Here is a 144,179-nt window from a genome sequence, read left to right on the forward strand (position 1 = left end):
CATAAGTCATAATAGGTTCTTGAGGAATCAGACCTGCCAACTATCCTGATTTATGGGGGATATCCCCCATGAGCGGTCTCAACCTGAATTTTGAAATTCTTTATTTTGTAACTTAAACACCTCAAAAAAGGTATTAGAATGAGTTAAAAGGGTATTTAAGCACATACATACTCATTCAAACAATATAGAAGTGAATTAAAAACACTTATGACAATAACAGAGGAGCATAAGTTCTTCTTTCGCTTAAAATCCCCAATGGAGATTTTGAAAAGTTGGCAGGTATGAGGAATGAGTATGCCTCATTCATATTCCTGGCAGAAAGTCATAAAAGGTTCTTGAGGAATGAACACAAAACTTAACCAAAGCCTTTCTTGTATATAATGATGGTCATGGTGACCTTATTTTACAGTGAACCATTGTAATGAACTACAAAAGATTAATCCTTTATGATTTATAGATGCTTAAATCTAGTCCTTAAAACAATACTTAATCATATGGCCAAATAAAGGGACAAAATGCTGTATCCCTCCTCAACTTAACAGGGAAAGGGGATTATGAAAACCTGAAGTCATAATAGGTTGTTGAGGAATGTGTATGCCTCATTCATATTCCTGGCAGAATGATGGTAGAAATGATTGGCAACAATTGAAGTAGGTCAGAATTTGAATATGAATCAAAAATGCCGCTGAAGTAGTTTTATTTGAAACTCCAGAAAAAGTTTATCGTTCTTAGTCGCTCTGTAATTTCCCATATCACGGCTTTGAGACGTGAGCAGAACTTATCAGCGACATATCAATGTCTGAGGAAAAGTAATAGTGATATCACAATATGCTACAAGTCGTTATCGAGCTATTACTTTCGTCAAGCCTAATACTCTCTAAAGGAGAGGACAAAGAACAGAAATTGCAAAGATATTGAGATTATATGATTTTCTGCTTTAGATATCGTAAAATATCAATGTATTGAAAACCTGACAATCTATACATGTCAGTCATGAAATTGTTATTACTTACCCAATAATGATGTCTAAAAAATCCTTCTTAAAATTTTACATGTGCTGCTTAAACTCCTGAAAGTCTTGAAAAAGTAAAAATTGTACCACACCCAAGGATATTACACCTGAAGAATAAAGATATACCTTATTATTTACCTTGCTCAGGTAATCAACTAATTATCAAGACAATTTACTGGCTGCTGTTCGTAAATTATATATGAAATCCACAGTCTAAATAAACTAATTTTCTTTGGTAATTAATTATTCATGATAAGATACCAAACAACAATCTGGTGGGGGTATTTCAATATTATGTGGAATTTTACAAATTTTGTTGTATGCAAATGTATTACCAGTGTGAATTAAAATTATTTAATAGTAAAAAAAAAATTAAAATTTTGTTGTGCAATAATCTATGATTTTTTCCTCCGACCTTTCACTTATTTGTTTTTTATTAAAACTATTAAAAAAAAATGCTAAACAATAAAGTTTTCTGAATTATTTCAATAAACATAAAACTGCATTCTCTCCTGTCTAAATTTGATCAACCTATTTCATTTTCATTTTCAATTTTTCCATTTTTTGGTTTTAAATTTTAAATCAATTCTTATATGTTAAAGTCTAAGGATTGGGAATCCCACAGTTCATTTAAGCTCTAAGACTTACTTTAATCTGTTAGGTCTGCTTAAAAACTTCCTTTTCTTTTTTACCTACAATTGAAAAAAAAAATATGTTTATTTTGATGATTCCTACATGAAGCAGCTTGGTTACAAAAATCCAGAAGTTTGATATAAAACTATATTTTTACCGATAATTAAAAAAACTATAAGTTTTGAAAGTAATGTACTATTTTTGAAAAGAACAGGTCAACTAAAATATAGGACATTGCAAATGATAAATACTTTCTTATAAAATTATCAAATAAATGTATTACTAAATTAAACAATTTGAATAAAAAACTTTCAATATATAATTAGTTCTAATAAAAACAAGGGGACATAACTCTGAATGCTTATGATAACTCTACAAACCTGCTTCTTGCTCAATAAGCTGTATATGATCAGTTTCTATTTACTACATCCACATGTTATCATCTTATGTGCTTAAAAACTTTCCATTAAATATCTGTGAATATCTTCTTGAATATTTTTCTAATTTTATTGAATTTCCACTTTTTGTACTTCTTTCAATACTTCCAATTTTAAATTAATAATCCAAATTACAATAAAATATTTGTAAATTTGTGATAAATGATTTTAATCCACTTAAAAACATGTAAACATTTGGTTGTGTAATAATAATGTGAAACGCCTTTATTGATTTCTGATGGGATATTTAGTGAAGCACATCCAGGAGATACTATGACATACAATACATTACTTTGTTAACAATAAGTAAATGGATGCAACAGCTGGTCAAACATATGTTTGTACTAATGTGTGGCCAGTAATTGTCAAAAGATGTCATATGAGGAAACTATAGATTAATTGGTCGAATTAATGAACTATCCAGTTCTTAATTACTTAAAATTACTTATGACTTTAAATTAAAAATAGGTTTTATTGAAAGAGAAAACTTCTGAGATGATTAAGACCCCCATTCTATGATAAATCCAGTGGATAGTGATGTGATCCATTACAGGAGGCCTGGCTCAAGTGAACCAGTGGATAGTGATGTGATCCATTACAGAAGGTTTGGCTCAGTAAATCAGTGGATAGTGATGTGATCCATTACAGGAGGCCTGGCTCAAGTTAACCAGTGGATAGTGATGTGATCCATTACAGAAGGTCTGGCTCAAGTTAACCAGTGGATAGTGATGTGATCCATTACAGGAGGCCTGGCTCAAGTGAACCAGTGGATAGTGATGTGATCTATTACAGAAGGCTTGGCTCAGTAAATCAGTGGATAGTGATGTGATCCATTACAGCAGGCTTGGCTCAAGTTAACCAATGGATAGTGATGTGATCCATTACAGAAGGCCTGGCTCAAGTAAACCAGTGGATAGTGATGTGATCCATTACAGAAGGCCTGGCTCAAGTAAACCAGTGGATAGTGATGTGATCCATTACAGAAGGCTCGGCTCAAGTTAACCAGTGGATAGTGATGTGATCCATTACAGAAGGCCTGGCTCAAGTAAACCAGTGGATAGTGATGTGATCCATTACAGGAGGCCCGGCTCAAGTAAACCAGTGGCTAGTGATCCGATTCATTACAGAAGGCTAGGCTCAAGTTAACCAGTGGATAGTGATGTTATCCATTACAGAAAGGCCTGGCTCAAGTAAACCAGTGGATAGTGATGTGATTCCTTACAGGAGGCCTGGCTCAAGTAAACCAGTGGATAGTGATGTGATCCATTACAGAAGGCCCAGCTCAAGTAAACCAGTGGATAGTGATGTGATCCATTACAGAAGCCCGGCTCAAGTAAAGAAATAGATTGTGATGAAAATTAGAGATAATCAGGGTTTTTTCCATTTAAAGATAGCTTATTCCCACAAAGGGAAATAATTTTACTTATGCACCATTAATTCATCCCCTTACTCTAAGCGTTAAAGTTAGAAAGCTGACACAATTTTCATACATGTGCACAGGGTTGGTTAAGTTGAACTAAGCTTTTGAACAAGAGTTCCAATGTTCAGTTTTTTAACTTGTACCAAACATCTTTTAGTTGTGTTGAATAATCATACCATGTTTCATTAACCAATTCTAAAGAGTTTTAAAGCGAAAACAATTTTTGCACATGTGCACATGCAATTAATAAGTTGAACTTAGTTTTGGACCATGACTTTCACTGTACAGTTTTCTTTCTTGTACACAACACACTTTCTAGAAGTGGTGAATTATCATGCCGACTTTCATAGAAAGTGATAGATCAGAAACTATTTGTGATTGACAGATGGATGCAATAGTAGGTGATTACTATAGGCCTTCAGTGGATTAATCAGCAGGAACCTATTTTGGTAATGATGATATAAAAGACAGTATTATAGTGTACATCAGTGTAGGTTGACAGAAAAGTTCACACAATGTATCACAAGAACTATTTTACCCCAAAATAGGACCATAAAGTCCTAACAGTTTTAAAAAAGAAATGTTTGGGTCCTGTGTTTTTAGTTTTGAAACACATGTACTGGTTTCTGTAACTGATCACTATGTGTATCTAAAAAAGAAAGAAGCTTTGTAACATTACCAGAAATATGTGAGGAAAAAAAAATAATTAAGAAATGCAAAAATTCGGAACCCAGTGTCTCGCCTACTTTCGCTGTTAATCGCAGGCTCAACAAAAATGAGGAAAAAAATTAATAAAAATATTCCTCTCTATACTATCTTTTGATTGTAAGTAGCTTCTGTCCAAGTTTGGTAAATATCCAGGATAGTTTATGAATCTAATAAATGTTTTAAAAACTTTAACCACAGAGTGAATGTAATGTTAACTGGCAGAAAAACTAAGTCCATTTATAAGTAAAATACGGAAAAAATGGAAATTTTTTTTTACAAAATTTACTTCTGGATACTTTCTTATGATCATAAACAAGCTTCTTTCTAAGTTTGGTAGAAATCCAGGATAGTTTAAGAAAGTTATTAAAATTTCAAAAACTTTAACCACAGAGTGAATGTAATGTTTCTTGGCAGAAAAACTAAGTCCATTTATAAGTAAAATACGGAAAAAATGGAATTTTTTTTTTACAAAATTTACTTATGAATATTATCTTATGATCATAAACAAGCTTCTGTCCAAGTTTGGTAGAAATCCAGGATAGTTTAAGAAAGTTATTAAAATTTCAAAAACTTTAACCACAGAGTGAATATTTGTGGACGCCGCTGCCGACGACGACGCCAACAACGACGCCGACGGAATGTAGGATCGCTATGTCTCGCTTTTTCGACAAAAGTCGAAGACTCGACAAAAATTCGTAAGGGTTCCACTGAACCCAGTGTCTCGCCTACTTTCGCTGTTAATCGCAGGCTCAACAAAAATGAGGAAAAAAATTAATAAAAATATTCCTCTCTATATTATCTTTTGATTTTAAGTAGCTTTTATCATAAACAAGTGATCCAGGATAGTTTCCATATCACAAACTAGTCAAAACATTCACTAAATTTTATCATCGGTATAAGGACATCATTCGTAAATATAGCTCAACATGCAGACTTCTTATACGTTCAGGTATTTCACATCCAATTTTTTATGGAAATATTCTTTATAAAGCACAAAAATGTCAGTATTCACCTCTGAAGCTAACAAAACCTTTAAATAGACTTATTAAGAAGGGATATAGTTACGATACTGTTGTCAGGTCATTAAAGATTGCATATTTTGGCGTTAATATTGATTCACTTATAGGGTCTTTGCATCGGCACTAAACACATTTATTTAAAAACCAGTTGTTGGCATGACACGGGTTATGTTCTTCTCATATATGTTATGATGGTATGATACTAAACCCCTAATGGGAAGGATTGTGCCTGATATTCATATGATGAAGACATAATCTTTCAATCAGTTTAATTGAAGTCTGGAGCTGGCATGTCAGTTAACTGCTAGTAGTCTGTTGTTATTTGTGTATTATTGTCATTTTGTTTATTTTCTTTGGTTACATCTTCTGACATCAGACTCGGACTTCTCTTGAACTGAATTTTAATGTGCGTATTGTTATGCGTTTACTTTTCTACATTGGCTAGAGGTATAGGGGGAGGGTTGAGATCTCATAAACATGTTTAACCCCGCCGCATTTTTGCGCCTGTCCCAAGTCAGGAGCCTCTAGCCTTTGTCAGTCTTGTATTATTTTTAATTTTAGTTTCTTGTGTACAATTTGGAGTTTAGTATGGCGTTCATTATCACTGAACTAGTATATATATTTGTTTAGGGGCCAGCTGAAGGACGCCTCCGGGTGCGGGAATTTCTCGCTGCATTAAAGACCTGTTGGTGACCTTCTGCTGTTGTCTGTTCTATGGTCGGGTTGTTGTCTCTTTGACACATTCCCCATTTCCATTCTCAATTTTATCTGTCCAAGTTTGGTAAAAATCCAGGATAGTTTATGAATCTAATAAATGTTTTAAAAACTTAAACTGGAGACTGTATGTAATGTTAACTGGAAGAAAAACTAAGTCCATTTATAAGTAAAATATGGAAAAAATGGAACAAAAATTTTAACAAAATTTCCTTCTAGATACTGGCTTTTATCATAAACAAGCTTCTGTCCAAGTTTGGTACAAATCCAGGATAGTTTAAGAAAGTTGTTAAAATTTTAAAAACTTTAACCACAGAGTGAATGTAATGTTTACTGGCAGAAAAACTAAGTCAATTTATAAGTAAAATACGGAAAAAATGGATTTTTTTTTTTACAAAATTTACTTCTGGATACTTTCTTATAATCATAAACAAGCTTCTTTCCAAGTTTGGTAGAAATCCAGGATAGTTTAAGAAAGTTATTAAAATTTCAAAAACTTTAACCACAGAGTGAATGTAATGTTTCTTGGCAGAAAAACTAAGTCCATTTATAAGTAAAATACGGAAAAAATGGAATTTTTTTTTTACAAAATTTACTTTTGAATATTATCTTATGATCATAAACAAGCTTCTGTCCAAGTTTGGTAGAAATCCAGGATAGTTTAAGAAAGTTATTAAAATTTCAAAAACATTAACCACAGAGTGAATATTTGTGGACGCCGACGACGACGATGACGACGCCGACGGAATGTAGGATCGCTATGTCTCACTTTTTCGACAAAAGTCGAAGGCTCGACAAAAATACAGCTATATTTCATAATATTAATACAATACATTGAATAATTTGAATGTTTTTCCATGTTATCCATCTTGTCCTTGGTGTAAGAATTGTGACAGGCAGTCTAATCTTAAATTTCAGATCAGGCAACAAAAAAAACTTGCTCCATAAACCGTATATAATACTGTAATTATAAACTGTCGACACAGATATGTCTTATATACATATAAGAAGATGTGGTATGAGTGCCAATGAGACAACTCTCCATCCAAGTCAAAATTTATAAAAGTAAACCATTATAGGGCAAAGTACGGTATTCAACACGGAGCCTTGGCTCACACCGAACAGCAAGCTATAAAGGGCCCAAAAAATACTAGTGTAAAACCATTCAAACGGGAAAAACCACGGTCTAATCTATATAAAAAATGAGAAACGAGAAACACTTATGAACCACATAAACAAACGACAACTACTGAACATCAGATTCCTGACTAAGGACAGGTGCAAATATTTGAAGCGGGTTTAAACATTTTAATGGTACCAAACCTTCACCCTTATCTGAAACAATAGTGTAACATCTTGCCTTTTTGTCATTTTGATGGTATAATGCATATGTTGAAATTAAAATTGTAATATTTCAACATGTTAACTTTGCAAAATATTCTTCAAAGACAATGACTGCAGGTGCAGGGCCTAATAACCTTCTTGATATTGAGAAATATCAATGCTTATAAAACTGCATACCAAATACCATTGACTTATCATAAGTGGTTCCCTATAAACTGACCTAAACACAAACTTTTACATGTAAACTATGCTAAAGTTTGAAATTCAGTTAATCATGATGAGGGGGCTGGGCCATATAATCTCCATGCAAATGCTAATACAATTGCATACCAAATATCATTGACCGATAAGTGGTGAGGGTGCTAGATGTACCAATGCTTATACAACTGTACTGATTATCATTAACCTACCGCTTGTGCTAATCCCCTTAACCTGACCTGTGCATATATTTGTCCCCCTTTTATAAATAAGACATTAAACTCTCTTTTTATGTTTGTCAACCTTATCAGATGGACATTAACATCTTACAATCATTCTATACACAGAATAGTAAATACCTATTACTTGCAGCATCTGAGACCTAATCAACAAAACTAACATTGCATGATGAATGAACCTTAAAAATGTGGAAATGGTCAGATGAACCCTAGCAGACATTTACACCTTATAATTAGTTGAAACACCAAATAAAGTTGACCATTACTAAACAGTACTGGTAGAGAACCAGATACCGTCAGTTCCCAGTCATTTGCCATTTTATTCAATAAAGGAAGCGTTGCGTAAAAACAACAGACTGCTGATATCTTCAGATAACATTTTAAGTTCATTTGTAAAAAGTCTGGTTTTGTTTGATCCAATTAAGATAGGGAAATGCTGATTTTTCTGTAAACTAAACATGTCGTTGGAAGATACATGTGTTGGGACATGATGTCATCGTTTTATGATCTCCTTGATTTTGGAAATTTTCCATTTGAAGACAAAGCATGATCTAACCTTGCGTTAGAATAAACAATTTGTTTCAAAAGAATTTAAAAAGATTTATAATTTTCAAAATGTCTCTCTACCAGTTCAATACAGTGTAAGTGGTTGATTATAATTGACATAAAATGCACATTCAGAGCAGGAAGGAGACACATTCTTTGAGAAAAACTGTGAATTTCAGACGGTAACTGGTACTAGAAAGTTAAATAGTTTATTCTCATAAAACCCATGCAAGTAGAAAGGTTACAGAGAATTTAAAAACATGCATACAAAATATTAGATCTAATCAATAAAAACTTATCATTGCATGATGAATGAACCTTAAAAATGTGGTCAAGGTCAGATGAACCCTAGCAGACATTTACACCTTACAATTAGTTGATACACCAAATAAAGTTGACCATTACTAAACAGTACTGGTAGAGGACCAGTTACCGTCAGTTACCAGTCACCATCATGCAAAGTTTACATGTTGAAATATTACAATTTTAATTTCAACATATGCAGTATACCATCAAAATGACAAAAAGGCAAGACTAGACCAGTACCTCAGAAAAGAACATTATCAAAAAAATGTAACTTTGAGCACTGAACCATGAATATATGAACCCAGTCAGACAGACATATATACCTTGCAATGATTATTTACGAACAAGAATATGTGTCCATAGGACACCATGTCCCCAACATATTTATGTTCAATGAACCTGTAAAATCTGGGTCAAAACCCTAATTTGGTAAATATTTTTAAAAGGTCATCATAGAGAACATCTGAATGAGATTTCAAGTTAATGTGGCCACAACCTCCTTTTATACAACCTGAACCAAAACTCACATGTTCAAAGAACTCCCAAATCTATTCAAAACCTCAATTTCTCCTGGTAGCATGCTTGCTCCAGTGCAGGAGGTCATTGGTTCAAACCCTGTCCAGATCGGTTTTAACTGCTTCTCAGCAAGCACACAAGTGTCAGAAGAGATCCCAACAGGTTAGCTATAGTTGGTGATATTAATGAACAAATAAACCTCAAATATGTCAGTTAATGAAAGATACATTGTTTATACCAATTTATATACTAATTTGATTAATACTGATTTTGGAGCCTTCTCATGGGGTTTTTGATTATGTGATTACTTGGCCGTTTTTATAGTGATTATTTGATTACCAGACCAAATATTTCATGATTTGATAATCTAGGACTGTATTTTTGATTATTTGATTATCTTGTTTAAAAAAATAATTAATGATCATGTGATTATATTGGCAAAAAATTTGTGATTCTGTGATTACTTGGACACCTCCATGAGGGGCCTCATTTTGCATATTTATCATTTCTCAAAAACATCAAGTGGATATTTAACAGCTTTTCAATGTTTGTGCAACACATTTAGCAAAAATTTAAATGAGATGCTTTATTAGTTACAATGCTTACTTAAGAAATGAGAATTCTTGCACTAATGAATGTTGATGAATAATATTTTGATTTTCAATTTTTGGCAACAGTTGACTAAAACGGTGTCCTATCCTAAAGGATTGTTACCACTACAGTTGGCTGTGAACATGGTGATAACTGCTCTTTGTGTTTCAAGACTTTGTCACAAAATTGCAGATGATTTCGGCAGTTTTCCTAAATAACCACAACACTACAAACAGATATCAGACAATACAGGTATGACTCAATCTGACATAACCTGCACTAAGTCATCATGATAAACACAACTTATGGTTTAGATAGGCAAAGGGGAGATTTGTACACACCTAAAACTGGTTTAACCCCTCACATTTTATACCAATACAAAGTTAAGCTATCTAGACCATGTGTTGTTCATTACTGTTTGTTTTTTGGAGTAGTCGGTTGTTAATGGTTGATGTGGTTTGTTGCATTGTGGGTAATTCCTGTTACCCCTTGTTATGTTTAAACTTGAAAAGAAACAGATCACAAACACAACTCAATGCAATAACTTTGTATACAGAAATACTTTATTTACCTCAACCCATGTTTAAATCAGTTATTCTTAAAATCAAACACAAAGGTCACGGGAAGCCTTTATAAATTATCAGAGTTTTCACACCCTCTGAAAATTATGATGCTATAAAATCTTCAAAGTTATGGATGAACAATTTATACACACTACTTCAGACGTTGCATGAAGAGATCCGACTTTCTGGTAAGACGGAATGGTGATGTTGCTAAACTATTTGCATTGGTACTCAAAAACCTTTTTTTTTTTCTCTTCTTATTGAATACATTAAACCACTATAGGCTAAATGAGTTTGTTGTATTGTATGCAATACATGAAATATTGTGCCATTCTTATATTTATAAAAAAAGATGTGGTATGATTGCCAATGAGACAACTCTCCACAAAAGACCAAATGACATAGAAATTAACAACTATAGGTCACCATAGGGCCTTCAACAATGAGCAAAGCCCATACAGCATAGTCAGCTATAAAAGGCCCGAAATGACAAATGTAAAACAATTCAAATGAGAAAATTAACGGTCTAATTTATGTACAAATTAATGAACGAAAAACAAATATGTAACACTTGTATTGTCTGCTAAGAACTTCTGTTTCCCATTTTGTTATGTTACATGTAAAGCTGTTTATCTTTAAATCATTTCATATTTCAATTTTCTATGTTCTCTATCATTAACAGTTGTTCTGTTTACTTCTTCAATTTTATGGAGCATTTTTGTGTATGTTTGTGTGTGTGGGTAATAATATCACTTTTTTTTTACACAAAAAATCAATTATACCTAAAATATACTTGATTGATAAATGTTCAACAGAATACCTATTGTTACCACAGTAATGTAATAAAGAACTCAACAACTAAGATCATATCCATTCATTATGAAGCTGGGTTTATTTCTTGGTTATCATGACTAAATTGAGAGGGGGTAGATCAATGAGACAGTAACTCACCTTTTTTTATTTATATTTTTAACTATATCACATGGATCATCACAGCTGTTATCATAAATTACTCAGCATACCATTGGAATTTGCATTCAAACATTCAAATCTCTTTGTACCACTAAAGGATCATCAGGTACTGAATATTAAATGTTGTAAAATTTGAAATTTAGAATTTTTCGATGTCATTCAAAACAGAAATTAGCCATATTACAGTGTATACTTAAATGACTTTTTTATAGTGGCAAACTGAATTTCTTGTCTTTTTCATCTGTTTTCTTCAAAGCACTCTGAAATTTCATCAGATATACTCACTATATTTAAATAGGGAAATCATTTTAGGGGGCAAGTTTTACTCCAAAGAAGACAGTTTCCAGAGAAGACAGTTGTTTGAAATCAGAGATTAAATAAGTAAAAGCCAATTGTTTTATGGCCAGATGAAAGTGTTTGCTTTTGAATAGGTGTTTGCTTGAGGCATTGTTTAGTTTTGTCAGTTAGACAGGATTCACTGTATTTTTCAGATGTCCACTACTTTTGATGATTTAGTTTTTAATGACTCAATTGGTTGATGTTTATCACAATGTTGTCAACATATCGATGTTTCATTTGAGGATGTAGCATAAAAATATGTTTATTTTGTTGTTTTTCCAATGTATATAACTAAGAGGAGGAGCAAAGTAACTTTCTTATTTCTGACAAATTACAATGCAGCACAGTGGAAGCAAAGTAAAAAATTTCTAGTTTATAATTAACCATGCAGAATCTCAAGTTCAGTGTTTGTACACCAGAATGAAATAAATTCTCACACCATACGTGTATATAACTAACAACAATGTGTATATTTTTGAAAATATTACCCAGAATGCACTAGATATTGAAATGATAAAATCAGTGTACAAGCTGATTCTTGTGCATGGTCTACTTTACACAGTCTTCAATTTTAAGCATGTAAACACAAATATGAATTCTGATTTTATTAAATAAACCAGACCATTATGTATACACATACAAGTAATAGGTTCTCATGATGATACAAATATTGCAAATAATTCAATGTATATACAACCTTGTTTTGTAAATCAAATATAAAATGTCTGTAAAGATTTGTCTCAGTGTCATGTTATCACCTAAAATAAAATAAAGTTGTTCTTTTTTTACACTATCTTTAAAAAAAATTACATAGTAAAATTGTACCTAGATTTGATCAATCCGAAATATTCTAAATTCAAATCCTGATCAATTCTTATATAGTTTTTCTCCTGTACACAAATTCTATTTAATATATTAGTTATAACAATAAAGAATAGATGATACAAATAAATTAACTAAAATTTCTTTCAAGTTATAAGAAAAACAAAATATCTGATAAACAACCACTTAATTGTAATGCTTTAAAATTTCAATGTTTTGACCCAAAACAATAATTAAATAATCACTTCCGACTCTTGGATTGTAGAATATTAACAAAGCTACACATTTGTTCATGTTAATTATCATATTACAATTAAATATTCAGTTTTCCACAAGATGCGTTGCATAACGAATGAAGTGAAACAGATAAGCTTAGCTCATTATCCAAACAGTTTTGTTGAACTACAATAAATAATGCCCTACTTTTGTGTCATCATATTTTCAGTGACCTAATTTATTATATAATCAACAAACATATTTCTGATAAACTACCCTGACTAGACAAGCTAATGAAATGCAGGCTCCTTATTCTAGCTGTAACTCTTACTTAATCTCATGTTTATTAGGAAAAAAAATAATTCTTGATTCTATTGAATTGACAAATGAGGAAAAGTATTACGGTATTCAAATATGAGTTTAAAAATGTTTGGTTCATCATTGCCAAAGGCTTTAATGAATAATTTTTTTATCTATTTTTGTAATTCAATTAATTAACAGAAATTTAGTAAGTGTACAGGAAAATATTTTACAAAAGCATGTATGTGAAAAATTTGTTTTTTCTTCAAAAAATGCTGCTGATTTTAGCATCCCTATAAGGCATCAATAAATACAATTAAACAAAGCACTTGCTGTAGGATGTAAACATTACATCAATTTTTACCTCACAAAAACCTACAATATTCACTTCTGAAGTGGTTTTTAAAAATATAAATTACAATAAGAAAATTAGAAAGACAAAGAAGGGAAAGTAAACACAAATTACATTATAACATACATGTATCTTAATTCTAATTACACAAGTTTTTTTCAAGACCAATTAAGAAATTTAATTTCCATCCTCTTAAATCATGTTGTGCAGTTTCAGTGCTCTTCCTCATATACGACATCTAGATCAATCATAATGTCCAATACAATGAATTTCCAACCATTTCTGAATTATGCCATTAAATATTATATACCTGTGTTGTAGCAAGTTAGTGGACTATAAATAAAATATGTGTCTTAAAAAAATATTCATAGAAAAATACTCTCCAATTTTAACTAAGTTGTGTTTAAAAATAAAAACTTCCATAACAGCAGTAAACTATGGCAACACTTGTAATGATATACAAAAAATGTAGAATGATTTGGTGTTGTATTGTAATTGAAACAAGACAGCTCTTGTTTGTATGAATCTCATTTACCCATCAACAGTGAAATTTTTAAATGGAAACAAAAGTTGAAAGTACAATGTACATGCTTTTAGTCATGGTGCTGATTTTGTGAAATTAATAATCATTTTAATTCTAAAATTTAGTTGTGAATTTGCATATGTGAAAATAATAGCTTTATACTAAATTTGGACTAGGCCAGGAAGCATGCAAGGTGATGCAAAAAACTAAAAGATATAAAAATGTTAAAATCTACAAAAGGATTCATTACAAAGCAGCAATTTGTAAAGTTCATCTTCACACCCAAACGCAGGTATATGACCACGAAAAGTTTAACATTCCTTGGCAAAGCTTTCTCACATGGTAATGAGTGATTTAAATCAATCAGTTTTTTTTTCATAACAATTTTTTTTCATTGATTTTTCTCACACAGGAACATTTTACTTTCAGAAGGCATTTTATATTACCAGTACATTAATCAATTTTATACGAAATTGTAACTTCCATTTCATATTTCTTACAGCAGTTTCTTTGTCGAACTAGAAATCCCCTGCATATGTTCTGCGTGTCAATAAAGAATTTTGGTAAAATGCCTGCCAAAGTTAGATCTACTGCTGTATTGAATATTGACATTCTACTATTATATTGTTTACATTTTATCCTCATTTCTCCTTAATGTTTATTCAGATCCTTTTGTTAGAAGCTATTTTTGGAATCAAACAAATAGAATTGTGGAATTATTTATTCCTAATTGTGAATCTCAAAATCAAAAACTGAATATGAACTCAATGTGTAAGAAAATGAGAAGCAATAAGAAAAATTTAAAACAGTTGAAGCAGGATAGATCCACACTGTAACAAAATGAAGATAAAATATATTGTACGAAAATAATATTCAAATTTTCTACCGCAAATCATCATTGTTTTTTTTTCAAGCAAAACAATAATGACTTGTTACAGAAACAGTAGACCTATCACACAAGGTGCTCAGAAAATGTAAGTTATCTATATAATGTACAGGCAGAAAATTAAGAAATAAATTACTGTGTAAGCAAAGGTCTTATGTCCAGAATAATTCTCTTCCAATGAGGTCTTTTCAACTTTTTGTTTACAAATAGTACAGAAACTCGAGTCAGAAACTTTCTTGTATAATAAAAGTAATGCAATGCTTGAAAATATTTACTTTTACCAAATGACTAAATAATGATATCACATACATGCAGAGAAGTCAATGAATTCCCCAAATCCTCAATTCTATCAAAAATTCTTAAATCCTAAACTCTTTCAAAACTGACAACCTTGTAAAATCCTTAACTCTATCAAAACTGATAACTCAGCAAGTAAACATCAACTGACTTAGGCCATCTTACCACAACCAACCACATAATAGGTTACTAGGATGTACATATAAAAGCTGACTGAGGTCAACCTCTATTAGACAACTTTGGATATAGTACCCAATATGTAGATTGCAGTATAATGCTAACATATGATCAATATTGTGTTGATACCCAATTTTTAGGATTCTGGTAAAGTCTTAGCAAAGACTGACTACAGATCCAAATTGTTGTGATATCCAATATTTTAGTCTTAAGCCTAACCAAATCTTAGCTATGGCTGTCAACAGCATCATGCTTTCATTACCTAAAAGGTCTTGCTATCTGACATACAGACCACACGTGGGACCCAGCAGGGAAAACTTATCTTTTAGGTACATGTGATGTGTATATCAAAATTTGAAATTATCTGGGGCTTCAATCACATAACTTTCAGATCTTCATATTTCTAGATTTGAATGAATCATCCATATAACCAACGAACAGATCAAAACTTTAATCACAAAGACTCTTTCATCAATACCAATCCTTTACTTTTCATTTCAAGCTAAATAAAAATTCAATAAATATCAAAATTCCAACCTTAGTTACTAGTTTTCTGCCACATACTTTATATAGATAAGTTATTAAACTAAAAGGTTTCTGCATATGACAAATTCTAATTTAAAAGGAAAATAAAAATGCATGCAACTAAATAAAAAAAAACATAAACAGATATTAAACTTTCTTATCTCTCATAACAAGAGCTCTACATGCAGCCATGTCTGTTCTTTATATTAATTTCAAAGACATCTACCAAATATATTTTTTTGGAATAACATCATCTTTACTTTTTTTTGGATAAATAATCAATATTGATTCCAATAAAGCATAGCGGTATAATTTTGAATTTACCAAAAATTACTTAAACTACATAATGTAGCCATAAAGCTTACAATAATAAAGTAAAATTTTACAAATTAACTGAGTTATCTTCCCTTATCCTTTATAATCATAGTTTATTCAGCACCATGAAATGTTTTGTTAATTTTACCCTTAGCCTATCTATCTTATTTAAAATATTGTTGTTTGAGAAAGTCCACAAACATAGAAAGTCTAAAGAAAATGTAAAAGATACACACATATAGAAAATTACATGAACAATTTTATCATTTCTCCTGCTACAAATATTTGGCCTCAGTAAAGAAGATATATGTATACATAAGATAACAACTCTATAGACATAATTCTATAAATACATTATTGCAACCATAACAAAAGTAAAGCAACAACAAATATAAAATAATTAATAATACACTATTTCATATAAAAAAATACCAAGCTCATTAGATGTACAGCAAGTAAAAGTTTATACTATAAAATGATATGTATATTCACATTGCACATGGTTAACATTCTATTTCATAGATGTGTGCTTTCAACTATTTGTCTTTAGAAAGATTAAAAAAATTTGAGACTTTTTTTTCTGGATTCAATTATCTAAACCTTTGTTTCCCAAGAGACATTAAAATACATTTGAATAAAGTAAAAATCCAAAGATTAAATGTATAACGAATCTTTAGACACAACTTGTATGTGCTTTATCTCAAGTGAGTAATAAAAATAGTGAATTAATAGACAAATTGTTACCATTTAAAATGCCATTATTAGTGTGGTTTTGGTTTATGAAATAATGTCATATGATTTGAAAGTCTACCTTGCCATTTGTTTGAGGTAATCAATGGTTAAATTTCTCTCCTTTACAAGCCATACATATGCATTTAGTACATTTATACAACAATAAATGCCTTTATTTCCTTTTGATATTAAAATCTCAGAAAAATACAACCCTTTTTTAGTACAAAAACACATCTGCTTCTTTTGTGTTTATTTTCTATATAGGTTAAAATTACCTAAAATATTCAAGTTGAAGCGTTTTAAAATAAAATCATCAAGCCATTTAAATTAGCATAGTACTCTAACAATATTTGAATTTTTTTTTTTTAATACATATATAATCTATAGTAACCTTCTAAAACATATGAATAAAGCAATATCATTTTTTTAACATGAAGATGTTTGAGTACATATTTATGCATGTGACAAAATGAATAAAAATACACAGATCTTTTCTCCTATTTTTCTTCAATGAAGCAAAATGACAATATTTGTTCTTGCATGTTTACTTATTTGTATAAAAAATCTTAAGCAATGATGTTTAGGCACCTTCTTCCTGGACAAAGTAATGTATAAAAAATCTCCCGCAACCATCAACCATGTGGTCGGCATGATTTAGGACTTTTTTAAAATGGCTCTAACTTTGTGAGTTATATAGTCTCTGACAGGATCAATAAATTTAAATTGTTGACGAAGTTCGCTCACCATTGGGTGTTTTATGTTTGAGTTCAAGATAACAATCAAAGTAACTGCCAGTGTCACAAAAATAAAGAATAATGTGAAAAATAAGATTTTACAACAACCAACGCCTCCGCTTTTTGGCTTTTCTTCTACAGCCTGATTGGCTGGTTGAGCTGTGACAGGAGAGATGTCATTCTCTTTCTGCGATGGTGGTGCTGACTGGTTACGCTCTGACTTGACTGGTGCTACTGTTTCTTCTATTACTGGTTCCTGCTGTGTGACATGGTTAGGCTGTTGTGGCTCGCTATCTTTCTTAATGATGTAATCCTCTAGATCCTTGATCTGGTCTTCTAAACTAGACTTTGTAACATCTTCTTCAGTATCATAAGACTCGTCATATCCTGTGACATTATTAATAGAATCTTCTAGAATTGTTTGTTCAGGTTCATAATTAGGCATTGAATCAAATGTTGTTTCTAATACATGAGTTGGAACAGAGCCATTCATTTTCTTAGGGGGTTCAGACTCAACCTGAACAACTTTGTTGTGTTCAATGACTTCATCCAACGAGCTATCTTCTGAGGCAGCCATTGGTGCAACAACAATAGGACTGGGAGCCAGGTTAGTGACAGGGCTACTCTTCTCCTTGGTTTCTTTTTGAGTTACATCAATTGGAGTTTCTGTAAAAGACAATAAACATCTTAATTATAATATGTACACTGTTTTTCTAATGCATGTCTATAATTATCAACTTACTTGGAATTTCTCCATTCTAATTGAAATTTGAATGACTAAATTTTTTCCTGTGCATATGTATAAATAGTATCTTATATGCCATGAATGAAATCTTGCATAACCACAAAAACTGGCATTGCACTTGAAATTAAAGCCTAAAGGATCATTCAAACAAATGAATAATGTTTTTGACATCCCAAATTTAAGATAATGGAGCTGAACAAGTACCCCTGGCATGTTGAAGGCCAAAATTTGTGTGGAAAAAAAATGTATACTAGCCTGCTTTTGCTGATGTCAGTGTAACAGTAAATCTATTTATCAGTTATATACGAGAAAATGAAGAAAACAATTTTAAAATCTTGTTATGGATACTGTATTATGAAGAAAAAGCTTCTGTCCAAGTTACATAATATTCCATGAAGGTTTGAAAAAGTGATTGATATCTAAAACTATGTCTAAATATTGGAGACAGAGATGTAGGATTGCTATGTCTTAGTTCCCAGACAAAATCCCCCAGGCTCAATAAAAAGAATCCAAACTATTTGTTTTCACAGCTTTTTTTCAAACTTTCCAAAAAAAAAAAAAAAAAAATTAAGCAGCTGCTGCAGACATGTTTTTGATATTCTAGTCACTAATGTTTAGTTATACACAGCTATACCCTGTAAATCAACTAAATGCATTAGTAATAAGTACTCTGGTTTAATCATAGAGCTACCAACACAATGTGCAAATGGTATTAGTGGAACATAGGATACTATTAAGGAAGACATTGAATTATATTTGCAGTATAAATTATAACATCAATATCTTTTTCTTTTTCTTTTTGAATTTGCATATATTTGTTTTCTAATTAAGAAACTTATACATTTGAATTTTTTTTTCAAAAAATTTGGAAAGTATCAATTACCCCTAAAGTTCCTATGTACCTAGATATAGATAACATACAGTTAATTTTGTTGTAGTTTTGTGAAAGTAGCAAATACTGTCTTAAAAAGAGAACCTTAATTCATGCAAAAAAAGATGGAACAGAAATGCATTCAAATAACACTAAAACAAGAAACATGTACACATTTAGCTGCAGGATAATGACGGAATTTTCTTGTTCCTCTCATTGCAAAGGTATTGTAAGAATGCCTACTATAATCAGACACAAACAAAAGGAGACGTGGAGTAAATATCAAATGGACAGCAATATTAATAACCCTTCAATCTTTTAATAGATGATACTATAATTGGGACAGTTACCAGGCTTTTTTAAATCAATATAATAATAAATCTGAGTGGCAACCTGATAGAGGACATCCCATCTAACCACGTGCACTATAAACCAATGACAAGACAATGATGTACTGGCAATTTTATCACATATAAGATATGTACGAAATTGTCATCTTTGCACATTAATAGAGCAAGATGCATTTGTGAAAGGCTGAAGTTAAATATTCTATACAGTTTAGTGCCTCCACAAAAGTATACTGCATGATAAAAATGAGAAAGGCTCTATTTTTCACATATTTGTGAAAGGATGCTGTAATCATTACAGCTAAGTAATTTGACCATAGAGGCCATAGAAGATCAAATTGATTAAGACTACTAATCATATTAACATTTTTGAGATTTCAGTGTATGTACAACGCTTTGAAACTTGACCATAAAGACAGTCCCTGATGATCTACTTGACAAAGACTCCAAATCATATGTATTTTTGAGATTTCAGGTATCTACACAGCTAAGTAACTTGACCAGAAATACCCACATTGATCAAATTAAGGTTCTCTAAACAATTGAATCAACCTCACAGTGGCATACCTGTCTATAAATATTCACAAAACATACAAAGCTAATTTGGTATCAAAACATTTAAGCAGGAATTTAAATTTCTTTTCTAAATCATTGACCTTTACATTATCTCTTTAGAAATTTCTTAATTGAATGGTGAAACTGAAATTTCTGCTCTAATACTACAACATAAGGTATTGTTCTTTTCATTTAAAGTTTTTTTCTTAAGTTGCATGAATTACAATTTTTATTCAATTATAGAGTTATCCTTCCTTTTAAAGCTAAATCTACTGTTCTGAGTTCTGGCTTCTTTATAATATTTTGTATGCAAGTTTTAAGCAGAAAGGAAGAGAACAACCATATGTAAATTATCAAAATTAACATACATCTGAACAGTTATATGAAAATATGTGTAGATTGTAGCCGTACCATCGGGGGGAAAAAAACAAAACAAAAATACATGTAGCACAAAATGCCAATTATATCAATTTTTCATATCATTACTATGAATTTATTCTGTGGTTGCACAAAAGCCAGCTTCTGCCCTCAATAACAAAAAATAAACCCAAATTTAAGGTAGCTAACAAGGCATGGTATAAAACATTATCAGCCAAATCACAGTCATACAATAGCTAAATCTGTAAAATGTCAAATTTACATCACGAGATCAAAGGTAAAAGCAGACAGGTATGCACTGTGCAGGTGAAAATAAAGACTACAGCATTTAATTGTACCTCTACACTTCTTGAATATGCTCAGTCAAATGTGTATTTATTTATTAAAATCTATTTTCTTACATGAAATTTTGTTGAAGATTGATACAAAACTGAATTGATATCAAACAGCTTGTCACTTAATCCTTCTTCTTATATTAGATTTGATTGGATCTTGGGTCTTGGGTCTCAACGCTTATAAAATGAATTCACTATCACCTAACATATAGTTCTTGGTTTTTATGAACTTACTTAATGATAAATCATTTGAAAAATATCCCATCTCGGTGATAGTTATTAGGTATGGACTTCAATGCATACCGGTAATTTGATGTCACTTTTTGCATGAGATTTAGATCAAGGTGACCTAATTTTGCATAGCTTTCATCACTATCTATGACCACAGATTGTATATCATTCGAATGTAGTATGTAGTTGTTTAAATATAGACCTTTTTACATCTGAATCTTGAAACAAAACTTGGATAAACAATTGAAATGTTATAAAGTATCCTTAAATCTATCAGGTCTGGGAACAAAAGGCATTTTTTTATTAATAAAAATTATTTCAATTATATGTTAAAATCAGACTTTCAATTACAATAAAGTGTTTGATGTACCGGTATTCATAAATTGTTTTCAACAAAAGTTCTAAAATTTTGTTATCTTTTTTAATTCGTTGGCATATCACAGTTTCTGCCAATAACCATTTGTTATGAGCATATTCTGTTTGTGAAAGATACATTCTCTTTCTCACTCTTTCTAAACTCACCTTGATATCTTTTCTTAGTTTTATCTACAATAGTGTATAAAATATCACATGCAAAAAGAGATACTAAGCTAGGATTAGAAACAAATGATAAAAACATGCAAAAAAGTCATGAATGAAATGTATTTCGACTATTCTAACTATTTTGTTAAGATTAACATGCAAACCCAGTAGGTATCAACCAACTTTCTTGTAATTAATCAATACTTTCAGATAGTTATTTAGAGTTTTTCACCAGAGAAATTTTGAATTCCTCTCTAAAACATTTATTAGACAGCTTCTCTAAAAATCTATAAACTTGTTTTAGTCAGATATGAGAATACTGGGTTTGCATAATGTCTGTTGATTAAATATTCGCCTAAACTAAACATGGCAATTATTTTAAACGAACGTCATAGCTGTTATGGACAATATTAATGCAAAGTTCTTGTTAATTGAAAACAAATAAACTGGGTTGTCACAAATTTAACATATCTACTACAGAAATAAACTTTGAATTAACTCAATTCACTTAAAGAAAAGTTCAGAAACTTTGCAAGACATAAATATTTCTAGGATTTACTCAATTGCTGCAGTTCAAAATATTTTAATAAAAAAAAAACACAATTATTTACTGTATATGAAAATTCTGCGATAGGCAATTAAAATAATACTTTCATTCATGATAAAATAACAAAAGATGACAATGAATATGTGTACATGAATGAAAATGAAAACGAACCTTCACATAAGGATATTGATATGGTTTGTATTATTTTATATATTTTAGGAAAGGTTTTAAACCAAACAATTGTAATATTTTTTTCTTTAAAGGTAATAAACTGATAAAACTGACATTGAATATTATAAAACAAAACATGTTAAGAATGATAAAGTAAGGCTTTTTCTCTTGCTTGACAATATTTTTGTGATAAAATAAATGGAAGTCTTGTAAGCAAATTACAGACCATTTACCATAGAAAAAAGCTACTGAATGAATTTAAACAGCAATGCTGCAATGAACACTGGCATTTAGGAGATACAGTATTGTATTTGACAATTTGTGAACATCAAATGACGACTTGATGGTTGCAAATTGAATTTACTGGAAACAAGTCAGCGTAGCTCCAAGTAAAGTAAGTTTGGGTCAGATAAAAAGTTGTGAGTAAGCATAGAAATATTTTTGGAAGCAATTCTACCAAATGTTCATTAATTCTTTTTTTCTAACTTTTTTTTAAAGCAAAAGTAAAGGCAAGAAAAAGCCTCAGTGGAAGGACAAATAAAGCACAAAAATGTATATATGGTGAGATATGGACAACAATATAAAGTATACAAACCTTCTTTGATAGCATTACCATATCCAATGGTATTAAACTTTCCAATAGCTGACCGAGAATCCAATTTTCTTGCATAATTAGGTAATGATGATGTCCTGCAAATAAACCACATTCTAATGCAATTAATTTGTAATCACAGCATCATATATTTCAAGAGAGTAGATTCCATGGTCTACCAGTCTGTTTCTAAGGAGAGTCGCTATTTTAAATTAACAAATTTATGGGTGAATTTTCTTCCAAAATAATGTCTTAAATTGAATATCTGTTAGTTTTGCATTAGAAGACCTCACTGTGACTTTGAGATGAAGAACAGCAATAAAAGCCCTATTCCTTTGCTTTTTGTGTTTTTTTTTTGCTGTGCATGTACTGATTTCGTGTCATGGATGGATACCTCATAACTTTTGTTTTTCTATTAATTGTATTGTATCTTAAGCTGGCCCAAGTACAACCTGGTTTGACAGTTGCAAATATCTATTTTCCTAGCTCCAATGTGTCGATAGGAACAGTCAATTTGCGACCCTACGTTTTATATAGGCCAAGCTTAAAACACAATACAGTTATCTCAAGTTAAAACTGATTATAATTTAGGCATATTTGATATCCAGGAAAGCAGTTTATATATGTTTAAGTAGTCATTGAGACACTTCTGATATGATATGATGGATGCTTCATCACATTAATCAATTTCAAGGACTTGAAACATAAATTCACTCATGATTTAGAAGGAGATTCTTGTTCTCAATCATTCTTCTGTGTAATGTTTTGCAAAAGTTTTCATTTCATCTCTTTTCTGTGTTGTTTGTCCTTCTTTCATTTATGATTTTTCTTTGCCCCTTAGCAATTTTCTAAAAAATTTTCATGCTGAACATTACAATAATGATGTTTATAAAACTGCTGACCAAATATGAAATCATCATATTCAGCGGTTTCTGAGAAAACCGGACAAAAATATATGTTAGATTATAGAACAGAAGAACAGGTGGAACGGACAAGGTGATTACAAAATAATACATATTATAATTGTACCTCACTAAATCTGGTTCACTTCTATCAATTTTTTCACTGGCTGTGTAAGCTTCTTGTTGACATCGACCACTAAAATACATTTTTGTATGTTATTACAAAGGTAAGTTAAGAATGCATCAAATAATTCAAATATTTGCAGATAGATTATAAGAAATAATTAATCCATCATTTTAACACATGGATAAAGGTGTAAACTACTGCAGGTCACTGTATAGCATTCAAGACGGAGTAAAACCTATACTGTCCATGTAACAGCATATTATCCATCAAACATTTCACAATTTCTAATGGATTATATAAACTTTTTTCCATTTTATTATTTGAATGACATAAGACTTTATAAAATGCAAACACATGTCATTTGAATGTGCATGAACCAAATACCCTTTCTGCTTACCTGAACCTAAACTTTGAACCTCTGGAGAAGATATTTCCACCTGATTTCACTTTTGGAGGATGTTCAGAATTAGCTAACCTGTAAAATATATTAAACAGAGAATGTAAAAAATCATTTTTTTGGTGTCACGTTCAGTTATATACAAGATTTTTGTATCACATTAATTTGTGATTTGCTTGCTTTTACTACCTGTTAAATATACATGTTCCATTTCAGCAACCTTGTAAATTATTATCTTTAGTTTAATCTTTATGTTAATTTTTCTTATGTCATCCTGAACATGCATAAAATATTTCCACTGGGTATTAAGCAACCAACAATCAATCAATCAATCAAATAATTATGCACACCTGTACAATGAATAAAAAATAATTTTTGTCTCTTAAATAAATTGCTTTGCAGAGCGCAGCTGGATACGACCGCAGAGGTACAACCCTGAACAGTTGGGGCAAAAATGGACACAATATTCAAGCTTGATACAGGTCTGAATTTGTATTGTAATTAAATATTTGACACATTATAGGTTTCTCACACAGAATAAATGTAGTCAAAGAACTTGAAATTGGTTGTATGATTTGAATTTATATTCAATTGAAGATTTTGTTGCTGTTGTGCAATACACTGTGCTGTTGTGCAATACTTAATAAATCTGTTATCAGACTATATACAAAGAATTAGCAAAATAAATTGTGACCCCCAATTTTTTTCTTTGGAAAATTGAGTTTCTTTCTTTATACATAATTTAAGAGCAGTGTAAGGGATAATCAAAACTTTGCGTTTGGATTACCTCCCTTACATTGCTTTTAAATTGTCTTAATTGTCCATTAACCAGGAAACCCTTGTTTTTCCCCCTTTTTTGCCCCTAATTCCTAAACAGTTTGAGCCATAACCCCCCCAAAGCAAATCCTAACCATCCGTTTCATGTATGGAAACTTGTGGTATAATTTCAGAGAGATCCATACACCGCTCCACAATTATTGTCTGGAAACTAGAAAAATGCTTATTTGGACCCCTTTTTGGCCCCTAATTCTTAAACTGTTAGGACCATATCCCCCAAAATCAATCCCAACCTTCCTTTTGTGGTTATAAACCTTGTGTTTAAATTTCATAGATTTCTATTTAATTATACTAAAGTTATTGTCCGGAATCCAACTGTCTTTGGACGACGACGTGATACCAATATACGACCGCAAAATTTTTTGTGGCTGTATAAAAATCTGATATTGATGGCAGATCTTTAGTAGTCTCTGATATTTTATTCACAATTTGTCAAAATTCTGGGGGGATTTTAAGCTTGACATAATTATGGTACAGACACTAAGTCTTGTTTATTTGTCTATATCATTTCATTCATATGCAAGTTAAACCTTTATAAATTTCTTCATGCAACTAATAAACCTTAACCCTTATAAATTTCTTCATACACCTAATAAACCTATCTAGCCCTCATATTTTTCTTTTCAGAGAATCTTTCAATTTTTGTGATATTTTTTTCAACTTGGTATAGTGTCTGTGGTGTCTGATATTTATTGGTAATACTCATTATTTTATCATATATATTATTCTACTATAATAACTCACGTAAAGAAGAGTTGTTGTTCTACGGCACATCTCCACAGGTATTTAGATGCAGCTGCTGTGGTACATTTGTATCCGACTGGAGCCTGTTTCTGAAAAGATTCACATATTCATTTAATATAACCAATGTTATTTTATAACATGTACAAAGTATTGGAAAATAAATATTTGAACTTGAATAACTGTGTATATAGTGTCTAAAACCTTAAATAGAACAATAATCATCAAAATTATAACAAAAGATTAAAAAATATGCTGTTGAAATAATTAAACATAGTCACATTCAATGACAGGATGTCAAAATAAAAAACAAAACAAAAACACCTGCAGTGTCGTTTGACTGTGCTTATATTTGTAAGTAAATTATTCCATTTGTCTACAATTTTTCTTCTTCCTCTATTCCAACGTGTTGTCCAAGTAAAATAATTTTAATAAAAAATAATAAAAGCTAACAAATCATCTACAATGCATAAATTAAAACCATTAGACTTCAACAAATCAGTAATTTTTTCCCAGTCAGTTATATGCTCTTACTAAAATAAATACATTAGACTTTTATTCAGTATGCAATGATACGGTGAATGAGCCATCATGTCACCCTGTTGCTTCATGCTTTGGCTAACTATAAGCTTCATGAACTTTGTATATAGATAGCACATATTACTTGTATTAGAAATATAAATAAGCTTATAGACCATGTGACTATACTATAGATGCATTTTTTTGATTGAACGGTTCAGCTAAAGCTTACTATAAACTGTTTGAATAGCAGTGATGCAGATTAAGAAGAGAGTATGTTCTGACTCTCTTTTAATTCTTTGTACATTTAGAATTTTGTATTCAGATCATGGAACTCAAGTTGTGTGGACTCAAGGCAGTTTAAATAGTTTATCATATCATGGGTAATTTTTCATTGTTAAAGTCTGTATGGTAATCAAGATTTTATTTTGTGTGTACTTGTCTTGTTTGGTTGAAGGCTGTATTGTAATCTAGATTTTATATTCAGTGTACTTGTGTTGTTTGATGGAATACTGTATGGTAATCAAGATTTTATATTTTGTGTACTTGTATTGTTTGGTTGAAGGTTGTATCGTAATCTAGATTTTATATTCAGTGTACTTGTGTTGTTTGATGGAATACTGTATGGTAATCAAGATTTTATTTTTTGTGTACTTGTCTTGTTTGGTTGAAGGCTGTATCGTAATCTAGATTTTATATTCAGTGTACTTGTGTTGTTTGATGGAATACTGTATGGTAATCAAGATTTTATTTTTTGTGTATTTATGTTGTTTATTTTAATACTGTATGGTAATCAAGATTTTATTTTTTGTGTACTTGTCTTGTTTGGTTGAAGGCTGTATCGTAATCAAGATGTTATATTTTGTGTACTTGTGTTGTTTGGTTGAAGGCTGTATCGTAATCAAGATGTTATATTTTGTGTACTTGTGTTGTTTGGTTGAAGACTGTATAGTAATCAAGATGTTATATTTTGTGTACTTGTGTTGTTTGGTTGAAGACTGTATAGTAATCAAGAAGTTATATTTTGTGTACTTGTGTTGTTTAGTTGAAGACTGTATAGTAAACTAGATTTTATATACAGTGTACTTGTGTTGTTTGGTTGAAGACTGTATAGTAAACTAGATTTTATATAGCAGTGTACTTGTGTTGTTCCGTTGAAGACTGTATAGTAAACTAGATTTTATATAGCAGTGTACTTGTGTTGTTTGGTTGAAGACTGTATAGTAAACTAGATTTTATGTTTTTTTTATTTGTGTCTTTTGATTGGTATCTCAATGATAACTATCTCATTTATTTCTCATCCTAGTTATTTGTAATTTGTCTAGTGTTAAAATGTAACTGATTGCCCACTTTTTTATTGTGCAGTATCTCAAGCATTTTGACCTGTTTTAAAATTGCAAATAGACCAGCTAAAAGTTTATTTCTAGTAAAGATGCCAAATGAAAGCTCAGCACAGAACTTCTAACTGTTTGCTATTTAACTAGATAAAAGTAAAATGTCATGCAAATGTGTGCCTGAATGAATGAATCAAAAAGATGGGGGGGAAAATATCCCTAAAAAATGTACATTAAAAAAGAAATTTTATAGAAAAGAAAGTCAAGAAAAGGATAACGACAGAATTTGTCCAGCTTTAGAAACCTAATATGTGCCCAAAATGATGTAATGATTAAATACAAACATTCTTTTTCAAAATTGTATATCATCACAACAGTTACTGTCAAGAAGCTCAAAATACACAATATTTAACTGAAACTTGTAAATAGTGCATGAATGTATACATGAAATTACAGACTATATCAAGCCATAAAGGTTATACAAAAGCTATCATGTACATTGTAGCAAAAATTTACCGTTTTTCTGCCCAAACTGTATCTCTATCAACACAAAGGTTATAATTAAGTATTTTTAGGAAAAAAATGTTAATACTTAAAAAGTATCAGCAACATAGATATTATCAACATAAGAAACTATGATATCTACAAGTTGCGATTCTACTTGCTTTTTATTGTGGGGTCGCTGACCATTGCATGATTATTTTTTTTTCAATTCTAGGCTTGAAATAATTCAATTGTCTCCTATTCTTATTGAAAAGAAGCTGAATAACATTTGTTTCAGAATTTTAAAAATTAGAACTTTAGAAAGTCTAAACAATTTTAAGGAGACATTATAGTACTTTTACAAACCTTTCCAATTTTTTTTTTAAGGAAAACAATTTTTCAATTTCAATAGCTTTCTGTTACTTGTCATAAAACATGGAGAAAAAGTTATTTTAAAATACTAAAAAGGTTTTATTTTTAAACTGGCATCTTTTCTTTTTCAATTATATATTCAGTGAGTGATATGACATAATAATAAATGGATCATATAAAAAAAAAATAGCTTTTTGAATTTCCATAAAGTATCAAAAAAGTAATGTATGAATTTACATAATGTATGCAAAAAATAAAATTTATGAACTCCATAATATATGGAAAAAAATGGAAAAAGGTAATTTACGAACTCTAGAATACATGTATATGGGGAAAAAAAAAGTAATTTATGAATTTCTATAATGTATGGATAACAGTAATTTGTATGCATGATGTGGCTTACAGGGCAACGGTCTGCAAACAAATGCTGATACTAAACTGATGAGATTGTGGATAACTTAGATTGATGCAGATTTTTAATTCTTCATTTAAAATCTTTATGTAAATGGCGAGATTTAACAAAATAAATCCGTAATATTAATTAGAAATTAAAAAACTAAGAGCAAATAAATACAGCATTAAATTTTGAATTTAGAATTGCCATAACCAACAAAATACAATGTCTAGCACCATACTATTTGTTGCTTAAAGTGTACACATTTTTTATTCTACCAGATTTTCTTAAAAAAAATTGTAAGAAATCTATCAAGTTTTTTTTTTTTTTTTACATTTTCATGTTTATATGTGTATAATTACATTACATCTATGTTTCACGAGAATTCGTTAATTTGATTGGCTAACAACAATCGTGTGTCATTCAAAAATTAACCTTCATATCAAAATGAAATGTTACATTCGTGATGACAGGTGCTTCTACAATAAACAGCTGCGCCATGAGCGCATGATACGCCCATTTTCAAAGAATAAAGTTCAATATCTTCTCAATGTCATATCAGAAATTTACAAAAACTAAAGGGAGGTTATCTTCATAGATATAAACCAGTCACCAAAGTTTCACGAAAACTGCTCAAAGAACTTTAAAGATATTGTCTTAAAACTGGAAAATCACCCCTTTTTATGAAAAAAATCCTATAACTCGGAAAAGTAAAATCTTAAATTTATAAAAATCAAAAGGGAGCTTACGTCAATAGATTTAAACAATTCACCAAATTTTCATGCAAAACTGCTGAAAGCATTTTTGAGTTATTGTCCGAAAACTGGAAAATCCCCCTTTTTTAATGAATAAAACCCCACAACTTGGAAACGTAAAATCAAAAATTTATAAAAATCGAAAGGGAGCTCATGTCAATAATTATAAACAATTCACCAAAGTTTCTTGCAAATTGGTGAAAGTGTTTTGAGTTATTGGCTGAAAACTGGAAAATCCCCCTTTTTCAATTAATAAAACCCCCATAACTCAGAAACCTAAAATCTAAAATTTATAAAAAAACAAAAGGGAGCTCACGTCAATAGATATAAACAATTCACCAAAGTTTCATGCAAATTGGTTAAAGCGTTTTTGAGTTATTGTCCGACATGTGGACGACGGACATAGATATTATCAACATAAAAAAGTGCACAGGTAAACAAAAGAAAAACTTGATAAAACTTTTTTTCATGATCTTATTAGCATAAAAATGTAATTATAAGAAATGAATGCTTCTTTATGTAATTTTATTGGGGTGTAAAAGTGTTGATCGTGCACACATTTTTAGAATGAAGCGCTTCTGCGCTACATACAAAATGTGCTTCGGTCAACACTTTTACACCCCAATAAAATTACAAAAAGAAGCATTCATTTCTTAAATGTAATATGTCCATCTCCTTTACCTGGCAAAATTTCAATATTGGTGATGATCACTCACAGTGAATATAAAACTACTTTGAATATTTAAGTATGTACAGTATTACAGTGCTATAATTTCTTTAACTGCAAACAAACCAAATATTCTTTAATTGCTTAACTGCCAGTTTGCCACTGGAATTTAAGAATACTTTGATCAATCAATATTATCTTTAAATTTAAAGTTGATTGATGTTTAATATACAATATGAACTATATAATCTTCAGCTGTACAATGGGTAGGCTCTGAATGTTCTAAATGTTTACACCTCATTTGCTACTTTTCACTCACTTTTAACAAAAATATGGTAAGGCCTCCAATAAACCATAGGCTACCATAAATAACACTCTAATTTTACACATCAGCTGCTATAAATTAAATCTTAGTTTTTACTTATAAGCTGACATAAATTTCATCTTAAAACGCAGCTATCAAGTCCAAATGGACATAAGGTACACATCTGTACTTATGTATTAATGTAAGCACATGATTATTGGTTATGAATTGACAGAAAATCTACACTTATAGATTTTTTCAGAAGTATAAATTGCAAAAAATATACTTGTATTTTGCTATATTTTTTGTAAGCAAGAGAAACGTAAAAAAAAAGTTAAACTAATAATGCAAAAAAACCTTCACAAGAATCAGCAGGATAAATAAACCCCGTTTACAAAGTAAACCACAGAATAAACCCTGTTTATAAAATAAACCACAAGAAAGGTCTAGAAGGAAAACATGCAAGAAAATCGACTGGTGACAAAATTATAATTTACTTCTGTTGGCCCTGTACAGAGATAGGCATTAGTTAGCTACAAATAAATACATTAAAGTGTTAGTATGAACATGACAACAGTTATACTGTAAATTTAGAAATTATTGCGAGCATTTATAATAGGGATTTTTGAAGAGAGGGCAAAAATGCGAGATTAATTATTGCGATTTCGGAAGAATCAGCATACATATATATGTAAAAGATATCATAATACAAGTTCTTTTTATTGTGATACTCAGCCAGTCTCATTATTCGCATTATTAAAAACATCGCAATAATTTCTGAATTTACAGTATTCTTAAAAAGAAGGTTCATATATTGCTGCTATAAAGAAATATCTTTTTACAGGACTGATTAATGCCACATAGTTAGATAATCATAGACTATTACATGGTATTTTCTGTATCAGCCCTGATATTAACCTTGGCTCCAATATCTGACTGAGGGCTTCAGCCAGAGGTCAAATATGGATTGAGGTATGATACAAAGGCCAACATGGAAAAAATGCCTTTAGGGTTCTTTTAATCACATATACAGCCTATGAAATAGGGTATAAAAAAAATAGAGATACAATTGAAGAGCAACAGAGGTCACAATATCAGGCTAAAATCTAAATAAACAGTTGACACAGATAAATGTCAATTTTGTTGGCATATAGTGAATGTTGAAAGTGAAATGTATGGCAAAACTGTATGACTGACAAACACTACACCTCCTTTTTTCATATAAATAATCTCCATGGAAATAGGTTTGCAAATGCAAATACAACTGCATACTAAATATCAATGACATACCATTTAGTGTTTCCCCTTTAACTGACCTCGTCACAAACTTTAATATGTACACTATGCAATAGTTTTGAATGTCAATGAACACTGACTAAGAGGCAGATTTCAATATCTCTGTGGAAATGAGATGTGCTAATGATAAAGCAACTGCATAAAAAATATTATCAACAACACTACTTGTTCCAAAAAAAAAGACCTATGACAAAGATTATCATGTAAACTATGCGAAAGTTCCAAAGTCAATAAACCATGATTGAGGGGTAGAGCCAAATATTCTCCTTGGAAATAAGCTATGTCCATGCTAATAAAATGACATACAAAAATCAAACTTCATCAATTACGGACACTAATGCTGGAAACAGTACACATAAGTATGGCGTACACACTTTGCCATATTAGTAATACAAAAACAAGGATATCACAGGGAAAAATGTGAAAATTATATATATATTGATAGTTTTTCAAACCAGAAGGTGTTTCACAGCTACAATCTCATGGAAGGGTGACAGCCCTGAGATGAGAAGTAGCCAAGAAATATCTTCAAATTTGAAATACTATTTATAATCTGTTTATTGTTGTTTTTTTTGGCAACATCAATGGAGTAGGTTTATGACGTCATACACTCTTTCTACATGACTGAGAAAAACACATATCACTCGAGTAGGGTGGTATAAAATATTATCACAAAAAAAAGATCAAAGCAAACTTTTAGAATTTAGGGATACACAAATTTTTTGGAGGTATAAATGCCAACTTTGGCAACTTATAATATGAAAAAAAATATATAAACCTTCATAGAAAATAATAGTTCTATTATAACATCAACAGTTAAAGCAAACAAAAATAATTAAAAAATCCTTTTTTTAAATATAAATTAAAAAAAACATACATTATGTTAATACTTTCAACAAGGATTTTTACCATGCCATTTTAAGTTCAAATGCTTATCTAAGCAGGGTTATATTATAAGCCTGTTACAACTGATCAATTATGTGTTCCCTTCACTCATTACAACAAATTTGGCAACTAGCATTATTTGGGCCTAATTTGTTGCCCATTTCATGCATCTGAGAAAATTGTTAAAAAATGAAACATTTCAAACTTGCCTCACTATGTTCCTGTGGATAGTATTTGGTAAATAGAATACAAAATATCTTTTTTTCATCAGCAATATGCTGGAGATTTACAGGACTATACATAAATCTAAATGATGTCCTCTATACACATTTTTTTAACCATTAACTTCTAATTAACATGATGATATTCTATATATTAAAAGCTTCAAACTTTTCTTTTGGCTATGAGGCACATATAAATTCAGAAATTTTTTGTGCATTATCTTAAGTAGAACATTTGTACTGCATTACTTTCCACAGATCTCTTGAAAACAGTCCCTTCTTAGCATGGTGTACACACTTTAAATTTAGTTATGATCTGGCAATTAGTAATTTCAGATTATAAACTGATAATAGATTACCATATTTTTTAACAACTGCCTATCAATTATTAAAAAAAATAATTTTTAACATGCACTGCACATTCACAATGAGAAAATATGAAATTAAATATCTATATTCATCAGAAATTTGGACTACACATAGTTATAAAATATTTTTAAATTCATAGTTATAAAATATTTTTAAATTCATAGTTATAAAATATTTTTAAATTCTTTTCTAACACAGTTTTGTTTATATATTTACTTCTAATATAGGTGTTCTATACATAATTTCCTTATAAATATTTTGTATAAATAATTCAGGACTATTCGAGAGAGTCTACAGCAGTAAAATATAGTCAAAGCCGTTAGTAAAGAAACGTTAAAACAAACATTCACCTTCTTTGATTTATCTTGATCTTCATCCTTTAAAAAGAAAATCAAAACAATACAACAATCAAGAAAAACAATTACAGGTCAGCTGTAAAATATATATCCATGCTTATGCTTTTGTTCTGTTGTCAGTGTGCACACTGTGGCTAATGGAAAAACACATTTAGAAAGTGTAAACAATCAAATTATATCTTGCAATACTAGTTATACTTGTATATATATATAACACGAAAATATAGTAAAACAATATGCAATATTTCTCTTAACGTTTAGCTCTTGATAAAAGGGAATTTATATGATAAGGGATCAAAGCTTATGTTTTAGCATGTAGTGTACAACTAGCTTTCTATTTGCAAGTCTGGTTTAAAATCACTTACCTCAGTAGTACTGACATGTAAAATAAACATCTTCCCTTCAAAAATAATTCTCTTTATCTGTGGCCTGTAATATTTGAAAAAGAGTAATGATAAACCATGTTGTTACATGTATGTGTGACAATCAAACCTTCATGATCATTTCAGATTATGCCCATACAAGGACAAATTGCAGAGAGATACACATTTAGTTGTTTCTTAATAATTCTTAGAGAGATGAACTAGTTTCATTCAATTGAAAATCATATTTGTACAAAACTTAATGCTTTTATTTGATGTCTTCAAATTTTGTGAGTTCATACATTCATACTGTCAAATATTGTAGTTTTTCACCATTTCAAATACAATAATTAAGTTACCATATCAACGGTTTCAAACAAATTCAGCAACAAAGACTTTGAAATTAAATAATTGAATTACAATAACAATTACTGTAAATAAACATGCAATTAAAGTACAATTTCAGCTTTTTCTTTTAATAATTAATCAATTTACAATTACTTTATCAAATTTATTATTTAAGTTACAAATTACATTTTATCATGAAATAATGACTCCAGTTAGCACATTAAAATTTGTGAATCAGATATCAGTGTTTTCAAGTAGATCAGCCTTCTTTTTCCTTAGCACTGCATTTATTAATCATCATTGATTTTTAAACGTTGAATCATTCAGACAACATCTGTAAATTTATCTTCAAGAAATGCTAAATACATTCTTTTAACTGAGGCTTATGTGGCCTGAATAGCAAAATACAGAGTAGCATGATTTTTTTAAACAAGAATGTGTCCATAGTACACGGATGCCCCACTCGCACTATCCTTTTCTATGTTCAGTGGACCCTGAAAATGGGTTCAAAATTCTAATTTGATTTAAAATTAGAAAGATCATATCATAGGGAACATGTGTACTAAGTTTCAAGTTGATTGGACTTCAACTTCATCAAAAACTACCTTGACCAAAATCTATAACCTGATAGACCAAAAACTTTAACCTGAAGCAGGACAGACGAACAGGCGGACGAACCAATGATCGGACGCACAGACCGAAAAACATAATGCCCATAAATGGGACATAAAAAATGTCACTAAAATGTTTCTCATACCATTTATATAACTGTGTACGTCTACTGCCATGGAATGTCATGATACCTTGGTGTGTGACACCAAGATAGAGTGATGTCCCCTTCTGATCCTGAAAAATGTACATAATCTGAATACAAGGGTATTTTTAAACATGTAACAAAATTTATAAACTTCATCTTTCTGGATTTTACACCATCAGTGGAAAATCAAATATTATTTAAGCAATTTAATCTGATATTGAATTTAAATTGTGATTTTTTTTTTTAATTCTTGTTCCCCTAATGTTTGAAAAACAAAATGTAACTGCAATAAAAATTCAGATATCAAAGATACAAATTTTAAATAGTAAACTTTCATTATGAGCCATGACTGTGAAAGTAAGAAAAGAAAAACTTATGGAATGTTTGTGTTTTCAGATGTCATTTCAGATTTGGCCCTAGGCAGTATAGTACCTTGACTTGATGTGGATCTACACCATATGTATCCAGAGTGGAAGCTTTCCTCAGGAAATTAGACTCAGCCTCTGCTGGAACTTGTCCACTGTAAAACAATATACATATTCTTTTGATAAGCTGAAAACTGGACATTTATAACATCTATAAACTTTTAAAAACATGCTCATTATCAGATTTTCAAATTGACAATTCTGAAGCGAATTTTATCAAGTCTTGGTATCCAACCACTTGCACAAAAGGTATTGCCTAAAAAGTGATTGTATAGTGTCTGAGACAATAAGAGAGACATTCCAACGTAAGCTAAGTGTCATATGATCTCCAAAAGATTTTGAATCATTAACAATAATACATGTAACAATAGCTTTTAAACTCATACTGTAAAGTGGTTTATTTTCAAGGACATTAAATTACGATTTCAAAGGTCAAACCTGTATGCACGGTTTTATTTTTACCTTTTTCTAGTCATTTAATTAAAATTGTCTTCCTGAAAGATCAAATTTAAGAGAGGAAAAAAATTCCCCACTTAGCAGTATCACATCATGGTCTATTATGCACAAATGTATTTTATACAAATGACTTTGAACCTGCTCAAACCAAAAGTACAAACAGCTTTCACAAATGCATTTGCATGGACTGCACACAACCTGTCTTTGATGTTTCAATTTGATCAAGTACTATCTTAATAATGAATTATACAAGAAGTCCTTATGTTATTCAACTACTTTCTAAGACTTGTGTTTTTCTTGTGCTATTATCTCAAAGTATCTAAGACTTGTGTTTTTCATATGCGATTATCTCAAAGTATGAAAAAGTCTCATCATACTTTACCCAAATGTTTTATGAAGTTAAAAAGTGACCTTGCTATAATCATGATAATATACCCAAGTGCTACACGAAACACCACACAATATTTTACCTAAGTGTTTTATGAAGTTCCATGATCTGTTCTTCTTGTCTAGAGTTCTGTTTAGGTAACATTTTAAACTCTGTAACATATCCTTGTGGATGGTCCTGGGGATCATAATCTCCAACTTCAGCTAATAAAAGAAAACAAAAAGATAGTAATTATATCATATTATTAGTCCTGTCACCATCTGCCATTATTTTAAAAATAAAGACTAAACTGACAGCCTTCAAAGTTTTAACAGTTTTTTTTAAATGCGCTTTGCATTTGGTGTTGATGCAGTATATGATGGTAATATATGATAGTATCTATTAAATTTATTAACATTTTTAGACTCAGTTCAATTTGGAAATTGTTTAAACATGTTTACTGACTGACAGACCAAAAAAACCTAACGCCCCTCTATTATCATAGGCAAGGCAATATATGTGTTTCAGGATCTTACGTTACAGTGTGTGTTTGAAGGGGAGGAGAAGTTTCTACAATTTGTCCCTACCAACACTTCTGACCATCATATGTAAACAAGTCAACGTAAAAACGTTTCCTTCTCATTGCAAAATAGTAGAAGTGGAGACTAATGTTTTTTTTTGTCCACCCCTCTACAAAATTAGGCCCCTAAGTGAACTTGTTTTCAAACTATTTATCTTTCTCAACCTAACAAGTGCAAACTTTATCCTTGAAATAAACTTTTACCCTATCAATACTTAATTTACTTATTAAAATCAATAAACATTGTACTAAATGATCTATACCACTTGATTAATAACACAGATGCTCTCATTATTACATTTACAAATTACTTTCCACAAAAGGTGGCAAAATTTACATCGGTAAGCAATTATTACAATTTTATGGCTATAATAAACATCTACTGTTTCAACATTGTATTGAGCAATATATATAGCCACTAGGAGCAACAAAGGATGCAAACCAATAAAGCAATCATTTGTATTTCTCCTGAGACAGAATATCAATACAAACTTTTTCAAATAAAATACACAATCACAATTGATCCATATATATTTATAGAACTGAAGTCAAGGATATAATTCATACATTAAACATATCACTTAATGCAAAAAACTTGCAATTGACTTAACTTGATAAGAAACCAGGCATTACTTAAAAAAAAACACAAAAAAACACAAATTTAAGTAAAAAGCATTTCAAGTTTCAATCAGTTTCAGACTATTACAGTTATTATTTTAAGGAACAGGTTGCTCCCTTGTCCTTACAAATAATTGAAAATCAACATTTGAGTCCTATTTGGTAGGTTGCTAGACAATGTCATCTTCAGTTGTCATTGGAACAGAACACAATAATTCTGGAAACTTTTCAGCAGACTGTTAATACTATGGACCATCAAAGTTCTGGACCATCAGGTATGATGTTACCAACAAGATATCCATATTCAATTTTTACTTTTACACAATATTTCAAACTTCAAGTGGGACCGCTTGAAGCATCCCTATATTGAGGCTAATCAATTTGAGGACAGTTTAAAAAAGAAAAAGGAAGTTGTCATAACTTTCAGCAGTCTGTTCAATACAGCTAAAATGACCTAATGAAGCAAGGCTAGCGCAGTGTTCACTGACAGAATCTGATAATTATAATACATCAGAAACTCTATTTTGACTTGAACAGCTGTGACAGACATTCTCAGATTACAAAGAACAATAAAATATTGACACTTGCCTAGTCAAGCATCATTCAATCAGTCAAGACAACATGAAACCTTCATTTTATCGGTGGAGACCAAACAGCGGCCTATCAAGGTATATTACAGCAGCATATGGTGGGAAAACTCATGGTCTAATGGGGGGGGGGGGGGGGGGGGGGCTGGAAACACCCCTAGTTATTGTCAACCTGAGAACCTGACAATGGATGCAACATGCAACATGCTACTGTACCATGTTATTCCATTTGTCCAAAACCAACAACATCAAATCATTCTGCAGTGAAACAATGCCAGACAACATGCTGCATGATTTTATAATGACTTTCACAGTAGAATATTGATGTAGCCATTACTGCAATTATGCCTGACCTGTCACGAACTGAAATGTGATTAAATGGCTATTGCTTAGATTGTCGTCAACCATGAGGACCTAATTGCATAAAACAATCAATTTTCTCCATTTATTTACCTGCTAATAGACTTAACTTAACTCGTCTTTTATTTACATATGTACTTTATCCCTGCTATGCAAGGAAAAACATCTTTATTTACACCTGTCTATACGTTACAAGCTTTAATCACGATTTAAACAGGTGAACAAGCATGATCATAACATTTTATACTACAATCAAATAAATTAATTTTAAAAGCATGAATTTGGAAAGGACTTTCATTTAGTAAATAAATGTTTATTTTAGTAATTACTAGCATATTGATTTTAAAATTCAACATAAATATTTATTCAAAATATATGAGAATAAATACCAATGATTTATTCAAGCATTAATTTAGTTTATTATCTTTCAATTACCACCCAATATCAAAACCTTTCCAAAACTTAATGTAAATGTATTATAAGATATTAAATCTTGTGAATACTCATTAAAACATTTGTACATGTTCTTATAAAATTTTCATTGAATGATTCTTCAATTACACTTAGATTGAAAGGATAAAAGAAGTCTAAATATGAAAAGTAAAAACTTTTACAGATTTCACAATGTCCAGATATGCAACATAAAGTCAAGCAAAAAATAGTTTTCCGCATCAGTTTCTATTAGTTCTTCGATTAGACTACCCCTACCCCCCCCCCCCTCCCAAATATATGTGAACAGACTGGAATATAGCTGATTCAGTGTTAAATATGGTGTAACTTCACCAACTGCTACCATCTACTAATATCATTATTGTATCCATAATGTCTATAAAATGTTATTTATTGATTGAATTGATCAAATATGTAAGAAAATAAAATAAAACTTCTGTTACATACTGATCTGTATACAAAATATGATTGGATTGTGTTTTATTTTATATCTTACGTAATAGTAAATACAACAAATATTTACTCTTAAGCTAGGCTTAAAATAAGATCATTAATTGCATATTACCTATATTTTTACATCATATGTACTATTATAGGTATGTAGAACTGTACACAGATCTCTTTAAGACTATAAGAGGTTCAAAGAAAATTACTTTGCATCTGTAAGAAACAAAAGTCCCATCTCTGTACAAAGGTAGGGTACCAGTGCAAAAAGTTGTGATGAAGTTCATCAAACTGAGTATAACTCTGAAGATATTCAATCTGTAGACCATGATACAGACCTTGAAATGACTGTCAGAAACCAATACATTTATGATGTCAAAGGAACAAATTTGGACAGGCACATACACACAACACTGTGACAACAGTCAGTCATGGTGATGACCTTGACCTAACTATGTGATAAGGAAATGAAGGACACAACTACACTGTACAATTAAAGCAGACGATAATAAACTGGTACTAGTCAGAGTTCAAGGCTGTGTATCCATATCTCTCTATTATATTTAGTATCAGTTTGGTTGAGTTTTTTTTTTTGGATTGAGGACCTGAATCCTTAGCTGTAGTTTTACCTAATTTCTGACCATTTTGTCTTAGAACTTATAGAAGTTGTTGACTGTTTACTTCTTTGATTTAATTATCAACATTGTTAGACATTTTCACTTGTCGTAGTGGCTGATAAGCTATCAATAAAACAAGATGTGATATATACGTCAATGAGACAGCAAACCAACACAAAATAACGCAAAAATGTTTACAAACTTCTACAATAGACAGGTGTCTATACAAAATGGCAAGTTAAAACTGTTTGTTTCTATTTTTTTCAAAGGTTTTTGAACTTTCAAATTCTGATACTGCATTATGATTTGATTATATAAATGCATTTATTATTTTCTATTTTTTACGATTGGAAAGAACAAATAGGACACTTACACTGAACAATATATGTTGCCAACAGATTTGCGTCTGCCGGTGAACACAACAGTCGACCATGGTGAAGATCTCTTCTGAGCTGTAGGAACAGATGGTATCTGTAAAATCCAAAGATATATATATATATTTAAACATTTAATCAACTCTGTAATTATATATGTTTATTTTTGGATAGCATTCATGGTTGGGTTCCCTGATTAAAAATTTAGTCAGTGGATATATCTTTTTTTAAATACATAATCAATATAAAACTTCCAGGTTTGTAATACACGTATCAGCTTTGATGAATCAGCAACCAGAGACAAATGAGAAATGTAAAAGCAAACTGTAACCCTTCATTTTTTCAATGTCTGCATCACTTACAACATGTACAAGTAGATAACTATCCTGTTTTTGTTAATTTGGAGAATGTGGTATTGAAGGCAGATATTTGCACCGCTTTTAATTTATATAATGTCGGTACACTTTTAGTTTTTTCATATTGTACATTCTGTTTTATTGACAAATACCTCACATTTACATATATTTATAAAAACATGTTTTACCTTTAGGACATTTTTCAAATTAGCTTAGTACACATAAAAATGAAATACAATTAGCATTTTTATTAAAAAAAGCTTTTCCCTCTTTACATAATCATTCATAATAAATTTAGCCTATAAGTTATCACTTCAGCCTACACATGTCTAGTCAAAGTAAATAAGACCTTAGGTCAAGTACCAACCTTCTATTGTCAAACCTGACAAATTTAAATTACAAAGTATGTTTTAATATAAGAATACAGCCTGTAACATTTTTTACCTATAATAATAAAGTGTATTTAAACTTTGATTAGATAGGTATGAATACTTATGTTTACTTTCAGGACTAACATTCCTGTTCTGAATACTTAAGATAGTATTTGTAAAATTATTCATAAATGTGTCCTTGGCTGTTGACTGGTAGTAGTAAATAGTCAACATTGATAAACATTTGATATTTCACCTTCTAGCATTTTACAACTTGTAATGCTCAAAATTTGACAGCAAAACTGCTACTGTAGATTTTATCTAAAGCATTATCTAGTAATCAAATGTAGGAGCAAGCTATTTTCATACATGCATTTCTACTGGTTTTATTGATAATGAAGTTTTTTTTTTTGCAACTTAAAACTACTACAGTATTGAAAATTACATTATAAAATTTTAGACCAAAATTGGAACAGTATTAGGTTTTTTTCAGTACAAGTAAACTAATTAGATTGCTATTTTCAGTATTTCAATCCACAAGGTCTATCAATGTATTAATTAAGCTGATAAGCTTAACAGATCCTCGATGGTTCTGCCTTTGGTCTAACATCGGGAATTCTCCATTTAAAGAGGCATTTGATATTTTTACTCTGTATTACCTCTATATCAATTTCAACTTCTTTAGAACTACTACTTGATATTTCAAACATGTTAAAAAAACTTAAACTCAAATGAGTTCTGGGCTCCATTATTTATTGTCCAACAGAGTCATTTTACCTTGTGAAACCTCATTATAGATCACATGACCTGTAATATCATGGGTTTGGGACTTTGACAGTCAAACCAAAGGCTTTAAAATCTGTTCTTAATACTTCTCCGCCTAAAATGTGGTTCAAGGAGTAAATTCCGAGTATTAATAATAAAGACAGATCGGCTCAGATTCACAATGTTTCTACTATAAGTAATGTGGCATGTCTTCACATTGGAATATTAGAATGTGAGTTAGCACATTAAAAATTGACTCAGTGGTACAATGTAAGGAATATTCATATGAAACTACCATGCTTTTATCCTGAATGTGACTGAAATATATGCTGCTGGAGGTTAAGCAATCATCCACCCATCATTCAATCAATCAATCGATCACTACTACTACCACCAGGGTGTTTGACAAAATTGACCAGCCATGACAGTTTTGCTTGGTCGGTTCCATCAATCAACACAACAGATCTATTTAAATCTATAATTTGATATTAATTTTTAAATAAATTTAACCTTGGAAACTACAGAAGCAGAAACGAAATATTACAGATGCACAAAAAAAAACATCACTGGGAAGAAGTAATCTAAGGTTTTATAGAATTTCACCATACAAGTTATATAACTTGACACCAACTAAACATCATCAAAGGGAAACCAAAAACAAAATACAAAGAGATGTTAGTTTGGAAGAAATCTGTCCGCTAATTCAAGTGTATATGCAGTCTGAAGATATCTATTTAGGAAAGTTCACATTCATCTCCTCAGCCATGCAAAATCCTATCTACCTCCATATATATCAAGCTGGGGTATACAAAGAGTAAAATCCTATCTACCTCCATATATATCAAGCTGGGGTATGCAAAGAGTAAAATCCTATCTACCTCCATATATATCAAGCTGGGGTATACAAAGAGTGAAATCCTATCTACCTCCATATATATCCAGCTGGGGTATACAAAGAGCAAAATCCTATCTACCTCCATATATATCAAGCTGGGGTATACAAAGAGTAAAATCCTATCTACCTCCATATATATCAAGCTGGGGTATACAAAGAGTAAAATCCTATCTACCTCCATATATATCAAGCTGGGGTATACAAAGAGTAAAATCCTATCTAACTCCATATATATCAAGCTGGGGTATACAAAGAGTAAAATCCTATCTAACTCCATATATATCAAGCTGGGGTATACAAAGAGTGAAATCCTATCTACCTCCATATATATCAAGCTGGGGTATACAAAGAGTGAAATCCTATCTACCTCCATATATATCAAGCTGGGGTATACAAAGAGTGAAATCCTATCTACCTCCATATATATCAAGCTGAGGTATACAAAGAGTGAAATCCTATATACCTCCATATATATCAAGCTGGGGTATACAAAGAGTGAAATCCTATCTACCTCCATATATATCAAGCTGGGGTATACAAAGAGTGAAATCCTATCTACCTCCATATATATCAAGCTGGGGTATACAAAGAGTGAAATCCTATCTACCTCCATATATATCAAGCTGGGGTATACAAAGAGTGAAATCCTATCTACCTCCATATATATAGAGCTGGGGTATGCAAAGAGTGAAATCCTATCTACCTCCATATATATCAAGCTGAGGTATACAAAGAGTAAGGTTGATTTCAGACAAATAACTGAGTTATAAAAGGAAGGGTGATTACAACTCATAGCATTATTGTTTGATAACAGTGTCAGATGTTATACATTAAAGGAATAAAATACTTGATGAGTTGGCTCACATCAATTAATAATTAAAGGTTCTTACTTTGAAGTTAACACTTTTGACATTTTCCATGAAAACAAAAACTACAATTGATCAAATAAATCAATTTCCTTCCATGTCATGCTATTTTGTTTTGTTGATAATGCTTTAATATAAAATGTAAAGAAATATTGCAGGTGCTTTGAAACTTTCTTACTCTTTCCCAATAATATTTTTGGAAAGTATTTGATGCACATGTAAGATAAGCTCTAAAAATCATATTGCCCAGTATTACCAAATTCTAGTCCTGGGAGTATTGCCCAGCATGGGAAAACTCGGGAATATGTAATACATTGCCAAAACAGGCACTTGTCTCAGAAAAAAAATTCCTATATACCTTAATATAAAATATAACATTATATTAAGGTATATAGGAATTTTTTACTGAGACAAGTGCCTGTGATTGCCAACCCTGCATGTAACTGTATCAAATGGAAGAGTGTCACATACTTCTTCCCTTTATATAAAGGTATTTTACAAGAAAGCCAACATATCAATTTCAGACTGGTGCAAAAATAGAATTCCATGTAGGACCAACTTGGTTTCATGTTAGACCAATTAGAGCACTGAAAACAGATGCCATGTTGCCAAAATATCACAAACTTTACCAATGCAGATAAAACTTGATATGAATACAAAATGTATTACTAAATACAAAAAAATTATCTGAGCAAAAATTTAGGTATTAATAGCTTTATATCATACAAATATGTGATTTGACTATTTCTATTTAGTGAATAATTTTTTTTTTTTTTTTTTAGGAGAGGGGGAGGAATTACTCAAAGTGAGTCTATGGCTCACTACTTTGTTTCCCCCCTGCGTTGTTTTATCTTCTGATACATCATATTTTTTTACATATCCTTACAGTTTCTTTGTTACACTCTCTCTATATACCTTGTGATTTCCTCATGAAGTTTCATGGGATCTGCAGGGTAGAACTTCACACGAAAACATAGCACTGTTGGATTTACACCTGAAAAATATATATCAAATCAAATCAAATCAAATAAAAGTAGTATTACATTTATACCTGTCATTTTTTCACTTAATAAAAGACACATATATACAAAATTTTTCATATATATATAGAAAATATTCTTATAATACTCGAGGGATTCAGTATATATTAATCAGAGTTACAAAGCCATTCTCCTAAACATGTAAAGTACAATTGTTATAAAATCTTCAAGTAAGAAAACCACTTTTTGATGGCTGTTTTTCATCTCAAAGTCATTCAAGTTCCTCATTAATAAGTACACTGCTTATGCTGAAGAACATTTTAAAGCGTTTCTTAGATGTTGGGTTATGTTGTAAGGATAGTGTAACACAGAAACAAATACCATGCTATAATTGTCTGAAGAGCATGCTAAGAATTTCATGCCTATAAAATAGAATTTTATCAACTGAATACAGTTTTGCTTTTCTTTTTAATGTTTTATTCAGAAAATTTTGAATAATCTTGACAGGATCTAATGAGACTCATCATGAGAGGTGTGTGCAGCTCATGAAAATTATTAACTGAGCTACAGTTAAACATGTACCTATGAAATCCAAATAGGTTCTTAACATGTACTTTAAAGCTTTTTAGGCTTAAGTCTAGACTTCACTTAACACTGAATAAACCTCAGTCCTATTCTTACCAATCAGTGCAGGTAAAATATCTATGTGTAAAGGGGGGTTTCTTATCACATATTTCTTATTGATGATACAATTATTATCTTTAATTCACACATATAAACTAACATTAGATAACATGGACATACCCCAGGGTTAACAATTATTTGTCTTAGATAACTAATGCAAACATTTCTTATTCTAACAAAACACATCCTCACAAATGTAACAACTTACAAAAGTCAAGTATGGAATCTTTCATTCTTCTGTTTTCCCCATAGACAGTAACTTACAAACTTAATCTGAACAAGAATTTGGGTGTAAAAGTATAGTCAACATTATCAAGTGACACATCATCTATAACAGAGCTCTAATGTAGCTTCTTGGTAGTTAGGAAGAACTTTTTTCTTCAATTCAAATGAATTCTAAGCAGGATTCAATTTCAAAGTAAATTGAAATCTTTTTGGAACTTTTGCTTTTCTTTTTTATATAATTAATGGTTTATCTTTGTTCAATTTTCATAAACAAATTTATTTAGTTTACACTATGTCCTATAAAATTTCCTCTAACTTCCTCTAATCAAACATTTTATACATTAGTAACACAGCAGGCTAGTTCCTAGTAATATTCAGAAGCTTTGATTTTCTGGTAGTTGAACTTTCAATGCAAATTAGTCATTAAAACTCTCACGAAATATACCTGTTGATTTCTAAATAAATTACTGGAAAATAATACCAATGAAATGATATAAAGACCATCTGACTCAATTACAAAGGCTAAGTATCCATTTACTGTTGTAAAAATTGATTTGTCAATATAGACAAGCTATCTGTTGTACTTTTCTGATCCCATTAATTTAAAAGACAAATTATAATATACCATTCAACATCACAAACATTTATTTCTTCAGTGCATACTGGGAAAATAAGCAGTTTTGATACATGCTGGTTTAAGTATAGAAAACTGTGTGTGTGTCTGATTTCGATTGACTTGAAGAAAATTAGAAGACTGAATGTCATCTGATGAATCCTTAAAGATCAATTAACAGATGCATCCAAGTCTTTACATGCTTAATATAATAGGAATCATAGAAAAAAAAACACTGGGCGTAGTCTGTTTGTAAAGATTTTTCACCTTGGTAGCCATAGCAACCATAATACAATCATGTAAAATAACCACAGAAAACATATAGTGGATATGCTATGTTTTAAGGAAATTTATCAATAAAATGTGCTGACTGATAATAAAATCTATATTAAAAAAATCTATCATCAAATCTGTAAGTTCAATACACATGTACAATTATGTGTTATGGCAAATTGTACATTCTTACTTACATACCACATCAAATGAATGAATAATTCATAATTTTCATGATGGAATTATGAATTTTTTACAATTATTTATGGGATAACACAAACATAAAACTGTTAAAAATCCTTGACATTTCCCTTACAGTATAAATATGGAAGATTTATTCTAATTTAAATCATTAGAGTTCAGTTGATGGCTGCTTAATGTCTTATATACAAAAGGTATTCAGATTCTGACCGATTTTTCAGTTACTAGTAATTTCATAAAAAAGTAAGACAACAGAGTTCAGATGTAAGCAAATTCAAAAGCTCATAAAAAAGTTGAGATGTAACCTCTACTTGTTGGGTTAGCTTCAATGATTTAAGTCTAAAGGAGTAGCATCAACACTGACAAATTTGTTGTAGAAAAAACAGATAATTTTGTACTAGACCTTGAAGTAGTAGCCATTTCTTCCTAAAATGGAAAGCAATTCTGTGTACCGGTATACTTTACTCCAATTAAATGTCACTCTCTTACTCTTCCCAAGTAAACAATCCTCTAGTCTGATGATGTATTTTTTAATCAAACTCTTTGGTTTTGATGGTAGACCTTCTTTGCAATCATTCATACTTTGTCTAGACAAAAGGTGATCTAGATCTTCACAAATTGAAATATTAAGGACACTTTTATATCATTAAACAATGGTACATGACCTTCAGAGGTCTTTTTGACTTTAATGTGTTGCTGGGTTGCTAATGTTTATTCCACAACTATTTTCATTCATACTTGATTAGATGTTGATGTCCAAAGATAAAATGAAATCCATTCAGTACTTATAGGAGGGGGCAATGGACTTAAAATATTAGTGCCAATTTTTAAGCAAATAAAACAGGCTACTGAAACTGTACACACATCAGTAATCAGTTGTAGTTTATTTAAAGATAATCCATGCACTGACAAACAAACAAATCTACTTACACACATTCCCTAAAATAACAAGTGGGCACATTGAAATGTCTTGCCTACATAACTGCATAATCAATGTCAAACTACATGAATTAAACTCACAAGGGGGCATCACAATATACTGACATATATTAGTTATATATATATATATATATACTGACATGTACACCAGGTGACCTTACAATGATGTGAACACCACAAACAGTTGACATATTTCTTACAGTAAATGAAAAATTCGTAATTAGGGTTCCACGGAACCCAGTGTCTCGCCTACTTTTTCTGTTAATCACAGGCTCAACAAAAATGAGGAAGTAAATCAATAAAAATATTCCTCTTGATACTATCTTTTGATTGTAAGAAGCTTCTGTCCAAGTTTGGTAAAAATCCAGGATAGTTTATGAATCTAATAAATGTTTAAAAACTTTAGCTGCAGACTGAATGTAATGTTAACTGGAAGAAAACAAAATTTCCTTCTAGATACTAGCATTTGATCATAAACAAGCTTCTGTCCAAGTTTGGTACAAATCCAAAATAGTATGAGAAAGTTATTAAAATTTTAAAAACTTTAACCACAGAGTGAATGTGTTGTTTCCTGGCAGAAAATCTAAGTCCATTTAAAAGTAAAATAAGGAAAAAATGGTTTTTTTTTTTACAAAATTTACTTCTGGATACTATCTTATGATCATAAACAAGCTTCTGTCCAAGTTTGGTAGAAACCCAGGATAGTTTAAGAAAGTTATTAAAATTTTAAAAACTTTAACCACAGAGTGAATGTAATATTTCCCGGCAGAAAAACTAAGTCGATTTATAAGTAAAATACGGAATAATGGAATTTTATTTTTACAAAATTTACTTCTGGATACTATCTTATGATCATAAACAAGCTTCTGTCCAAGTTTGGTAGAAATCCAGGATAGTTTAAGAAAGTTATTAAAATTTCAAAAACTTTAATCACAGAGTGAATATTTGTGGACGCCGCCGACGACAACGACGACGCCGACGGAATGTAGGATCGCTATGTCTCGCTTTTTCGACTAAAGTCGAAGGCTCGACAAAAACTGACACAAGCACAAAACCATGATCAAAGAACCATGCAAATAAGGTCAAGGTCATATGAACCCCTGTCAGACATCAATATCCACCTTCATAGTGATATGAGTATAGTTTACCTAATACTTATTGTAACTGGGAATCAGACCTTTTCACCGAAAAATCACAGTTGATTTTAATACGTTATTGAACTTCAAAAATGATTTGAAGGACAATTGGCTTGTATTGTATGGAAACTTCAAAGTTTGTACTACATTGTACCATGTGATTTATTAAGCATATCTCCAATAGCTTACATTTCCCACTGCAATACCGATTTGTATACATGTCTTGCCTTTGTCAATATTGATGACAGGTAAGACAAAAAGAGTTAATACCAAGCGCAGAATCAGAACCAAAAAATTATGTTGATTTATTATTTTCTTTACTAATGGTATCTGAATCATGCTGAATAGGACACAATTTATGCCTGAAATGCACAACAGTGCCCAAAATGAACATTCATGGTTATGTACTCTGACTGAGAGGCAGGACCATACCATCACAACGCATTCCTGGTTTGTGTAGCAACCAATACTTCAGAAAGGAACATGAATAAATGTCATGTGTTTAGAAAGTGCCATGATACTAGCAGGTAAAAAGACCCTTTAAGCATCATTCTGTTAAGATAAGGCTCATTGGTAGCCAATGCTGACACTAAGTTTCTTGTCTTACCCAACTCTTGCGTACATTTCTTGTTCCCGTCATAATTAAATAATTCACCCATTGTGCCCCACAACCTTTACATTTCATGTTTATCTTAGACTCCGTTTACACTTGTACCAAATTGAACCGATCTTTATTTGAATCGATCTTAAAAAGACCAGTTCGCGTTTACATTTGCACGAGCAAGATCAATCAAGATCGATCTTATAAATCTATTGCGTTTACACTGCAACATAAAAAAAAACGGTATGACCTAATCACCCTACATTTCGTAAATAAACAATCGTAAAAATAGAATAGTATGATAACGTGTGCATCTTGTGCAGAAAATCACACATTGCAAAATCATAGAGAAAATAGTTGGTTCATTGGAAATTGAATATGCAGTTATTAATTATCTTTTTGGTTCGCATGTCATTAAACAAAGAAATGTGAGAAGACTATCACTTAAAAATGAAAGGTCAATGCATTTGAAGATGAGGATTTGCAGCAAAGAAATAGAATTTATTGATTCAGAAGAATGATTAAAAAACGACGGAATCTACATTTACTGTCATTATCCCTTCCATCGTTTTTAAACACATGTGTTTTTGCCGCCGAACATGCACAGATTTATTTTCATATCTAAATATAACATGCACTTGAAGAAAGATAGATCGCGATCGATCTAAGCTTTTACACTTGAAAAAAGATTGATTCAAATAAGATTGATCTTTTTAAAACCACTTCTCGAGGTAGACTTTTTAAGTCCGATTGAAGATCGATCTTTCCCGTTTACATTAGACCAAAGATCGGTCTTTTTAAGATCGATTTCAGGAAAGATCGATCTTTTTTACAAGTGTGAACAGGGTCTTATATCATCCATTTCATGTTCATTGCTTCCATATAGACCTGTTTGTGCTGCTGGGGAGTAACATACTTACAATCAATCAACCTAAATCCTGAACCTTGAAGTAAGTCAACAACATTATTATGACTTTGCATACAATAAATGTTTAAATTTCTTGATTTAAATCACTATAGCATAAAAATTCTAATATTATCTATAGGTCATTATACCAAATTATTTGACCTTACAGACATATCAAGCATAGATAGTAGGGATGTCAATGAGTATCGCTCGGTAGTATCAAGTATTGAATACCAAAAGTTACTCGACTAATCGGTTTCCTGTTGGAATATTGCTGTCTTCTTTATATAAAATTGATCTTCTTGAGAACCTCTTTTGGAAAATTAAATAGGCATCACTGATTAATCATACTAGTAAATCAAAATATACTTTGTTTGAAATGCTTGTGCTAAATTGTAATTTAAAATGCCTCCGAAAATATGTGGGCTATACCTAGACGGAACAATTTAAACTAAACACGGCTTAGCCATTTCATCACATCGGTACCTTCAGAGCAAATATTTTCGTCTGCAAGACTTTACAAAGTTGCAAAACTGACTGTCCCCAATAATAGTTGACAAGAAAATGTATCCAAATAAAATAAATTCCTTGCATCCTCTGGTGACCCTCAGTGAATAGTTAAACTTCTAATCCTTACGCCTTTGTAAACATTAAATGTGTTTTTTTAACGTTTACCAAATACTATTGTTTGATATGGTTTTTCCTTGTTATAATTTTTAAATAGGTGTTCATTAAATTATATTGATTAGATTAATGTTCTTTACTTAATTAGTACTTGTAAGCAATGAGCTATTAATTTTGATGTGTATTCCTTGTCCCAGATACTTAATCTGTAGATGTTTTTTCGTTCGTTGAACAACAAACCACAGAATAAAGTACGTATTTTTGTATTTCCGTGTTGTAGATATATTCCTGAGTGAGTACTCAAGTATCGCTCCATAAAACCAACGAGTACTCGATTAGTAATTGTTCACCAAGTTGACATCCCTAATATATAGCAACAGAGAAACTAACCTCATATTGAAAATTTAACCTGACCTTTTGAGAATGAAGAAGAGGTCAAGGCAAAGTGACAATGAATGAATGGCAGAGTCTCCTATAATTTAAATGAGTTCCATACAAGTTTTTGTTATCCTAGATGAAACAAGGAACAAGATATTAAGGACTATTTCCAAATTGTGAATACCCTATCCAGCATCATTAATGTCTTTAGAAAGTAATAACTAGGACTTTCATTACAGGTGAGACAATGGCACAATTTTATTTAAACACTTAGTAATGAAAGATGAATATATAAAGGTTTTTAAAGATAAAGAGTTTGGATTAAAAGAATTAAGAATAAATGCTTCAAACATATTTGACATATTTGTTTTAATCTAAATGTGTGCCTAATTTAAAGTTGAGATAAGGTTAATTTGAATAAACATTAGTTAATGAGAAGAATCCATGCAATAGTAAAGTAAAGATAACTGTAAAATGTCAAAGTAGTCTAGCTTTTAAATATATTCAAATTCATATGCAGATACACTATATTGTGAAATTGCACAAAAATCACATAAACTTTGATGGAACAATGGTTTTTTTTATTTTATCATTCTGCATCACTATTGATAATATGCTCAATGATCATTGCAACAATATTGTGATTAAGGTTTGATTTTTTAATAAGGATTAATCTTTTAGAGTTTAGAAATCGTTAAGAGAAGAAACTGACATTTCTGTTGGGAAAGTTGATCATGAAATCCAATATTTACTGAAAAATCATAAATTATTATGATGTTTTAATTATGCTAAAAATGCAACAGTATCAGGTTTACATTTATAAAAACTTGCATTCATAATTTCAGTGGTGATTTACTTTCACAAATTTTTTTCACAAATTAGCATTAATTAAATCTTGCATTTTTACCAGTAACTAGTGATTCGCAATAATAAATATGAATTTACAGTATTTCTACAAAAGAGCATAATGTCTAGTGATTGGTCATGACTGTCTCTGCCTTAGGTTGATGGTACCCATATATGGGTGTTTATGATTTCGGAAATATGATATATTTAGATCTATCTCAACAAAAGTGAACAAAAACATTTATATGGCCATGAATAAATATACTAGCATGGTTGTAGAAAATTTTCATGTTGGTTTTAACAAATCAAACTGTAATAGCAGTGCCTTAGCCCTATGTGGGTACTTATGGAAATGTTCAACAATATCGATATATCTTTGTCCTTTTTTGAAAGGTGTACAAGTATAGTTTCATTTTTGACAATTCAGTCAACAAGTTAAGTTACTCAGTAAAAAAAGACATGATTTATTAAGACATATGAGTTAGCAAAGAGTGAGAGAAATTGCATCTTTTTCATGTTTTTTGTATTATTTACCAGTATAATAACATGGTCATGTTAATAAAAGAGAGGTATATACATTTATTAAAAAATAGAAAACTAAGAAGTGTCTTCAGAAATTCAAAGACAGATTTATTAATGCCTTACCCCAAGATTCAGTACTTTGTCTAAGAAGATCTGAAATGTATTACACATTGACACCAGCATTTTTGACTTGTACTTCCAGTGCAACCACTTGAATTCTAATTTCAAATTGATGTATCAATTAATTTGACACAACTATTTAAGATATTGGACTTAACATTTTAATTACAGGTACCAAAAATTTATAACAAATCCTCCATCAGAACTTCTTAACATATAAATACATGTCTAAATTTGATATAAATCTTGTATACATTGATTGTTAGAATATATTGTAGGTAACATATAAGCAAAGAAACCATCAAGAGCAAACCAGAGATGAAAATTACCTGTTTTACCAGTCAATTGGGTTCTGCGGAATTGCATATTCTTTTTAGTTAATTCACGTGATATAGAAACAAACATTTTTTTTTAAATCTATAAGCCAGCTGGGTCACTGGCTTAAAATAAAGATGGTCAGACTAAATTTAGAGCAATCGGCTTTTTTACTGACATCTTTGCAAATAGTGAAATCATTTTGTACTAAGACTGTCTAATAAAACTAAAGCAAATTTTGAAATATAATGAATATGTATATACAATGTACCTATTATATATACAATGTACCTATTATAAATAGGATTTTCCAATTGCTCAAAACTGATGAGTGAAAGCAAACCAATTTGTGATGAAATTCTAAAATTTGTGAAATTTTGAATATAAGATGTGCATTTTGAACCTCACTTTTTCCCAAAATATTATTTATTTTTTTACAATTTTATAGAATAATATGAATGTTAGAAATGGAATGCTACATTAAGAATCCAGCAGCCAAATTTTGAGAAATTAAAGTAGAATAAATGTACAAACCATTCCACTATTGGATTACATGTAAGTGCTTTAAGCTTGATGCTTTTTCTGATAAAACATGGTGTGAAAAATTTATGTTCCCAATACCAAAGAGAAATGCATAAAAATTAAAGCTAGCAAAAATCCCTACAAACCAGCAAAGTATCAGAGTAATGAGATACCCACCTTTCAGCTGTTTGTAAACTGCCTTCAAAGGATCTAACCAATGCTGAAAAGAAAGAAAATAAGACCAAATTAATTTCAAAACGTATAAAAAATGAGGTAACATGACTTTAAAACAACATCTCTCCCATTATTTCTTCATTTATCTCACAGAATCAATAAGTTTAGCCATCAAAATAGCAACACTGATACTACCATCATATTTTATGTATTTTATGTAAAAGTTTCGTGAGATGAGGCAGTGAATAAAATGCAACATCGCAATAGGTCTAATAAGTAAATGTCAAGGGGCCTTTATATATTGTACAGAGAACTATTTTTCATTGATCGTTAATGTTCTGCTAGCATGGCTGATACTTCTGTGGGTTTTTTTTATTTTTTGTCGTTCATAGTATGTTTATGGACATGAAACAAACCTGTACACTATCATTTCAAAATACATAAATAAAAGGAGGGGGAGGGGGTTGTTCATCAATGAGACAGCTACCCCCAAGAAAAACCTAATACACATCTACAGGTCAATGTATAGTAGTCATTAATTTTAGAATCCCTGACATTATTTTAAATATGTTTCAAACACACTATTACAGCAAATTAACTTATTAACATCAAGTATGCATTGGAGACATAACAAATTAATATGAGAATCAGGATGGAGGGTCTTCATTTTTGTATCCTTTAATTTTTAAGGCTATTTTCAATATTCTTTATTTATTTTGCCCATTTTACTCTTCTGACTTCTCTATATTTAAAAACCCCATTTTTTCTATTTTTTGTTTTTAACCCATTTTTCTCTATTCTTAAGTTAAATTTTTGGCTTATTATTCTCCGTTCCTGTCAATCCCATACAAACTTTCACATATGGCATTAAGATTATTGCTTAAGGTCTACAAAAATGCAATTTAATTATAATCCTCTAACTCACTAAATAGTTTTAAGCTTATAATTAAATTGCATTTTAAATCAATATATATAATATAGATAATGTCAATCAAAACATAAATTTCTATTAAGTTCAATGTATATCAGATTTTAATACTACATCATTGTAAGTAGGAGCAAATACTGAATTGCTATTAAAATAAATGGGGAATGTGTCCATGGGACACAGATGATGCCCCCGCTTGCATATCATATAAAGTTATAAAGGGACATAACTGAAGAACGGTAACAGTGATACTACCCAAATTAGTACTTGACCTGAGTTTTGTGGTAATAAGTATTGTGTATAAGTTTCATAACATTTGCTTGAGGCAAACTAAAGTTAGACAACAGAAACGAAAAATTCAGCAGTTTTTCCATTTGTAAAGGGGCATAACTCTAGAACTGTTAAAGTGACACCACCAAAATTCAAATTTGATCTGTGTTTTGTGGTAATAAGCATTGTGTATAAGTTTCATAACATTTGGTTGAGGCAAACTAAAGTAAGAGAACAGAAACCAACTTTGGGACGTACAGACTACGGACGTACAGACATACGGACAGATGGACAAGGGTAAAACTTAATGCCCCCTCCGCTAAGGCGGGGGCATTAAAAACAAAATCAAATTCTGGGGCATCATCTAGCACAGTGTGTAATAATGGTAAAAACTTTTGAAAAAGTAACAATTTTGCAAAATCTGAGAAAACAGTTACACTATATAAAGTAAGATTGTTTTTTTTAATATTCTCTTTAACAATTGCAATGAATGGACACTTGACTGTCACCTTGACTATAAAAACATTGTATCTTGTCAAGTTGTCTTGCCTTGATGTTGAGAAGATAACACTTGCTAACATTGTTATAGTATATTAATGGCCTAGCTACATACAAATAACCAAAAGCCTACCAACAGATGGTAAGATTCCAAAGTACTTTTTCTGTACTTGAACCAGACAGACAAGAATCCAATAAGTTGTAAATTATATTGATTTTGTCTGCATGATTATATGTTTGCTAATACTATTTACTGTCTAATTCCAGGAACAGGATGCATGTATACCTTATATAAGTTAATGTTCACTGGACTGGAATTTCCTTGATGTTAGGAAAATAAATGAAATTAAAATCACCATCAAACAAGAATGCACAGATTGTCATGCTTAGCATACCCCCTCTCGTAATTCATAGTATTGGAAAACAGGAAGAAGGTGTCTGACAGATCTGAAAAGCTCTCACATGTTACAAGATGCTGACTAAATATAAAGTTATAATGTTCAGTAATACTTAAGAAAAGTGTGACTAAAAATTTAAAGTACATTCAACATATTGATAAAGTCAAAGTATCCGCAAACAGGAAGTAGGTGTCTGACAGAAATGAGAGGCTTTCAAACGTTACAACTAAGCATTATCAAGCTGCTGACCAAATATGAAGACTTTCTATTCAGTAGCACATGTAACCGAGAAAAGTGTGACAGAACTTTTTGTTGGATGAATAGATAAACAAACGGACAGACAAGGTTATGAAATTTAGCCCAGCCCCACTCTTAGAGTTTGGTAAATTAATATATATATATATATATTACAGAGATGTAATCATTAAATGCATGTTGTAAATGATGTAGAGAAGTACTAAAATAATTGTTCTTCATCACAATTTTACAGAACTATTTCAATGAAATAGAGTCTATGAAAAAAGTAACTGTGATCAGAAAGTAATAAGATGGCCTTTTTCGATGTACCCTTAGCTTGCTGCTGCTACCACGGAGAGGTATATATGGCAACACAGAGCTGTACTGCTTTCATGTCATCACTTCCAACAAGATGTTAACATGTTATAAGGCAAACACCTAATAGATGGGTGGCTTTGTAGTCAGCCCTTAATTAGATTTGGGTCAATTGCAAGCATTAAACTGTTTATGGTCCACAACATAAACCTCCAAGGAGATGCATACATGTATGTCACTATTAATTGCTTTTCATTGGTCAACAGATCGTTATGTGGTTGCAAAAATTCTTCCAGATCATACCTTTTATTTTCCCACATATTTGTAAAATTATATGGAAGCTAAAAAAGGTTTTATTCAGTGACTCAAAATGAGACTTTCAGCATCAATATCTACAAAATGTACATACAATAGCATCCTTTTTTAAAGTAAAATTTTCAAGATCTAAGTGAATTTTTAATGGACAAATGACATTAAGTTGTTGGAAAACTGCCTAAGATCTAGTCTCAGGTACAGCTGGTTATTGAAGTATGACCGATGACAAATTTCAATCTTTTTGAAGGATGTTTTAAGTTTTATTTTACAACCAAGTACAATAAGCCTCCCCTAGGAGTTGGACAAACTGTCAAATAACCTGATGAATAATGTCTATTGAAAAATACCTTGGTATACCATACACCATGCATGACATCTATATTTTAAATTCATTGATGTTTTCAAGTTTTGACTTCAGGATGGAGCGTGGGTGTTGACAAGAACACTTGAAACATGTGAATAAGAAAATGAATAACATTTATACATATTACATATGAAGGGTTTTTACAACACACATAAAAGAAATTAAGTTATGCTTTTCTGAAAAGATGGCCTTGTCTGTTTCTTATTTCCAAAATTTTAAGTGCAAACTATGAAAAACCCTAGAATATGTACATGCAGAGCTTACACAGCAAGAGGCCTAGTAAGGACATTGTGTTACTAAATAACCAGATGAAAGCTTCATATATATACTACATGTACATGTACATGCATCAGTGGCACATAACAAGATTATTCATACATGTATATGAAAATAACAATTCTAAAGGCAAAAGTGAAAATCACAAGCATGACAACACATTGTAGGGTCTAAGGGGACTTACAATCATGTCAATTTTATGCAAACACATGTAACTATAAACATATGCATAAGTAATCACCACATTTTAAATGTGTTCCACATGAAAAACAAGGTGTAAATCGATATATGTGTATGACGAATCATAATACTATACATAATTTTGCATTCAGATACATTAATTTGCATAAGTTTGTCATATTTTTAACTTTTTGTCAGGACTGTCCATATGGTTGCTAAAATTTGATAAAAGAAACAATTCAATCTAACACTTTCCGACATCTTTATAAAAACTAAACTTGGAGATTTAGAAAACAAACTGACAGAGCTGCTTATAGTAGACCTGTACCTATATGGAAAATATTCAAAGATTCTAGTTAGATTCATAACTCCCTTTTGTGGGCAACAGAACATCAATAAAATAAAATGCTCCGCTGGGGCACAGCTTGATACGACCGCAGAGGTCGAACCCCGAACAGTTGGGGCAAGTATGGACACAACATTCAAGCTTGATACAGCACTGAATTTGGATTGTAATTAAATATTTGACACAGCATAGGTTTCTCACACAGAATGAAAGTGGTCTAAGAACTTAAAAAAATTTAATTTACCTATTCAAACCATATCATTATTATTTGCTTTTATATATAAATCAGAAATAACAAATTTAAAATGGAAAATTTTAAAGAAAAAATAGGAAAAAAAATCCCCCCCCAAATTTTTTGAACCCCCTTATGATTCATCACCCCCAAACTCAATCCAAGCTTTCCCTTTGTGGTATGGTACCTTGCAGTACAATTTCAGACAGATCCATACACTTGAACACAAGTTATTGTCTGGAAACTAGATAAATGCTTGTTTTTTGGCCCCTTTTTGGCCCCAAATTCCTAAACATTTAGGGCAATAAACCCCAAACTCAAACCCAGCTTTCCCTTTGTGATATGGAACCTTGCAGTACAAATTCATAAAGATCCATACACTTATACACAAGTTATTGTCCTGAAACTAGAAAAATGCTTGTTTTTTTGCCCTTTTATGGCCCCTAATTACTAAAATTTTGAGGGAATTACCCCCAAAATCAATCCCAGCTTTCCCTTTGTGGTATGGTACCTTGCAGTACAATTTCAGAGAGATCCATACACTTACACACAAGTTATTGTCCTGAAACTAGAAAAATGCTTGTTTTTTTGCCCTTTTATGGCCCCTAATTACTAAAATTTTGAGGGAATTACCCCCAAAATCAATCCCAGCCTTCCTTTTGTGGTATGGTACCTTGCAGTACAATTTCAGAGCGATCCATACACTTGAACACAAGTTATTGTCTGGAAACTAGAAAAAATGCTTATTTTTGGCCCCTTTTTGGCCCCTTTTTCCTAAACTTTTTGGGCAATTACCCCCAAACTCAATTCCAGCTTTCCCTTTGTAATATGGAACCTTGTAGTACAATTTCATAAAGATCCATACACTTGAACACAAGTTATTGTCATGAAACTAGAAAAATGCTTGTTTTTTTGCCCCTTTTTGGCCCCTAATTCCTAAAATTTGGAGGCAATTACCCCTAAAATCAATCCCAGCATTCCCTTTGTGATATGGAACCTTGTGATACAATGTCAGAGAGATCCATACACTTACACACAAGTTATTGTCATGAAACTAGAAAAATGCTTGTTTTTTGCCCCTTTTTGGCCCCTAATTCCTAAAATGTGGAGGTAATTACCCCCCAAAATCAATCCCAGCATTCCCTTTGTGATACAGAACCTTGTAGTGCAATGTCAGAGAGATCCATACACTTACACACAAGTTATGTCTGGAAGTTACAAAAATGCTTATTTTTGGCCCCTAATTCCTTAACTGTTGGTACCATAATCCCCAAAATCAATCCCCACCTTCCTTTTGTGGTATTGAACCTTATGGTAAAATTTCATTGAGATCCATTCACTTAAACTAAAGTTAGAGTGCGAAAACTAATGTGTCTTCGGACGATGACGACGACAACGTCATACCAATATACGACCACAAAAATTTGTTTGCGGTCGTATAAAAACTGAAATTATTATAATAAAAAATAAAGATTGTTCATGTTAATTTGCAGAACTTTTTAACATTCTTGTTTCTGATTGCTATGTAAAGACCCAATGGATGATAAAAAAACAGACATTCACTTTCAGGTTTCATTATTGTTTGTTAAAATATGCAGATTAACTTCAATGTTTCCCATCAATCCTCATATTAAAAATATTTCTTTCCAATAGAACATGTCGCAGAAGTTTCTAATAACTTTTCTTCTATACTCATGGTCAGCAAACGACAATTGTTGGAAATATGTGCCTCAGATTGATGCAGAGAAAACAAATAAGGACAACAGTAAGCAGAGGATATACATGTAGCTGACAGAAAAATAACAGAAAGTCTTTTGATGAAAGTAACAAAACTCTACATTGTACATTGTCATATAATCTAAACAACAAACATACTGCAAAATCTAATTAAAAAGGTGCTGCTAGGCTTTCTGATAAAATCAACAAAATACTACAAGGTCCTTTGAAGAAAACAATCAAATCTTAGAGCCTGTGGTATGCAGCTTACAATCAAGCTACTAAACCAATGGTAAAGATGATTACTCACACAATTATGACTAGGTTGACTGTTTAAAATGGAACATCAGCTGTGAAACAGATGACCACAGATTCATGTAACTTCAACTTATAGAATGATGTCAAAATCATATCCTACATTTCTTCTTTATAACTTAAATCACCAAATATGACCTACCAGGTATTGTTGGACTTTTACATGTCAACAGCAACATTATAAAACAAGAATGTGTCCATAGTACATGGATGCCCCACTCGCCCTATCATTTTCTATGTTCAGTGGACCGTGAAATTGGGGTCAAAACTCTAATTTGGCATTAAAATTAGAAAGATCATATCATAGGGAACATGTGTACTAAGTTTCCAGTTGATTGGACTTCAAATTCATCACAAAACTACCTTGACGAAAAACTTTAACCTGAAGCAGGACAGACGGACAAAGGGACAGACGGACGAACGAACACACAGACCGAAATCTATCCGAGGTGGGGCATAAAAAAAAAGATCTGGTATGATTGCCAATGAGACAACTCTTCGCCAGAGACCAAATGACATTTGGATAACAAAATAATATAGAAGGTGCCTTTAAATGCATACAATTCTGTGAAAATTTCATTGAAATCTAGTCTCTGGTTATAATTCTAAGGAGTTACAATGTACAGATGTCAACTGTGGACAGACAAACGAACAAACATTATATGCTCCCAAAAAATACTACAAAGCCTGATGATATAAGCAATAAAAATACTGCATGAAACATACCATTGACCTTCATTATTTAACGCCTTTCTTAAAATTTGTTATAATAATCAATGTTCAACCCACATTTGTAAATTATCTGTGACACATTACCATATTTTCTTTCATAAATATATATAACTAAGAGAGGATGAAACATCAAAGAATACAATCTATAATTAATGAGATGAAATTAACACATAAATTACAGGTAGAATGTAAGGTATAATTGAAAGGTAAACATCAAGGCAAAAGTGTATTTCAGGTGAGAAAATGGCAAGCTGAGTCATCTAGATTCAAACAAGATGTTTCCAACAATAACTGATCGATGCTGTATTAAATCTGTTATAGAATTTTACTATTTTACGACAAAGAAATTATAACTTGTCCATATAGGTATTGAACAGCAGAATACCTACATATCAATGGGGACATTCTGTTCTGACAACTGTTATTTGTTTCCTATATAACGCTACATATACTTGGAACTAAAAAATCAACATAATAAAAAAATGCTTCCATATTGCTGTGTGTATGTTTATTCTACATTGGCTAGAGGTATAGGGGAAGGGTTGAGATCTCACAAAACAGGTTTAACCCAGCCGCATTTTTGCGCCTGTCCCAAGTCAGGAGCCTCTGGCCTTTGTTAGTCTTGTATTTCTTTAATTTTAGTTCATTTATTTGTTTTGGAGTTTAGTGTGACGTCCATTTTCATTGAATTAGTGCACATTTTTGTTAATGGGGCCAGCTGAAGCCCGCCTCCGGGTGCAGGATTTTCTGGCTGTGTTGAAGACCCATTGGTGGCCTTCGGCTGTTTTTGCTCTTTGGTTGGGTTGTTGTCTCTTTAACACATTCCCTATTTCCATTCTCAATTTCATTCCAAAACTGTTTTATGTTCCACAGGACACACATAATATTACATGTATATATATACTACTGTTTGTTGGGCAGGGACGATCAAATATTTATCATCAGCACACCTTCACTCAGAGTTCCCAAAATCTGTTTTTTCCAGCTGGTGGTCCTTGATTAAAATCTGCTGATCCTAACTATCATTTATATGTCAAAATACCAAAATGTGTTCTTCCTTTGAAATATTTGGTGGTCAACACCTTTCGACCAATACTTTTCAAGAACTCTGCTTCACTTCAATTTCTACTACTGTATTATGGATATCTTTTTTTAATTCTCAAGGGTACGAAATAACATGCTTTCAACAATTTTTGAAAAATTGAGATCATATGTTCTTTATTCAGCAGTCCTTTCAATTCATTTCTTTTAAATCCATTAATATAAGGATACATAATGGACTAATAAAGATAATTTATTTTGTGTTCCCTTATTTCAGACATGCATGTACTCCAATCATACTGCTCCAATGCATACTGACAGCTTATATCAATTACTTTTATCATGTTTCAAACATTTAAATACAAATTTATACAAAATTTTACATAGAATATAAAAATCTTGTTAAATTGTAAAAAGTAAACATATATGTCCTGAAGTCATTTCTAGCTTTTTTGTTACTATTTTAAAGGTTACGTTAAGATAACAAATGATTTAATATAATTTATGTTCAAAACATTTTTTGTGTTAATTTTCTTTATTTCCGTCAAGAAAATTTGCTGGAAAGGAAGTTTTCATTTAAATACTTCAGAACAAATAATCCATTTCTCTGCATTATATTTTACACACCTTTTTAGTTTTTTCTTCAACAGGATAATTTCGTAAATACTTGTTAACCTGGATACTATATGTATCCAAAACAAGTTTATGTGTTAGTAGAGACAAATTTAGTTGTTTCCCTTATATACCTAACATTGCATAGTTTAAATCCAAGATTTTCACTGAAGAATAACAGATGTTAATTGGCCTATTTCAATTAATGGGATTCTACTTTCAAATGCTTTCCATTGTTTCCTGGTTGACTTAACTAGAGATATCTGATTTAATAACACAAAAATAATGAATCTTTTTAAAGACAGACTGTAAAGGGTATACCTCAAAGCAGCTTGGACTATTATTTAATTGAGACTCTGTTAACTCTAATGAATTTTAATTTTAAAAATAAATAAATACTACAGTTCAAGGAACCATTCAGAATACATCCGTCAGACCAAACGAGTCAATTTACTCAATTACTATATAGTTTAATATTTTACGCCATATTTTTATAGACATCATTTTATGGTGCATGCTTGTACCTTACACTTTTCAATTGATAAAGAGTAAAGGGTGATACAAAGTAACATAGCTATAGATGATCATGGGTACTCACAAAACTAGTTTCACCCTAACAGATGTTTAAAATGTGACAGTCATAAGTCAGGAAGAGTAATCAAGAGGTTGTTTCTTTAGAATTTTAGATATTTTTCAGCAATTTGATATTGGATTCCTATCTTTGGCCATTTAAGTTGAATTCATTCAAACTTTTCAAGACTCAGACTAATTTAAAGCTTTGCAAACATTTTGTAGTATATTGACACTTACAAGTTATCTAATGTATCATTCAGGTCTGTGTATAGACCTTGGACCTATATACTTTTATTTTCTTAATTACGATGTTGGGTTACTGTCTTCCTGACATTTACCCAGCATATTTCTTTTGTGGTAACCTTTAACCTTAATATCTATACTCACTCTCTGTTTATCAGCATCCACATATCTAAGTCCAAAGTAATCCTTTTCAACAAGATTTAACTTGGCACACACTTGGTCAAACAGAGAATGTCCCAGTGTATCCTTCTGTAAACAAAAAATCAAATAATTACAGATAGGAATATAGATACTTAAATTTTTTTTATATACATGTATGTAATATAGTTATTTTTTCTCCATTTTTCCAATACAATGATAACATTCATAATGTGTTTAACTTGCATGTTACTGGTGATTTGGAGTAACAAGTGACAATACCCTGGTTAACAACACTTTAATCTATTGTTTTAATACCAGTCAACAAGTCACCAGTAAAAGTAACTTTTAACAGAAACAATTGATGATTTGTATGACTACTGTTTACAAATTATTACTTTAAAATTTGTCTTTTCTGAATACATTGGGTATAAATATATATATACATGCATATATTTTTATTTATCTGTGTTTTTCAACCCTGGACACACATTGTATTGTTAAAGTGAATTAAATTGTTGTTTTTTTATTGTCAATGAGACAGCTATCCACTGTCCATAGACCAAATGACATAGAGTACAGTAAGTAACTATAGGTCACTGTACGACATTCAACAATGAGCAAAACTCATACTGTTAAACTTAGCTATAACAAGAACAGAAATAACATAATGTAAAACAATGTACATTGTATCAGTAAATCCACTTCTCTGGGTCTGAATTAGAACTTGCTATACATGTAGGTTGTGTGCTTGTCAATCCTTAGAAACACAATAGACGTTTATTTTGATTGTTATCTGTTATTTGGTTGCATTCTAATTAGTGTTTTTACAATTTTATTTTCATTCCTATTTAAACATAAAACTTATACTGTATATCACTAGTCAATCACACTGTAATTTCAAATGACATACATGTATTCAGAAATTTTTGCAATGTTTGTATCATTGCAAAAATGTTCTCTGTGTGTTAGACCATATCTCTGAGTTGCTTTTTTTCTCTCTCTTTCTTTTTTTAATTACAAGTACATGTAAACACCTCCAAATTATATACATCAGGTTAATTAAATAGCCATTTATTTTCATTACAGTTATGGTATATATAACTGAATCAGAAAGCAATATAAAATGAATTGTTGAATCATTGTATAAAATACAATGTACACCTTACACTTGCTTCTGAATAACATCAGGTAAGCAAGTGAAACAGATATCCAATATTAAATTCATAAAAGGCTTTATGGAATGTTGATAAACTGTACCTTTGACCCCTATTTAAAAATCTAACACCCAACCATTTTATAATTGTTAATATAATACACCAGAGTAAACTAACTCTTACATGTGTACATCTCTAAAAATTGTATTTTGAATCAATATTCTGAAGGGTGATCATTACCATGAACATGTATAATATTGTAAATTGCACATTGCCATTAAACATATCACATGCTATGGAATAATCACAAATCAGAATTTAGCATATCTTCATGAGGGCAGATGCTGAAAATAACACAGATTTGAATGCTACAAAGATGATGGATATGTAGATTTATGCATTATCTATTTATTCAGTGTACCAGAACCAAACATGTAAAATAATCTATGAATTCAGTAGATATACATGAACATGTAGTACTTTCAGCATATGCATGTTTAAGTGACAATAAAGTGGTTAATTTTTGTGAGGGGTTTATTTCACCAAGTTTGCTATTAAGATATAAAGTTGATCTTCAAAGCAAATGGAATTCAGAGAGGGGTATTACGCAAAAATATAACCTCTCCGACTCCGGAATTTTTTTTTTTTAGAAATAGTGAAATTCATTGTTTCATAACTTAACCATTTGACCATGTTTACAGTACAGTATATTTCTCAAAAACTACTTATACAACATCTGTGATGGTTACAAGCACCAAAAAAAATCATATTATACATTTTTTGTCTGTATACATGTATTTTGGATACATCAACTAAAATCTGTTTGTGTAAGAAATGTCGGAAGAAGGCCAACTAGTGACTAAGTTTTTGACATTATGCACCTAGACAATTTCAAGGTTTTACACAGATTCAATTAGATCCAAAGAGCTGTAATATAGCTAAAATACTTAACATTCATTTTCTTATTATGATTACAGAAAAATGACTCACACAAAAATATGTTACTAGTCAACAGCTTGATGGAGAAAAAATTGATAAGTATAACAGAGTGATTCAATATATATACATTGTACATTGTAGTATCTGACTGGGTTATAAAAGGTCATCATCTTAAAATCTTGGCCTCACCCAAAGTGTCTGAGTATCCCTAGCATTTAACCCAACTGTATCCTTAATTACCCATTATGTCTGATTAATAAGTAACAATAGATTTACTTGTAAGTGGACTTATTACAAACACATAACGTATTGACTAGATTTACATACAGATGTACATAAATCACCTATTAGTGAGTAGGAGATTGATCAGTGACAAGTCTATTAGTACTGATTACACCTCAAGTGATGACCAACATGTAATCTTATAGCCATAAAATATCATCATTTCTCCAATATATTATCTGATTTCTTGGTCAACTTTTATGAACTGTTACAATGTTTATGGAACATGAATGTCCATGTAAGTTTTTTAGCTTACATTGTACATTATATTAGACAAATCCAGAATTACATCATAACATGTACATGTACCATCCACAATATGTATTAAGAGTAAAAAAGGCTTTTAGTTATTAACTTACATCCCAGGCCAGCTCCTTTGTTTTACCAGGGGTGATCTGAGCCGGATCACCCCTACCAGATCACCCTAGCTTGCGTTTATTTGTTTTGCATGCTTTCCTTTATTCTGTAACATTTTGGCGGGAATGTCAAATCCACAATAAAACTTAGAAATATTTATACGGAAAAGACTACATGTAACTATCAAAATTTATGTTGAAAAAATCCAGTGTCTATGCTGGGAATCGAACTGAAGACCTTTAGCATACATGTATAGACCCACGAGTCATACCCCTACACCAGGACGACTGGATACAACCTTCCTGTTAATTTAACATATTTAAACATTGTGTCCTGGGCTCATAAAGGGTATACACTATATAGTAATATATAAAGTATATTATAATGATTGTGTGGCGTTCTAAACTAGATTTTATGAAGCGTAAATGGTTTTTTATATATATTTATCTAATCTAGAACAGCTGGGATGTAAAATAGTTACCCCATTCGGACTTGGTGTGTCAGTGTAAGATCACCCTCTGGCCTCCGGCCATCGGGATGATCTTACACTGACACACCGCGTCCTCATGGGATAACTATTACTGAATCCTTATATGTGTACATGTACATTTACAGGACAAACAAAACCTGTACATGCATGTACATGTATAATAATTAAGAGCCCGTTTGATTTGAAGTAAACAGAATTCAACCTACAAAACAATTAAATTCATGGTCAATGTGGATACATGTACATGTAGGGCTTATTCATAGGGTCAACAACAAACAGCAATTACATCTTATAGAAAGCAGAAATGTATACATATCATATTGAAGGCCTCACTGAGAACTTTGAGATGAAGAACAGCAATTTTATTGCTTTTTGTAAATTCTGCTGTGCATGTACTGATTTTGTTTTTGGATGGATATTCTTTCTTTTCTATTATGTATGTTCACATTATGATTCAGTAAAAGTCACACTTGCTGTTGTGGGAATCACATGCTGTGCAACACTAGCTTGCTACTATCTGAGATTCTGAGTACTATTAAAAGTTTTGTGTCTATTTTAACCTATTTGTTGTCATTTAGGTATTTAATTTTGCTCATGTTAAGTACATGTATGTGGCTGTGCGACTAACTACATTGTAGGAACAGTTCAACTATTGAGACTTCACTTTACATTTCATATATAAATATAAAAATGTTTTATATCAAAATGTGAGAGATCAAAAATCATACATAATGCTATGTTTTACAAGCCATTGTGCAAAAGTAAACCAAATAAAACATAAAAATCTAGCATTGTACATGTATCAATACTGTATTGATTAGTGCCAAATAATTGAATAAACCACAATCCTTCCTATATTGTCTAAGGTAGGGTTTCAAAACCAATACTTAATCTGATCTATATATAGATTTAACACATTATTATACCATATATATAGTCAGTAATCAATCACAGACAATTCAATTAATTCTACTAAAAAATCCATCAGCTAGCAATCAATCAGTCTTAACGTAACATAAAGTCCCCAACCTAAGAAGTGACCAAATATATACATGTGTACCATTTAGTAAAACGAAAAATAATTGGGTGCTGGTTTCCTGTAGAAGTGAACACATATTTAACCTGCTTTACATGTACATGCATGTGTTATCTTAAAATGGTCATCCATGCCAGTTAGTATTGTAATTACATGTAACTGAACTGTGCAGATTTTCTATTGTGTTTCAATTTTATGACATATTGCCTAGTACTCTCAGATACATGTACTGTAGGTACATTTTTTGTACATGTTTGTACTTTGCGTTTTTGTGTCATTTAATTTGTTTTTGTGCTTTCTGCCAACCTAATGATTGATATAGCAAGCCATACCGTCACTGTGTAGTAAGATATCAAAGACCACAGAATGACAAAATGTGAATAAATTCAAAAGTGAAAACCATGGTCAATGGCCTGATTATGCCAAAAACAAATACAATGATGGCAGAAAGCAACAAACCACAACCACTGAATAACATGGTCAACCCCTCAACTGCAATAGTGCTGTAACAGCATGACACACATGTATAAACAAACTGCAAAAATCAGTTGGGAAAGGACAAAAAACATTAGGAACCATTCTAAGAGATACATGTACTTGCAGTTACTGAAATCTAGTTCAAAGCTGATTTCAATAAAAAAATAATAAACCATGTTTTCCCCTAGCAAATCAAGGGCTGAGGAGCACCAACCTTAGATAGCCTGTGGTAATCCCTGAAGTACTGATAAAGACAATGCTCATTAATCTTAAAATGTTGAGATAACTTGAGCAGTGAGCCAGGATCCTTAGTTTCATCAAGCAAGAACAGATGTACCTGTCAGTCCTACTGACAAATTTCATCAGGATCGTCACTTTAACATTTTGTGTCGGTCAGATTGAAGAACTGATTTTTACCAACTTAAAAGGATGAAGCTACATTGGATAATTGGTAAAATCACAAGACACTGGTTTAAAAAATAAAAACATAACTAAAAAAAATTTTATGCGTCCAGTGTTTTCTGGATTTAAAATGTACCTTCATCACTCATTCAGGAACGCCCAAAGCAGAGTATTTGAAAGTCAAAGATATATTAGAACCAACATGAAAACCATATACCGCCTCCCCTCCCTAAAAATATCTGCAAATGATTTGTCTTGGTCTGTTGAAAATTCTGTCTTGTCCAATTTGCCTGGTGGTATATATTGAGTTAGTAGTGTATGGAATAAAGCTATTAAAATTTGAGTCTTTTCTAGTCTGAGAAAATGATACAACCATTGAACTTGTTGTCTCTAGAAATCGAAATTTTTAAACCAGTTAAAGTAATTAACAATGGTGTAGTCTATTATGTTTGCTGAGGACTCATGATCACAGCCTCAAATTTTCAGATTGAATCCCCAAAAAAGAAAAAAGAAAATCTAGTTACATGTGTAAATGTAAAATATAACCCGCCAGAGAAAACCTTTCAATTAGAATGGATGAACAATTAAATTTCATGAAGTACCACCAAAAGTTCGCACCCTGTCAGTCCTTGGTCTGACAGAAAAAATGAAGTTTAACGAACCCTGCTACATATGCAAAGATATTGTAATACTAATAAGGAAATATTCAAATCATATATCAATTAAAACAGGATGTTCTTATAGAAAATATTCATAATGGAAGCATATCACTTAAAACAGGATATTCTTAAGTGTCGAGGAGATACAAATTGCTTTTTGCTGAGTTTTATTTGTAACTTATTTTGCATGCATGAATAGTTGTGTTGAACAAACCTTGAAAAATAATTGAATCGGTTCTGAATCATCCAGGAATCTGATGGTGCACTGATATTCCACTTGTGGGTCACCTTTTTTACTGTTCTTCCGAAACATCTCAAAAATGCAAATAAAAATCCAATCGAAAAACCTTAAATGTTTATATTTGCACTTTTGATATCCACATCAATGCAAAATGGAGAAAAAACCGGCTTGGTCACATGACTTGAGTTCAAGGTTATAAACCGGAAGTTGTCATCTGCTACGAGTACTTGTTCAACTCGTCTCTCTATCAAATTTTGGCATGATTCTTATTTTAATGGGAGTATGTGGTTCTGGAAAGTTAGTTAACCTTTTTTATTTACTAAGCTGCATGTATAGACGGTCTCCATGTTATCCCACTAAACATGTCATGGGAGGCAACTGTTTTTAGTAAGAGAGACCATAAAAAAAACTGATTAGAGTTAAGTCCCCTTACAAGTGCTTCTCGTCCAGTTGCAAATATTTCATGCGTTACAAAAACAGTAGTTGGTAAGAGTTCCATATGGCACCCAATCATACTGAATGAGAACAACTAAATACAGTTTATTCCATAGGGATGCCATTTATGGAACTTTCACAAAAGTATAATGCCTTATTTTTTCCTCAAATAATTTTTGGATATAATTATAATAAAGTTAAATTAGAGACTCTGGTGGTTAGTACAAATAATTATGATGTCTGGAAAGGCTATTTTAGTTTATTGCTGTGTGAGTCTACCTACGTCGTGGAAAGGCGTCACTGCAAATTTAAAATAGCCTCTCAAGAGTCATAATTATGACTAGTCTCTGGTTAAATCCAGTCACCACAATTGGATAGTAAAACCTTTAAAAAGGCAAGAAAATCAAGAAAATGTAGGATAACTACATATACTATGGATTCATTTTAATTCGTGGGATACCAATTTTCATGGATTTCATGGGTACAGGTGAACCATGAATTTAAATGTTCAAAGAGTTACATATTTTCTATAGGCTTGTATGCAGACTTTTGCAAAACCACGAAATCAAATATCCACGAAAATTCAAGTTTTTCTAAATCCAAGAAAACAAATGAATCCACAGTACTAAATATTAAGTTCATTGTATTCTGCTGAGGCCAGCCAGTTTATTATCAACTTCAGTCTACACCAAAATCTTTTCCAACTACTAGTCTGAATAACAATATTCCAACATTTTTCTTATGTGTCTCAACACAGTTTTGCAAATACTTACTAGACGGAATGAAATTTAATTACTATAGGGCATAGGACTAGTGGTGCAGGGTGCAACTTCAAGTTATTAAATTTTACTTAGCATCTCAAGTTTAAAACTAATAATATTGAATATTAAAAAAATGGATCAATGTAGCACTGATTTTTACAAGTAAAATAAACTCTATTTGCATTCTTTTATTTATATCCATTATATTTTCTTTTTAATTGACATCTGATGAATCATCTTTGAGACATAAATAACAGAATAATTTTATGTAACGAATAAAGATACAAGTAAACAATATCTCCTTGACACTGAATCAAATAAAGCTATTGTGGAATGCTACTAGAACACAGGCACTTGTCTCTGAAAAAAATACCTTTATACTTGCATATTCAAGTATATGGGTAATCAGAGATCAGTGCCTATGTATTAGAAGACAAAAAAAGTGTCAAGTCCCTTAATGTATTAATCCTAGATGGGATTAAAATTTCCTGTGCCAAAAAAAAATATTTTAGATTGTAGGGGAAATATTGTAAAGGGAATAAACAGCTAAAAGCTCCAGGTTAGTAACTTTTCTGAATATACTTGATTAACATTTTATAGGATTCAGATCTAGAGCAGATGGAGATTTCAGATGGATCTGGAAAAGTCATTCAACAATTCTTTCTAGTTTTGAACTAAACAAAGCATTTTTGAATATTTTTGCTGAAATCCAAATTGATATTCTTTGTACTCTAAGGGAGCTACCATTTGATTTTTAAGGGGGGGCTAGGATGAAATTTGAAAAAAAAGGCAGGACAGGAGTTTTGAGTAAAAATAAAAAGCAGGATGACAATTTACATGTATGTAAAAAAAGTCAGGATAAACTAATGAAAAAAAAAGGCAGGACAAAGATTACAACTAAATAAAAATGCAGGACAAAATTTTTCATCCTAGCCCCCCATAAAAATCAAATGGTAGCTCCCTAAATTTGTTATCCTTAGGACAAAAATAAAATAGGATTTTTTTTATGTTGCCTACCTACCCATCTAAAAAGCAGACTACCCGAAAAATTTTAAGACACAAATCATTTTTTCAATTTTTGTGTACTCTAACGTAGTTTTCTTGTCTAAAACATGTAATTGTTGTTGGCAAAAAAATATTAAATACCTACCTACCTACCAAACCCTACAAGGCATGGGTATGCAACATCAAACAAAGAATTTGTTAAGGGTGGCCTTGGTTTTGGATATTATATCACAATATGTTGATAATATTGGAACAACCATGTGTTATATGTGCACCAGTCTGAAATTAGATCTGATGTTTTAATCAAAGAAAATATATATAGTTTCCCATGATCTGAAAACTTTTCTCTGTAACTTGTAAGCTCTTAAAATAGCAAAAGGCTTTTAGCACTTGCAGATAATGCATTTAAAACACATGTAGCTAAAGTTTATTTACTTCTTTGTAATATGTCCAACTCCTACACCCCTGTATGCATAGACTGTTGAGCAACTGAAAGCCTCTAGATAACAGATATCACAGTTTTTGATTTGTTTTCTTCTGAGCAAATTAATATATATCCAAAATGTTTGAATTTTCCTGTCAGTCTAAAGTTTTGAACAGATTACAACAGACCCACCTCTTTCGTCTGTTTCTTGGAAAATTCATTTTGAAATTCACTTTCCAAGCCAGGAATATGTGAGTCACTTTTCAATTGTTCCATCATTGAAATGTTCAAACAGTAAGATTTGATTGAACTATTTATAATTGGGGCCTTTGCCCATAAAATTTTAAAAATGTGTTCCATTTTGCATGAATTTGGAAGGAAAATTACAACTGGTGAAACTTGATATATTAGGGAATAAGGCATGATTTTTAAATGATTTTTTTTTTTGGACTATGGCCTGAATTTGACCCCAAACCACAGATTAATGCCATAATTTTTTTTTAAAAAACATTCTCACAGCCTCTGACATAGGCTTGACTATTGACAGCCATATGTGACTAAATTTTGTTTGTAAATGAAAATCTTTACTTATGGTCACACCAAATAAAAAGTTTCACTGATGAGACATCCATTAAGATAAGACAATAATATTTTTGTCAAATAGAAAAATGAGACTTTTTTCTGTTTCAGTTCAAAAACACAAAATACTTTTAAGTTAAGCACAGTGCAGAATTTTCAACATTTGCAGATATTTATTAACGGCTTATTTCATTTACCAGATTTCATGATTTATTTGTAGGACTGTAGTTGGAGAGGCATTAGCAAAAGAGGTGAGTAAAAGGAATACATTAGACCAGTGTATAAAACTTGTATCTGGTATGTCTGGTTATGCAATTTTTTTTATGCTTCTTAAAGTTGAAATAAACAAAATATGCCACTCTCAATGTAGCAGTAATCTTAATTATCTACAAAGATTCTAAAAATGAAACAAGAATTAAAGGGGCATAAGCTGTCAAATTCATGTTCACCTATTTGACTCAAATTCTCACATTTGATTTATAACATACTAAAACATATACCCAAATAATAAAAAGTCTAAATAAACAATTCACGATGCACAGACTCGATAATATGTATTAGCATTTCATGTGTTTTAGTGTAGACGCCATTTAATTAACCATCGAGGTGACCTCCGAAGACTGCCGACGGTCATACATGTATAACCCGATATAAACATAAACATAGATATAAATAAATAGCTTACTCGTGCAATTGGATTTTTCTAAGTCTGTTTGATTTCATATTATAGGTTTAAAAAATATGTTAATAAACGTTTTTATCTGTATAAGAATGAGTTTTTGTAGATCGAATCAGTCAATCTAATGGTTTACCCTTGTTTCACTTCCTATGTTGACATTCTTTTCTTTTTAATAGCTGAACACACCTAGTCCATGCGTAGCCCATCTCTAGCTAAGGGGTTCAATTGAAGTTCATATGAATACGGATTTAATGAGGTCGAATTATTCACTTGCAAGTGAATAATTCATTAGCGATGTTTCTTTGCTTATTTTGACAAAACCGTACCAAATTACTGCTAAAAGCAAATTATTACATCACTATTTCATTTTCATTAATGATTGAACAAAAGAAAATCATTTTATTTTTTTCTATATCTCGTAGCTAATGCCCCTTTTAAGATCCTTAGTTGGGTAGAAACTAAAATTCAAGTCCTATATACATATTTTTTAAATGTTACTGAAGGAGATTTTATATATATCTGATTACTTCATTAGATAGTTGTCTCAAGCAGTTAAATGTTTCACAAATATAGAACAAATTTACCTTCAAGTGCAGGGATACGTATAAAAACATCTTGATCAAATTTAAATTATTTTCAGAAATATTATAGGCTTTGATTGATATTCTTATTTTTTTCAATTTAAAAATTTGATTTTAAAAATATGGTTTAAAATATTAAACAACAAGTAGTATAATGAAAGCATTTATATTTATTGCCACATGGTTTTGTTTGAATACCTAAGATCAAATAGAACAAAATGATTTGGCTTTCTTTTTCAGCTGAATATTGTTTTTCGTGATGCAGATGAATTTCACTCTGTAGAAAATAAAAACAAGATGGCACAGAGTATCCCCTTAACAGATGGGGTAGGTACCAGTCTTTTAAATGTGTGTGTTTGAAATACGTCCCATCAGTACATGTATAATAAACCTTTTTATACACAAGAAATTTTGCATTTTATCTGAAAAACACATAATATTTTTGAGTCTAAAACTGACAAAAATTTACTAGTAGGTGGTTTTCCCTATTCATGCATTTTATCCCTGAAAAAACCCAGTATAAAAAAAAAATCCCATTCTGAATGAGAAGAAATAGACAATTTGCAAATTTGATATATTTCTCAAATATGTTATGTAAAAGTTACCATTTTTTCCTTCTGTATAATAATTTATGATCATTCTATAAAGGATTTGAAATTCTAAAATACCACACATGCTATTATTGCAAAGATGTCCAGAACTACAAAACTTTTTACAGTTTAACCCCTACATGTATCATAGGTTTGAATCTATAATACAGTAAATAATATAATTAAAAAAAACACACAACCCAAATAATTCGAATATATGTGAAAAGCTTGTGTTTTATTTTTATACCCCCGCTTTAAAAAAGTGGGGGTATACTGTTTTACGTCTGTCCATCCATCCGTCAGTCCGTCCTTCCGTCCCATGAATATTTTTCGTCGCATTTTTCTCAGGAACTACATTACAAAGATTTCTGAAATTTAGTTTCAGGGTTTATATGAGTCAGCTATACCGTGTAATGCGTTTTCAGATTCATCACTCAACAACTTCCTGTTTACCGTCAAATATTTGGGCTGGGGGTATCATCAGTGAGCAGTAGCTTGCAGTTTCACTTCTTAAATTTGGATTGAAATTTGAGGTTCTTAGTAAAAAAAATGATAGTATTAATGCACATAGAAATGAATTGTGACAGGATTGCTTTCCTTGCAAAGTAGATACTAGGGAAGTACTTCTTTAGCAGTCAGTTAGAGCACTGACTTGAAACACAGAGATCCCTGACCCAGCTTTGAGTCCAGTTAGAGATGATGCTCTCCAGTTACAGAATTAAAGAAGGTGCTTGATGACTGAAGCCAAATCAGGTTTTTTACAGTTAATTTTTGATAAAGTTTCCAATAATGATAGTTCATTATCAGTCTTTTTTCTGTTTTCAAAGTAATTATGCATTATATTTTGTTGAAATATATTTTGATTCCTCTTTTAGGACAGGCTGCCATGGTTACAAGCTATAAACAAGTATATTTTACAGTAGGTATAAGAAAAACCCAGTTTAACACATTATTTCAGATAAATGTTAAGGCTATCTGTCTAAAATAACCACCACCCATCAAATTTTAATAAAAGTGCCTTCGAAGCCCCCCCCCCCCCCCCCCCCCCCCCATTCAATTAATTCTGGAAAAGTTCAACAACTTCTAATAGCCTATTATTTTTCCAATGAATTTTATATTTTTGACTTGAGAATTCACTTTATGCCTGTATTAAAGCTTTAATTAAACTAAATGAAAAACTAGGAGTAGAAAAAAGGTTGAAACATGGTATACTGTGTGAATATTTTTTTTCAGGAGGATAGAAACAGGATCCTCAGGCATTTTAACTTGTTCTGCACTGAAGAAGCAATATCGACAGATTCTCTTATATAATTGCACAGATTACTGTAAAAATGACTGTAGCGCAGTTAAAATCGTCTATTTAAAGGGTAGTGAGGAATGTATCCAACAAAGATTGAGAAAAGAACTGGTCATTTCATGCCACCAGCTTTACTGAAGTCTCAGTTTTCCACATTGGAAGAACCAACATCTGATGAAACGTTATGTGTTACTGTTGAAATTGATGGAAAATCTGTATCAGAGATAGTAAAAAACATTTTAGGGGTATTATAATAATGAGCAGACTTTGGATTCATTATCATTTTAGTGAATTTTACCATGAATTTAATTGCTCAACACAATACAATTTCTTTTATATGATTGTATACAGATTATGTTTAACCTATGAAATCCAGTTTCCTCAATCAACAAAAATTGGTGCCAACCAAAATAAATAAAAGAATCAACAGTTATAGTGCACCAACTTTCTTAAATATTCATCTTAATATATTGCCATTTAAATTCTATCAGGATATCTGACATTCATATCTGAAAAATCACAAAAGCACAAAAATCTGACAACATATCTATGTTAAATTTCCAGTCAGAGAGATATTGCACAAAAATCTGACAAAATATCTATGTAAAATTTCCTGTCAGAGAGATATTGCATTTGTCATTTTCTAGATTGATTATTCAGGTATTAATACCTTGGTGCCCATGTACTTTTATTTTTTTGTGTGCATTTTATGCAAAAAAATAGAATTGAGATAAATTGTTAATAGCAAAAATGTTCAGCAAAATGAGAACTACAAATAAATCAACATAACTGAAATATCAATTGACCCCTTATATGAGTTATTGCCCTTGAAATTTGGTTTTAACCCATTTTATGCTTTTTTGCAGAAACCATAATAGAGAGAAATTTTAAATATCTAAGATGTTCAGCACAATGAGATCTACAAATAAGTCAACAAGGCCTAAATGGTCACTGACCCCATATAGAAGTTATTGCCCCTGAATAAATGTTTTTGCACACTTTATGAATATCTTACAGAAACTATACAAATAGATAAAGACAAACAGAAAATAGCAAAAAAATTTCTGCACACAAATTTAGAAATAAGTTAAAATGGCCAAAATTGTCAATCGACCCTTGTAGGAGCTATTTCCCCTGAATGATGATTTAAGTTATTTGATGATATTTGTAAAAAGAAAACATATAGTAGAAATAGAGAAAATAGCAAAATTGCCAGACTCCTTATAGAAATTAATGCCCTTAAATGACGATTTTTTACTATTTTTTTTTTAATTTTGCCAAATTTAAAGGTCTAGAAAACTTAATAGAGATTTATAAACTGTAAACAGTAAAAATTAGAATCAATAAACGTATTTACACTTTTGGTATTTAGCTATATTTTGCCTCCGAATGACCTTAGATCTACTCCGAATCACCTTTTGACGTCAGGCAACAATCACTTTTTAATTGTGACGTCAAATGTTTTGAATTGTGATGTCAAAGTTTACGGGAACCTGTGTGATTTTACGTAATGGCGGACAAATTTGCATACAAATGTAAATACGTCTATACAAGATCTACAAAAATATCCCAAAACATAATTGATTGCAACAAAGCCTGAAAGGTAAAAATAAAATATCAAAATGTCATAAATTTACAAGGTGAGCAATTTCGGGCTCTTGGTAGCCTCTTGTTAAATTTATTAATTGTTTTATTTCAATACATTATGCATGAAGTGTATATGTATTTTTGTGCAATATCAGATGTCATAACATGTATTTTAAATGCAACTTTCACTTACAGAAGTAAATGTTCAGGGTATAATCATGGTCATGGTTAATTGTTTTCAGAAATTTTTAAAGAGATGTGCATTTATTTTAATTTGTTATTTTGGAATCAGATAATCCAGATTTTACTATACATTTGTTGATAATCTACTGTTAATTGATAATTATATATGAGGTTTAGATAAATATTTACAAATTTGTTTGTAGTTTCTTTATTGAAGAACAAAAATTCTGTAGTTATCTCTCTTTCTATTTAGTTTTTCAAAAACTCATTCATATCCAATACTGTATGCTTTAAAAATGTTCCAATGTAAGTGCTCAAATGATCTCAGATGGTTGGTTATTTTGACTAGTAAACTTATCCAATTCAGGATTTATCCATGTAATGCATTAATCAATAATTTTAATATTTGTCTCACCTGCTACGAAAGTTGCAGAATATGAGACATAGGGATTACAATCAGTCAGTGGCTTAAAGAGTAGAAAACCTAGATGCTTCATACCTGTATACAATTGCCTTATGTTACAAAGATTCCATCTGCTATAAGTCCATTGTCCTTGACCTTATTTTTATGGTTTAGCGACCATGGTTTTTTTTTTCATGTGAATTTCTCACTTATGAGTAATAGAATAAATATACATGTATTTGGTATATGGGTTCCTTGCAAGGTCTACATGTCCGTCAGACAGGGTTCACCTGACCTCAACCCTATTTCATGGATCAATGATTAAGGTTAAAGTTAGGTGATTGGTAGGTGATTAGGTCAGTGTCTTAGATACTGAAAGCAGTGGGTCAACTATATGTGGAGTATGGAATGATTGTGAGGTGTAAATGTCTGTCTGACAGGTATCATTTGTCCTTGACCTCATTTTCATGGTTCATTGCTCAATGTTAAGTTTCAGCAGTTTTGTCCTTTTCTAAGATACTATAACTTACTTGACTCACTTACTTTTGATTTTGCTATTTGATAAAGGACTTTCCGTTTTAAATTTTCCTAGGAGTTCGGTATTTTTGTTATTTCATTCCTTGTGGAATAAGGGCTGCCACAGTCACTTTCCACCTTACTCTATTTTGGACTGTTCTTTTTGCTTCGATCCAGGTATATCCAATTTCCTCCAGCTTCTTCAGCCTTGATCTTCTCCAGCTGTGAAATGGTCTTCCCCATCTCCGATCTCCTTGAGGGTTCCATCCAAAAGCCTGTCTAGTGATGGTATCAACAGGTTTCCTCAAGGTTGCCATGTTCTTCTCTTTAGCTGTTTAATTGCTGGTTTCTGGTTGGTACATTCCCATAAGCTTTTATTACTGATTATTTTTTACCACCAAAATTTACGAATTTGTTGCAGGCATTTGTTGATGAAAACCTTGATTTTTTATGTCGACTCCAGCTGTAGCTGTAAGTCTCAAGGTTTCAGCTCCGTAAAACAGGACTGGTTTACATTGGTCTTGAAGATGCGAATTCTGGTGCTTTCTGTGATTGCCGTTGATTTGGTGATTTCCAAACAGGCTTCAGCATAGCAAATGCTTGTCGAGCTTTACTTATTCTTGATTTGATGTCTGCATCTGTCCCACCAGTTTTACCCACGATGCTTCCTAAATAAGAAAGGAGGAGATTGAAAATAAACTGTCGCCTTGGACTGATGAAATAAAACTCAATCTGACATTTGCTAATTTACCGGATCATAAGATTAATGAATTATGTTCAATATTGTCAACATTAGCTTCAAAATGCAGCCGTTCTAAACGATCAAAATGTAGTAAAAAAATTGAAGAAAAAGCCCTGGACTCCAGAACTGGAAAATTTAACTAAGATAAAAAGAGAAAATTTTGCAAAATGAAAAGCCGCTGGTAGACAAACCGATGAAAATAACATATTTTATTTTAAACAGAAGCTTAGATCAATGCAAAGACAACTTGAGGCAAGATAAGAATTAATAAGTATCAGAAAATCATGGAGTAGTACATGAATTAAGGAAATGATGCCGGTTTTTATTCTTTATTAAGGAAACAACGTGATCCAGCAAATACTACAACTTTTGCGCTTACTTTTAAGATATTTCTTTAAATAACCATAACTTGATCAGTGATGCATGGGCGGAATATTTTCAAGACTTGGCGACCCCTATGGACTCTTGAAACTTTGACAAAGACCGCTTTAATTTGATGAAAAATGATATAAACCACTTAACGAAAACATTTACTGAAAATGAAATAGAAAATATTTCACCTGTAACAGAAGACGTCCTGTTCTAAAAAATGGGAAACCAAAACTTGACCCGAACTCATATCGGAAAATTACTATTAATAGAACAGTAGGAAAAGTAGTCGAGAAAACTCATTTATCCCGAAATAAAACTTCTGTAACTAAGGATCAGAATAAACTACAAAAAGGATTTACTTCTGGAGAAATGCCTATTATTGCAGCTTTAATTTTAACTGAACTTATAATCGAAGCAATTAAGACAAAATCACCACTGTATGTGGCTTTAATGGATGTAAGGAAAGCTTTGGCATTGTTTGGCATATCGGTTTAATGAGAGAAATGCATAAGTTTGGTCGAAACGGGGACAACAGGTTATTATACGACCGCAAAAAAATTTTGGGGTCGTATATTGCTATCATGTCGTCGTTGTCGTCTACGTCGTCGTCGTCCTGAAGGCATTTAGTTTCCGGACAATAACTTAAGTTTAAGTGTATGGATCTCTATGAAATTTTACCAAAAGGTTCAATACCACTAAAGAAAGGTTAGGATTGTTTTTGGGGGTGATGGTCCTAATCGTTTAGGAATTAGGGGCCAAAAAAGGGGCCCAAAACCAACATTTTTTCTAGTTTCAGGACAATAACTTGTGTATAAGTATATTAATTGCTCTGAAATTGTACAACAAGGTTCAATACCACAAGTCGAAGGTTGGGATTCATTTTGAGGGTAATTGTCCAAACCGTTCAGGATTTAGGGGCCAAAAACGGTCTTAAACAAGCATTTTCCTAGTTTTCAGACAATAACTTGTGTTTAAGTGTATTGATGTCTCTTAAAATGTACCACATTTTACAAAAAGATAATTTTCTTCAAATGTTTTTTTTTTTGGAAAGGGGGGGTGGGGGGGGGGGGGGGGGTAAAAACAATTTTTTGTTTAGGGGGGGTGGACAATTTTTTATTCTCAAGATTTAAGAAATTAACAAGAACATTTCTTCAAATATTTATTTTTGCAAAAAGGAGGAGGGGTAAAAAAAATTATTAGGGGGGTGTCAATTTTTTTTCTTCGAGATTTAAGAAATTGTCAATTTTCCAAAGAAAAATTGGGGGTCACAATTGCTAATTCTTTGTATATAGTCTGAAAACAGATTACTAAGTATTGCGCAACAGCACAGTGTATTGCACAAAAGCACGAAATCTTCAATTGAATATAAATTCAAATCATGTAACCAATTTTAAGTTCTTTGACATTTATTCTGTGTCAGAAACCTATAATGTGTCAAATATTTAATTACAATCCAAATTCAGACCTGTATCAAGCTTGAATATCAGTGTGTCCATTTTTGCCCCAACTGTTCAGGGTTGGACCTCTGCGGTCGTATCCAGCTGCGCTTGGCGAAGCAGTTTATCTTTAATAAAGAGGTATGAAAATCTCAAATCAAAAAATAAATGGAAATGTTGCTTTCTATTACAACAGAGGAACGACAAGGTGTACAGCAAGGCGGTCACCAACAGCATATTTAAATTCACTTTTACAAACTTTTGAAAGTAAGAAATTAGGAGCGTGTATAGGACCCATTTATTGTGGTATTCAAACTGTAGCAGACGATGTTGCACTAATTTCAACAGATTCTTACGAATTACAAATACTAGTAATGCGCTAAATGTCCAGGCAGATCATGCCAACAAACTACGGCATTTACTTAGTGAACAAAAATCCACAGTTATGGTGAATAATGACAAATCGTCAAAATCTTGGACATTAAATGGTAAACCCGTATCAATATCTGAATCGGCAGTTAATTTGGAATTAGATAAAAATATAACTACAAATACCGGGGTGAAAGAAGTTGTGATTAAGCGTATTATTACTGCGAGGAAAACTGTATACTCTCTCATGGGTGCTGGTTTGCACGGTTTGAATGGAGTCAATCCAAAAGTTTCTGTGCACTTAAAACAAATATACATTATACCTAGACTTCTGTATGGTTTAGATGTCATATCTCTCAAATTCAGATATCCAAAAGATGGAATTATTTTTAGACAACTATTAAAGCAAATACAGCACTTACCAAAACGCACATCACTAGCTACAACTTTATTATTATTAGGACGTATCCCTATAGAAGGAGAGATACACAAGAAAATTCTGAAAACAAAATCTGTTGAAAGAGACGTTGCTTTTAGACAATTGGCTATGAAAAATGAAAAATCCAAAAGCTGGTTTACAAAACTTCACAATTTAACCGAAAGTTATGGATTACCGTCGCCTCATGATATCATTGAGAATCAACCAACAAAGTTAAGCTGGAATAGACATGTGAATACCTGTATTAATAATTATTTTTTTACAAAATCTAAAACTGGAAGCAAAAGGGAAATCATCCTTGAAATATATTAATTTTAATGATTCCAACATGGGAACTGTCCATAATATTTGAATAGCAGTGGGCCTGACCAAAATTAACACTCCGTAAATATGGCTACTATTAAAGTTAAAATTGCCACAGACATAATGATTCTTCAGTATCAGAGGTCTAGATTTCAAAATACTTATTTCAGCATATTGCCAATTATGTAACATTGAACCAGAAGATGTGACTCATTTTATACTTAGATGTGAAAAGATATCAGACACAAGAAATCGCTTTATTCAAGAGCTGAAATCTTTTCTTATTAACAGTAATAAGCCGTCTGTATACTGATACTGGAATTATTTGATAGTGAAGACAAACTTTTACATTTGATTATTGACTGCACAACATATCCTTTCCTTACGTTTAAGGAACAGGTCCGCATTTGGGACATTAACCAGACGTCTTTGCTACAAACTTTACCACTAACGTTTATTTTTAATTTCTGAGTAAATTTATTCTAATGGAGTGGAGGTGTCAAGAAAAACAAAATTATAATGTTTTTTTATGTAAGCATTACGATAGAGAAGGGAGCCTAGTCAACGAACTTGATCGATTTGGGTTAACGGAATAACACACGGCTGTATATTATATCATTGGAAAGAAGAGAACAAGCCTCATCGAAATATTGATGTCGTCGTTGTCTACGGTGGTCACGATTTTCTTAAATTTGGGTCAAAGGTCAAAGCTAACATTTCAAGGAAAACGCAGAGTCAAGTTTAGGCAGCTGACCGCCCTTACATATATGCGTTTATAGCAAAATAAATTCAAATATTAGGATTATAACTATAGTTTCTATATTTAGGACTAATTTTATATTTCTGTTGCCAAATATGGTTCGGTTGATCACTCCATCTTACACACTTATATGACTTATTGAGCATAAATTGGCCTACAATTGACATGAAGTTAAAGATTATCTACAAAAAGAGGGTTATGTACAGCATCGATGTATTTTACAATACCTGTTAACAACATCAGTCTAATTAAAATATAGATCTCTGATTTCGTCATCCTCGTATGAGCCTATATATACGAACACGCAAGTTAATATAGATCAGAATTTTAATCAAATTGAAACAACATTCAAAAATTGTCTAATGTAACTATTACGTTTCGAAAGCCCAACGACCAGGCTTAGGTTAGACAGCTAATTTCAGCTGTACTTTTTTAAATCGCATTCGACGCAACTCGCAGAATGCGAGGCATACGGAATACAATCTGATGGTGGCGGTGGCAACACAGGTAACTATTTGTATAGCTTTATATTTCAGAGAGTTGAGGAATTGGATGATTCATACTTTGTATATAGATCAAATATATTACGAAGTTCCCGTCATTGACCTCATTTTCATGGTTTAGTGACTGCTAAAAAACTGTATAACTTTTTTCGTCATGTGAATGTCTTACTTATGAGTTCTAGGATAACTATATTTGGTTACTAATACATGGTATCCTTGCAATGTCTTGCATGTCCCTAAGACATGGTGCACCTGACCTCGGCCTCATTTCATTGATCAGTGAACAAGGTTAAGTTTCAGTGGTCAAGTCCGTATCTCCGATACTTTAAGTAGTGGGTCAAGTATATTTGGTGTATTGAATGGTAGCAAGGTGTGAAAGTCTTTGTGGCAGAGTTCATCTGACCTTACCTCATTTAAATGGAACATTGATAATGATAATTTTATGAAATACTTGTATAATATAAAAAAAAACAAGGAGATGTGGAAGTAAGCAATAATAGTCAACCGTACGGCCTTCAACAATGAGAAAACCCATACCGTATGGTCGGCTATAATAGGCCCCGGTAAGAAAAATTTGAAACAATTCATTTGAGAAAACTAACGGCCTAATTCATTACAAAACAATTTACCAAAATAATATGACAGACATGAACCAACGACAACCACTCAAATACCGGATCGATCCTAACTTGGGACAGGCATATAAAGAATGTATAATCCTTTTCTCTAAGACTTTCGACATAATTCAGTCAGTTAGTAAAACATGCTGTACCAGTAGAATCCTAGGGTAGAGGGGAGGAGGATTTTGAAAATGAATAACTTGGCCTGGTATGAACTGCGAATAAATGACTTTGCACAAGACAGGATGAAAATGAATACTCTACAACATGAAATGCAGGATAGTTGAGGATATAAATGTGTACAAAAGTGAAAATAAATTTTCGCACAGCAAGGCCGCGGAGAAAAAATAAGCATGCGTAGCAACAGATGTACAAAAAATTGTCAATCCTGAAAAAATTTCCTGCCGCCAGCTTGTTCTTATGTTGTGTTGTTATACCATTGTCCAGGTAAGGGGAGGGTCGAAGGATTACAAACATGTTTAAACGCCGCCAAATTCTGTATGTGTCTGTTCAAAATCAGGTGCCTGCGATTCAGTGGCTGTTGTTGGTCGCTGTCGGTTGTATCTGTTTTTTTGTTGTTGTCATAATGAGACTGTTATTACTTTAATGTTATTATATCAACCTGTAGCCTAAATACAAAAAAAAATGATAGAATCTGAAGCGAGATGATGTATCAAATATTTTTGCGTTATACGTTTACAAGACAAAATAGTCAACTCAAATACGCCTAAACATAAAAAGGTGTACTCGACATTTTCTTTTCGATGAAATTACTGCCCCAAAAAATTGTCGCGGGGGGGCAGAGATGCAAATGAATGCTTTAAAAAGATCATCTTTTATATTTCGTTGGAATTTTTTTCGGGGGAATCTATATTTATGTACAAAAAAGATCCACATGTATTTGCACCTACCACAATCGACTGTTTTGTGAAAATTTATCTTTGATTAAAAAATTTACAAATAACTCGAAGCTCCAGACTTTAATTTTAGTAAAAACAGGTATATATGATGCATACAATCCTAAATTATGCACATTCATAAAGTTTTTAAAGCATATAGAAACAGATGTAAATAATTCAAATATACCAACTTGGCCTTTTTTACCTTCTCTAATAAAGAGTTCCATTTCTTTTGTTTAATTGCAACTGGGTATCCGCCAGAAATAACTACTCTTTAGAAGCGAAGCTCCTGCTAGAGGAGGAAGATAAAGACTAGGTAACAGGTAATCTGTCTACTTCTTCTATATAATCTCCTTCAATTGACACTTTTCCGCCTTTCCTGGTCTTAACGTTCATTATTTTTGTTTTCTTAATGTTGATTTTTAGTCCTAGTTTTTGACTGTTTCATGGGGTTTGGAGGATTTGTCTCTCGTGTCTTTCAGAAGGTGGGATAGTAGAGCCAGATTGCCTGCAAAATCTAGATCTTTAAGCATTCTTACAAAATTCCATTGTATACATCTTGGTGTAATGTCTAGTGCTTGCTTTGTGACCCAGTCTATAGCTATCAAGAATAGTGTAGGAGAGAGTAGGCAGCCTTGTTACATACCAGTATTAACCTAGAAAGGGTTGGTCAATTATGATTCATGTATCACCTGGACTGTGAAATCCTCATACAATGCTTTGATCATGTTAACAATTTAAGGTAGTATTCCATCATGCCTAAGCAGTTGCCCACATTCCTTCTCTGTCGACACTGTTCAATTATGGTACGTAGAGTTGCTATTTGGTCAGTGTTCGTCTCAAAGTACCTTATCAATTGTATCTTTTATCCGGTTGAGTATAATTCGGCACAGTATTTTACTTCCTACAGATAGAAGTGTAATGCCTCTCCAGTTCTCACATAGACCTTAATCTCCTTTCTTTGGCAGCTTCAATAACAAACACTTTAACCATTCTGTTGGTATCTTTTCTTCGTCCCAGATTTTATTCAGGAATTTGTACATGTATTCTATTATCTCATTTCCTCCAGATACGAAAGCTTCAGGTGGTATTCCATCTATGCCTGCTGATTTTCCATTCTGATGTGATTTGATGGCCTTTTTTGCTTCATATTTCTTGATATTATTAGTTTTAATGCTCAAATTTGACCCTGGTTCTACTCTTACTGGTTGGTCTGGTTCTGGTCTATTTAGAACGTTGATAAAGTATAATCATTCCATCTCTCCATCTGTTCGTTAAGATTGGTTAATATTTTTCCATCTTTATCCTTTACTGGTTTAGAGCTGTTTTATGTATACTAAAAGATTTGGTGATATCATACAAGGTTTTGATGTCGCCTTTATATGCAGCAAATTCGGCGTCAGTTGCAAGGTCATTTAGGAATTCTATGCGACTCTCATACAAGTGAGAGTCTTAGCTAGCTATAAAACCAGGTTTAATCCACCGTTCTCTACACAAGGAAATGCCTGTACCAAGTCAAGAATATGACAGTTGATTTCCATTCGTTTGCTCTTTTGATTTTGCCATTTGATAAAAAGTAAAACAACAAAAATAACAAACTCCAGGGAAAATTCAAAACGGAAAGTTCCTCAAAAATTGGCAAAATCAAAAGCTCAAACACATCAAACTAATGGAAAACAACTGTCATATTCCAGACTTGGTACAGGCATTTCCTTATGTAGAAAATGGTGGATTAAACCTGGTTTTATAGCTAACTAAATCTCTCACTTGTATGACAGTCGCATAAAATTCCATTATATTTAACAACAATGTGTGAACAAAACAAACAGACATAATAGGAAAAAAGGTCAAAAATAGGGGTACAGCAGTCAACATTGTGTTATAAACTTAATCATTATAAAAACAAACAAATATGTCAACAAAGAAAAACAAAATGGCATATAGACAAAGCACATACGCAAAAATGAAACGCAAGAATACAAAAAATGACTACAGCACAACAACACAATGGCGGGATGTACAAGTACCGAGCCACGCCTAAAGGATATTACCAAAAAATGGACCAAACAGTAAACGTTAATAATTTACAAAGACAAATAAAAGAACACTATAACACGTAATTAAGATGATAAACAATGTCAGTACCTAGAATCTATACATCAAGACCATCATGTATTATTTGTGAAGTTGATACGGAATATTTGTCAACAAGGTCTTGGTATCTTCCGATGAACTTATTAAGAAAAGGACGAGACTTTCTGCTCAGACACTGGTGACGTTTTACAAAGTCTGAGTAGCAGCTGCAAGCTCTTGAATACGGAATGAGTTGGGAAATGTATATCCCATATGCAGGTGAAGTTGGTATATTGCTTCTACGGTGGGGGAAATTGATAATTTCAAAATTAAAATCGTATCGTTTGTCATAGATTTTGATACTGAGATGACCGCTTATGTTAAATTCGAGGTATAAGTCTCAAAATGAGGCGGAGAAAGCCGTGTCTGTTGTTTCTTTAATTTCTAGTTCTGGAGGATATATTAATGGAACCCAGTCAGAAAAGTTTGGATTGTTTATGGAAAGAACATCATCAATATATCTGAATGTGAAATTAAGTGATCTGGCTTCTTTGATCTTCTTGTTTTTGACAAGTGTCTGAAAGAACTCCGACTCATATGAAAATAAGAAGAGGTCGGCAAGGAGAGGCACACAGTTCGTTCCCATAGGAATGCCGACAATTTGTTGAAAAAGTCTACCTCCAAATTCAACAAATATGTTGTCAATAAGAAACTCCATCATACTAATCACTTGTTCCTCTGTGTAGCATGTTGTACCTTTTGTTCACTATTAACAAAATATGCCGTATGGTATCCCAAAGTAACAAATTTATAGCGTATGCTACCATTTTTATATTGAAAAGCATTGTGGATTATTTCTTTTAGACGATTTTTTAATTTCACATGGGGAATAGTGGTATACAGGGTTGAAAAAAGTTTTGACAGAATTAATTTCAGAGAAAGATCGAGATTTAAAATTATCCAGAAATTCTTTAGAGTTTTTTTAGAATCCACATATTGTTAATACCACTACGCGAGTAAACAGTTTCACTGTATTTCTGAAGGCCCTCTTTCACTGCGGACAGATTTTTTGTCAATCTAATGGACAATTCTTTTGTAGAAGCAGATGAGCCGGCAATGTACCGTTGTTTGTACGGAATTTTGTGAAGCTTAAGACTCCAATACAAACAAGGTAAGTCCTCAGATTTGCTGTTCAATGTAATGTTCATTGAAGCCCATGAAGGACTTATGCTTCGCCAAAATCTCATCCTTGTCAAATGATATGTTTTTGTATGTGGGATTATCTGATTTCTCATTTATTCCTAATTCTTTTACAAGACAATCGTAGTAGTACGATTTACATACAAATACAATATTATTTGAAGCTTTGTCCACAGGAACAACAACATATTTATCGTGAAGAGATGATAGACATTTCACAGCTTCTTTTTCTCTGAAAATGGACTTTGGTCGATTATTCACACAGTTTTTCAACTTATGAATTCGACGTCTTAAAGCCTTTCCGTTTTGAATTTCCCTTGGAGATCGGTATTTTTGTTAATTTACCTTTTACATATTCTATTTTGTCTTTCCTACAGCATTTTTCCACCTCTTTGTTGAGATCCTAGTGTCTGTTTTGTGCCTCTTGTTTCTGAGCCCTTGTTCATGCATTATTGATTTTTTTCCTTCATTTTCCTCCCCTCTTCTACTTTATCCCATGTCCCATGTGACATCCAGTCTTTCTTTTTGTTTGTTTTCCTTCAAAGTACCTCTTCATATGCTTCCTTGATGATATCTCTACCTGCTTCCCAATCATTTTCTATGTCCAGAGTTTCTGAGCTCGATTTGGAACTGATCTTTGAGATGTCATTCTTTGGGCTTCTCTACGTTGTACTTTCTACGTTTTTGTTCTACTTTTGTCTCTTTTGCAATTTTATTTTTTTTACTTTGGCTTTGACACGGTGGTAGTCTGAGTTGACATCAGCTCCTTGTGAATGTTCTTATGTGTGAACAAACTGCCTACTATCACTAGCTCATCCATCTCGCAGGATTCAACTAGCTTTTCTTCATTCTCATTTATTTCTCTAATACCATGTTTTCCTACTGTTCGCTCTCTGTCCTTGTTCTCTTTTCCAATCTTCGAATTCATATCATCCATTACTATTTTGATGTCTCTGAGGATATTGTCCCAGACATGTTGTAGTTGTTCATAAAAACAATCCTTTCCATCCTCTTCGGCATCATTGGTTGGTGCATAGCACTGTATAATACTAATGTTTGGGCACTTAGCTCTAAGTCTCACCCACATTATTGATTCGCTCACTTACTGGTTCCCATTCCACCAGGCTTTTCTTTGATTTGTTGGAAAGCAATACTGACACTCCTTTGGTGTGATAATAATTTTGATTGGCTTTTCCCGAGTACTAGTATAGAATTTTCTCACCTGTTACAAGTGTTAAAACACCACTTTGGTTCCATCTTACTTCACTTATGCTAAGTGTGTTGATGTAGTTTCTCATCTCCTTTGCTATCGGAGCACATTTTTTGCATTCATGCATGGTGAGTACATTCCATTGCGCAACTTTTGTGACTTTTGGGATATCGGTTTATTAAACGTCAATCTCTGCCTAGCATAGCGATCTTTGGTTGCATTAAAAACAACTTCTGATACAACCCTAAAAGGCCAAGCACGTTAAACGACTGTATTAGTTTCTGTAATCAGCTGTTTTTTTACAGGGCAAGGTGATTAGCCTAGCGCCAAACCCCATACCAGGAGGGCTAGAGATTTATTTATCAAGGTTTCCTTCCTCTGGGTGAACTGCTAGCCATTGGTTTTGTATCAAGTTATCCTTCTCTTAGATAAGCTGCTTTAACAGAGCTATACTCTTCATCTGACCAACTGTTTACCCGTAGCTGGGGCAAGGTTGACGAGTACATGCGCATGTCGACACGCCGATACGCCTAAAAACTGCATCTCTGGTCCCTTGCTGCTCCGAGATCCTCTACAATTATGCCTAGGATGCTAGACCCTAGTTACCATGTGCTGTTGCGAGGAGGCATTGCAGGTCTTGAATGGTGCAGAGGCTTTGTACTGAAAAAAAGACTTACACACTTGACTTTTCTTTTCACCTGCAAAACAAGCTAGACAGCGGTAGTAAAAGGCCTATGGCCCCAACCACAATAGACGATTACACAATCCTGTGGTACAAACTACCAGCACAAAATACTATAAGCAATAGGTCAACTATCTTTGTGTATGGAATGATAACAAGGTGTACATGTCTGTGTGATAGGTGTATCAGTCCTTGACCTCATTTACATGGTTCATTGTTCAATATCAAGTTTTCCTGGTTAAGTCTGTTTCTTACATACTTAAAGCAATAGGTCAACTTTATTTGGTGTATGGAATTACCGGTATTGTAAGGTGAACATGTCTGTCTGCTTTGGTTTTTCTGACCTTGACCTCATTTTCATGGATCATTTATAATGTTCGGTTTATGTGATACTTGTAATAAAATTTTATTTTTAAGACTAACAACAAAAAATCAATTATGTTCAGTAAAGCAGGCAAGACATTTCAGCGTATGCGCTCTTGTTAATATAAAGGCTCAGGTGTCTAAATATTTTGATTCCGTCAATGATTTGACTTAAATTGACCATTTCAAGCATAGATTTTAGTAATAATGTATGAGTAAGAGCTTTACCCTAAGATATATTTTACACACATTAACATCCTTGTAAAAATGTATTTTGTAGCAAAATATCTTTTAGATTACAGCTCCTGCTAAATGTTTAACTCAAAATTAGGCTATTTAGCAGTTTTTGATTTTCAGCACTAAATGTAAGAAGTTTGTTAAGTCCTAATGCCAATATGTAAGACAGAAATGTAAATACTGATGTCCAACATATTAATATCTAAATGATGTTATTTTGTAGATTTATAATACATTTTGATTTTCGAATTTAAGCGGTAAAAAGTGGCTTTATAATATATTCTCCTTAATTTGATCTACAGAATCATTTTAAGGGATTCCTGTCTCTTAAGCAAGAACCCACCTGACATTGACATCCAAATAGGAAGAGGTTTTTTCCTTAAGAGATTTTTACCAATGTTTAACCGGATTTCCGTAGAAAAATATCGGTTATTAATTTGGAGACGTACGGTGGGCTGGCGGTTGGGCAGTCGGGCGCGCGACTGCCAAACAGTGTCCATTCAATAACTTCAAGACGCTTTGACGATATCTTCAAATTTAGATATGAGGTTTCCTGTGTCAAAATGAAGGTTACGTTCGATTTTTACTATTTTAGCTTTTATCGTTGTTGAGTTGTAGACCTTTAAGTAGCGAAAAGTGACACTTAAAGCACTGTCCGTGCAGTAACCATGTCTGAACCCTACAAAAATTCATTTTTTTTTTTTTTACTTGATCTTGTCTTAGGGTCCAGATTTGCAAATATTATTTTCATGCAGGAAAAGCCGGTTTGCTGTCAATCTGACAGCCTCTTGTTGGCTTTAATCTTGAAAACTATAAATCTGCAGAAATTATCAGCAAAATAAGATCCACAATTATGTTGACATAACTAAAATTGTCAATGAACCACTAATAGGAGTTTTTGCCCTTTTTACATTTTTCTGGCAGTTCGGCTATCATTTTGAAATTTTAAATAATAAGATAGAAAATCGTTTAAAACAGGTTTAATACCTCCGATTATTACTTATAAGAGTTATATCCAATTGGTCACTTCAAAGTTTTTAGAATCAGATGTGGATTCCTTAAAATTACAGATTCCTAATATTTGAAAATCCTTTTCATTAAAACAGCGCCTTCTATATTCTTAGACAGGTTTTTAAATTTCATGAAAAACATTTTGACCAACGTAGATACAAATATCTTGTTTAATCTAAGGATATATGAAGAAAAAAATCTGATACTTTTATTTAGAATGTTTGCCACTGACAATAGACTATTTTCATATTACCGACTTTTCACTCCGGAGTTTATGTTTTTTCGACAGGTTACCTATTCTGTGCACAGGCACTTGTCTCTGAATTTTTCCCTCTATATACCTTAATATAACACAAGGCACCTTACTCGTATATTTGAAAAATGTCATCCCGTAAATCTACATTGAATTATCTACAAAATGGTGTATAACACGCCTATTTCTAATATCGGAATCATTCGTAATATGCCTTCCAAGTATGTCAACCGTAATTATTTCGTCTTCTCACAGCCCTTAAGCAATATTAATCTCGCAGTGAATGATTAATTAGTATATGAAAGAGAATGATAATCCCTTTCTTCATGAATAAGTACGAGCGTTAGCGAGTACTTATCATGAAGTAAGGGATTATCATTCTCTTAGCACATACTTACAACTTCTCGTCCAATCAAATTGCTTATATTTGCCTTCTAATTTTCATAGTACATACTTTTTCCATGTACTAAGTAACTACGCATGAATGACCACAAGGGTAAGATTTCATTGTATCGTAATCAAGATATTAAAACAAAAAATGCTACTGGCTATTTTGAAATAAATGCTGTGTTACAAATTAAACTAAATAGTGTGTAACTAGTTTTCAAATTGTTTTTCAAACATCCTACTATTTAATCTTTGGATCTAAAAATGTTTTTGACGATTAAAAGTTTCTTTCATTTAAATAAAGAGTAACACATATGTTTTTTTTTATACCTTGATTAGAGTACAACGCCATCTGAAAATTGTAATCATTTATCTTCCATGCAATTACTTTGTACACAAAAAAGAGTGAACCATGAAACCTTGTGAAGGAAAATTACAGCAATTTGATATATTTCGTCATGAATTGATTGATTATTGGTTGCTTAATGTCCAGTGACAAATATTTCATGCATGTAAACTATCCACTAGACTACCTATGGGTACATACCAGGGCAGATCCAGTCATTTTTAAAAGGGGTTCCAACCCAAGATAAAAGGGGGGTCCAACTGTATGTCCTCATTCAAAAGCATTGATCATCACAAAAAGGGCGTTTTCCATCCCCCTCCTGAACTCCCCCTCCCCCTTTTTGGATCCGCCAGTGCAAACTATCCATATGTGTAAAATTTATTATAGTTTTAGTTTTTAGGTGAAATTGAAAAAAATGTTTTCAAGATTGTAAAGCTTCCACTGCAATTTAATTATTGCCTGCTTTTGGTCAATTTATTTTGTCATCTTACCATGTGAAGAAGTACATGAATAGTAAAACACCGCTTTATGTCAATAAACATACTTACACCAGCAGCTACCATCTTTTCATTCTGGATTCAATATTTTACAATGATACTAGTGAGTAGATTTACAAAACTACGTACATGAGCTACACCTAGTCAGCCAAAACATATCAATAGACTAATTACAGGATTACTCAAGTTGTAAATATGTGCTAAATTGGATAGTGTATGGAAAGGTATATACTATGAAATTAAGAGCTCGGGGCAAGCCCCTCGCTCTAAATTTCATAGTATATACCTTTCCATACACTAACCGACACTAAGAACATGATTTACATTCATTCTTCACAATTAAGAGACATCAAATTCTACAATTTCATTGGTCGAGAGCACTTTGCTATATTCTAATAAAAAGTATTTCCCTAAAACCTGTTAGTTTTTCTCTGAAAGAACTAATTACTCAGATAGTAAATTTGTAAAAGATTCCGTGAAAAAATCTAATACGTGTTATTTGAGGTATTACTAAGTCTAATGAGTACCGAATTTCTATTTTTAGAAGACTCAAATTTTCCCATTCCATTAATGTCTTCAGACTCCCTCTGGACATTACATATAGAATTGAGATAACTAAAAAAAAAAATTTTTAAACAATAAGATTTGACCAATCGGAAACCGAGATATGCATAAGAGAGGGGAAAGATACCAAACGGAAAATTATAATTAACCATTTACTGCGAGATTTACATTTCCAAAGGGCTGTGAGAAGACGAAATAATTACGGTTGACATAATTGTGAGGCCTGCTACGAATGAATCCGACAACAAAGGTAGGAGTGTCATACATCATTCTGTAGATAAATCAATGTAGATTTACGACATAACAAGTTTAAGTTGGGTAGACAACCGAGGAATAGAAATATGACGAAAGTTCGGGACCGATTTTCATTTTTCAAAAATGCGAGTTAAGTACCTTGTGTTATATTAAGGTTTATAGGAAAACATTTTTTTTCAGAGACAAGTGCCTCTGATTCTGTGGTAGGACATCCTAGTACTCGGTCATGTAAGAGCAAGGTAAAAAAGTAAAATCAAGCTTTCCATCGGTACAATTTTGAGCGGAAATTAACTCAGTGTTTTGTGTTTTCTATACACGACAAAATCATCGGAAAAGAGTAAACTTTCCACACAAATTGTACCAATTCTATGTTTGATTTTACTTCTTTTGGCTGCTCTTACTTGACAGAGTACCATGATGTCCTACCACAGAGTAGGAAACCTGTCGAAAAAATATATAATCCTGTGTCAAAAGTCGATAATATGAAAATAGTCTATTGAGTCGGCTAATCAATAGAAAACAACTATGATCCCCTTAACGCCTACCTTTGCCCTTGGTTGTATACTAAGAAACTAAGGGGACTGATCAAGAAGAATGAAAGATGCTTCTACTTTCCTTAAACTTCATATTTCGATTAAAAGTTGATGTCTTATCACTAAAAAATAGTTTGGTGACTACGCTAATTGCAGATATTCCACTTGAACTTGATGTCAAGGACATATCACAAATACGTCTGCTTCATGACGTTTGGTGTCTTTTCATTTTCATTTCGTTGTTATTTACCCCCATTTCGTCTTATTAAAATCACTTCTCAAATTGAATTAACGTTACACAAGGTAGAGTGCATATTTAAAAAGATTGCATCGGAAAAGGTGAAACGGTCTTTTCTAAAACTTTGAAATTCCTTTGGCAAAAAATGTCTCGATATCATCAATTAAGACAATACCCTTCATCATAAATCTGTTCAATCGAAAAGAATGGGTCCCTACTCTAAATACCAATCCGTACCTATACCAAACCAATTGCGACTATTTTTTTCCATTACAAACTCGTGTTGCAGGAGCTCAATCATTGACGACTTCGAGTCTAAACTTCCTGACTGCACCTGTGAAAGTTCCCCATTCATATATAATCCGGCTGGCCACGTTATTACTGGTAACCTGAACATTGTCAATGACTTCTCTTCGAACTGACTATGTGTTATCCAAAAGCCCGAAAATACCGTAAGCCTAAATCCATCAATGGAAACACAACTTTAAAATACTAATGGATTCATGCAGTCGAGAAATATGCAAGACAATGGACTATATAAAAACGAGAAATACAAGACGTAGATATTCTTCAAGGCTGTAAGGTCGTCTATACAAATAAGAATTAAGAAAACTGAATGGGTCTATGAATAATTATATACTACGATCTTCAAAGACCCAAATGTTTCTAAGCACCGGTTTTACTTCCATAACAAATGTATTATTGTCCCCACCGATGAATCCCCAAACAACATCGTGTGTACGTAAGTCACATTTAATACATAATTTCGGTTGAGAACAACATAGATGATTTGATCTTTCCGATTGTGAACTTTCGATGTCTGTGTAGCAACATTTCAGCAGCGCCTTCTGATGGAGGATAAAATTTCCCAGTTGATAAGATATTCCAGAGGTTGTGTTTATTGTCATAATTGATTGAAAGAGGATTTCTGCTTAAAACGAAGCTATTGAACAAAGGGTTCCATGTGGTAAAGTTGAAGTTGTCCAATCGATTTTTTTTACGGATGCCATCACGAGTTGGTTGACCGTTATATAATATCTGTTTTATAGATGAAGATTTCCGTCCTCTTTACCGCTATTGTGACATCACCGAATAAGACTTATTTCCAAATTTATCTTACATTAACAACACGACGTGTGTCACATGTGGAGCAGGATCTGCTTACCCTTCCGGAGCACCTAAGATCAACCCCGATTTTTTGTCGTGTTGATTCCATCGCCATTTCTGTCAAATTCATAAACACATGCATGGGCAAAACGCCTGCATACTGTTCAATTACGGAGATGGAACGATCGGATACATATTGGAGTATTGATGTGTCACATTGTGTGGTCTACCGCTTCTATGGCAATCTTGAGCTGACAACGTTTGATTTAATATCTACCAAAGGCGAAAAATTGCATTCTTGAACGTTTTTATGTGTAGCAAGGTCAAATATTAGCATAGCATTAATAGTTATCGCCATATTTATGTTGTGTTTTGTAGGTTGTTTGTTCGTTGGTTTTTTTTTTGGGGGGGGGGGGTGAGTATTTTGTTTTTGCCATGGCGTTGTCATTATCGATTTATGAGTTTGAATATTACTATGATATCTTCCGCCTCTCTTTTAAATTAAATATAATCAAAGGAATGTATAGAATTCATATAATAATATTCACGGTACCAATTTTTCTGCAACAGATGCGCATTTCGACAATGTCTCTTCAGTGATGCTCGAGGCCAAACTATTTGAAAATCCAAAGTTAAATTTAAAAAATGAAGAGCTTATAAACCAATGTTCACTAATTAGACAATAAAACCAAATAAGAATTGTATTTAAAGATAATAAAACAATATAATTTACATAACATTAATATAACGTTTATGTTACAGGGTAACCTGAGATGAACCCTATTTCTGTTGATGTGGTAGTCAATGCTTTTCTTGTCCTGGTATGGATGTCATCTGAATTGACTGTAATATGGTCGGATTTCTCTTGATGGATCTGTGATGTATGATTGTCCTTGACTGAAATTGCCTGTGTGATAGACATAGATTCAATGTTTGAAAATTCACAAACTTCTGGATACAAAGTTTAAATATTGAATTTATATCATATGAATAATGTAAAAATGATAACAGTATACTCTGTTATAATAAATATAGACATGTAAAATCTTAACAATATGTTGTTATAAATAAACAAACAAAGTAACAAAACAAAGAAACAATAAACAAACACATAAATATAAGAAAAGCAATGTCTTCGTTTTAGTTGTATTTTCAACGAACTCGAAGATAAAAAAAAACTTGTCAAGTTTTAAATTGAAATTCCAGCAAAAAAATATGTTAGTATGCGTACAAATGTACTTAGTTTCGAACTTTTTTGACGGATATTTTTTTTTTGTTGCAATCGTTTTTACTAGAATACACTCATGATAAGAACCTAAATCCGAAATGGATTGATGGATTCCTCGATGAGCTGCAATGATAAGTCGTACTTATGATAATTTGACATACTATTCTTAGGTCGTACCAGTCTTGAGGAAAGTGTTTTTTTTTAATGAGCACATATTTTTCTAATTAAGAAAAATCAGTGTATTGTCAAAAAGTAAAAAAAAAACTGTACTTGAATTGTTAATGAGTGAGATTAAACATTTGTAAATCGCATGGTAAATGTGTCGAAGAAGCAGGATGAAAATAAATCACAGTCGATTCATTCCATGTGAACATTGATACCCGACTCCTAAGTTTCTATTAATATGATTTTATCATTACCAAGTGTTTGAGCAGTGCTTTTAATCCCATAAGATGATCTTTGTATGTGCTGCTGTCTTCTTAAAACCCGAACAATTGCAATGAGAATCAGATAAGCCACCATCCCTATAATTGCTACAACAACCGTTTCTTTAAAATTTTGATCTGGAATAAAATTCAATAATCGTTCCGAGAGTATCACGATACTTTGTCTTCCTAAAAAGGATATCTCACGGATATGAATATGAGGACTGAAAATATTACGATACAATAGAATAAATATGCTTTCAAAATCCGAACAGCAGGTAAACATTTCACCATTTTTGGGAACTGTAATAAAACCATGACAAACGTTAAGGTAATCGAAATCAGTCGTCACTGAAATTCTAAAATTATCTATTACTGAAATTTCGTTTAAAATCAACATATAACAAACATTTGTGCCCACAAAGCCTTTAATAATAGTGAACAGATCCTTAAAGGATTCTACTAGTATGTCTGAACGACACATATAGACAATCTATGGTTTCAAGTAATTTATGTTAACGAAATCCCTGACTTAATAAGAGATGGTCAGGGGAACAATATCGTCCAAAATAGGAAAATTAACTATAGGGAATGAAAAATCATCTATTTTGTCATAAATTTTAGACATGATTTCCCTTGAGAAACTGAAATATCCAAATCATACAAAGGACCACTGAATGCTATTCATATTTGATAAATTTAAAGTAAGTTCGTTTAAAGATTTTCCGCTGTATAGTTAGAAAATGCTTGATGAATTATCCATTCATTATGCAAAATATCATCTTTCACGACTTGCTAACTTGGTTTATAAACCTTACCATCCAGTAAGATTATACACATTTGTAAAATAAAACGTACAGTGGGAAGTTCTAACAGCCCGTACATGTAAATGAACCAATCCCTGTGAGTAATATTTATTTGGTGTAGTCAGTTCTACATGTAAGAATTCACTTTCCTCTGTACACCATTCCTTTAAATTGTCACCGGAATTTCCATTCAATGACTGTAAATATAAAACACATACTACCATTCAACTTCATTTCGTATCATGACTAACTGTTGCCGTTGCTTTTAGTTTAGAGTAGTATTTTTGTGAAAATCTCAGATTGGCGGAAAACAGCCTATTTCATGACCTTGACAATGCTAGGATGCTTAAAGGATGATAAAACGTTTTTCTTATTTTAAACAGATTGAAATATAATAATATGTAGAAGACAGTTATATTTCAGAATACAATGGTATTGACACGATAAATTACGTTTTTCCAACTTAAGGTAGATGGGGTGTCTAAATTATAATCAATAATTTTTTTTAATAATTTGCCAAAATGTAGTTTATATCATGCTTTTTTAAAAAAAATAATAAAAAGAATGGGTCACGGGGCTTATTTTCACGCTACAGGTTGTGCAAAATTGACAGATTTTGTATAGATTATGCATGGAAAACCCAATTTTCTGCCATAAAACGAAAACTACACCATAGAATTTTGAGATAAAATATGAGAAGATAGCTCTAATATTGTGCTTTCAGATAAGAAAAATAAAAAATGGGGTCACGGGACCCGTTTTCTTGCTACATAATAAAATAGGTAAATTCCTAACACATTCTATTGTAAAAGTAACTTTATCTGAATTATCTGCCCTTACATTTGTGTTGCCTCCCCTTATATGGTAAAGTTGGAAAAAAATGAATCAAACAAGAAGTATTCTGTTTTTTGTAAAAATACAACTATAAATATGATAAAACATGTCATTTTCTAAATTGAATTTAAAATTCTTACACATGCATTACCTACTACTCTCAAAATTTGCACATTTTATTAAAGATCTAGACCGAATGTTTTCTGGTATTTCAAAATCCAAGATGGAGGAAGACACCCTCTCTACCTTAAAAGGAAAAACCTACGAAGTAAAAGATGTCTCGTTTTCGATACTCTCATGACAAAAAAATCCTGAATCATTGGTAATAATTTAGTGTTAAGTTAAGTAGTAAATTACGTATAAAACAAGCTAAGAACTAAAATGTGCAGAGAAATTGTTTGATAAATTTTACAAATGCAATGATAGTATTCAGTTGCTAACGACTATATTCTTATGATACCAGCTGTATCTGAATTGTAAAAATTAAAATAACATGTTTATGTGTCCATTTTTCGGAATATTATAGATAAAACACAAAGGGTAAGAATTGAACTGACATTATTGGAAATGTTTAAGTATGGCTAAATACTTCAAGTCCCAATCTGATTAAATTACAGATTATGATTCCACAGAGGAGGATTTAGGGGGGGTTAGGGAATCACTGGAGCGGCCCCCCTTATGAAAATTTCTGGATCCACCAATGGTCCATGCTTTGCTTAGAAGCGAAGCGTAGACACATGATTTGTATTTCAATAAGATTGTTTCAGTCCCAAAAGTATCCATAAAACATGAGTAGCAATTCTAAGGATAGGGTAAGGTGTTTACAATGTTGACTTCCAAGGTTACAGACAGTAATGCTTAGTAAGAAGAACATACCTGTTTATAGTTTGCACTTGTTCCAGTTCCAGTATAATATTTTATGGTTATACCAGCTACTAATAATATCCATTGCTTAGCTTGAATGCAGATTTTGTATCTATCTTGAGGTCTAGAGGAATCTGAGCCACTAAATGTTACTACGCTCCTTTTAAAGTGTCTTTGACCATTCCAAGAGAGTATGTAGGAATGGTCGCTGTTAACACTATAGACAAACTCAGTATCGCTAAAATATACTAAAATCAACCTTAAAAGTATTATGTGTGATTGAAAAAAATGTTTTATACAATATTGTATGCTCACTCGCTGTTCAAACAACAAGTTCTTTAATCCTATTTATTTATAACTACGTGTAAGAGTTTAATTGGATGGAAATTTGACTAGAAAACATTAGAAAAATATCTCTTTTTTCTTCAACTTTGTCAATATTATATAAGGATTGGTGTCACAAATACCTAAAGCAAGGCACAGAACAGCCTACTGTTATATATACATGTCTTAATTGATATACAAAAGGTCTGGTGAGCTCACTTCTAATTGACATAGAGTAAGTAATTTTCAAGTAACATTAGACAAAACCCCTCTTGAATACTTTTTGAGTCCTACAATGTACAATATCTTTTGGTTATTTGTGCTGCTGGATAACTGTCTCGTTGTCGTTTACTCCACACACTATTCATGCAACAGGAGATCATCCTCAAATAGATACATTGTATGATCTAGACCTGTTTCTGAAAAAAAATGTCCCTTTTTTCATAATCTTCAAATGAACTTCATTATTCGAAATAATTTCAATTCAGATTTCATTAGAATGGAACCAAGGAATATCTTAACTATAAATAAGCACATAATTTGAATTTCTACCATATTACTTACAATACTGTTCCCACCCAGTCACAAACTTAAAGGAAAATAGTACTGTTGCATATACCAACATTCCAAACAATGTCCAGGTATTCTGTAGATGAATTAAAAAGGAGAATCTTTAAAAATGTTATAAAAAAATGTGATTTTTGAATTAGTCACTCATATTGAATCAAAACCGTACCATTCTAGGCATCCCTAGATAAGCTTTCACATGGAATACTAAAAGCTAACTGTTTGACCATCCAAACACGCAGGAATCTATGTAACCAAACGGGGCCTTCAGGGAAAGGTGGAAATCAACTTGCCAGAAGGAAGTGAACCTCAAATTTTATCAAAACGAGTTATGACCAGGCCTAGTACATGAAAGTATTAAATGATACAAATATATAAAAATAAACTATATATGACAATAAAATGAGAGCATATACCGATTACTAGGCGAAATAGACGTGTTCCTAAAATAACCTTCCATAACTTGAGTATGCTTGAAAATAAATAATTGGATGTTAAATTTTATGATTATTATAACATAAACTTTTCAAAAATTCCCTGTTGAGAAATTGAGAAATTATTAAGAAACTAATGATCAAACCACCTCAGGCAAAGTTGACCTTATATGCAATTGGATATTCTTGTTGGTCCTTTTTCTTAGATCCCGTTTGATTGTAAAGCTACTAATGTTTCTGCGTAATTATACATCCATGGCTTTCAATTGTTTAGGTTTTGAGCATTCCTGATGAAATTAAATCCAGGAAAGCGTTGAAATTTCGTACGCATTCAATTAAAAAGTGTTAACTATTGTGTAAAAGTATACTTGATACGTGGAATTAGTACTGAATGAATGATTGATCTTTATTCTCATAAACCGTATACAAAGTTACAGAGAAGATAGTATTACAATGACAACAGATATTGAATATGGCATGTGCGAAATACAAATGACTGTTATATAATATTATAATAAATATTTGAACAAAAGTCAAATAAATATATAATTGTTTTTAACCAGGAGGATAGATAGACTTTCACAGAAACAGATTTAACAAATCTATAAAGTTTCTCAAGCTCAACACAATTTCGGGTTAAACATACTTGTTTGAATTTAATATAAAATTGAGAAAGGAAATGGGGAATATGTCAAAGAGACAACAACCCGACCAAAGAGCAGATAACAGCCGAAGGCAACCAATGGGTCTTCAACGCAGCGAGAAAATCTCGCACCCGGAGGTGGTCCTCAGCTGGCCCCTAAATAAAATTGTGTACTAGTTCAGTGAAAATGGACGTCACACTAAACATTTATATTATTATTTCAATTTTGTGGTAAGTATTAGTTTCTTTCATCTTTGAAATAGTTACATGACAGAATATAATGATATTCGTCACCGATGTCAGTTGAGTCGCAATGGTTACAGAATCTATCAGATCTTGGTATGTTATGCCACCTTCCCGCCTCAACTGGCAAACGATTATTCCCACACATCTAAATTTGCATAAGGTTATTAATAAATTAAATGGTAGTACTGACAAATAGTGTTCAAATTTAAAAACATTTTTATACAATCTATAACAGAGCCCCTTTGGCGAATTGTTCATTTCTGTTGACCATTCTTGAATGAACGGGTCTCTTAATCTTAGCTGAACACTTAATACGACCCAACGTTTCTGAAATAAATTGCGACTTTGCCATATATTTGACATTCCACAGTCATCAAAAAATTTCTTTATATAGGATAACCATTTACTGTCATACCATAGTTATTGTGATTTACATACAACAGCTTATGTAATAAACATGATATTGTGCTCTCTTTTCCTTCTTGTAAGCGACACCAGAAATTAATCATACGTGGCTTGACGGTAACTAAAATAAGGTATATTCCCAATTCCCCATACAATTCGGGGTTGAATTTTTTAAACTTAATATATGCTTGCAAAAACGCAAATGAACTATCTGAAGAATATCTAAATTTTTGAATCCCCATATTTCACACTCATATGTTAGTATAGGAACAATAGCCTTCTCAAACATATCTAGATGGCACTCGATCGACATATTATTTAATATGGATTTTCTTATTATAGCATACATTGCTTTAATCGCCTGTTCACGTAGATATTTTCTGGTGGAAAGAAATGAGCCACTTTTAGAAAATTTAAAACAAAGATATTTAATACTACTGACTATCTCAATTTTCACATAACGTGTTTCTGAAAATTAACTTCTTCAGCAAGAAACACAGGCATCAACTATGTGGGTAGGGATAAACAGTGTACAAGGTTTTTTTTGTGTGGTTGGAATTGACATGTGTCATCTTTGATTCATATACACATGAGATACCCCCGGTCGGTTATACAAGGTTTTCGGTGTGCCGTCCACATTTGATAACAACAACGACGCGCTGCTGATGATGATCTTCAACAGCAGGAAAGAAGATTTTTATTTCGAATTGACAAAAATTAAAAGAGAAATCTTTTCAAAAAGGAAAAGAATAAGATTTCGATTTTATTCAAACATGAAAATGAAAAAAAATAGAAAGACGACAGAAAAACTTTTACTGGCAGTTGTCAATTTCGTCGTAGTAGAGATTTTGACTGAATTATACGTGCCGCTTATAAAATGACACAATAAATGTTTATCCGACTGTTACGCAACAAGGGGATACTCTAAGGACCGTTATATTATCTTCTACGCAAAATCCAAAAATATTCATTCATCAGATATTGTAAGTTATTTTTTAATCGGTAATAAAATGGTGTAGTCAATTTTTTTTTTATAAATTATAGATTGTACAAGAAATTTAATATCGTGTTTAAAAGAAGAAAAAAAGCCTGGCTATCTATAGAGATCCTAAGTTTGTGTCCTGTATTATCAAGTTGTACGTTCGAGTTGTGAATGCTGGCAAGATGTGATTATCTGCTACATATGGAAATCCGGCGCTTTTTAACGCTACACGGTAATATGAAGCAATACTGTTTTACATGTATTGGAATTTGCAAGAGATATGTAAAATTTTTCGCACGAAATGTGCTCTCATGGTAAACTCATATTTTGGAATCAAAGTCTTGAGTTACCATAATTACAATCAGAATAAAAAATTTCAATTACAATAGAAATATCTAATGAAACAAATATACATACGGTTAATATAGTTCTAGATCTGGCCACAGTGGATCTGGCTACCTTCATGACTTTCGATTCATCAGTTTATATAAAACTTGTCAAAACGGTTGATAAATTACCCGATCTACTGCTATTTAAATGTACATAGTAGTATTGAAACACGAACACTAATTCTACCAGTAGACAGTACTAACAACCCAAATGACAACTTTTTAAGTAAACACAATTTAATCTTTAAATCAAATTTGTTTATAGTGCCTAATAAGATTTTATGAGGTAGACGAAATTTATCTTAAAACGATTGTAATGAATTTTGATGTCCAAAAATAGGCAGATCGGACATATTTTGACTTTATTTACTGACTACTTTTGTTTGGGATTAATTGTAATTATAACATTATAATGAAACAGACAAATGTTTTTTGTCTCGCTATTACTATCCGGCGGCGGCGGCGTAAACTGTATAAAGCTTTATATTTCAGAAGGTAGAAGGTCATTGTTATTTTTTTTTTGGGTCTGTTTTCTAAGTACTGTAAGCAATAGGTCAACTATATTTGGTGTATAGAATGATTGTAAGGTGTACATGTCTGTCTAGCCAGTATAATCTGACCTTGACCTCATTTTTATGGTTCATTGGTTAACGTTAAGTTTTTGTGTTTTTGTCTCTTTTTCAATTACCATAAGCAATGGGTCAACTATATTTGGTGTATGGAATAATTGTAAGGTGTACATGTCTGTGTAAAAGTTTTTTTCTTACCTTGACCTCGTCATGGATCTTTAAAAATGTTAAGTTTATGTGATACTTGTAGTCATAAAATTAATGGTCAGTAAAACAGGCGAGACATTTCGGCTTGTGTACTTTGTTTTGTTAAGATAAACAATAATTTTACCTGGCGTAGCCGTGCATAAATGTATTTCGGCATTTCACTTAGAAAAATGACTTGTTTCATGGAATAAAACGTCTGATTTGTAAACTTTCTCTTTTTTCTCTGGAAGAAGCTATCAAAAAAAAATTATTTACTCTCTATGTGGAAATTTCTGTGAAAATATAAGAAGTGACGATTCTTACCTTTCATACCTTTAGTTTCATTGATAAAAAATAATATGGACTCGTCCAGTGTCCAGTTTGGAGTTTATTTAAGTTACTGATTTAATCAATATACGTGTATGAAAAAAAATCAACAGTCTGAAGGTAAACTAATATTAACTTAATCCAATCAAATTGCGTATGATTCATTAACACTGACCGGTCCACGTCATAATAAGTAAACTGGGTAGGGAGAAAATGACAGATATTTGATCATATTTTAAGTTCATTTTTGTCTCGCCTGCGACTTTTGTTGCTGTATGCCAGACTTAGGTATTACTATCCGGCGGCGGAAACTATTTTAATTTTTTTTTAATTATAACATTATAATGAAACAGACAAATGTTTTTTGTCTCGCTATTACTATCCGGCGGCGGCGGCGTAAACTGTATAAAGCTTTATATTTCAGAAGGTAGAAGACCTGGATGCTTCATACCTTGTATGCAGATACCTTCTGTTACGAAGTTTCCGTCTGTCATATGCCCATTGTCCTTTACCTCATTTTCATGGTTCATTGGTCATTGTTATTTTTTTTTTTTGGTCTGTTTTCTAAGTACTGTAAGCAATAGGTCAACTATATTTGGTGTATAGAATGATTGTAAGGTGTACATGTCTGTCTAGCCAGTATAATCTGACCTTGACCTCATTTTTATGGTTCATTAGTTAACGTTAAGTTTTTGTGTTTTTGTCTCTTTTTCAAATACCATAAGCAATGGGTCAACTATATTTGGTGTATGGAATAATTGTAAGGTGTACATGTCTGTGTAAAAGTTTTTTTCTTACCTTGACCTCGTCATGGATCTTTAAAAATGTTAAGTTTATGTGATACTTGTAGTCATAAAATTAATGGTCAGTAAAACAGGCGAGACATTTCGGCTTGTGTACTTTGTTTTGTTAAGATAAACAATAATTATACCTGGCGTAGCCGTGCGTAAATGTATTTCGGCATTTCACTTAGAAAAATGACTTGTTTCATGGAATAAAACGTCTGATTTGTAAACTTTCTCTTTTTTCTCTGGAAGAAGCTATCAAAAAAAATTTATTTACTCTCTATGTGGAAATTTCTGTGAAAATATAAGAAGTGACGATTCTTACCTTTCATACCTTTAGTTTCATTGATAAAAAATAATATGGACTCGTCCAGTGTCCAGTTTGGAGTTTATTTAAGTTACTGATTTAATCAATATACGTGTATGAAAAAAAATCAACAGTCTGAAGGTAAACTAATATTAACTTAATCCAATCAAATTGCGTATGATTCATTAACACTGACCGGTCCACGTCATAATAAGTAAACTGGGTAGGGAGAAAATGACAGATATTTGATCATATTTTAAGTTCATTTTTGTCTCGCCTGCGACTTTTGTTGCTGTATGCCAGACTTAGGTATTACTATCCGGCGGCGGAAACTATTTTAATTTTTTTTTAATTATAACATTATAATGAAACAGACAAATGTTTTTTGTCTCGCTATTACTATCCGGCGGCGGCGGCGTAAACTATTTTTATAAAGCTTTATATTTCAGAAGGTAGAAGACCTGGATGCTTCATATCTTGTATGCAGATACCTTATGTTACAAAGTTTCCGTCTGTCATATTTCCATTGTCCTTGACCTCATTTTCATGGTTCAGCGACTGCTTGAATTTTTTATTTAGTTTTTTTTTGTCATATGAATTTCTCACTTATTGTGAGCAATGGGATATCTTTATTTGGTATATGGGTTCCTTGCAACGTCTTCATGTCCGCCAGACAGGGTTCACCTGACCTCGACCTCATTTCATGGATCAGTGGTCAAGGTTAAATTTACGTGATTAGGTCCGTTTCTCAAATACTATAAGCAGTAGGTCAACTATATGTGGTGTATGGAATGATTGTAATGGGTACATGTCAGTCTGGCAGGTTTCATCTGACCTTGACCTCATTTTCATGGTTCATTGGTCAATGTTAAGTTTTTGTGTTTTGGTCTGTTTTTCAAGTACTTTGTGCAATAGGTCAACTATATTTGTATGGATTGATTGTAAGGTGTACATGTTGGTCTGGTAGGTATCATCTGACCTGGACCCCATTTTCAGGATTCATTGGTCAATGTTATTATAAATAAGTGTTTGTGTTTTGGTCTGTTTTTCAATTACCATAAGCAATAGGTCAACTATATTTGGTGTTTAAAAAAAATTGTAAGGTGTATATGTCTGTCTGACAGGATTTATCTGACCTTGACTTCATTCTCATAGATCTTTAAAAATGTTAAGTTTATTTGATACTTAAAGTAAAACCTTTATCTTTAAGACTTTCAACATAAAATCAATAGTCAGTAAAGCAGGCGAGACATTTCAGCGTGTGCACTCTTGTTTGCAATAATGAATAAAAATTTGTCAACTAAAAGTTTTGCTATAATTTCAAAAAAAAATTGTTCTGTATTGGTATAGTTTTCGGATCTTTTATTTGCGTATTTAAGGCAATAGAAAGTTTGGGCTTCAAAAGTCTACACAATTATTGACTTTATGCAGATTCGCCCTTTTAAAACATTCAATGTTTCACAACTAATACATGGATACAAATTAAAATCATTTTTTAAAACACTGCAAATTTTCATTATGATTATAAGAGGAAATGAACCGTGTTATAGCAAACATCGAATTCCCTCACAAAATGTTATCACACACTATAGAGAGGAAATACAGCTGGCTAGTTTAGGATTGTTAGGTCAATTAAAATAACGGAATAATGTTGATAAGCCATTTTCAGGGCACTCAAACCATGATGCAGTTACCTCATCTATCGTTTTCGTGGGGTCCTACTCTAGTATGTAATCGTCTTATAGCTGTGACATAGAGCCAATGTATCTTCAGTTATTGGAAATTACTACAACTGAATCAATACGTTCTTTACTTTTTTTGCATTCAAGTTACTACCTGGTCAAATTGGTTTACGACGATGACTCCTCAATAAAATCGTTTATGTAATTTAGATATCACGACGGTTTACCGGACCACCACAGTTTTTAATGCTAAGTCCTATAGAACTTTGTGAATTTCCAGAAAGAAAATTTTGAGATATTGTTTTTGTTTGTTTGTTTGTACTTATGTTTTTGTTAGTATTATACCGATATAATTATTTTAGAGTAAAGCTTTATATACTAGTGTTCGTTTGAAGTATTTTGTCAGACTTCGAATAATCTTTCATTCTGATAAAAAAAAGAGTCCCGTGCGAAATAGTTTACCCTTATTTTTTTTTTAAATTGCTGTCTTATCTTCATGCGCATCTTCGTGACATCTTCATATGTAAAGTTTGAATACGGTGTATGTTTCACTTATTATGCATTAGGAGATCATCCTCAAATAAATAGTATGATATACACCTGTTTTATAAAAGAAATAAATTCCCTGTTTTCATAATCTTCAAATGAACTTTATTATACTCCTGGAAACTTGCAAAAGTTACTCCTGTTTTAAAAAAAAAATCTCCTACGGATGTATCAAATAATAGACCGATTTCCTTAATAAGTGTTCTCGGTAAAGTTATGGAAAGATGTGTATAATTATAAGCATATTTACAACTACCTACTTGAAAATAAGATTTTGACAGACAACCAGTCAGGATTTACACCTGGCGACTCGGCTATCAACCAATTATTATATTTGTTAAACGAATTTGGGAGGGCTTTAGACGAGACTAAGGAAATTCGGGTTATATTTTGTGATATTAGTAAAGCTTTTGATAGAGTTTGTCATAAAGGATTAATTCGTAAATTAGAAGCAAATGGTATAACAGGTCAGTTGCCTAGCTGGGTCAAAGACTATTTAAGTGCCAGGAAGCAACGACTGGTTACTAACTATAAAACGTCAGGATGGCGAGACATTAATACCGGTGCTCCTCAAGGACCAATCCTTGGTCCTTTCTTCTTTTTGCTATTTATAAATGATATTGTAACTGAAATTCATTCAGAAATAAAACTTTTTGCAGATGACACAAGTCTGTATCTTATAGTGGACAATCCAGTAACTGAAGCATTAAAGCTTAATAATGAAGATTTAAAAAAAAATCACTATTGGTCTGAGAATTGGTTGGTTAATTTTAATGCTAATAAAACTGAGAGCATGACCATATCCTAGAAACTTAAAAAACCAATTCATTCACAGCTTTTCATGAATAATTTCCCTTTAAACTCTGTAAATGAACACAAGCATTTTGGAGTGATACTGACAAACGACGGTATTTGGCACACACATATCGATATGATAGTAAAGAAAGCTTATTCCCGTTTAAATATACTAGTATCCTTGGAAAATTAAAATTAATTTTAAACAGAAAAAACTTTAGAACAACTCTATTTTTCTAATATAAGGCCAATTCTTGAATATGCCGATGTAGTGTGGGATACATCTACATTAATTTTAATTCATAAAATAGAAAGCGTCCAAATAGAGGCAGCAAGGATTGTGACTGGAGGAACACGGTTAGCATCAATTAATTTACTATATAAGGAAACGGGATGGGAAAAACTAAAGGATAGACGAGAGGCCCACAGACTTACATATTTGTACAAAATGACTAACAATATTACTCCAACTTATCTTAATAATATTTTAAATGAACGGTTCCGTAATATACATGAATATAATACGCGTAATGCTAATGCTTTTCAACCTATTGCAACAAGAATAACATTATACTCCAACTATTTCCGCTCCCCAACAGTGAAATCCCTGAACTCACAGACTATTGAACTACAAAATAGTCCGTCCCTTCTCGCCTTCAAAAAATATTTCAAAAGTAACCGTGACATTAAGCCTGTATTTAATTATTGTGGTTCCCTGTATTGTCAAATGTATCATGCAAGAATAAGCATGAACTAATTGTACTCAATAAACTCCTCTATGACAGAAACTTGATACAATCCCCAAAGTGTGTTTGTGGAGAAACAGAAACAACGGAACACTATTTATTAAAATGTAAAATATTCAATGTACCTCGTCAAAGACACGTACATAACCTAGAAATTCCTATCAGAATTTCAACTAATGCTTTACTTTTTGGCTCCGATAGATTAACAGTAGATCAAAATAAATTTATATTCAAAGCTGTGCAAAACTTTATTATGAATAGCAATCGATTTACATCCACAATCTAATAATTCTATTTATTCAGTCCTCCCTTATAAAGAAAAATCGTCCCTTTCTGTAATAACACTCTCAATTTTATAAACACCTTTACCCCCATCCCTTAGCTATTTTTATATATATAACAACTAATAATGAACTTTCTATTTACTATTGTATTCATTGACTGTATTTTGTTACGTACATATTCGTTTGCTATTCAGCATGTAAACATAGTTTCGTAATTTTATTTTTGAATTTAGGGAGACGGATTTACCGGTATATAAGAGCGCTGCTCTTGTTTCCTAATCCCAAGTATATTTCGTATTTATGTATTTACTCTTGTAGCTGTACATAACGAATTCTTTAATCAAATATGTTTACACTATACTTGAAATAGTTTTAATTCACGTTTAATTAAAATAGAAACAAAGAATACCTTAAAATGAATTAAGCTCCGAATTTGAGTTTCTACCATATTACTTACAAGTCAATACTGTTCCCACTCAGTCACAAACTTAAAACAAAATAGTACTGTTGCATATACTAACATTCCAGACAATGTCCAGAAATTCTATAGATACATTCAAGGATTTATATAGTAAGATATAAATCTTTGATATATTTAAAAGGGGTTTTATAAAAACGTTAAAAAAAGCTAGAATATCGTATCAACTGGGAGATATATACTCCATTTTCAGGCACTGTAATCTTCTGGGCATTTATTTTCTTTCAAACGTTGGCTAACAAAATATTGACCAACATAATTTTACAGAACAATATTTCAATATCATCAATAGATATAATCCCCAAAAATGAAGAATAGACGGACAATTTAAACTAAATAAAGAAAACACGTGTTGTCAGTGTGTTCCAACACATTAGATGCGGATTTAACGTCTCTGGTAAGAACGGATTTGATTGTGTATTTAAAAACCAAGCAAAGCTGAAAGGAAGACCCCACATATTGTGTATAAGAAATATGTTTTGGAAGACACTAATGAGACAATAAAAAAACATCAGTCTATAGAAAACAAGCAACACCAAGGCCAATAGAAATAAAAGACGAAGAGCAGACAACATTCCACAAAACACTACTTAGGAGAAAACTCAAGATTGAGAAAGAAAAAAAAAAAAACACAAAACAACTGGGGTTACTTAGATGACTTATGATAAACCCTAAAACATTACCAAATTTATAAACCATCGTTACTTATAAATTCTCTTTCCAGTTTTTATGACCGAACTCAGATGACCTGAAAGGGTCACCAGTTGCTTTTCCACTAGTGAAACCCGTCGCGATACTTCTGTTAAAATCCGCTGAGACATAACCAGTGATAAGGTATTATACATCATCTGATTCTTCATTGTAAAACTTCTTAGACATTACCAAATTTGTAAACTATCATTACATTTAAATTCTCTTAACGGTTTTTATGACAGAATGTGAAAATTTGAATCAAAAACAAATATTCAGGAAGAAGGAAAGATACGACCACTAGTTTAAGAGGGTACGACCACTAGTTTAAGAAGGTACGACCACTAGTTTAAGAAGGAACGACCACTAGTTTAAGAAGATACAACCACTAGTTTAAGAAGATACGACCACTAGTTTAAGAAGGTACGACCACTAGTTTAAAAAGGTAAAACCACTTGTTTAAGAAAGAGCATAGAAATAGATAAAATAATATAGAACATCACAGCATTCAACACATAAAAATTAAGCAAGTCCCTATATAAAAGATCTAGGGTTGAGCTCAAGTTCTCCGGAAGGTTAAGGAATTCCTGCTCCACCAGTGGCACCCGTCGTATTGCTCATTGCAAATAAACATCCAGTATTATGTCGCATTTGGTGATGTTATAAAATAAGAATACCACTTTACAAATTGCGTGTGTCCGCTGCGCTTTTCTGGATTTAACTTCATCAGGAACGCTAAAATCTAAACATTTGAAACCAGGGCTATAATAAATACGTAAAAAGGTTAGAAGCTGTATGACCATAAGAGGCCAAAAAGAATGCATTTAGGAGTTGGAAATTTTAGATTTATCAACGTGGAATAAATGAAGAAAATAGGATTGTGATTACGACAAGTGGAACATATCCGTGGTCTTCAGTGACACAGCTATCTTATAACGGTCAACCAAATCATAACTGCGGCCTTTACACTTTCTAGATCACTTCAACTATACAATTGCACACACTTTGTTTAGTATATTCCTTATAAGCAGAAACCCTTTATCAAGTAAATCATAATATAAAAAGATCGTATCAACTTTGAGATATACTCCATGTAGTTCTAGGTACGTACATGTGTATACATCTTTTCAGCAATTCTACTATAATATGCACGTATGTAAATCCATAGTTGAAGTTTTCTTGTAAGGGAATCTTGCGCCATTTGAGACACATCAAAATCATGTATAGATCTCATGATTATCAATACAAGGGAACAATATGCTGCATTTGATTGACCGACGTATTTGAGGACAATTAAATTGGCTTTGAATAGCTTTTAGTAACTGGGAATATTAAAGTACTCTTTGATTTTTTTTTTCTTTTTGTTATGATTTTTTTGTGTTTCATGTCGAATTGATGAGTCAAGCCCTTGCCAACTGTTTTTTAGGTTGTACCTTTGCACCACTGACAAAAGCTGGTTCGGGGATTATTGAGCGCTACAAAAATATTTAACCCCGTCACATTATATATGCGCCTGTCACAAGTCAGGAGCCTGTAATTCAGTGGTTGTCGTTGGTTGATGTCTGCTATATTTGTTTTTCATTTATTGTCTTTAGCAGAAATCATGCCGTTAGTTTTTTTTCTTTTGGTGACTCGTTTTACATTTTGTTGCATCTGGGCCTTTATAGCTTACATTTGCTCATTGTTGAAGACCTAACGGTGACCTATAGTAGTTTACATCCTCGTCATTTGGACTCGGTTGGATAGTTGTCTTATTGGTAATCATAACACATCTTCTTATTTTATTCATCTTTAAAAAAAAGCCTGACGAATAACTGGTTTGAGATTGATAAACTATAGTAAAAAAGTCGTCCTGTCATAATACTCGGAGTATATATTATTCATCAGTTCATGTAATATGAATTAAGTTCTCTTAAGAATCAATGCAAATATAATTTGATACAGTTTTTAAAAAGCAAAATATTAATCTATGACAGTCTTAATGTAAAAAGATAATCAGTGTTTTGTTGTTGGTTTTCATGATGTATAAGGTTGGGGTGTAGTACTTGGATAAGGAGGTGGTTGTTGACCAGTTGTTGGATATTGCGGCGAATTCTGGTATCCCTGTTGTGGAGCATTGTAACCGGCATTTGATGGAGGGTAATACGCAGGAGGAGCCACTGGGCCTGATGGGTATCCTGGATTGCTGTATCCTGAAGAATATTAAAAACTTACTGTTATATACAGAAAAATTGATACTAAAATCAATGTTGTTCCTTTGCTTTGGGTTTTGTCAAGTGCATGTAGGGATTTTTCATCATGAATTATTTCGCCATTTTCTTTCTTTTTCATAAAATTAATAAGAGTTTGTTTCCATTGCTTTGTGAGGCTGTTAAAGGTTTTCCCGTGTTTGAGGTGTATGTTTTCATATTTTCAAAGTTATGGCGTATTTATATTCTGATCACATAATTATAAGATGTGTACTACCGCATTTTCTCTTTTTCTACAAGTTTGTTTATCGATATTGTTATACAATCTGCCATATTCATACATTGTTTCTTGCCAAGTAATCTAACATATGTCTTGATGTGCGCCGTAAATACTTAAATGTTTTGTATTGTAGTTATTTTTCTGTGAGATTGTCGTAATTTATGACAGTAATTGTTATGTTTCTTTCCCCGATAAAGTTCATGATTATTCGTTAATTCCCTGCCACTGTAATCGCCAAAACAGATCTATGCAAGTTGATCTTCAGGTGTCAAAGCGTTCAGCTCAAACTGATACTAGGAAATATCTTGAACTTGCACTAAGATGCGAGCATTTGCTCCATCTTGAAGGCCTTAGTATGACTTTGAGATGAAGGACAGCAATGCAAGCGGTGTTCCTTTGCTTTTGGTTTTAAGAATTGTGTGTATGGATTTCGTCATAAATGAATACGAATGTCCCTTCTTTTCCATTCTGTTTACACATTTGTATTGATTTTCGCCATGAAAAGACAAAAATATTTCATGACAAATGCGAAAATCAAACATGAAAATACAATACAAGACTGATTAACTGAGTCCCCTACTACATAGCAGTTCTGATTTTCCATTGGAGCAAACAAACACCTTCAAATTGGCTTACCTCCCATTTGTTGAGACCCAGACTGTGTAATAACAGTGGAAGCTGGAGTTGGAGCTGTATATGTTGTTGTCCTTACATATGAACGTCTTCTACAAGCAATTCCAATGACAACACATACAGCAACAATGACGATAACTCCACCAACAGCGCCACCAATCGTTCCTCCATAATTGTAATCTTGTTGATAGAGATAAAACCGATGAAACTAATCATGTATATTTTTTCTAAAGCTTTCAGGGGAATAAAAGGTGGTATGAATATACTCATCGATTTATTGCAATAGTCTGCTGTCAGGCATACGATAATTGAATAGAGCTTATGGACCAATCAATTTTCGCATGTTGTCAAGACTCATCCTGTCATAGGAATCAAACCCATTTTTTGAAGACGCACTAGGATTTTGTAATAAAAACAAACTTTATTCTTGAAGAACATGATTTGTTTATTAGCTATTGTTGCTTTGAACTAGCTTTCCAGTAACTGCAAGTACTCTTAGATCGATACTTTTTGTCATTTGTCTTCGTTATTTGTTCCGTGCTTCGTGTCAATCTGATGAGTTAAGCCGTTTCCAACTGATTCTTACAATTTGTTCTTATGTTGTGATGTTACACAATTTTTTCAGACTAGAGGAGGGTTGAGCGCTCACAAACATGTTTGACCTTACCACTTTCTATATGTGCCTGTCCAAAGTCAGGAGCAATTCAGTGATATTGATGGTTGCTGTCCGTCATATTTGTTTTTCGTATATTATTTTGTCATAAATCATGCCACTGGTTTGTTCGATTGAATTGTTTCACATTTTATTATGTTGGGCCCTCTATAGCTGACTTTACGGTATGGGTTTTGCTCATTGTTGAAGGCCGCACGGTGACCTACAATTATTTAAATCCTCTTCATTTGGACTATGTTGTCATAGCAAGTAAATATTATGTGATAAGTCGCATTTGGTTTTGCCCCAAACACAAAAGAGGACGGAAGTGTTGCTGCGACAACTTGAACATATCCGTGACACACATATTCCATTGCGGTCCATCAAACCTTGATGATCTTTCTTTTTTGCGATGATTTTCAAAAATTTGCCCTGAAATCTTGTCGTAGATAACAAATTCAAGCAGATCATAAAAAAGATCAAAGCTTATGTTTCTTTTTTTCTTTCAAATTTTTTGCCTGTTGCTACCATCAGCTCGCAAAATGTATCATGATACTTAACTATGAACAATTTTTAACATTTTTGATTCGAGCGTCACTGATCAGTCTTTTGTAGACGAAACGCGCGTCTGGCGTATAAAATTGTAAGCCTGGTATCTATGGTGAGTTTATTGATATACGTGACTGCCAACGCCAATACCCACCTCACTCATTATATCAACTCAGCCAAGCGTTGGAAAATAATGTGCAAATGATACCACATGTCCGAATACATCATTTGATTTGATTCATGCCAAGTAGATACCCGCACATAGTAATTGCAATAGATACTGACTTTAATGTGACAGGCAATTGACCCAATTTATCGTATATATGTGAATGTTTTTTTGTTCAGTTTATGTCACTTTCTGTGAAATTTTAGCTCAATATACCAATGCATTGCTTCCAAAACCGATTTGAAGTATACAATACGAAGTTGAAAAACATTATGCGATTCTTTTGTTGGAGAGTAAATATGGTAGTAAAAATTTGATAATGTAAGTATATATATCATATCTACATGAATTTTTTCGTATATCGTTTGAATTATGTATCATACACTTTTCAATATTTATAGTATAATAAGAAATGTTCTATTTTAAATAAAAACTTACAAGAGTATGTCTTTACAGCAGTAACTTCTAAGGTTATCTGACCTTGATATGAACTTGAAGAAGACGTCGTTAGCATTATATCTACATAGTCGTCTTGATCTGCACACCATTTATATGTTGGATCACCATAACTTCTAGAGTATGTCTGAAGCAGATGAGATTTGATGTTTTTTTAAATTAAATTCAAGTATATTTCACAGGATCATATAGAGCATTACATGACACAAAATAAGGAATTACTGAGCAACATAAAACCCGCAGAGTTAGAAAACCCTTTTCCAAATGGCGCTGTCGTGGCACTCATGTAAGTACACATTCGAGGAAAAGAGGACGATATTATGGTTATGACTATTGGAACATAACCATATTCCATAGCGGTCAACCAACTCGTGATGGCGTCCATAAAATTTTCGAAGGGATGGACTTTAACTATACCTATTGGAAACCTTGATTTAATAGTTTCCTTGTAAACGAAACGCAAGCTCTGGAATATCGTATCATTTAGGAGATATATGATGGAGTGTTGCTACATAGAAATGGAAAGTTCACAATTGGGAAGTGGAAATCCTCCCTTTTTTCCTCAACCGACCTTTCTTGTCAATTTCTAAATGTAAGTCAAGATATGATGCAGACTTAACTTTATCTGTGATATCCTTTATTTCAAGTTCAATGGGATAGACACGTTCAAAAATGGTCTTCAAACTTTGAATAATTCACTTTCCGCTTTATATATATATATATGTGAACTAGCAACAAAATAAAACATCAATGGCATACGATACAGTTTGGACCCCGCGTTGAATTTTTTACTAAAATTTGCATAAATTGATATAAGAAGATGTGGTATGAGTGCCAATGAGACAACCATTCAAACGGGAAAACCAACGGTCTAATCTATATAAAAGCTGTTTTTCACCTTGTCAATTCATATATGTAATAAAATATATACCTTCATGTGCTATTTTTAGAGATAAATGAGGACGAAATTTCAGACATTTACTAAAAATTTCGGTTTCATGGACATTTATATCCTTTGGGCAGACATATCGAACATTTTTGTTTTAAAAGGAAAACACAAGCGGATTTTTGTAAAAACATTAGGAATATCTTCTTTATATAAGTGTACTCTTTTATGATTTGTGTAAAAATTCTTTGGAAATAATTCATTTTTATTAAATTTTCATTATTTTAGGAAAAACGGACATTTTGTGCTATATATCTATCTAATTTAAGAAAACATTCATCGGTTCGGTGATTTGTTCATAAAAATTGGTACAAATAATCTTCATTCATAATGAAGCCAAATGTCAGTTTTAAAAAGAGGGGTCCATGTACTCGTTTTCAAGCTAATGATTAAAATCAGTCGAAAAATGCATCTTTTCCCGATATGTCACAGTTTGACGTCGAGAAAAAATAACAATTTACGTTAGCAACGTCATTACCTCTCCTGTAACTGTATCGTATGCCCTTAACCCTTTGAGCGCCGAGACGTTGTTTTTTCACATTGTTACGTTGCCATACATATATGAATGACGTTACTATAAACGATACGTAACGTAACAACAACACATTACCTACAAGCACATGCACGTTATCCTCGTTAATCGATTAATTGGACATCTCATACATTCGGGGAAATCCAACATCCTCGGGACTTATCTTTTAATTTGAGTACACGTAGCGGACCTTGCGTATATTCAGTGATTTTTTTTTAATTTTTGGGTTGGAGATCGAAGTTTTTTTATTACATTTCTATTTCTTTTTCTAGAATACTATAAAAAAAAACACGACAATATGGAAATAGATAAAGGTTTTAATAATATGATAAATATTACAAACAATAAAGATATATTGAAGAAAATATAGCTCAATTAATGTATTTTGATATAAAGGATCATGCAAGATTTGATATCATCGAGGGATTCAAAAGACGAGCAGTGTTCTCATCTTCATAGTTGGCGCGGGTCTTTTTTTTTTTATAAAGCACCGTAGATGAAGAGTCCGACTTAACACTTTGTACTATACATTACCACAAAAATCGGGATACTAGTATATAGCATTTTAATGATTTATGATTTAACCATCAAAGTCTTAACTGATTGATCAATAAATCGAATGACAACTGCGTTTAGCGGCAAATATTTCATGAATATTCACAACAATAACTTATCTTTTTTCTGATAATGTATAATCTGAAATAAGTTTACTTTTGCATTACAATTGTGTGACTTATCCTTCATTGTTATTTGCCGATTTGGTTTTGAGGAATGTCACTTGTCTGACTAAACCAGTAGTAGTGAAATTTTAGCATCAATTTTGCTTCTTTTTATGTATAGCCTAAACTGATCTTCTATTTTTTTTTGTTTTCAAGTCAATATTTTACATGTCAAAGGAATGCGAAGTTCCATTAATTTCGCTAAATCTGTATTTTTTTATGCATTATTTAATGTCTTAATTTGATGTTTATCTGTGGTTCAAACTGTCTTGACCCTTTCATGAGTAAGCTGATTTTTACAGATGATATTTAAGTGTTATGAACACAATTATAGGTACAGGTTAAAGAAATCCTTTGCTGTGTAAAATACATGTCCGACTTTAATCAGTTTTGTCATGAAATGAGGCCTGTCCATAAAATTATTTTCTATTTCTTGTTGCGATCATTGGCATCGGAAATCTTATATAAGTCCCTTTTTCAATGGTGTGATATAGGCAGATGATGAGGAGAAACTATCTAATCTTAGAGACACACTCTTTTGGCAAGAGTTCATTTAGGAATTTCGGTAAAAATCGATATGGCCCAAAATGCTGTAACTATCTTTTTTTCATTGCTTCCTACTTTATGATGTAGTATCTATTTTTCAAAACTAGTACATGGTTAGTTTGAAGTACGAAATACAAGAGGTATTTTGGTATCAATAGTTATAATCATAATTACGGACGACGTTCTTTATTTTGACTGTGGTTGATTCTTTAAGTTTTTGAATTTGATTTGATACATGCACAAACATAATCACAAACTGGTTACTTCAAAAACCTTTCTCCAATTTTAAACAGAGATGCGGACTCGATGTAAATGAGACTTTAACTCCAGGACACAAACAACTAACAAAGATATATAGAGGTCAACTTACAGTCTTAAAAGATAGTCGGACATTATACAATATTTCAAACACCAAAAGGATAAGGTATACATAGTCTGTGAATGAATTATCAAAGACCACTAAAATTTGCTATCGGCATTCATTTCCTAAAATAAAATATAGCAGTCGGATATTAACGAACACAACCTCTTGGACAATAAAAGAAAACACTCAAATATTAACGAAAACAACGACTGGGACAATAAATAAACTCTGACATGAGTGAAAACATCCGCCGTTGACTGACACAGATAAATGGTGCCGGGTTGAAACAGTCCTCATATCCCATCCCTTGTTTAACGACAAAGTTAGATAGAAGAATGCACTTGTGGGCAGAATAGACGATTTTAGACGACCCTTTATTTTTCAGTTGAAAAATTTGAAATAAAACTCTTTTTACAAGAATGGACATTTTCAAATTACATGAATTAATCAACCCTTTCTTGTATGTTCTTAAAACTGAAAAAAATGCTTTGTTATATGCAATATTCAGGTTCCACCACAAGGAAAGCTTTTCACATAAAATTTTAAAAAAAACTACATGTATTGGACTAGATGATCACGATGAGGACGTGGTGCAGCGAATGTTCGCTCCCTCGAGATTTGGATTTTTGTAAGCCAAACGGAAACATTTCTTACAACACTGTGGTCTCGGAATTACAAGAAAGGCCCAATTATATTTTGTATACTTGTATCTCTTTTCCTTAGCTCTATTGATTATATCTTGATCTTTTTCATATATAGTCATACGTAGTAGTTAGATTAGAGTCTTGTTTAATATTTCCTACTAACAAAACAAAAAACAAAAACAAAAAAAGATTCAAAATGCTGACAATAGTTTAATAGTTTTAATGGACCAGATGGACTGAAAAAATCTACATGCTGTTAATAACTTCTGTATAAAAGTTCGTATATCAATTTTGTGTGTTGGATTTGAATTTTCAGTACTAGTATTAGCTTAACTTTTGCATAGAATCATGCACTGCCGTCCGTGTTTATATATCGTTTTTCATTAGTTACTGTGAAACAATTGTGGTTGTGAAAGTAAACAATTCATAATTTTCTTTTGGTACCAGTATAATTTTGAAAAAGTCCGTTATGATATGAAAGTCATGATATTAGGTATGGTTACAAATAGACACCTATAGCCACCAAAGACATCAGGACAAGGCTATAAACTACGGGTCGTCGTACTGCCTTTAACAATAGTTTTGTATATATGATCTCCCCCAGTTTTTGGTAGGGTTCGTGTTGCTCAGTCTTTAGTATTCTATTTTGTGTGTGTACTGTTAAATGTCTTTTGGTCAGTTTTCGTGTTTTGCCATGGCATTGTCAGTTTGTTTTCGACTTGTGAGTTTGACTATCCCTAAGGTATATTTCGTCTCTCTTTTATGTATGCAAGACTGTCCTTCATGTAATTCAATGTGAAACAGTTAGAGTGAGAAAGTTCACGACATGTTAAGCTTTTAGCATTGAAGGGTCGAAAAACAAACATGACAAACAAAGGGTTATAACGACAACCACTTGACCAAAGGCTTCTTCCAGGCTTTGGAAAAGTTCAGTATATTTTTGTAGGCGCTGATCCCCTCTTCTAACCTTGAACTGTCGGTGTCGTGTACCAGTATAACATTAGAACAAACAGCAAAAAATATTTGAAAAACGTTTGACTTGTCAGAATTGGACCAGCACAAAAAAAAACCTAACACAATGACAAAAGACAAAAAGTAAATAAAAAAATAAAGGATATGTTATTCAAAACACGATCTTAACTAAAAATAGAACATGTTTTCAAACATTGAATTGACAACAAAGTGGGACGCATGAACAATTAAGGCGGAGTATGAAAATTGTATGCCATGATCATCAAGTATTAGAATGATAAATAAAAAATTCAGGGTATGATTTGGCTTTTCGCAGAAATTGTTTTAAAAGACATTGTCGAAGTTATTAATAACTTTAATATTTTGGTATTTTTAATACTAATGAAGTCAACATATGTTTACACCAACAGCTAATGGGTAAGTTTCTCATGAAATATGTTGGGTAAAATAGTGCATTCAAAAACAGATATTCCAGAATTCGACCGACTTTATCTGCCGAGCTAGCCTCCAAAATTTGAAAAAAAACCAGTTTTTATTGAATATATTTTCAGAAATCAAACTGTGATATCAATTATCGAACGATTTGAAATCTGTAACACTTCACATTGTAAAAATCAGTAAAAATACAATGGTTTTATTACAAAACGTTACCAGTAATTTCAAGAACCTGCCACTATTATTACGCACAAACGTCACACACAGCACCAGTTTGATGACGTCATTCGGATAAACGTTACAATTTGAAAATAAAATAACAATTGTTTTTTTTAATGTCAACCATGTGAACTAATTCCACTAAGTAAATTTAATAAATAAAGGCATACAAAGTTTATAATTGGTACGGAAGCGTATTAGCGCCACACAACTTTTTTTTTTAATATTTCTTCCTATGTTTGCGTTATAACGCAAACATTTGCGAAATAACGCAAACCTTTGCGTTATAACGCAAACCTTTGCGATATAACGCAAACCTTTGCGATATAACGCAAACCTTTGCAAAATAACGCAAACCTTTGCGTTATAACGCAAACCTTTGCGATATAACGCAAACATTTGCGAAATAACGCAACCCTTTGCGTTATAACGCAAACCTTCGCGATATAACGCAAACCTTTGCGTTATAACGCAAACATTGCGAAATAACGCAAACCTTTTGCGTTATAACGCAAACCTTTGCGAAATAACGCAAACATCTTTTTTTATTTTATTTCTTATTTAAGATTCAAAGGAAGCAGCAGTTATAAATGGAGGTGGCTGCATACATTAAAATGTATCCTCCTTTGTACTCATAACAAAGAAAAATGCTTGAATATTTAGAACATATCATTGACTAATAATGAGTAGGATAATAGATATAAGAAGATGTGGTATGAATGGCAATGAGACAACTCTCCATCCAAGTCACAATTTCTAAAATCAAACCATTTAATATAGGTCAAAGTACGGACTTCAACACGGGGCCTTGGTTCACACCTAACAGCAAGCTATACAGGACCCCAAAAATTATATACATGATAATACATGTATATATATTACAAAGAAAATTGAGTAAATTGAAGTTGTATCGAAGAATATAAAAAATCAACCCTGCTAATATAGCTATAGCCATATATAAATATACTTCAAAAGTAAGCTCTCGTTTGAGGATTGTGTAAGTTTGGTTAGATCCATTGACCAAACAAGCTACCTTTTTGCAATAAAAATGAAGATGTTTTATTAATAAAAATTATGTTCTCTACATTTAAATTGCTACCCAAGTATCTTAAAGTTACTTCACTAGGTTGAAATGAAAATTCCATGAATTTCTATCAAAGAATCTTAATCATATTCTGAGATTTAAAAAAAATCTTGCATCAAAATTTTAAAAAAAATGTTTCTTTATTAATAATTCATGTTAAAGCAGAAAGATCATTTTGTCTATTTGACTTGAAAGACTTGAAAGTTTTACAAATGTATGACATTAGTTTTGCTCTTTCAATTAAAATATGCCTATACCATATCTATTTTCTTGTTAAATTATATACTTTTCTGATGCACAAATCATTCTTAATTTATGTATTATTGCACTTCAAGTATTCTATTATTCCTATACATATTTATTATAATGAGTTGCCCTTGTATTATTGTTCTTTTCCTATCTACTAGTAAATCACAACCGAAATTAATGACAGACGGACAAATATACAAAACTTAATGAATAATTGAAATCAAGATGTTTGCGTTATAACGCAAATGTTTGCGTTATATCGCAAAGGTTTGCGTTATAACGCAAAGGTTTGCGTTATTTCGCAAAGGTTTGCGTTATATATCGCAAAGGTTTGCGTTATATCGCAAAGGTTTGCGTTTAAAGGTTTGCGTTATAACGCAAATGTTTGCGTTATAACGCAAACATAGGAAGAAATATTTAAAAAAAAGTTGTGCGGCGCTAATACGCTTCCGTAAATTGGAGTATAGCTTGTGTAAAAATTTGCACGTTACCTCTAACAAAATTGTTTTCAACTAGGAAAATTCAATATATATTTGTGACTTTTATGGTTATTCTTGTATAACAGAACAAAGTCAGTTATTTTTCGTCAAGCCTATTGTGATTTCGGCAGTAAAATTATGTTTTTTATATACATTTTTAATGGTTTGTGGGTTCTGCTAAAAAGCGACAAAAATGTCGTTTTGGCGTGCTAGCGGTAAACGACAAAAATGTCGTTTTGGCGCCGAAAGGGTTAAGAGGACTTAAAAGATATGACATAAGACAACCACTGTTGAGATTTTTGACAGGCACAAGAATATATGGCGGGGTTAAACTTGCATTAAGGGATCAGAACCTTCTTACTTTTAATATCGATTAGTGGACTAACAACAGGTGCATAAAAGAACATACAATAAAATTAAGTACTGGAAAAGCTCTTTATATGTTTTATTGGGATCGTAAAATCATGTATGTGAGGTTGTTAATGATCGAATGGAAATTTGCACACAACTCTTCAATGTAGGCAAAGGTCATCATGCATCATACCTTTTCTAGATAGGTGGCAAGACTTCCGCTGTAATATTTCAGAGTAACTCCTGAATCTACAATATTCCACGTTGTTGCCTTTACGCATATTTCATACTGGTCCAATGGATTATCCGAATCATAACCATGGAAAGAAACCTTACAACCGCTAAAGTGATCATAACCGCTCCAAGACAATTGGTACGAGTGGTCCTCAGTCGCATCATTAACGGTAAAACAATCACCAAAGTGAACTGAAATATAGAATATAACCCTTTTTAATGTTTTTTTATCAAATGATTTCGAACACTAGTGACATTATATATAAATTAAAAGTTTTCATCGTGTATTACGTTACGTTAAGGGCTATATTTCATTTTTGCAAAATCAACAATATAATTCACCATAGAAATGAAGATATCTAGTATGACAATGAGCTGACAAAAGAACCAGAAAGAGAACATCTACGTGTGCTTTACATTTCTGCAAATTTTACATGTCTAATAGATATAAGAAGATGTGGTATGAGTGCCAATGAGACAACTCTCCGTCCAAGTCAAAATTTATAAAAGTAAACCATTATAGGTCAAAGTACGGTCTTCAACACGGAGCTAAGTTTCTTTTGAGTCGATTTGTATATTTACTTAAAAGAAACATGAGCATAAAAGGTCAGATTACATCAATACTAAAAAAATGATATTTTGATTTTAAATGTTAAATAAACATTTATGTAACTTTTTAGGTATTATGCTTCAAACTAAAATAACTAATTTAAGAAAAACTTGTCGTGCGCGCATTGAAATTATGACCATACGTTAGCAGTATTAAGGACAATTGAAATATAAATAAAGGTTTTAACCAAAGGTAAAGTTATTGTTAAAGGTGCATGTTTGCATGTTATTGTATATTTATTACGAATTTTTGTTTTATAAATATAGTATGATTTCATTTGTTTTACTGCATATCTTTACAAATGATTATTCGCAAATCCCTATGCGAGTAAATCGTGATGTGCCTAGTATTAGGTTTCTTGTTAGAAATTTCGGTAACATAAAATTGAGTTTGGAAATGGGGAATGTGTCAAAGAGACAACAACCTGACTAAAGAGCAGAAAACAGCCCAAGGCCACCAATGGGTCTTCAACACAACGAGAAAATCCCGCGACCGGAGGTGGGTTTCAGCTGGCCCCTTAAAAAATGTGTACTAGTTCAGTGAAAATTATACATATCAGATTAACTTAGAAATGAGTTCGAATATGTCTTATTTTGTAAATTACGGATAATATTCAGATGCAAAATAATTTAAAGACGGACGTGTTATATGTTATATTTGTATTTCTCTAACCGATTAATTGTGAACTTTGATTTATTAATGCATCGTTGGACATTATATAAATAACACATAGCTGAGAGGGTGATAGAGCAGATTGTTACCCCGAGAAAACATTGTCAACTGAGGCGAAGCCAAGGTTGACAATGTTTTTTTTCGAGGGGTACCAATCTGCTCTATCACCCTTTCAGCTATGTGTTATTTAATTTATTATACTGAATGTCCTATCATTATTGTCTTTTACTGTTGAATTTTAAATTTTAAGTATACATTACAACGTTACAGTTATTAGAAAAATCAACAGAAGTGAAGCATGGTGGTTTATATTCATTATGTTGAGTCTATGAAAAAGTTCTGAGCCAAAACGTAAAACTTGAGCATTGTCTTTAATTGTTTGATGTAAATTCAATTTATTGTCCTTTAAACTATCGATGATATTTGATTGGTCTGCACGAGAGGGTGACATTCAAAAAATTGTCTCCCGCTCAGCCATGGGATATAGTAAATTATCTCCCTCGTATTAGCCAATCAAAATCTGGCATTTTAACGTGATGTATAATAAAACACCATGGTTATTTAAATTAACTCACTTACAATACCTTATAATCATGAAAAGTCTTTAATTGTGAAAAGACATCAGAACAATACTTTAAGTTAGATACACAATGGATAAGCGTTGATTCATGAAAAACAAACCATTCGCCCTCCGGACTCATGGTTTCTTTTTTAAGAATCAACGCTTATCCATTGTATCTATAATTACATAGCATTTCATTCAGTGATTGATGATCGCAAGCTAATTGACTTTCGAGTTTGTTGCCGAAGTTTACCGGATCGTGGCATTGATAAACAATCAACACAGGGCATGTTGAGCGCGTGACAAATAAGTGTAGTGATAGCGCCATGATATTTATTTGTTATATTTTCCATGCGTTCCCATTTTTTAATTAAACTTTTCTCTAACAGTTGTTAAATGATTTGTTGTATTAAATTTGTTCTTTCAAAATCAGTTATTACTACTTTTTACCTTCCAGTGCACGTTTGTTAACATTCTTTCATCATGGCCTTGCCCTCGCACTTGCGCTGTGCGGTGGCCGAAGTTCTAACGAGAGGTCTCGAAGTTAAGGTCACTGTATACAAGAAAATTTTGGCAAATTAGTGTACAGGAAGATAATAATTCAATAGCAGCACACTTATGAAGATTTTTATGATATAAAGGATATTCTTTTACAAGCAAGAAAGTTCACGTACACTTGTTTTATAGTAAAACTTAGCCGTTCAAGTATATAAAACTAAGTTTAACTAGTTGAATGGAAATTGGTATACTTTTTGGGGATTGTTTATTTCTGATTTAAATTCATATCGCAATAAATATATTTAACTAAAACTGGTCTACGGGCATGATATAAGACACATGTCTACAATTTGAGTCAGACATTACTGTATGAAAAAGAGTGGTATGATTATGACTGCCACTAGAAGATAAGGACATTTTAGGTATGTCAGATCTACTTTATTAGGCAACATAACAAAAATCCTGCACGAGGCTTGAGTAGACCTTATAAAGTAACCTGAGTCGGTTGAATATGATATGCACATGTCTTTCGTTTTTGATTAAGCGGATAGTCGGCTCGATTGCAATCACGTAATCTCTCTTTATTGATTTATATGTGTCAACACCACATTTTTCTGGATTTTATTACAGTTCAATTCGTCAAGGGATACTGTGGCTCTATATTATGACATGCTCTACTGCGAAATCAAATACCCAGTGTAATGTATTTTCCGAATTCACATCGAATATTAGATCATTCTTAATTTTGTCTTTTATTTTCATTGGGCACTGATAGAATGAAATTGGAAAACAAGATTTAGTTGGAGACGGTAAGAGTTTGTCAAAAGTAGACGAGACAGCAACCTTATAATCCGGTAAAGAGATCAAGAGGTTAACATACGGTCGTCATTGAAAGGCAAGCGTCGAAACCATTTGTCGAACTGTAAATCACTCAGAATCTACATATCTAAAGTATCAATGAATTCCACAAAAACTTCAGAAGATTTATACTATAAACTTACCACCATAATCAAACCATGCTGTGACATACTCACAAAGAACAACCATTGCTGCCAAGGTGAAAACTACTCTCATTTTTTAAAAGCTGAATTCTTGCAAAATGAAAAAAAAAAACAACATAAATAATAATATTCCTTGACCAATAAAGCCTTAAATTCTTTTTGTTATATTGCGTATGTTTTTTTTCAAAATTTATGACATGTCTCTGACAAAACTATAAATTGGAAAAAACATAATGTGGTGGATGTCGATGAATCATTAAATACTGGGGAAAATCAAAATTTTTAAGGAAAGACGCTTTTTAGGCTGTTATTTATCTGTACGTATACTGGTAAGGTCTTAAATAGTAAACTAAAAGATCACAATTAAATATTTTTTTCTTTCTAAAAAAATTTGAGAAACAGTGAACGAAAAGTTCTTTTATATATCTATATAAACTTTTACATTTATACAAATGCTTTAATCATAGACCCGTATGTTCTGGAGATGAAACCGAAAAATGGAATATACTTCTGACTGTATTTAATCATCATTACATTAAATGAAATACCTGTTTCTAACAACCCTTTACTTCAAACGCAATAGATTTTTTCATGAATTAGTTCAAAAATATGTCTCACATTAAAATATTTATCTATATAGAATTCTACTTACGACAGGCTAAACAATATCAGTTATATCAAGTACACACTACTAGTATTTGTGTATGATAACTTTTACCAAGATTACATATATCATTATTGTATTGGTCATGTCACATGGCTTGCATACTTATGATATATAAAGTAAACAAAGGTGACTGTAATAGGTTTTCTAAATTTTATTTTTAATTTTCTCGTTCATTTCAAAAAGTTAACCGTTGAGTAAAGAAACAGCAGCCATCAGTTCAACTCTGTTAGGAGAAATTCAGAGTCGCTTTCATGAGCATTAACTGTTTCTTTTTTCATGTCATCTTTTTTGTTAACAGATACAAATACCAATGAGTTTTTTTTTCTATCTGAGATCAAATATTGGATACTAGGAACGACCTTACCAAGGGGGACTTAATTATGTAACATTCTATATAAAATGTAGAAAGCCAATGAGACAACTATCCACCAAAGTTCAAATGAAGTCTATATACAGAATAAATTAAAAAGTAATACTGCTTTTGTAGGTATCACATTGTAGTAGATGTGTTTTTTGTACAAAAATTTAGCTTTCAGTGATAATTGTCCACCCATATAAATGGTGGTATGAATGCCAATGAGACAACTATCCATCAAAGTTCAAATAATGAAGCTTTTGAAACAATTCAAACGAGAAAACCAACGGCCTACTTTATAACAATACAATTTACGAAAAAAAAATATGTCAGCCAATGACAACCACGGAATTACAGGCACCTGAATAAGGATAGGTAGATAAAGAATGTGGCGGGGTTAAACATGCATGATTGAGGAAAACTCAACCCTTCCCTAACATAGGACAGTGGTGTAACAGCACAACATAAAAGCAAACTGTAAAAATCAGTTGGAAATGGTATGACGCGTCAGATCGTCATGGAGCACAAAAACAACTAACATAAAAATACAAAAGACACAAAATGTAGATGTTTGCTTGTTTTGATACTTCTCGGAACGTTAGTGTTCTTTCAATGCACAATTTAGTCGCTTTAAGATTTTGTCAAGGTAAAGGATGAAGATCTACACCACTTAGAATATATTAAATTCTTAAAAGTTCGTTTCCTGCGGATACGTGTCGTGCGCGATAAATTGGGTATTACTTGATTATAACACACTGTCACATTAAGAAAAAAAAACACTATCCTTTTGGAGAAAATATCTTGTTAACCCGTCAAACATTTTTGTATTTTATGAAATGCTGTTTTCGTATTTCTGGCATGAATCATTTTTAATTTAAAAATAATATATTTGAACAGCACAATAGAATTATTATCACAATCAGCGAATTTGACTTGTCAACCCTAAGAGGTAACGCCACGCATCCTTTGAAATTCTAATTTAGTCAGCGTTGAATAAATGTTGATTCAAAGATGCTTGCAGAGAATAAAAAAAAAAAAAAACTGCTTCCAATTCTTTAAATAAAGTATAGGAAAAGAAAAAAAGGTTTTTAAATAACATTCAATGTAAGTGAAATTTCGATACGATATTATTACTTGTTTTTCGTTTACAATAATTATAATTATACGTTCTGCAATGTACCTTTTGTTATTCCATTGATCGAGATTGAACGATGGAAGGTTGAGTAATAACAAAACATGATCCCACCCCATGATATATTTATATGCCTGTCTCAACTCTGTGACGCTAACCCTGTCTCACTTTTTATGGAGTTTATACAAATCCTCCGATTTTTGTTGGTTACCTTGATTCGTTTCTTCTTCATCGATTTATGAAATTTGAACATCGTTAAACAAATGTTGCACAAAAAATCGAAATCAAGACAAGAGCCTCGCTTATAGTTCACATCTAAATGCATTACTAAAGTATTGTCTTTTAGGAAATTTAGTGTTGAAGGTAGATCGTTGATAGTTTCTCTCAAAGTTCACAACTTTTGAAATATACCAACAAATCTACTTGTATTGCCATTAAACTATTTATCGAGTTTCAGCATTACATTGAATAGCTATCTTACTATCAGGCTGAAGGTTAAAAATAAGTGGTTCATATCTTTTTTATGCTGTAATGACAATAGCCTTTATCATAATCCAACTTCAAAATATGTATATATATATATATATATTTGATGAATTTAGTAGTACATATTTTGCTCGAAGATAATTTTGCTAATGTTACATGTTTTTTTTAGAAAGTTTTTGCAAATTTACATATTTGTGTAAAATTTTGGCTAATTTTCTGAAAGACACTATATATTTAGGTCCAAAACATTTTTGATTTGTGTATAAATGTCCTGTTTAACATTTTGTTTATAACATTTAATACTCTAAAATTACTTAATGCTATCAATATTTTTTATCTTGATAATTAATGTCTTTCTTTGGGATTTTTTTTTAAATACTCTAAAATTACAGGTTTTAGCTATATTTAGGGATTTATGATTTATTCTTTTCTTTATGTTAGTTGTTCAAGTGCCTCGTACCGATCTTTTGGGTTAAGCCAATTGCAACTGATTTTTACAGTTCTTTCTTATGTTGTGCTGTAACACCACTGTCCAAGGTTACGGGAGGGTTGAGCGCTCACAAACATGTTAAATGCGCCACATTCTTCATGTGCCTGTACCAATGCAGGAGCCAGTAGTTCAGTGGTTGTCGTTGGTTCATTTCTGTCACATTTAGCTTTCGTAAATTGTTTTGTTATAAATTATGCCGTTAGTTTCTCAGTTAAATTGTTTCACATTTTTCAAGTCGGGGCCTTTTATAGCCTTTTTATATTTTAATTGCTTTATTCATATCTTCGTACCATTTTTAAAAACAAATTCTTAGTGTTAAGTTATATCTTTATCTAACTTGGGATTACTTTAAAATTGAAAGTGACTCAAGAGGTATTTTCCATTCATAAGGTGTGCAAGAAAATTATTAAATCTTACTATAACTATTAAAAACTGTGCATACATGCCTGTATGGAGACTAATACAAGTCTTATTTTTGTATCGGTGTGTAGGCGTCATAATATCGATTACCCATTCAGATATGTAAATGTACATTAGTACAGCTATTAGCATTTAAGTCTGTGGTTTATATAGCCTTGTCGTAGGGAAAAAGGAAGACCCTATGAACATTGTGATCACGCAAGAAATGGATGTGTAAGTTAAACTTTCAATCCATAAGGCTTCACAAGCGTCCACCCAACATGAATTTTAGTGAGGCGCTACTACATGCAAAAACATTAATTTTAACCACCAGAGTACAAAACTTTACAGAAACAAATTATTCTGCAGGTTCAACGGGAAAAGATTCGAGTTTCACATCTATCCGCGTCAGCAAAATCCCTTTCCCGTCTTAGTTGACTTATTCACTACATCAAGGTTTTTAACCTCGGTGGTTTAAATTGATATTATGACTTTCAGATACGCCTCACAAACCCTGGTAGGTAATGGTATTTTTCCCCAAAACTGGCTTATCATTTTGAACACAACCCCGCGTATCGTCTACATAAGAATATTCAGTGGCGCTTGAATCAAAACAATTGGAATTCAAAATAAAACACAAAGTTGAAGACTAATGAAAACCCAAAATTCCGAAAATTTGTAAAAAATACGTCCAAGGATCTCTATGCCTGGGGAAAGTTAAACGGTAGTGTGTCGAAAAATAACACATTTGATGAACAGTAAGTTTGCTGAAAATGAACATTTAATGTCAACACAAAAATGCTGCCTACTGGGCTGGTGATACTCTCGTGGACGAAATGTCCACCAGCAGAGGCATCGATCCAGTGGTTGTAAAATCTCATCAAAGCTACCTGGCTTATAATTTGGTACACCATACGCGCGTTTCGTCTACAAAGAACTCATCCGTGTAGCTCGAATCAAATTATTTGAAAGGTTATATAAAACGGCTACGGATATCTATGCATAGGGGGTAATCTGCCAAACACAGATTAAGAATTGAAGAAGACTGTGTTTTCGGAAATTTGCATTTTCCGTAAAAACAAATCATGTATTGGCTATGACCAATATATGACATACGCAGTATGTAATGAGTAAAAGTTGAAAAAGGATTTTTACTAGGATGCTGTATAAATGTATTTCATTGGTTTTTCTAACCCGAATAAATTTTAATTGTGACTTCCGGCATATTCATTGGAAATATATTTGATGGTCCTTAACATTTTGGCTAAGTATGATAACAAACGCAATTCGGTATATAGGTTATACTACCAATCAAGAATATTGTATCTGTTATTTTACAATAGCATCAGGTTTTGTCAATCCATACTTGAATTTCTTTTGTTTTGGATTCTTGTCCCTTTTGAGAACCAAATCATAGACATATGTCATCAGTATCAATACAAGGACACATTACGTACCATTGGATTGTATACTTATCGATGAATTTGAAGACAACTGCATCTTTTAAACAGGCTAACGAAGTAAATGAAAACGACACGCTATAATTGTATGCGTCCGAAGCGTTTTTCTTGAACGATCAAAACCAAATATTTGAAAGGATTGATAAGAACCGAAACAGTTGAAAGACTATATGACCAAAAAGACATAAAATTAGCCATATCCATCCAAGCTCAACTTTGTCTGAGAGAGTTGCCTTAGTTTCTTATAATTTCAAAATTTATAAACGGAGAATTTAAGAAAGGTTTGTTATAAATCATGTCAGAACCGAAGTACTAACTACAGAGCTGATGATACCCTAGGGGACTGATAGTCCACCAGCAAAGATATATCGACGAATGACTATTTGAGCCTAATAATCAAACTATATACATTATTCCTCCAGATATAATCTTTAAACAAAATTAACCTTCCAATTCCAATTGGACTTATTTACTAATTTATATCTTTAATGATATATATCTATATAATGCTTTCAATTCTTATAAGAATCGATGCAAATTCAATTTGATATGTTTAAAAAAGCAACATTTTAATTCACAATAGTATAATGTACAAAATAGTCAGGGCATGTATTTTGTTGCTGGCTATCCTGCTACCAGGTAAAGAAGCGGTTGCTGTCCACTTGTTGGATATTGCCTCTAAGTCTGGTATCCCTGTTTTGGATCAGTGTAACCGGTATTTGATGGAGGATAATATGGAGGAGGAGCTCCTTGACCTGTTGGGTATCCCGGATTACTGAATCCTGAAGTATAATAGTAAATGATATTATAATATAGATATAATAATATGCTCAATTCAGATATAAACGTATTACACACCCAGTAAGAAATTGTCTCATCATACGGGTCGAACGTCAAATGTCTACGCTACGCATTCCATTCAATACTTCTTCAAATTGATTAAAAAATTTGTCATTTTGTTAACGAATATGCATTAACCTCCACCAGGAAAAACGAAAGAAATAAAAATAAAATTTTCAGATAACAAATTTTCGAATTTACATTTATTGTTTTGATCAAAACAATAAAAAAATCCTCTTTCAACTGGTAATGTTAAAAGACCTTACTAATATTGAATAACAAATAACAAAAAAATGCAGTGCAAAACTGATTATCATCGAGCTCCCTACTATATACCAGCAAATGGTGTATATAATAATTGTGCATACCTCCCTGATATTGAGAACCAGACTGTGCAATTACAGAGTTAGCAGGAGCTCCATATGATGTTGTTGTTCTCACATATGACCGTCTTCTACAAGCAATTCCAATGATAATACATATAACAACAAGGAAAATAACTCCGCCAACTGCGCCACCAACCGTTCCTCCATAATTTTAATCTGTTGACAGAGATAAAACCGATAAAACTACTTATGTATTATTTTCTAAAATTAAAATAGCACTTGATAAATTTGGTACATCCTACGCGGTTTTCATGATTAATCTTCATCAAACGCCCAAAGCAAGACAATTTGAAAGCCAAGTGTGTTTACCTACTTTAATTTGTGAAGAGCTATATGATCTAAAGGGACCTAAAATGGATGGCAAAATACACCGTAGGTCAACTTTGTCTTATGGAGTCGAAAGGGACCTAAAATGGATGGCAAAATACACCGTAGGTCAACTTTGTCTTATGGAGTCGAAAGGGACCTAAAATGGATGGTAAAATCCACCGTAGGTCAACTTTGTCTTATGGAGTCGAAAGGGACCTAAAATGGATGGAAAAATACACCGTAGGTCAACTTTGTCTTATGGAGTCGATAGGGACCTAAAATGGATGGCAATTCCACCGTAGGTCAGCTTTGTCTTATGGAGTCGAAAGGGACCTAAACTGGATGGCAAAATACACCGTAGGTCAACTTTGTCTTATGGAATCGAAAGGGACCTAAAATGGATGTGGCAAAATCCACCGTAGGTCAACTTTGCCTTATGGAGTCGAAACCTTAGTTTCTTAATGATTTTTAATAGTACTTCCATGGTCAAACTATTTAGTTAAGAAGCCCTTGAATTGTTCAATACAATTTTTATAAATTTTGCATTTTAGTTTACGTCAACCAGCCTCTCTTCCCGTAATAATTTGATCTTATTTAAGGTTTTAACAGTTTGAATTTTGTTTTCTCTTTAAGCGCTTAAGTGACAACAAGAGGGTGGTTCAACTTGCCTTAATGATCAGGGTTTTATGTTTTTAAATTCTTTTGGCATTGTTCTTTTTTCCGTTGAAAATTTCCTACAACATCATCTCATGTAGGACTAAAGAAGTAAAAACTAATTTGTATTCAATTTTTGTTAAGACTACATTTCAAATTTTTGACTGATAATTTTGTCCAAGATCGTTATTTTAAGAAGAACATAGGAACACACCCAAGTTTAGGTATTTTTCCTTTCAGACTTGTATCTCGTGCTACCTTTATTATGACCACCCAAGGTATCCCGCCACTTAAATTGAATTAAGGATTTTATAAGAGTGCCGAAGTAAATAATGCAGTTTCTGACGTGCGTTTGACCTCTACAAAAATTTAAGCAATGATTGACCCTCTCTTAAAATTTCTTACAAAATATCATTCGCAAATTAACACAAACATATTTCTTGCAAAACATCTTTACGGAAATAAATTTGCAATCCAAATCACTCATAATACTTTTCAATAAATTGTAAAATGTCAACATTAAAATCTGTATGATAAGTTTTTATTACTACTGATGGATATGGATTCTAAATCTGCCTATCCATTCAAGAGCCTGATATTCAGTGGTTGTGGTTGGTTGCCGTTAGTCATATTTGTTTTTCGTTTATAGTATTGTAATGAATCTTGGCTCTCGGGCATTAAACTCTACTCAGTACTCGGAGTACAAATGTATATTGATTGGTTGAATTCTGAGTCTGAGTAATATAATCGTACTCTAAAATTTTATGACCGCAAGGCCAGGAGTCGGTTTCACAAAAAAAAACATCCGACTAAAATTGATCGTAAGTATACTGAATTGTTCATAACTTATGATCAATCTTAGTTGTAAGTTTTTTTTATTGAAACCGACTCCAGGCCGTTAGTTTATTCATTTAAAATGATTACACATATTATCACGTCGGCGCCTTTTAAATCCGACTGTACGGTATAGGTTGTGCTCTAAGTTGGAGGCCGTACGGTGAGCTATAGTTGCTTTATCCGCTTCATTTGGTGTCTTTTGGATTATTGGTCCATTGACAATCATACCACATCTCCTAATCCTATATGTTTTACATTGGTTTTATTTTGTCAGTAGGACACATTCTGTCCATTAATCTGCTTCGGCACTTGCATGTTTAAAACGCAAACAATGATTTTTTTTATGTCGCGATATAGCCGTTTTTCACTGTTCAACATCAATCAATCAATCAACGGCTTAAAAAATTAGGTAATTGAATTTAAACTAAGATAGAAAAGTTGGCTATCCACAGTTCTGGATAATATTATATCTAGTATGAAAATTATGATAAGTGGTATGACTCGCACCGATGAAAACATTGCGATGTAAGTACATGTAATTAATAACCTACAGGTCTTTTTGTAGACTTGATGTCTCATTCCCCACACATCCATTTTCTTTTTATATTGTAAAATGATTTGTATCTCCTGAATAGATTTATGAGATGTGAACATCGGTTAACGGTTGTTGCCTTAAATTTATTTTAAATACAACTTACAAGAGTATGTCTTTACAGCTGTAACTTCCAAGGTTATCTGACCTTGCAATAAACTTGAAGAAGATGTCCTTAGCATTATATCCACATAGTCGTCTTGGTCTGAACACCATTTATATGTTGGATCACCATAACTTCTGGTGTATGTCTGAAGTAGATGAGGTTTGATGCATCTTTTTTTTAAAATTCCTATTTCACAGTATCATATAGAACACTATATTTCCAAAGCAATTAAGTTAAAAATCTGAAAGCTTATTTTAGATATACTTTATAAATTTCTAAGATGTTTGACTGTATTTGTTTCGCCGTTTACTTTCGTACAAAGACAAATGGAAGTATAATTTATTATATAATTTTTCATTTTTTTGGTATTTCATAGAATTGTTGATGTGACCGTAATGTTATGTATGTTTATTTTTAACGAAGAAAAATTTGCATACTAGTCTTCAATATAAACATCATGCAGTGACGTATAGTTGCTTAAATCTACGTTATTTGAACATTTTTATGAATAGTCGTCTCATTGGCATTCATATCACATCTCCTTATTCTATAATGGTAATCATACCTTTTTGTTATAGGTAGAAGTGGAAAAACTTCCGCTGTAATATTTCAAACTAACTGCGGAATCTATAATATTCCAGTTTGTTGCCTTTATGCATATTTTATATCTGTCTAAAGGGTTTTCCGAATCATAACCATGGAATGAAACCTTACAACCGCTAAAGTGATCGTAACCGCTCCAAGACAATTGGTATGAGTGGTCCTCAGTCGCATCATTAACGGTAAAACAATCACCAAAGTGAACTGAAATATAACATGAAATAATTCTTATTTTTTTTTTATAATTATTATTACATGACTTTGGACATTTCAAGAAAAGTATAAGTCATAAAATTACATAGTTACTAAAAATCGTTTGTAATCATTTAAATTGGAAATGGTGTTACTGTCTTAAAACAAAACTAAGATCAGTATGCAAATTTAGAACGGTTTCGTTCAATCTAATTGAAATATAATACTTATATGTACGATCACGCGAGTTAATATTGGTCAGAATTTTAATCAGATTGGGTTATTAGACGTTTTCAAACGTTTTTGTTTGTAAAGAAAAAAAATGCAGCAGATAATAATCATCCTAATTTTTTACATCCGAAATATTGCTGATGTAAATATTGAACATAGTTACGTGTATAAAAATATGAAGAGAACCGTAGATGAGAGTGCGCTTGAGGGAGATAGCAAAACACTAATAGGAAAAATTAATATCTCTTTGCAAAATAAATTGTCAACAATAAAAAGATGACATTTTAGACATTGAAATGCCTCAATTAAATTTTGCTTATATGAACATAAACAACAAGTGAGCCAACTATTTGCTCCAATTCTCAAACAAAAAACATGAAATTTTGTTCCTATTTTCTTCCAGTTATGTTTTTTTTTATCCTTATATGCAATGAAAGGTTACATGCAAGGTATAACTTTTTTGTCACAAAGCTAAAAAAAAATAGTGATAATTTTTGAAATATTCTTGATAACTTGAGTACTTATGACTAAAATTACGACATCTATAGCATAAAGCTAACAATAAAAAATCTTGAATAATGCGATGTGAAGTGGAATATAGGCGCTGGTAGTATATTATATTATCATTGATTTGCCTTCAAAAACCGATACTTATTTTTCACTTTTCTTTGATAGATATGAAACTGTAATATTAATAATAATAATAATAATAATATATAACAATAATAATAAAATATTAATAATAAAAATAATAATAATAAAAACACTGCATCATTCTTGTTTTCACCTGATGCAATTGTAATCATTGCTCTTGGTTATTTGTATAGATAAACTATAGTTTTAAAAAGTAAATAATGCGACTTTCTTCAATACAAAGATATATTGTAGTAAACACATTTGACGTGAAGCCATCCATTGTAGTTGTGGATTAAATATAATCAGTATATGAGATAGATTTAAAATGCTATCCAATACTAATAAAAAGGGTCGAAGTAAAAGAAACTTCAACCCCCAAAACCCCAAAACCCCAAAAACCTTAAACGGCAAAACAAAACTAGAGGTCAACATACTGTTTTCTTCGATATTCATATCTAAACCTGATGTCAACTTTAAAATGCCCCAGAGTATACATGTCTAAAGTATGAATAAACTTCTGAATTTTACATTATCAACTTACCACTATAATCAAACCATGCTGCGACAAACTCACAGAGAGCAAACATCGCTACGAAGGTCAAAACTACTTTCATCTTTCAAAGATGGATTCTTGTAAAGTAAAGGAAAACATAAAGAATATTCTGGAACCAATGAAGCCTTCAATCTATTTGTTTTCAAATTACGTATTGCTTTCCAAAACATTTAACATGACTTTCGTGAGTAATATATATACTGTAAACCAACTTATTTTCGCGAATACTTTATTTCGCGTTTACCACTTCCTAGCCCAATTCGCGGCGATTTAATTTCGCGATTTTCAAATTTACTTGATGTATTTTAATCAGGGAAGATCCAAGTTTTTCATATTCGCTACGATTTATATTCGCGTTATTTTTCTACTCGCGAAAGTCGCGAAAATCAATCGTTCGCGAAAATTAGTTGGTTTACAGTAAGTAGATAAAATATTAGATGGCTTTACTATAAACAAAAATGTAATGAGATAATAGGAAAAGACTAATTTATAAAAGTAATTGTGCTTTTTATCGCTGTATTTGATCTTAAGATCTTATAGAATAACACATACATTATTTTTTTTCAAAGGATCAAGTCATTCCGCACCAAACTTCTTTAACATACACCGGCATTGACACAATGTTTTACATTGATGAAAATGAAATTCGAAAGTAACAATTATATGTTATAGAGAAAACCTAAAAATGACAAATATTGTGATTGTATTGAGAAATCAAATATAAAAATTGAAATACATGTATACAAAAAACTCTTCACGTAATACCAAGAGGATTTATAATAAATTCACATGGAAATATGTTGCAAATCCGAAATATTCATATACAAAAAATTATACATACCAGCACACAAAAAGTTATCAGATTGTATCAAGCGTTTGACATAGGTTCATGTCATATTTGTTTTTGATAGCAATATCAAGATTATTTCAATCATGATCATACGGGTTATGTCTCATTAACTTATGATGTCTGAAAAAGTAAACAAAGGTGCTCGTCATAGGTTTTTTTTCTTCATTTCAACAAGTCATTGTTTGTTCATTTCAACAAGTCATTGTTTGTTCATTTCAACAAGTTATTATGTGTTCATTTCAACAAGTCATTTTTTGAGCAAAGAAATAGTCTTGTTTCTGCTATACGATATTCTTTCTTTTGTAACAGATGAAATAAATCATGGGTTTTCAGGCGCCAAACCCTTCCATTAACCTGGGACAGTGGTTTAACAGTACAATATAAGAACAAACTATACAAATCATTTGTACAGGGCTTAACTCATCGGAACGATACAAAGTACCAAAACAAATCCCTACCAAAAACAGAACAGACACAAAGTACGGAATTTAGTGTACTCGCAGTTACTGAAAGCTAGTTCAAAGGCAATAACAACCAATAAAAAAAAATCATGTATCTAGGACTAAAATGTCAATAAGAGCACATTCAACATCCAATATATTTAGTGGAAAGACGCCACTAACAGCATCTAAAAGTGATAAATGCATTATTTTTTTTCAATTTTCAGTTATAGTTCAACGAGCCAAGATTGTATGCCAACTTTTAGCAAAATCTGTGACATAGCCCATTTACTGTTCCTTGACCTTTAAACAAGATATTTGTGTCTGCGTTGGCTATTCTTTTTTTATGAAGTTAGATTTAGTTGATGATGTTGCATTTTATACTTTAGATGTGCAATAAGGACCGTACCCTTTTGAAGCTTTCTAACACACTCAGAAATTGTTAATAGTTAAAAGAGTAAGGGTTGATATTATTGTCTTTTTTATATTGACCGAACGCGACTTTGGCGTGTCACATCATAATTATGGTATCTATCTTTGATGAGCTTTTACATTCACTGCGTCCATGCCACTGTTAATGAACGATTCTTTCCCTATGGTAAAACCAGCCCGGTAGTCCGCAACTGTTTTGTTGAGAACAAAAATATCAACTGAAATTAACTGTTTATAAAATATTAAATTACTCGAAATACTAAGGTTTGTTTCTACTTATAGACATAGATTGCTTTAGTCACAATTTTTTGGAATTTTCGGTTTTCACTGATCCTCAACTTCGTTTTTGATTTGGCCTTCTTACTGCTTTGATCCGAGTGCCACTGATGAGTCTTGTATAGACGAAATGCGCGTCGGGCATAGCAAATTGTAAATTTTTTATATTTGGAAAGCAATACAAACTCCATTTACATCCAGAGAAGACTCATGACGGGTGTTACATGTGGAACAGGACCTTCTGGAGCACACGAGAGACCCCCTAGATTTGTTTTAGATTTGGGTATTGCGTTTTTCAATGTCTGTGTTATTTCTTCTGAAAAAAGTGTTTCTGTTAGAAAATTCCACTTTGGTCAAGGTCGGCTATGAGCGTTGCTGGTGACAGTTAAATAAAAAACGCGCTTCGAACGCGCAAAATTTCTAAAGTATTAATTTGTAGGGGGGAGGGAGACGAGTCAGTTTGCACGACCGATGGTTTGATCCTAGAGTATATAAGAGTCAGTCTTCAGTTTTCTATCTAGTGTTTTGTGTAACTGTTTCTTTGACTTATAAGTTTTCTTTGTACCTTGGTATCTTTATGGCTGTTGACTGGTCAACAATAATGAATGCAAGTTCGTTTGTGATTGGGTCAGTCTGTGATATTAAAGCAAACACAACATAAAAAAAGAGATTGTTTGGCTGTCAAGCTTTAGTACGGACAGATTAAAAGTGCGTAATATACCTGAGGTTCATATTTACTAATTATATTTTATTTGGTTACTATCGGGTTTCCGGTGACGGTTCTGAGATGAACCGATGGGAAGGTTGACGATGACGGTGCTTGCAGCTTAGTCGGTTCCGATGCAAAGGTTCCCGATGACGCAGACGTTGCTTATTTGCCTGTGATGGTGCCAAGTATTTGTTGCCACTGACGGTGTTAAAAAATAACACGTTTGTTTTGATATAATATGTCAGGATGGTCAGTGTTTGAGTTGTTAAGTTGAGAATGAGGAACACGTGTGTAAAGTGTAGAGAAATTTAACGATTTCTGTTATTGCGCGAAGAGAGGAAGTTTGATTTTATTTCTTCTAAAAGACCAATGGAACTTTTTAGTACACACATTAAGCTTACACCTGCCAAAGAGTATGCAGGGTTACAGTTACTTTGATGCCCAGTTTTTATGGTTGATAAAATAGATGTTTGAACTTTAGAAAGAATATTCGTGGAGCACTTGACAAATCTACTTCAAATCTTTATTGTTATGAGATAACAGGAAATACTGTTCCTATTGCATGAACATTTATTAGATGCTTACGTGAGACAATCTTCCTTAAAAGCTTATAGACTCTAATATGTCTTACGACTTGATTTGGAAGAAAGTGGTCTCCTTTTCGGGAATTTTTGTTTTTGGTGTAGCACAAATATTGGGAATAAACTCAAAATAGGAATATATCTATAAATTTACTTCTGCTCATTCAAACATGAACAATAAAAAAAGACCAATAAAAACATGCCGTTTTTGCCTTTCAGTTAGATTGTTTATAACATTTAATACAGATTGTTTTGTTTAAGACTTACCAGAACTTACCAGTTAATCTTTGATATCAATTATTAACATTCCATATGAAGATAAGTTTGCTATAGTAGTATTTCCTGCTGTTGTACTAGTATCTGTGTGTTTAATCGAAAAACAAAGGATACGGGGTATCCATCGATGACACAAAATCAGTACATGCACAGCAAAAAACACGCAAAAAGTTGTCTATTGTAACAAATGTGTTTCCGAAACAGATTCGTTATAAATTTCTTCTATCTTACTTTTGTGATTCACTAATAGACAATAAAAGGGTATGATTTGAGTAACTCAGCCACAATTTCAAGCGCCTGTCTCCGGTCCGCTTGTAAATGGTTGTCATATCTTAATGTATTTTGGTGTTGATGGCAGATCGTTGAAATAAAATTGAGAATGGAAACGGGGAATGCGTCAAAGAGACAACAACCCGACCATATAGCAGAAAACAGCCCAAGGTCACCAAGCCAATCTTAAATCATTTTCTAGACCCGGTTTGATTTACAGCTTTGGATTTTGTAAAGTCAGTTGTTGATTAGAACTCTATATGCATAGGTTATTTTGTGTTGTTGAGTTGTCGTCTCATTGACATCTCGTTTAATTCCTACTAAAATATTTATCGAACAAATTTGTAATTTGTATCGCTATTTTGGCCAAAACAATAAAGATATAATGAATACACATTTTTGTTCACTAATGCATTGCAAAAATGGAACTTTTAACATGCAAACGTGGATCAACAACAAAAAATCATTAATTACCGACTTTACATGTTATGTTAGATATATATTGGTGATATATGTAAGAAAAGATAGAAGGGAAATGTACATTTTCTTTCATGCAAGACGTGCTTGAAAACATAAATAATTGACGAGAATGATGTTCCTTTGATACGGTTAAAACGCAAATTGTCCTTTCCTACCACCCCTCCTTTTTCATTTCATGTCGTGTAGCACCAATTATTAATCTTCTAGATAAAGTTACAATATTTTTTGTTGTTGTTAATAAAAACCTACCTCATGTACAAATATTTTGGTAAAAGAAACGTATTTACTATCAGTGTGAAGGTTATCAAAAAGCCTGTGATATCTATTTCCATGATGGATTTAAAGATAACCTGTATCATATTCTCTCTTGAAATATATCTTTATAGTCCCCGAGGATATCACCAGCCCAGTATCCAGTACTTCTGTACTAGCATGAAAATACGGATTTTGTGTTATTGAAATTTGCTGTTACAAAATTTTGGAAATTATTTAAATTAAGGAATATATCTCCCTCATGCAAAGCTCTGATTCCTTGACCGGCTATGGCTATACTTTTTTGTCCTTTTTTGTTTATAGCGCTTCATCTTTTTAATAAGCTTTGGATTTTCAAATATTTGGCCTCGAGCATCACAGAAAAGACATTGATTGTCGAAATGCACATCTGGTGCAGACAAATTTGTACCGTTTATGTTATTACATATTTTGAACTATTTCAAAGATGTACTAAGTTATGAAAATTTGTATATGTAAATAGAACAGGGACAGTTGTAATTTATACAGAAAACAATGACGGTATATTACACAGACTCCTTTTGCTAGTCACTTAAAAATTTCAAATTAGGTAAGAGTTTAATCAAAGTACTGAAGTACTGAACATCGGATGACCACAAGTTCTTGAGGATGGTCAAAAGCACTTGTCTCAGAAAAAAACAACATATCTCTTTACCTGAAACTGAGGTTAATGTACAGAGATATATTTTTTTCTGAGACAAGTTCGTGCGTGGATGATGAATGAATGACAGGAAATTCAACTTCACCGTAATAATTATTATATTGTAGTGATTTGTTGTTATATATTATATTAAAACAGTTACATATATATATGATTTGCATCCATTTGTATATCATTCTATTCTACTATTCTAATAATAGTGCAATGCAAGTGCATGGTGGACACTTTTCTGTAAAAATTCGATTTTTCTAAGATTGGATACGAGTAGGCATTCATATTTTCCAGCAAAAACAATTACAGAGTTACCGGTCCTTGCCGGTATTGTCGCAAAACGTTCTTTGAGATATTCTTCCGCATGCTTTAACACAATTTTCGGTACGTGTGCATTGATATTATCAATGATTTTTTACTTATATATATATATCTAACTACAAAACATTTTCATATTA

At 32.0% G+C, this 144,179-nt stretch overlaps 4 protein-coding genes and 1 long non-coding RNA gene across 10 annotated transcripts in view; 1 reads left to right on the forward strand and 4 right to left on the reverse strand.

The window, feature by feature from the left end:
* Positions 1-12,147: 12,147 nt before the first annotated feature.
* On the reverse strand, positions 12,148-69,702 carry LOC127734481 (FERM domain-containing protein 5-like). 6 transcript variants are annotated; one of them, XM_052244375.1, is made up of 18 exons: positions 69,490-69,702; positions 63,483-63,587; positions 53,751-53,793; positions 52,740-52,769; positions 44,603-44,681; positions 40,434-40,531; positions 36,508-36,628; positions 35,589-35,676; positions 35,157-35,245; positions 34,055-34,118; positions 33,684-33,710; positions 28,104-28,127; positions 25,738-25,826; positions 24,157-24,234; positions 23,760-23,828; positions 22,734-22,828; positions 21,421-21,444; positions 12,148-18,102 (listed from the first exon to the last, which is right to left on the reverse strand). In XM_052244375.1, exons 1-18 carry the CDS (start codon positions 69,586-69,588, stop codon positions 17,357-17,359), a joined length of 1,968 nt encoding a protein of 655 aa, XP_052100335.1. In that variant the 5' UTR covers positions 69,589-69,702; the 3' UTR covers positions 12,148-17,356. The 6 variants fall into 6 exon arrangements, with proteins under 6 accessions (XP_052100335.1, XP_052100334.1, XP_052100337.1 ...); XM_052244374.1 differs by lacking the exon at positions 28,104-28,127 and adding an exon at positions 31,060-31,095; XM_052244377.1 differs by lacking the exons at positions 28,104-28,127; positions 52,740-52,769 and adding an exon at positions 31,060-31,095.
* LOC127734490 (probable gluconokinase) lies at positions 69,664-77,833 on the forward strand. The gene is given in 6 exon segments (XM_052244393.1): positions 69,664-69,813; positions 72,941-72,971; positions 74,221-74,307; positions 75,446-75,489; positions 75,804-75,964; positions 75,967-77,833. Coding segments are annotated over 6 exon segments (516 nt in total). The 5' UTR covers positions 69,664-69,775; the 3' UTR covers positions 76,122-77,833.
* An 18,807-nt stretch (positions 77,834-96,640) lies between these two features.
* LOC127734495 (uncharacterized) lies at positions 96,641-104,207 on the reverse strand. The gene is made up of 5 exons (XR_007997629.1): positions 104,131-104,207; positions 100,125-101,082; positions 98,467-98,611; positions 97,603-97,746; positions 96,641-96,862 (listed from the first exon to the last, which is right to left on the reverse strand). It is a non-coding gene; the product is annotated as an uncharacterized LOC127734495 (long non-coding RNA).
* Positions 104,208-113,352: 9,145 nt separating this feature from the next.
* Positions 113,353-124,367, reverse strand: LOC127734491 (protein shisa-5-like). The gene is made up of 4 exons (XM_052244394.1): positions 124,156-124,367; positions 116,405-116,549; positions 114,603-114,779; positions 113,353-113,689 (listed from the first exon to the last, which is right to left on the reverse strand). The coding sequence occupies exons 2-4, from the start codon at positions 116,478-116,480 to the stop codon at positions 113,514-113,516; spliced, it is 429 nt and encodes a 142-aa protein (XP_052100354.1). The 5' UTR covers positions 116,481-116,549; positions 124,156-124,367; the 3' UTR covers positions 113,353-113,513.
* A 19,265-nt stretch (positions 124,368-143,632) lies between these two features.
* The window catches only part of LOC127734486 (uncharacterized), a 6,951-nt gene continuing 6,404 nt past the window's right edge, over positions 143,633-144,179 (reverse strand). Inside the window, exon 4 of the mRNA XM_052244387.1 lies at positions 143,633-144,179. This exon is cut by the window's right edge and continues 606 nt beyond it. The gene's annotated coding sequence lies outside the window, so the exon portion shown is untranslated.

The sequence above is a fragment of the Mytilus californianus genome, unplaced genomic scaffold (assembly GCF_021869535.1).
Source record: "Mytilus californianus isolate M0D057914Y unplaced genomic scaffold, xbMytCali1.0.p SCAF_3, whole genome shotgun sequence".
NCBI lineage: Eukaryota > Metazoa > Mollusca > Bivalvia > Mytilida > Mytilidae > Mytilus > Mytilus californianus.

Bases quoted from the DNA above. Each gene is read 5' to 3' on its own strand.
- LOC127734481 (XM_052244374.1), bottom strand. From the start codon at position 69,588: ATGTTTCGGAAGAACAGTAAAAAAGGTGACCCACAAGTGGAATATCAG. The intron at 34,119-35,156 runs GTATGAGAAACA...CAAATATTACAG, and splicing joins CGTACACAGTTATATAAATG to GCCACAGATAAAGAGAATTA. The intron at 21,445-22,733 runs GTTTGTATACTT...ACACTATTGTAG, and splicing joins TGGTAATGCTATCAAAGAAG to ATAAAACTAAGAAAAGATAT.
- LOC127734491 (XM_052244394.1), bottom strand. From the start codon at position 116,480: ATGCTAACGACGTCTTCTTCAAGTTCATATCAAGGTCAGATAACCTTA. The intron at 114,780-116,404 runs GTAAGTTTTTAT...TCTATCAACAAG, and splicing joins TGCTGTAAAGACATACTCTT to ATTACAATTATGGAGGAACG. The intron at 113,690-114,602 runs GTAAGCCAATTT...AATATTCTTCAG, and splicing joins TGGGTCTCAACAAATGGGAG to GATACAGCAATCCAGGATAC.